The 135,141-nt window shown below is 38.7% G+C and overlaps 1 protein-coding gene across 1 annotated transcript; it reads left to right on the forward strand.

Annotated features, from left to right (window-relative positions):
• Positions 1 to 30,860: 30,860 nt before the first annotated feature.
• nck2a (NCK adaptor protein 2a) lies at positions 30,861 to 111,609 on the forward strand. The gene is made up of 4 exons (XM_057853092.1): positions 30,861 to 31,106; positions 85,240 to 85,481; positions 106,575 to 107,344; positions 110,343 to 111,609. The coding sequence occupies exons 2-4, from the start codon at positions 85,256 to 85,258 to the stop codon at positions 110,535 to 110,537; spliced, it is 1,191 nt and encodes a 396-aa protein (XP_057709075.1). The 5' UTR covers positions 30,861 to 31,106; positions 85,240 to 85,255; the 3' UTR covers positions 110,538 to 111,609.
• Positions 111,610 to 135,141: the final 23,532 nt, after the last annotated feature.

Here is a 135,141-nt window from a genome sequence, read left to right on the forward strand (position 1 = left end):
TAAACCTCAACCATGAGAGACAGAATGTGAAAAAAAAAACCCAACAGTTTTTCAATTTTCAATTTTTAAAGAATTTATTTCCAAATTACAGTGGAAAATAAGTATTTGGTCACCTACAAACAAGCAAGGTTTCTGGCTGTCAAAGAGGTCTAACTTCTTCTAACGAGGCTCCACTCGTTACCTGTATTAATGGCACCTGTTTTAACTCATTATCGGTATAAAGTACACCTGTCCACATCTCAGTCAGTCACACTCCAAACTCCACTATGGCCAAAACCAAAGAGCTGTCGAAGGACACCAGAGACAAAATTGTAGACCTGCACCAGGCTGGGAAGACTGAATCTGTTAGGGCCTCCGTCCCTCCTTCCTGAGCCCTGCCTCAGGTGAGGGGAGTTTTGCCTGATTTCAGGTCGAACGTCAGACGGGTGGAGCGGCCAGCTGTAAGCAATCGTCATCAGCCAGCTTAAAAGCCCAGCGGACGCACCACCACATCGCCCGAACAACTTGTCTGTTTTCCACGTCAGTTGATTCTCGCATCCCTAGTGTATCTATTGGCTTTGACCTCCGGCTCACGATATCTTTTGTTTCCAGGACCTGATCAGCGCGCCCCTCGTCGGATACTTCTGTCAACCCCAGCCTGTCAAACTCCCAGCTGACAGCTACACACGTGGCAGCCACAGTGTTCTCCACGACCATTCCGCCTCCTGCCTCGCTTGAAGCTAGAGAGAATTATCCCTCTCATTGTGTTTGTCACGTTGCCTGCGTTGGGATCCCCCCACCGGTTCCGCGAACCCTAACAGAATCTGCAATAGGTAAAACGCTTGGTGTAAAGAAATCAACTGTGGGAGAATTTATTAGAAAATGGAAGACATACAAGACCACTGATAATCACCCTCGATCTGGGGCTCCATGCAAGATCTCACCCCGTGGCGTCAAAATGATAATAAGAACGGGGAGCAAAAATTCCAGAACCACACGGGGGGACCTAATGAATGACCTACAGAGAGCTGGGACCACAGTAAACAAAAGGTACTATTAGTAACACAATGCGCCGCCTGGGACTCAAATCCTGCACTGCCAGGCGTGTCCCCCTGCTGAAGCCAGTACACGTCCCTGCCCGTCTGTGGTTCGCTAGAGAGCATTTGGATGATCCAGAAGAGGACTGGGAGAATGTGTTATGGTCAGATGACACCAAAATAGAACTTTATGTTAGAAACACAGGTTCTCGTGTTTGGAGGAGAAAGAATACTGAATTGCATCCGAAGAACACCATACCCACTGTGAAGCATGGAGGTGGAAACATCATGCTTTGGGGCTGTTTTTCTGCAAAGAGACCAGGGCGACTGATCTGTGTAAAGGAAAGAATGAATGGATCCATTTATCGAGAGATTTTGAGTGAACATCTCCTTCCATCAGCAAGGGCATTGAAGATGAGACGTGGCTGGGTCTGTCAGCATGACAGTGATCTCAAACACACAGCCAGGGCAACAAAGGAGTGGCTTCGTAGGAAGCATTTCAAGGTCCTGGAGTGGCCAGTCAGTCTCCAGATCTAAACCCCATAGAAAATCTGTAGAGGGAGTTGAAAGTCCGTGTCGCCCAACGACACGATCTGCATGGAGGAATGGGCCAAAATACCAGCAACACTGTGTGAAAAGCTTGTGAAGAGTTACAGAAAACGTTTGGCCTCCGTTATTGTCAACAAAGGGTACATAACAAAGTATTGAGATGGACTTTTAGTATTGACCAAATACTTATTTTCCACCATGATTTGCAAATAAATTCTTTAAAAATCAAACAATGTGATTTTCAGTTTTTTTTTCCACATTCTGTCTCTCATGGTTGAGGTTTACCCATGTTGACAATTACCGGCCTCTAATATTTTCAAGTGGGAGAACTTGCACAATTAGAGGTTGACTAAATACTTATTTGCCCCACTGTATATCTGATGAAGAGGATGGAATCATTTTGAGCTTCCCTCTCACTGGATACGAGAACAGCTTCGTTAGGAGCAAGAATGGCGTTCATATTGAATCTGATTAAACACGTGAATATATCCCAAAATTTCCCTGATTTCACCTACTGGGTGAGAGAGAAAAACATGTGCCAAATCAGTAGTCTAACCATTTTCCCAGTCGAAAATCAATCAAACGTGACTAAGTGGGAGGACAGTGCATCATTCCCATTATTATTTAATCCAATTATGCTCATAATAATACAACCCAAAATCCCGTGTGAATGTCATAAGACTGGAAAAAGGGCCAGAAGACATCTTCTCTCAGGCCAACAAACAAACGCATGACAACTGACATAAAATCAGTGCTCAAAGAAGATGAAAAATATGTTATGGGCAGAAATGGAGCGGAAACCTTCAACTAAAATTCTTGGTAACACTTTACAATAAGGGTAATGTAAGATTTACCAACTTTGGGTTAACCATTGTGAAGAGATTCTCTGGCCAAAATGATCAATGTTTCACGAATTAGCTCACTTTGCTATTTAATCTATATCTACAGTATATCTATGGAACGTTCCCTATGGACTCCGAAGCGGCTGGGCGAATGATGATGAAATTTTACACAGTTTTACTTTATGTTTCTGGGAATGTTCTTAGATGGGTTTGATCTCTGTTGCTCTCCATTAAGTGTGGAAAATGAATTCAGAGAAAATTCCCGATTGTGGTTTCATGTCCATCCATCCATCCATCCATCCATCCATCCATCCATCCATCCATCCATCCATCCATCCATCCATCCATCCATCTTCTACCGCTTAGTCCGGGTTCAGGTCACGGAGGCAGCAGTTTTAGCAGGGAAGCCCAGACTGCCCTCTCCCCAGCCACTTCAATTCATTTCGGTTGGATATTCATACCGTAGCGGCTGTTATTTATTACGTGTTCCGTCCGCAATGGTTCATGGGTAGTTGTGGAACCCATGACTGAGTAGGGGTGTGAAAAATCATCGAAATGGTTGTATATTGTGGTATTTTGCATCCCAAAAGTTTATCGATACGCTCATGCCAAGAATCGAGATATCGATTCAAAAAGTCAATGTTTGAAAAAAAAAAAAAAAAAGGAAGGTTGCTACCAAAATCTACCACTATAAGTGTCATAGTTAATTCTATGGCTGCCATTGACGACACTTCACGTCCAATCCATGAAGACTGGGAAGGGCGAATGAACGTTCGTTCATTTAAAACCAAATCAATTACGATCCCTCTTTCCGATTTTTGGGGGATTTATAGGTCAGTTTGAGTTTGGGAGATTCCTGGGTCACTTCCTGTTCTGTAACCCAAAATCAACAGATAGGGACCAATAAAATGTCCCAAAATCAACAGGTAATGACCTTAAATGGCTCAAAATTACATCGTTGCCTGGCTGCCACTGGTAGCCATGGAAGTGGGAGGGGCTTGTTTGAAGTGTGAGGGGTTAATTCGCTGGCAACCTCCCAGTTCAAATGGATTGGACGTCGACTAGAGATAAACTCACAGCAGAAAGATAAAGATAGCTTGTTTTTTTTTTGTTTGTTAGTTGATTTGTAGAATGATTTCTAGACCAATGTATCGATAATCGTTGTATAGCCATATCGTGAAATCTTTGTCCTCATGAGCTTTGCATCGTGTATCGTATCGTGAGGTATCAAGAGGTTCCCACCCCTACGACTGGTGGTTGCCGTTGTTATGTTCTGCTGTTTTCTGTTCAATAAAGGCGCTTTCTCTTGGGTAGTGCGGTATATGGAGCGAAAGAGCAGCAAGTCTGAAACGTAAAAAAACTGTCATTCTTTTCTACGTCGTTTACAACAATACTGTACACAATCATGAAAAAGCAATTGCACATGTTGAAATTCGCCCCCCCGGCCAAGGCGCACGGGAACAGCGACGGCCGAACAAAGTGCCGCTCTGCCGATGCAGCCCCCGCGCGCGCCAACCGGGAAGGCAGAACTTCGCGCGTCCACCTCTGATATTAACCCTTTGTACTGACTCCATGTTCCAAAAGTTTGAAAAAGACTCGCCGAAAGCAGGTTGACAATTTATTCGTCGACAATGGTAAAAAACATGGCAAAAACAGACGACGGAGGGACAATTCTGGATCCAAAACAAGGCTACATGTTTCCGAGCAGCAAAATCTATGTTATCTCAGTGTCCAGTCTTTTTAAAAAGTCTTTGCTGAAGCGGGCCGTGTCAAAGGCGTTTCCAAAGGTGTGTCTGGGCGTTGCTTTTGGGTCTTCCCCTCGGTGGCCGGTTTTGGGCGGCTTAGGTTCGTGCGCGGATGGGACGCCCGCTATCAACTTTGTTGTCTGGGCTGGCTTGTACTTGTTTTAGGACAAAGCGCTTTGTCCTTGGAGTTTGCTGGGAGAGCTGATTGCAAGAGTTGGTGCGTCAATCTTGTTCGTGACGCACGTGTTGGGCTTCTGTGATAAGACAGCATTGTGTATCTCTTCTATTTCTTCTCATTAAACTATGGTGTGCTAATTATTTTATATTAGTAGTGCAGTTCTACCGTAAATATGAAAATGATACTATTTCCTGATTAATTATATTACGTGTGTTAAGAGTAATGCAAACAGTTAGACGGTGCCTACGAGAAACTACCATTTTTCTCATCTCCCCCGCATTAGCCCGGAAAAGGCGATTCACTTTACTGTGTCAAAGGGCGTGTAGTGGAGTCTGCTTAAACAATAGTTAGATGAATGTGTTAGACTAATGCAAACAATTATATGGCGTGTGCGATGACGGTAGCTTTTCCCTTCACACATTAACCCCTTCTTGGTGTCCTTTCACTAATACTACATTCCAGCTGCATCTCTAAAGAAAGTACGGTATGTTTTATCTGCCATTCGGTTGTATTGCGTTCACGTTACACAAACCCAAGCAACGCCGGGCCATACTGCTAGTTTTATATACTGTATTTGATATTCGACAAGCATTTACAGCAATCTTAACAGCATCATTTGGGACCCTGAGCATTTTTCTCGGTTTAGCCTAGCGATCTGTCACCTCACGTTGAGGCCAATATTGACCATTACGATCCTGCGTGCCGAGTTTTCGCAGTCTGCGCTCACTGCCATTGCGGTGATGAGGGTCTATAAATGACTTGGAAAATCCACACATATTTAAACTGGTGTTGTATTTCCAGGCAGCTAAATCCCTGAAAAGATTAGTGGGATGTTTTGTCCCGGGTTGCCCCTTTATTTAGAAAATCTCTTGTCTTTGTTCTATTTGTTCTCACAAGTAACTCAGACATGTCAACCTGACACTCCCCGTGGAGAAACACAGATAGAATGGCGAATGCATTTTTGTTTTTTGCTTGTCACAGAAAATTGACAGCCTGCATGACTGATTTTATACGTTAATACAAGGAGCATAGAGATTATTGCAGTGTCTTGCACTTATGGAGCATTCCTTTAATTCTACTTTTAATGAGCACAAAGTAGTTGGAAAGTACCAACAGTAGAAAGAGGTTTTTTAATCAGCATTTTCATGATCAAAAGTTCTAAAGAACCCATCTTCTATTGGTGTAGTACAGTACTTCTCAAATAGTGGGGCGATGCCAGGGGTGGCGCGTGTGACCTCGGGCAACGTGCTTTTTTTTTTTTTTTTTTTAACTAGAATAAAGTGTACTTGCACATCCACTCAGTGGGTGGCAGTGGCGCTCTCATTTTCAAAGTGCGCGCAGTATTTTTGAAGTAAGCAAGAGCACACGAATTCACGGAAGAGACTCGTGAAGAGCTGTGCGGCGTTTTCGAAAGCCGTTTTCCGACCGGACTCACGCAGCGACCCACCGTCTTCTCCGGCTCTCACGTGTCTGCCCGAAAAGTGCCATTTTCGGCTTGGGATCGTCACGATGACCGCCCTCACCTACGGTTATCCCTCGGCCGCCGAAAATGCGCTTTTTTCGGGCCGTTTGCCTTTTGGCTTTGTAATTTAATACAGTGGTAGACGAGGAAAGACCACTGTTTACTGTGTCTAAAAATGATTATAGCGGACAGCCGGAAGCCAAATCAATTAAGACGCCACTTAAAGACATTAGACCCCAATCTCATTGATGAGCCGCTTGGTTGTTTTTCAGCAAAAACGTGCCGAATATTGCCAACAATCGTCCCGCTTTGTCAGTGTTATATCAGTAAACCAGTGAGCACTGTTAGCATGCTCAGTGCAATATAACCCCACGTCATTGCAAACTGGAGGTGATACTGGGAGCAGCGAAAATAAAAACTGTCCTTCTGTTCCAAGACACTTTTTTTTTTCTTCTTCTATTCAGTTTTGTTTTTTCGGTCAAATTTTTTTGCATATTGTCTTCATGAGTTAATGTTTCTAATCAATTTGAATTTGTTAGTATTCACTGATTTTATTTTTCAGTATCAAATGGTCAAAAATGTACCTTGAGTGTATTTTTACTGTTTGGATGTGATTTTTTTTTTAAATTGAGGAAAATTGATGTTAAGTCTTTTCTGTTACAAACAAATCAATGTTAATAAAGTTATACTTTATAAGTTGATCTCTTATTTTCTCTAATAGAAAAAAAAGGATACAGTGTGAGGCAGAGGCGTACTTATAATAGACAAATAATACTATTTACAGTGGCGGCAGAGTTTGGGTGGGGCGCGAAACATTTAGGTCTTCCTTTTGTGGGGGGCGTAACAGAAAATAATTGAGGAGCACTGGTGTAGTACCACACCTAAAGACACAGGGTTCTGATTTTACTACAATGAAATTTACTTGAAACTGCAGTTTTTGTTTTTCACTTTCACTCAAAAATGACAAGTAGAAAAATAATCAAAATGCACCATGTCGCATTTGACCTCCCTTCTGTTTATGCTAATAACATTGTTGAGGTGCAATACCTAAAGGGTCTAGCCATGCTGCATTTAATTAATTGGTTGTAGTATCCGAACAAAGTTATTAGGCAATTTTTATGTCCTCAAATAGATGAGCTATTTGTAAACATGCACTTTTACGTAGAGAGACACTGCAGGGGGCAGCCAGCCAGCGGCATCGTGAGGCTGCACAGCAGGGGTACACCCCCGTTTTTTGGTGTGTGGAGTGCACCCTCCATTCTATTGGCTAGGTTGCAGGAACAAAGAAACCTGAAAGTTCTTCTTGGGGTATAAAAGGCGGCGTTCAGACTGCAGGCATATCTGATTCCCATGGGATTCCTCCTCAAATCTGATTTTTAGAGCTAACGGTTCACACTATTTTTAGCAAGAGTCCAAATCCAATCTAGGCCTGTTCAGACTGGGCCACATTATTGACACACCGCAGATAGCAAAAATAATAATAGTGAGGAAAATAAGTACACTGTAAAAACTGTGATCAGGGTTTGGTAATATTTGGGAAATAAATAAGAGTAGACTATACATAATGAAAAAGACTGTGTGCAGTTTAGAATCACACTGAGCTGAATTCACCAAATTTTAATTATTTATTATCTGCATTTTAATTAGTTTTTTTTGTATATAAAATGAAAACCAGTGAGTACAATTTACTTATGTTTATCAGGAAATTCACCAAATTGTATTAATTTATTATCTGCATTTTAATTAGTTTTTTTTTATATATAAAATCATCTGAAAACCAGTGAGTACAATTTACTTATGTTTATCAGGAAAGTCAAAACTGTAGAAAATTGATAAATTTTACTCATTTTACCGAACATCTGTTTATGTGTCTCAAGCACAACGGCTGGTCTTTTGCGACATATATTTACTACTGTAACTCTATTCAGCCCTTGATCGTGTGATTGAATTGTTTTGATTTGTAGTGAACTCTTTAGATCAGGGGTCCCCAAACACATTTGGTCTGGCCCCCTGAACAAAAAAAACAAAACAAAAAAAATTTATTATTTTTTTCCCAATAGTGTTATTTATTTCCTGGCTTTTTTAATGTGAAGAACCCAGAAAGGGTTATTTGGTCATTATCTAATTAATTAATAGTGTTATTATTATTTATTATTATATAACATTATATTATATTATTATTTTTATTTTATTTACTTTTGTTCCGTGAAGAATTCAGAAAGAGTTATTTGATTGTGGCTTTCTGAAAAACCATACATTTTTACTAGGGCTGTCAAAATTATCGCGTTAACGGGCGGTAATTAATTTTTTAAATTAATCACTGTAAAATACTTGACGCAATTAACGCACATGCCCAGCTCAAACAGATTAAAATGACAGTACAGTGCAATGTCAACTTGCTACTTGTGTTGTGTTGCTGGCGCTTGGGTGCGACTGATTTTATGGCTTAAGCACCCATGAGCATTGTGTAATTATTGACATCAACAATGGCGGGCTACTAGTTTATTTTTTGATTGAAAATTTTACAAATTTTATTAAAACAAAAACCTTAAGAGGGGTTTTGATATAAAAGTTCTATAACTTGTATGAACATTTATCTTTTAAGAAGTACAAGTCTTTCTATCCATGGATCGCTTTAACAGAATGTTAATAATGTGAATGCCATCTTGTTGATTTATTGTTATAATAAACAAATATAGTACTTATGTACCGTATGTCGAATGTATATATTCATCTTGTGTTTTATCTTTCCATTCCAACAATAATTTACAGAAAAATATGCCATATTTTAGAGATGGTTTGAATTGCGATAAATTACGATTAATTAATTTTTAAGCTGTAATTAACTTGATTAAAAATTTTAATCGTTTGACATCCCTAATTTTTACATTTAGTCACTCCTGCAATCGTCACACCTTTTCTGTTACAAACTGACCCCGGCCCCCCATTAGAGAAGGCAAAAGTTATGTGGCCCTCACAGGAAAAAGTTTGGGGACCTCTGCTTTAGATCATTTACAAATTACCTGGTGTGAAAATATTGTAGCGATTCTTATATGTTCCGCCGAGTGCATTATGGGAGTTGGGGCAACCACGACTGTAAGTGGTGGTTGCCAATGTTATTACATCTGTGTTGTGTTCTATAAAGAGCGCTGTCTCTTGGTGTTGTCATATGAGGTAATGTGGCCTGTTACATGGCTTTACATCTTGACACATCTTGCACAAGTAACTGTTTATCTGCTGCTGTTTTATGCACTGAAATCTGTTGATGATTCTTGATGCCACAGTTTACTTAATTTCTGTCAGGATATTGGGTGAAGTAGTCCCAGAAAAATTATGGCAGCAAAGTAACACTCGATATTATTAAGTAGGGCTGTCAAACGATTAAAAATTTTAATCGAGTTAATTACAGCTTAAAAATTAATAAATCGTAATTAATCGCAATTCAAACCATCTATAAAATATGCCATATTTTTCTGTGAATTATTGTTGGAATGGAAAGATAAGACACCAGACGGATATATACATTCAACATACGGTACATAAGTACTGTATTTGTTTATTATAACAATAAATCAACAAGATGGCATTAACATTATTAACATTCTCTTAAAGCAAGCCATGGATGCAAAGACTTGTAGTTCTTTTAAGATAAATGTTAGTACAAGTTATAGAATTTTTATATTAAAACCCCTCTTAATGTTTTCGTTTTATTAAAATTTGTAAAATTTTCGATACATAAAATAAACTAGTAGCTCACCATTGTTAATGTCAATAATTACACCATGCTCACTCATGGTGTAACACCAAAAAATCAGTTGGACCCAAGCGCCAGCAGAGGGCGCAAAACACGAAAAAACAACAAGCTGACGTTACACTGTGCTGTTATTTTAATCTGTTTGAGCGGGGCGTGTGCGTTAATTGCGTCAAATATTTTAACGTGATTAATTTAAAAAATTAATTACCGCCCGTTAACGCGATAATTTTGACAGCCCTAGTACAAATACGTATTTGCAGCTGTATAATACAAATAAATTGTATTTTTCTTTTTTCAAAATTGTCTCTCACAGTGGACAAGCACCTACCGTGAAAATTTCAAACCCACTCATCATTTTTAAGTGGGAGAACTTGCAAAATTGCAGGGTCTTTGAATACTTATTTTCCTCACTGTAACTGTTAATCATTTTAAAGATACAAAATAACCAATCTGGTCAGCTACAAACCACATTGCTGTGGCCCCAAGAGTAGAGTAAGGCACCCTGCAGTCCGTTTCTGTTGATGCTTGACTGTTAATCTTTTCTAAATTCAGTGACTGAGTGAAAGACACTTGTCTTGGCAGCAACTGGAGCCCTCTGTTCCTGGGTATGTTTATCTGGCTAACTCTGCCAGTTGCATGGCAATAGCAGCTGCCATGATCACTGCCTGTTACCAGGCCTCGGGTGTCCAAAAGGAGCGGGAACTGAAAACTTTTAAGCTGTTTGGAAGGTTTGCTCAAAATAATGCTACAGTACATGTACACTAGAGGTTAGTTGATTGCTAATAATAATAATGTTAAAAAATATTATTATAATGGGCTGTTTTCTGTGATGCTAGAGACAGAAGTACAGATGGGGTAAGATAAGATACTTGGCAAGCAAACATCACCTTCGCTGCTTCAATTTCAAAGTCTAAATATACAGTATATGGTGTTACACGTACTTGGCTGCTGCCTCTGTTTTAGTTTCCGGAGATGCCATCGTAAAGAATTGGATGACTTTCTTTCCTTGTGTTTGCTATATTTCAAAACAAACATGTAGTTATTAATTTTGTTTGATGTTATTAGAACCTCTCATCTAAGTTTTTTATGTTGTAAATATATGTCAAATGTCATCATTAAGCAGCAATACATCCATTCACCTATTTAGCTCATCAGCAGCAGATTTTCAATATTCTGCAGCTTTCAGGTTTTCAGGTTTTAAGTTTGTATGATTTGTATTTGCATGGTGGATTTAAAACAGAGCTCTGGTTTGGATGTGTATAAATTACCCATTGGTGTGAATGCTTCATTTCGACATGTACCCTGTGATTTCAGAGGCAGGGCTAGCGGAGAAGGCAAGCCAGGCAATTGCTTGAGTCCCTGGTCAATAAAGGGGACCCGAGGGCTGCCAAAATGTACTCCGCAGAAACGACAAGAATTATCCATTTGAAATGACACAGCAGTAGCAAACCCCTTTTGTGGGTGTGGGGCTCGACCTCCTTTGCCGTAGCAACCTGCACTTGATGCTATGATTGTATTCAATGGAAAGTGAAACGTAAGTGTGTAATTTTTAATAAGTTAATTTTATTTGGCATTATTATTATTTTTTTTTTTACTATTAAATGTTTCTCTATTACAATGTCGGCTATACTCTCACCGGCCACTTTATTAGGTACACCATGCTAGTAACGGGTTGGACCCCCTTTTGCCTTCAGAACTGCCTCAATTCTTCTTGTCATAGATTCAACAAGGTTGAATCCTCAGAGAGTTTGGTCTATATTGACATGAGGGCATCACACAGTTGGTGCAGATTTGTCGGCTGCACATCCATGATGCGAATCTCCTGTTCCACCACATCCCAAAGATGCTCTATTGGATTGAGATCTGGTGACCGTGGAGGCCATTTGAGTACAGTGAACTCATTGTCATGTTCAAGAAACCAGTCTGAGATGATTCCAGCTTTATGACATGGCGCATTATCCAGCTGAAAGTAGCCATCAGAAGTTGGGTACATTGTGGTCATAAAGGGATGGACATGGTCAGCAACAATACTCAGGTAGGCTGTGGCATTCCAACGATGCTCAATTGGTACCAAGGGGCCCAAAGAGTGCCAAGAAAATATTACCGACACCATTACACCACCACCAGCCTGAACCGTTGATACAAGGCAGGATGGATCCATGCTTTCATGTTGTTGACGCCAAATTCTGACCCTACCATCCGAATGTCGCAGCAGAAATCGAGACTCATCAGACCAGGCAACGTTTTTCCAAACTTCTATTGTCTAATTTCGATGAGCTTGTGCAAATTGTAGCTTCAGTTTCCTGTTCTTAGCTGAAAGGAGTGGCACCCAGCGTGGTCTTCTGCTGCTGTAGCCCATCTGCCTCAAAGTTCGACGTACTGTGCGTTCAGAGATGCTCTTCTGCCTACCTTGGTTGTAACGGGTGGTTATTTGAGTCACTGTTGCCTTTCTATCAGCTCGAACCAGTCTGGCCATTCTCCTCTGACCTCTGGCATCAACAAGGCATTTCCGCCCACAGAACTGCCGCTCACTGGATATTTTTTCTTTTTCGGACCATTCTCTGTAAACCCTAGAGATGGTTGTGTATTAAAATCCCAGGAGATCAGCAGTTTCTGAAATACTCAGAGCAGCCCTTCTGGCACCAACAACCATGCCACGTTCAAAGTCACTCAAATCACCTTTCTTCCCCATACTGATGCTCAGTTTGAACTGCAGGAGATTGTGTTAAACCATGTCTACATGCCTAAATGCACTGAGTTACCACCATGTGATTGGCTGATTAGATATTAAGTGTTAGCGAGCAGTTGGACAGGTGTACGTAATAAATTGGCCGGTGAGTGTATATTGTCTTTATTTTTCTATTGTTGTGACCTTATACATCAGGGGTCCTCAAATACAAATCTTGAAGGTTGAACTGTTTTTTTTTTTTTTTTCAAACAAGCATGGGTCCGTTTATTAATGTCGGTCAAGTACAAGACAGGTCGAAGGTGATAAAGGTGGTTTTCTTTTGACCAAACAAAAATTCCATGCACATTCTGATTACCCTATTTTTGGGACTAGAAGTCCTAGTTTTTTTTCATAGTATGGATGGGGGTGCAACTTATACTCTGGAGCGACTTATGTGTGAAATTATTAAAACATCATTTCATTTCACATGTTATTTTGGTGTTTTGGAGTGACACCGATGGTTTGGTAAACTTGTTAGAATGTTCTTTATGCTATAGTTATCTATGTTACGTTAATATACCGGCCACGTTTGCATTTTGTTGTTCATGCGTCATGTAACATTATCATACTATACACTTATTCAGCATGTTGTTCTCTATTGTACTTTTATTTTAAATTGCCTTTCAAGATGACATACTATATCTGTTCAATGTGTTGGATTTTATCAAATGACAATTTTCCTTGTCCACTTTTCTTCTCTTGGTGAACTTTGAGGATGACATTTTGTTAGATTCAGTCTTCTGCTGGTGACATGTAAACAAACATTGCAAAGTGCCGGGTGCGATTCGTGTTTCACACTGCTGCGGTCCGTCCACTCTAGCAGCATGCAGGTTCTCTCAGCCAATCAGCGCATCAATGCACGCTCTCTTATCCAATCAGTGCTTCGTGGTCATAGAGATGACAAAAGAAGTAGGAACATGGAAGATATTTTACTAAAAATGAAACAGAATTTAGCCATAGGATAGTAGCGCACAGCGTTAGATCGACGACTCAGACAAATAATATATGTTTTAAAAAAGGATTTTTTTTTTTTGTTTTGTTTTGAAAATTGCCATTTGCTCTAGGTCCGCAGAGAGATGTGCCGTGGTCGGGTTGTGGACCGTGGTTCGCTAATTGAGGACCCCGGTTATACATTGTTAACTTATTTACTGTGCATTGCTTTTGTGCAAAAAAAGTTTTTTTTTTTGCAGAGTGCACAGGTTGGGTGGGGGGCCGAGGGATTTCTTGCTTGGAGGCCAAAGAGACCCTAGCAACACCACTGATTTCAAATACAAAATTACATTACACAGAAAAAAAACTATCGACATCTACAGTTGATATGAAATATTTTTACACACCTATTTTAATGTCGGACTTTAAAGTAAAATAAGCTTCTTTTTAAAATTTTTTTTTTTTATAAACAATAGTCATGTTGCTAAATATGCACACACTCTAATACTTTGTTTTTGCACTTTCAGCTTATATTACAGAACTCTTTTACAGTGGGAGTCTAGTGTGGCACATCTTCAATTTTTTCGGATTGCTACTAAATCTTACAGTATCAAAAAAGTCGAAGTTGAGCTGGAGCCTATCCTAGCTGACTTTGAGTGATAGGCAATGCTTAAGCTGGACCGGTCATTCTCATTCAAATTCACAATTCTGAGGGCAGTTTAGTTTTTAATGAACTGATCCTGAATGGTTTGTGGAATTTTGGTGAAAGTCAAAATACTGAGAAGTATCACAGAGACCTGAATGTCAGATCTGTGGTATAAATTAGCCAAAATATTCCATCATACAGCCTCAATTTTTCAATAATTTTTTCAAATTTAATAGACTTTTTGAAAACCGAAATGACGTCTGAGAAGGCAAAATGATCACTGACTTTCAGTTGTAGAGTTTTATAACTGGATCCACCGAGGTTGTATTATGCTATTTTGTCAGCCAATTTATTCAAAAGGTCTTGTAAACAAAAAAAAGGAAAAAAGCTGTGGATTGCAGAAAAAAACAACAGCAAATAGATTCAAGCTACAAAGGGTGGTGATGTTGTTCTTCGATCAATCAGCATACCGTTTCAACATACAGTGCTGGCCAAAAGTATTGGCACCCCTGCAAATCTGTCAGATCATGCTTAATTTTTCCCAGAAAATGTTTGCAATTACAAATGCTTTGGTAGCAATATGTTCATTTATTTTGCTTGCAATGGAAAAAACATAAAAGAGAATGGGGAAAAAAATCATTATCAAAACTCCAAAAATGGGCCAGACAAAAGTATTGGCACCCTTTGAAAAATCATGTGATACTTCTCTAATTTGTGTAATTAACAGCACCTGTTACTTACCTGTGGCACACAACAGGTGGTGGCAATAATTAAATCACAATTGCAGCCAGTTAAAATGGATTAAAGTTGACTCAACCTCTGTCCTGTGTCCTTGTGTCTACCACATTGAGCATGGAGAAAAGAAAGAAGACCAAAGAACTGTCTGAGGATTTGAGAAGCAAAATTGTGGCAATCTCAAGGCTACAAGTTAATCTCTAAAGACCTGAATGTTCCTGTGTCTACCGTGCGCACTGTCATCAATAAGTGTAAAGCCCAAGGCACTGTGGCTAACCTCCTTAGATGTGGACAGAAAAGAAAAATTGACGAGAGATTTCAACGAAAGATTGTGCGGAAGGTGGGTCAAGAACCTCGATTAACATCCAAACTAGTTCAAGCTGTCCTGCAGTCCGAGGGTACAACAGTGTCAACCCGTGCTATCCGTTGGCGTCTAAATGAAAAGGGACTCATATGGTGGGATACCCAGGAAGACCTCACTTCTGACCCAGTGACATAAAAAAGCCAGGCTGTAGTTTGCCAAAACTGACCTGAGAAAGCCAAAAACATTTTGGAAGAATGTTCTCTGGTCAGATGAGACAAAAGTAGAGCTTTTTGGGAAAAGGCATCAACATAGAGTTTACAGGGGAAAAACGAGGCCTTCAAAGAAAAGAACACGGTCCCCACAGTCAAACATAGCGGAGATTCCCTGATTTTTTGGGGTTGCTTTGCTGCCTCTGGCACTGGGCTGCTTGACTGTGCATTGCATTATGAAGTCTGAAGACTACCAGCAAATTTTGCAGCATAATATAAGGCCCAGTGTGAGAATGCTGGGTCTCTCTCAGAGGTCATGGGTCTTCCAGCAGGACAATGACCCAAAATACACTTCAAAAAGTGTACAAAATAGTTTGAGAGTAAGCACTGGAGACTTCGAAAGTCGCCAGCGATGAGTCCAGACTTGAATCTCATAGAACACCTGTGAAGCGATCTGAAAATGGCAGTTTGGAGAAGGCACCCTTCAAATCTCAGCGACCTGGAGCAGTTAGCCAAAGAAGAATGGTTAAAAATTCCAGCACAGCATTGTAAGAAACTCATAGATGGATACCGGAAGCGTTTTTTCGCAGTTTTTTTGTCTAAAGTTTGTGCTACCAAGTATTAGGCTGAAGGTGCCAATACTTTTGTCCGAGTTTTGTGTTAAATGATAATGGATTTTTTTTCCATTCTGTTTTGTGTTCTTTCATTGCAAGCAAAATAAATGAAGATATTACCGTATTGGCCCGAATATAAGATGGCCCTGATTATAAGACGACCCGCCCTTTTTCAAGACTCAAGTTTGAAAAAAGACTTTTTGAACACCAAATTACTTTTTATACAGAAAATAATTACAGTACCTCTGAAACAAATGATTATAACAATATATTTGAGAGAAAAAGCATGTTATTTTGCCTCATTCAAATCTTAATAACTGAACATTTGAATATGTAAACTAAAGTGCCACCACATTCGTAAATGAATGGCTTCTGGTTTTTGAAATGTAAATAAACCAATCTATTGTGATAAAACAACAAAATTGAAATAACTGCATTAACCATCAAAGTGAAGTCTTACTGTAACTGTAGTCTTGAAACAAATCTGAATAAGGACAAACATTGCAAGAAAATAATGCAAATTGGTTAAACTTGAGAGTAGCTGAGATCTGTCATGACAGAACATCGCTTCAATGATATCTGGCGCCATCTAGCGTCGCGAATGAGTATAATGTCTAAAACGCGAATATAAGACGACCCCCACTTTTTCAGTCTTATTTCAATGCAAAAAACACCGTCTTATATTCGGGCCAATACGGTACTACCAAAGCATTTGTAATTGCAAACATTTTCTAGGAGTTATTGAGCATTATCTGACAGAATTGCATGGGTGCCAATACTTTTGGCCAGCACTGTACTCCTCTCATTAATGTGCATTCCGCTTGAGTCACATTTCGCTGGTTACAGTACAGTCCACATTGTCCAGCAGTCACACTGTGTCTGTTCTACATCATCACTTCCAGTCAGGTGGGCTTGAAGGCGGCCACCCCTTGGTCAAAATAGACCTGTGGCTACTGGGCCTTGTAACTGTAGCTGCAGCCCACTCAGCAGTCACTCATTGCCGTTATTTAACTCCAGCTGGTGAAAATAGAGGAGTGGATGCAGGATGGGGGCGGGGGGTCCTGGCTGATGGGAGCAGTAGCCAGCAGAGTGCTGACTTGTGTAACACTGACTTGATAGATATGTCCTCCTCGAATGAAAGTGAAGATGTGCACAGAGATTAATTTGCCAACCACTCCCAATCAACTGCACGCCAGGAGTAATTTCATGCTAATGTTCCTCACAAACAGCATTCAAAACTTATAATCAAACCACCATAACAACAATAACATAACATAACATAACATTACTGACTCTAATAGCAACAAGTAACATTCCTAATTGTAATCCAGGTGTAAAACTAATTATTATTATTAGAGTTGGCCGATTAAAGCATTTTAAAATGATTTCGGAAAATATCGGATGATATTGACATCGGTTTTTCATTATCGGTTTTGGGCCAATATGCATGTGGATATGTGACATGGCACTGCCGTATTGGCACTTTGCAATTTTCATACACAAATTTGATGTTTGCACAATTTTGATTTCAACTATAAATATAATGGTGCAAAATAGGCACCTTTTCCCATAACTTCAGTTGACGTTGTTCTTTTGTTTTTCACAGAATTAATAGAATCTATTCGGAAAACCTTTAAGTTGTTACATTTATCATTATTAAAGCATCCATTGGAGCTAGAGATGCACGATAATTATTGGTCCGAAAATTATCGGTCCTATAACAGGAATTATGACGTCATCCGAATAAATCCGATAACATAATATATTATCGGCCCTATTAATAATATTTTTGGCACGGTGTCGCATTGGGATGTGTGCGTTTGTTTCCACTCCTGTTTTTCCAGTATGCAAAGCTTTGTTACGGTCTTTGTTTTGTTCATTATAATAATGTTCATGTCATCATGAAAATTCTGGTTCGGTCAAAAGCAAATCTATGCTGAATCAACCACTAGTATGTTTGACCTACAGGTGTTCAAAAACTCAGGTGAATATACATTGAAAAATTATATATATATTATCAGTTATCGTATCGGTATCGGCCTTGAGGAGCAGGAAGTTATCGATATTGGTATTGGTTTAAAAAAAATGGATATCGTGCACCCCTAATTGGAGCATCACAATACAATTACCCCATAATATGTGAAATCCACGATTGCATATATTGGTATCAGATTTTTAGAGTTGGACAATATCGGGAAATCGGTTATCGGTTAAAAAGTACCGTATTGGCTCGAATATAAGACGGTGTTTTTTGCATTGAAATAAGACTGAAAACTGGGAGTCGTCTGACATTTGCGGTCTAGACGTTATACCATTTACGACGCTAGATGGAGCCAGATATCATTGAAGGGATGTTCTGTCATGACAAATCTCAGCTACTCTCAAGTTTAACCAGTTTGCATTCTTTTCTTGCAATGTTTTTCCTTATTCAGATTTGTTTCAAGACTACAGTTAGTTAGACTTCACTTTGATGGTTAATGCAGTTATTTCAATTTTGTTGTTTTATCACAATAGATTGGTTTATTTACATTTCAAAAACCAGAATCCATGCATTTACGAATGTGACTGCACTTTAGTTTACATATTTAAATGTTCAGATATTAAGATTTGAATGAGGCAAAATAACATGCCTTTTCCCTCAAATATATTGTTATAATCATTTGTTTCAGATGTACTGTAATTATTTTCTTTATTAAAAATTGGTGTTCAAAAAGTCTTTTTTCAAACTTGAGTCTTGAAAAAGAGGGGGTCCTCTTATAATCAGGGCCGTCTTATATATATGGGCCAATACGGCAATTATTGGACAAGTCTAATTATAACCATTATTATTGTTAGTGTGAAAACAGAAGAAAACACATTGCTGAAGCTGGTACTACTCCTTTGGTATAAATGTCAGTCATTCTACTGATACTGACTGAACCAGAAAAAAATAACTGTAGTATACAACATGATATTGCTGTAGTCATGCGCATCTGAACCATCCTGTCCAACTATTTAATGGGCAGTGTCAGTAAGTGGGTAAACATGGCAAGGCTTCTTAGAATTGAAACACTAGACTGGATATGTGACACGGATATCTGTAATTCAGTTTTCCCTTGTTAGGGCACGGTTAATTAGTGGTTAGCACTTCTGTGTCACAGTTCTGAGATCAAGGGTTCAACCTAAGATCTTCCCGTGTGGAGTTTTCATGTTCTCCACACAACTACGTGTGTTGTCTCTAGGTACCATGGTTTCTTCCCACATCCAAATAAATATGCATGGTAGGCTGATTAAACACTTTAAATTCTCCATAGGTCCAATTGTGAAAGGTTGTTTGTCTACATGTGCCCTGCAACAGCGTACCCTACGTAACACGTCACCTTTGTTCATTAATATTCATGACGTTAGCAACTGTTGCTAGGGGGGTCAAACTCACGTTTGTCCCTTGTGCTAGATGCATGTAAATAGTGTACGAACGAGATCTTTGCCTCATTCACTCCCAGCCATTTTCACCGGCGCGAGCCCCTTCGCTCCTGGCCGTTTTACAGGGTTTTGACTGATTTTGCAAGGCCCACAGAAAATTTTGTTCTATTGATATATAAACATGGAAGCTACCAAAAGAAAGACTAGACTCTCTTCTTTCAGCAGGAAAAAAAAGTTAGTTCAGATCTTTTTCCATTCTTTAGAAATCAGCATTAGAAAATAGCTTAGTTTGAGCAATTTTCCAACTTCTGATAAAAAAAACTGAGAAATTGAGCTTTTTGTAAAAGCATACATTTCAAACATAAGTTTGATTTTAGCACAGCTGTTTTTTGCTTATGTGACATCCCAAACATCTGAATAATGTTTTCCTTCAACAAAATAACATAAACAACAAGAAAAATAGAGCTTTTGATAGCAAAGTAACAATTTATTTACACATAACTAAACTATTGATCTGAGAGATGACGCTGTTGTGGCCGCAGCTGTATCGGCAGACAGGGTAAATTTTTCCCTCATCACCGCCTGTCTCATCAAGATAGATTTTTAAAAATCTTTCGTTTAGGGCTGTCAAAATTATCGTGATAACAGGCGGTAATTAATTTTTTAAATTAATCACGTTAAAATATTTGACACATTTAATGCACATGCCCCGCTCAAACAGATTAAAATGACAGCACAGTGTCATGTCCACTTGTTACTTGTGTTTTTTGGTGTTTTGTCGCGCTCTGCTGGCACTTGGGTGCGACTGATTTTATGGGTTTCAGCAAAATGAGCTTTGTGTAATTATTGACATCAACAATGGCAACTTATTAGTTTATTTTTTGATTGAAATTTTTACGAATTTTATTAAAACGAAAACATTAAGAGGGGTTTTAATATAAAATTTCTATAACTTTTACTAACATTTATGTTTTAAGAACTACAAGTCTTTCTATCCATGGATCGCTTTAACAGAATGTTAATGTTAATGCCATCATGTTGATTTATTGTTATAATAAACAAATACAGTACTTTTGTACAGTATGTTGAATGTATATATCCGCCTTGTGTCTTATCTTCCCATTCCAACAATAATTTACAGAAAATATGGCATATTTTATAGATGGTTTGAATTGCGATTAATTACGATTAATTAATTTTTTAGCTGTAATTAACTCGATTAAAATTTTTAATCGTTTGACAGCCCTACTTTCTTTTGTAGTGACCACTATCTCATAACAGAATTCACCTAAGGAACTTGTGTGGGGCATGTGCCTTGTGTTTTACATCGTTCTCCACATTTTTCTCACATTTCTTACTTCTTACAACTTCCGTTTCCTATTTCTCTTCATTCATTTCCTTTCATGATCCGATATGAGTTCTTAACAAATGTGCTGCTGCCCTCCAGTGGCCAGTTTTATTGCTTTAAAATGGATTTTGAGCGTTGTGCTTTGGAGCGAAGTTGCATCAGAACCTAGAGATGTCTCTTGTGAAAAACAAAACAAAACGTAAAAGACGTATGAATACGTTTTTTGGACACTGAAACAATTAAAAATAGAACGTATTAATACGTTTTTGGATGGAATGCAAACAGGACAAAGGTTTTAGTGCATATAAGCAGGCTAGAGTGTCTCAAGAGTGATTTGGTCGGGGATTCACTCAAATCATAATGTGAAATAGCAGCATGCATGCACTTTGAAACATGAAAAAAATGAAATAGATGGACAAAATTAGCTTTAAATATATTTGTAAAATGAATGATAACAGCTCACTTTTTTACTTTTAACCAAGAATCTCAACTGTTTTACGTTCATATCTATAGAAACTTCGGGATTTACGCATTTATTTATTTATTTTTGAAAGAATTTTCAACTGAAAAAACTTTAAAAAGCTTTTTCTTTTGTGATGGCCACATGTCGGATTTTGTATCCATACACAATAGCATAACTTTACATTCAAATAATCAGGTCATTTTTGGCCAATTTTTTGGCAAAATACTAGTAATTTAGACATTTCTGCGTCCATACAAATAAAATGGCTTTTACGGGGTTTATTTTATGTAACATTTCAATCTAAAAACGATGAGTGCCAGATAGCCAGCAAGACGTGCTGAGGCAAGAGTGACATAGGAATTCAACCTAAATAAGTTGTAACAGTATACAGAAACATGCAAAATTTGCTTTTGTTAAGTAAAATTAAGACGATTCTGCATGCATTACTCAAATATTAAGTTTCTGATGTGAAAATCGAGTTATTTATTAGCTGTTGAAAACATTTTAAAATTACACAAAAAAAAAAAAAAATTATGTCGCTATTACGGGCAAAAACCAATATGATATGTTAAATATTGCTACTGACCCTGAGAATATTGGCGATTATCACTGCATTTGGTGATTTTTGTGCATCTACCGTAAAATCTGAGAATTTTATAGCCATTTTAAGTTTAGTTACACTTATATAAAAAGTAATTAATCGGAATTTCATTAGGGAACGACTTTGAATTTTTTTATGTCGCTGCTCATCGAGACTCATATATGCCTAAGGGAGTTGCCTATTTTAGCTTTAGGTCGCTAGCGGCTTTGGTTTTGAAAATATTTGTATTTTGAGTTTTTGAAAATAGGCCCCCTACAGAGCAGCGCCGCGCCCCGTTTCCTGTCAACTAATAGTAAAGTCTATGATTCAAGATATCTATGTACATGTAATTATTAGATATAAAGTCATAGCTAGGAACAATAACATAGTCTTTGACTGGAACTATGACAAGTGAAAGCATACAGTGGGGCAAATAAGTATTTAGTCAACCACTAATTGTGCATGTTCTCCCACTTGAAAATTTTAGAGAGGCCTGTAATTATCAACATGGGTAAACCTCAACCACGAGAGACAGAATGAGGAAAAAAAAAATTACACTGTTTGATTTTTAAAGAATTTATTTGCAAATAATGTTGGAAAATAAGTATTTGGTCAATACCTAAAGTTCATCTCAATACTTTGTTATGTACGCTTTGTTGGCAATAACGGAGGCCAAAAGTTTTCTGTAACTCTTCACAAGCTTTTCAAACACTGTTGCTGGTATTTTGGCCGATTCCTCACTGCAGATCTCCACTAGAGCAGTGATGTTTAGGGGCCATCGTTGGGCAACACAGACTTTCAACTCCCTCCACAGATTTTCTATGGGGTTGAGATCTGGAGACTGGCTAGGCCACTCCAGGACCTTGAAATGCTTCTTACAAAGCCACTCCTTTGTTGCCCTGGCTGTGTTTTGGGGATCATTGTCATGCTGAAAGACCCAGCCACGTCTCATCTTCAATGCCCTTGCTGATGGAAGGAGATTTTCACTCAAAATCTCTCGATACATGGCCCCATTAATTCTTTCCTTTACACAGATCAGTCGTCCTGGTCCCTTTGCAGAAAAACAGCCCCAACGCATGATGTTTCCACCCCCATGCTTCACAGTGGGTATAGTGTTCTTCGGATGCAATTCAGTATTCTTTCTCCTCCAAACACGAGAACCTGTGTTTCTACCAAAAAGTTCAACATATTCTCCCAATCCTCTTCTGGATCATCCAAATGCTCTCAGCGAACCGCAGACGGGCATGGAGGTGTACTTTCCCCAGCAGGGGGACACGACTGGCAGTGCAGGATTTGAGTCCCTGGCGGCGCATTGTGTTACTGATAGTAGCCTTTGTTACTGTGGTCCCAGCTCTCTGTAGGTCATTCACTAGGTCTCCCCGTGTGTTTCTGGGATTTTTGCTCACCGTTCTTGTCATCATTTTGATGCCACGGGGTGAGATCTTGCATGGAGCCCCAGATCGAGGGAGATTATCAGTGGTCTTGTATGTCTTCCATTTTCTAATAATTGCTCCCACAGTTGATTTCTTTACACCAAGCGTTTTACCTATTGCAGGTTCAGTCTTCCCAGCCTGGTGCAGGTCTACAATTTTGTCTCTGGTGTCCTTCGACAGCTCTTTGGTCTTGGCCATAGTGGAGTTTGGAGTGTGACTGACTGAAGTTTATACCGATAATGAGTTAAAACAGGTGCCATTAATATAGGTAACGAGTGGAGCCTCGTGAGAAGAAGTTAGACCTCTTTGACAGCCAGAAATCTTGCTTGTTTGTAGGTGACCAAATACTTATGTTCCACTCTAATTTGGAAATAAATTCTTTAAAAATCAAACAATGTGTAGTATTTCTGTTTTTTTTTTTTTTTTTTCCACACATTCTGTCTCTCATGGTTGAGGTTTACCCATGTTGACAATTACAGGCCTCTCTAATCTTTTCAAGTAGGAGAACTTGCACAATTGGTGGTTGACTAAATACTTATTTGCCCCATACTTATTTGCCCCACTGTATTTGTCTTATTGACCTTGCAGATATTTTATCTGTATTTCAGTCTGGTCTGTGGAGGCCAGTGTTCGATTCCAGCTTGTGGGTTGTGTCAAGAGGGGCATCTGTCGTAAAAACGTGTGTTAAACCTATCATACGAAGCCACACAGAGATGGATAGATTTTAGTCCGAGCCAAAATTTCCTCAAATGAATTATAGATATTGCTATCTGTCATTTCCAGTAGTTGCAATTCGTTCCAGATATTGCGGCAGAAAATTGCAACAGTTCTAAATGTAATTATGACTAATCACAATGTTGCCATATACAGTACATTGTTGATTCCATATAATAAAAGCTAGTTTTTAAATATGGAATACTCGTGCAGATAGTGCTGCTTTAGCAATACTATACCATAAGAGATAACTATACACCCCCCCCCCCCCCCTTTTTTTTTTTTTTTTTTAAATAAAATTGTACTAAAATACTACGCCGCTGGCAGCCTGTATGACCCTGCACTGCAATGTGCACGTGCTTTTACTTATTATTTCTCTCTCATAGCTTTCCAATTAGTTGATTTTAAAAGGAAAGCTTGTCATGACTGTCCAATGAGCATTAATGTGAAAAGGTCTATGACCCATTGGCCACTCAAGACCCCTCTGAGGATCACACTGTCAGTCATGAGACATGCAGTACTGATGAAAGACAATGCGGACTGTGGAGCTTTTTGCTTTACAGAGATACTCTGCCCTCTTGTGACTGGAAGTGTTGCAAGATACTCACTCGGGACCAGACCTCCACCAAAGTAGGCTGATTGGATGATCCAAATTTGGAATGGCCTCCCGTGACTCTCTTGGATTGTCCATTTTTGTCAATTTTGTAAGGCCCATAATAGCATATGAATAAATAAATAAATAAATAAATAATATCAGAGAATGGTAACTTTGCAAAATGACACCAGTACAGTATTTGAACACCCTACTATTTTGCTAGTTTTCCCACTTAGAAATCATGAAGGGGTCTGAATTTTATCATAGGTGCATGTCCACTCTAAAAAGAAAAATCCAGAAATCACAATGGATGATTTTTTAAAAACAATTTATTTATGTTATACAGCTGAAAATAAGTATTTGAACACCTAAGAAAACGAATCTTTATATTATTTACAGTAGCCTTTGTTTGCAGTTACAGGGGTCAAACTGTAGTTTCCTGTAGTTTTTCAACAGGTTTGCACACACTGCAGGAGGGATCTTGGCCCACTCCTCTACAGAGATCTTTTCTAGATCAGTCAGGTTTCTAGGCTGTTGCTGAGAAACACAGAGTTTGAGGTCCCTCCAAAGGTTTTCTATTGGGTTTAGGTCTGGAAACTGGCTAGACCATGCTAGAACCCTGATATGCTTCTTATTGAGCCACTCCTTGGTTTTCCTGGCTATGTGTTTCGGGCCATTGTCATGTTTGAAGACCCAGCCATAACCAATCTTCAATGCTCTGACTGAGGGAAGGAGGTTTTTCCCCCAAAATCTCATAATACAGGGCACCAGACATCCTCTCTTTATTACAGTGCACTGGTCCTTTCCCATGCGCAGAAAAACACCCCCAAAACACGATGCTGCCACCCCCATGCTTCACAGGAGGGATGGTGTTCTTGGGATAGTACTCATCATTCTTTTTCCTCCAAGCACGGTTAGTGGTATTATGACCAAAAACTTGTATTTCACTCTCATCTGACCACAAAACTTGCTCTCATGACTCCTCTGCATCATCTAAATGGTCATAGGCAAACTTAAGCACAGCCTTGACATGTGCTGGTTTAAGCAGGGGAAACTTCCGTGCCTGGCATGATTTCAAACCATGACGTCTTAGTGTATTACCAACAGTAACCTTGGAAACAGTGGTCCCACCTCTTTTTAGGTCATTGACCAACTCCTGTCGTGTAGTTCTGGGCTGATTCCTCACCAATCTTAGAATAATTGAGACCCCACGAGGTGATACCTTACATGGGGCTCCACTACAATTGAGGTTGACCGTCATGTTTAGCTTCTTCCATTTTCAGATGATTGCTCCAACAGTGGACTTTTTGCCACCAAGCTGTTTAGCAATTGTGGAGTGGAGGTGGACTTTTAATAGGCAGACTGTAAGGGTCAGAATTCTAGATCAGGGTTCACTAAATCCGGACCTCGGTGCCACTTTTCCTGTCGTGTTTTCCACGTCTCTCTCCCCTAACACACCTGAATCAAATGATTGTCATCAGCAACCTCTCCAGAAGCCTGATAATGATCCTGATTATTTTGATTCAGGTGTGGTGGAGGAGGGAGAAATGGAAAACACGACAGGAAAAGTGGCACCGAGGTCCGGATTTACTGAACCCTGTTCTAGATGATAGACAGGTGTCCAAATACTTATTTGCAGCTATATCACACAAATAAATTGTTAAAAATAGTATTTTGGGTCAAAAGAACTGTTGTGTTTGATAGGAAAATATGTCTATATCCTGCCATAGCAGTTTCATGGCGCATTAAGCTCCTGAACTATTTTTAATTTGTCCGTTTTACCCTGGAGACCCCTGTTTACAGACATCACGCATTTCAACCCAGCCATAAATAGAAGGTAGTTATATTTATCATTCAAAATGTCTGTCATTTTTAGCTTAGAATCATTAATTGATGTCTAATACTTAGTTAAAAAAAAAAAAAATTCACTCGCATATTTTAAACTTTTAAACAAATTACGTCACAATGAAAAAAACAGTGCCTGTAAATAGGTCACGGATATCTACCTCATCACTATCGCTCAATTGTACTTTTTTTGTTACTGCCGCATTTCCCCCAATGTTTTAGATGATAAATAATCAATCCAAACAAAGAAAAATTGGAAAAAAAAAAAAAAAAACTTTAAAAGGGTAAATACAGTGCCCTCCATAATTATTGGCACCCCTGGTTAAGATGTGTTTTTTAGCTTCTAATATATATTTTTTTAATTCAAATAATATGGGACCTTAATGGAAAAAAACAGAAAAATCCAACCTTCAATACAAGTGCATTTATTCAGTGGGGAAAAAATCCCAAATAAAGAAATTATTATTTGACATCAAATAATGTGTGTCACAATTATTAACACCCCTGGTGTTAATACTTTGTACAACCCCCTTTTGCCAACAAAAAAAGGTCTGGGGACTGAGATGGCAATGGGAGGAGCTTGATTATGTGTCTGGTGAACCATTTCTGTGTAGATCTGGCCATATGTTTAGGGTCATTGTCTTGCTGAAAGACTCAGTGACGACCCATCTTCAGCTTTCGGGCAGAGGGCAACTGATTTTGATTTAAAATGTCCTGGTATTTCAAAGCATTCATGATGCCATGCACCCTAACAAGGTTCCCAGCGCCTTTGGAAGCGAAACAGCCCCACGGCGTCACTGACCCACCCCCATACTTCACAGTGGGTATGAGGTGCTTTTCAGCATGCGCATCTTTCGCGGCACGCCAGACCCACTTAGAGTGTTTGGTTCCGAAAAGCTCAATCTTGGGCTCTTCTGACCAAAGCACACGGTCCCAGGCCTCAACTGGGACCGTATATGAAAAAGAAAATCTCGACCACTCCTTGATGTCTGCAATTTCTGCAACGCGACCCTTGTTATATTTATATTACCATGTTTCACCCATAAAATCCCACAAAAGTCCGGCTGTGGCCATTCACAGCTGTGTATTGACACTCGGTGATGCATGTTACATGGAGTTTTTGGATCAAAACAAGGTAAGTACACGATAATATCTCGTTAAAATCATGGTGTCTTTAATTATGCTGTCTCATGCTCTCACCTCGAGTTATGGTTTAAGGGTTTAATTATTCATTTTTAAATGCCCTCCTGTTCAAATTTTTTCTTCCCCCAGAAAATTGAGATTTTAAACTAAAAGATTTAATTGTTCTGCTGGTGACTATTTTTTTATTGGCATGGATAGATGACCAAAGATAAATTACAGACATTTTGGTCTAACGGCAATTAAGTTGTGAAATTTAGTAATTTCCCCTGCACATTGATGATCTCTTTTGAAATTACAAAAATAAAAGAATAATAATACACTTTCGCGGAAATTCGCAAAATTTGCCAGATTTACTTTTCGCATGTATCAAAGTACATAAGCGGAGTTTGGGGGGGGGGGGGGGGCAGGCCCCCCCTGGTGGCTGAAAAAGTGTCATTGTATGACATTGACTTTCCTACATATACAGTATATATACAAGTTGGAAAGCAAGAAAACAAACAACAAAAATGAATGAAATGAACAAAAATATATTTTTATAATGGGTCTAAATTATATTTCAAACAGATCATGTTACTAGCACCTTAGACGGTCGTTTGCTTTGCATTTCATTTTCAAAAAAAGAAAATGGGGAGGGCAATTTTATTTTTTAAAAATGATTTTTTTCTTTGATTGAAAATATTTTTTTTATGATTTTGAAGCAACTTTTTGGGGGATTTAATGATTTAGACACAAATGCCCTACCCATAATATGGCCCAAACACAAAAAGGATTACTAAAATCAAAGAAAACTTTTTTTAATGAAAAATTGTTGAAATGCAAATTTTTCAGTCTCAAATATTTTTTCGCATTCAAAAACTTTTTTTCCATGATTAAAATGTTTCTTTTGTTTATTGGAGTGATTTTGATTTTGAAAATATATATTTTTTTGTATCAAGCAACCTTTTTTTTTTGATTGATTAATAATGACAAAAATGTCCAAGCCAAAATGTGGCCCAAACGCAAAACAACATTACTTCAATCAAAAAAAATTACTTAAAAAAATAAATAAATAAAAATAGCTTTCAAATGCATTTTTTTTTTTCATTTCAAATTTATTTTTGCATTCAAACACATTTTTGATTGAAACAACTTTTTTTTTTTTGATCGAATCGTAAAGACACAAGTCTACCTCAATGTGGCTCCGCCCAGGGGATACACTTTATGACTGAGGTAACTACATTGGCATCAGGGCCGGCCCAGCCTATACGCAGACTATGCAGCTGCCTAGGGCCCCTGACCACTAGGGGGCCCCCAATCTGGTTATTGTTTAATTTATATTCTATTTTGTTTACTACAGTTTGCTTTATTTGACTTGTGTGAGTTTTGATATTTGATTACAAGCTTAAAAAAATAAAAGTTCTTCCTTAACTTCTTTCTTTCCTCTTTTAGAAAAAGGTTTGGCACTATCTACTGTAAGTACTGACAATCATTTGGGGTGAGAAGTTTGAAGTGCAACAAAATCTGATTAATATACAAAATATGGACGTATGGGTTGGACTGCATGTATTGGTTTCACAGTACACTGTGACGAAATGGTGGGCCAAAAATATGGGCCCCTTTGCATTATTTTGCTTAGGGCCCCCAAATGGCCTGGGCCGGCCCTGATTGGCATGACACCTGCGGGAGTACCATATTCAATGGATGATGATCTTGGTGAAAAGTATAGCTGTCCTGCCAGCAGCCTGATTTAGAATTCCTCTCAAGAATGATGGGAAGCAAAAAAATGCTCATTTTCAACTTTCATTCATTCATTCATTTTCCATGCCGCTTATTCCTCACAAGGGTCGCGGAGGTGCTGGAGCCTATCCCAGCTAACTTCGGGCAGTAGGCAGGGGACACCCTGAATTGGTTGCCAGCCAATCGCAGGGCACAAGGAGACACACAACCATTCACGCACACACTCACACCTATGGACAATTTAGAGTGTTCAATCAGCCTACCATGCATGTTTTTGGGATGTGGGAGGAAACCGGAGTTCCCGGAGGAAACCCACCCAGGCACGGGGAGAACATGCAAACTCCACACAGGAAGGCCGAAGCCCGGGATTGAACCCTTGATCTCAGAACTGTGAGGCAGACGTGCTAACCACTCAGCCACCGTGCCGCATTCATTTTCAACTTATTTTTATAAATATTCTTGTAAGTTAATTTTATTGCTGACACTGCGTTTCGGGGTCATCAACATTGTCAAATTGTGACTTGCATGTAATTGACTTTCCTAGACAGTATATATAAAAGGGGGCCGAAAATTGTGACTTGCATGTAATTGACTTTCCTATATATATAAAAGTTGTAAAGCAATAAAACCAACAAAAATGAATGAAATGAACAAAATAATATATTTTTATAATGGGTCAAAATTATTTTAAGAGCACCTTAGATGGTCATTTGCATTGGATATAATTCTTAAATATATATATATATATATATATATATATATATATATATATATATATATATATATACATATTAGAAAAAAAAATATTAAAAAATGATTTTTTTATAGCAAGTTTTTTTAGGATTGAATGATTTAGACACAAATGTCCTAATCCTAATACGGCCCAAACACGAAAAGGATTGAGTCAATCAAAGAAAACTTTTTCAATGAAAAATTGATCAAATGCAGATTTTTCAACCTCAAATATTTTTTTTTGCATTCAAAAAAAATTTTTTTTATTCAAATTTTTCTTTTTTTGATTGAAGTGATTTTTATATAGATTATATTATAATATAGATTTTTTAAAAATCTACATCTTTTCTTGAAGCAACTTATTTTTTTATTGAATAATAAAGACAAACATGTCCTAGCCACAATGTGGCCCAAACACAAATAAACATTATTTCAATCAAAAAAAAAAAAAAAAAAAAAAGCTTTCACATGCATTTTTTTGAGTTTCAAATTTAATTTTGCATTCAAACACTTAAAAAAAAAAAAAAAATATATATATATTGAAGTGAAATTTTTATGGTTAAAAAAATATATTTTGATATATTTTGATTGAAGCAAAAAAATTGTTTTGATTGAATTACCTTTTAAAAAAAAAAAAAAAAAAAAAAAAAAAAATCAAAGACACAAATCTACCTCATCTGGCTCCGCCCAGCGGATACAATTTTTGACTGGGGTAACTACATTGGCACAACACCGGCGGGCGTACCATATTCAATGGATGACGATCTTGGCGAAAAGTATTGCCTAAGCAGCTTGATTTAAAATTCCCCTCAAGAATGATGAGCTCATTGTCAAGTTATTAGTATAAGTATTCTTGTTAGTTAATTTTATTGCTGACACTGCGTTTCGGGGTCATCAACATGTTGTGCCCCCCCTGCCCCATAAGTCAAACTCCGCCTATGAATTTAGGGGATCCCTACACATTTTGGCAAGAGCGACATCATCTTCCACAAAGTGTCGCTCTTTCTCAACCCTGGATTGGTGACGTCATATCAGCAAAGCCATCATCATAGTCATTTTTAACCGAAAGCAAAAGCTGCCTTCAATTTAAAAGTTCCACACCATGTTTGACAAAGACCAAGAGTAATTTTACTCTGAAAATCAAAACCGGAAGTCAAGACGCCAGCCCTTCATACTAGCTTATTCGTGTGAATGCGGTGTGGAAGGCTGCTGGTGGTGGGGGCGTCTGCGACAGAAAAATAGGAATATTGTATTACTTAAACAGTACAGTTTGTGATTCATTCAAAACTAAAAAATTGTAAAAGACACCATCTGGTGTATTTAAACGTCCATTGTTCAGCTGAATTACTTTTGCCTGGCGTTATTTTTTCCACGGGTGGTGCAGTCTGGAGTGTCGCCGTTTCTCCCTGGAGCCAACACTAAGGTAAGAACCAGATCGTTGAACCAACTTAACAACTTTTTAGCCTCAAAAGCTACCTGCTGCTATTTTTTTCTTTGCTGAGAGTCATAATGACAAACGGCAGTAAAAGTTGTGACGAAACGGCTGCGTCCTCTCTTCACTTTTGATACTCTGACGCAAGGTCTTTGTCCGATCAGACGCGACGCTGCCTCGGTCACTTACGCCGCCTTTTGACGTGGTTCGCTCCAAAATAGCCAATATTATCTATACATATATATTTATAAAAGGAAACGGTATAGATAAATATCTTCATTTGTATTGTATAAGTCCAGTAAACGTTTTCATGAAGCATGTTAATGCACAGCTGTTCTTCTGCATCCATTTTCTTGCTGTATTCTAATAGTAAAACAATGTTGTCAGCCTTATTGTTAAGTTTTGCTATGAGTGTTGAAATCTTATCAATGAAAATAATTGCTTGTCATTGGTTCTAGAGGCTGTTCATGGCTACTACAACCTGTCTTGCTTTAATGTTCAATGGACTACTTGCACAGATTTGGAATTCCTCACTTACACAGCCAAATTTGTTTATTATTTATTTCTTTGGTTTTGTTATATTGAGATTTTAAAAGTAGGTTTTTGTACAGGTACTCTTTGCAAGCCCACCTTTACTGCAGGCACACCCTTCCGGTAGTTGGTGTAGTGGTACAATGTTCGCTTGAAATGTCAGGTATGTGGAAGGTGAGCGGACTGAGAGCGAAAGGAATGTTTTGAAGATACTTGCCGCCTACCTCATTGAAACTCTTACTGTTCGTAATGTAGTTTATTTTACACTTGACACTTGGCTTGACAGCTGGCCCTGTAGTAGTTGTAAACTAATACCTCATGAGATGGAATAGGGGTGTGACAAAATATCGAAATGGTGATATATCGTGATTTCGCATCCCAAAAGGCTATCGATACGCTCATGGCAAGAATCGAGATATATTAGGGGTGCACGATATCCATTTTTTGAAACTGATATCGATAACTCCCTGCTCCTCAAAGCCGATACCCATATCGATAACCGATAACAAATATATAATATTTTAAATGTATAACCTGAGTTTTTGAACACCTGGAGGTTTAAAAAAAAAAAAAAAAAAATGGTGGATTCAACATAGATTTGCCTTTGATCTCACCAGATTTTTCATAATGACATGAACAAAACAGTGCGTTTCACTTCTGCACTGCCCGACAGCCAGCTAAGAATGAATACACTTCCATAAAAACCACAAGGCTTGGTCTTTTATTGCTTTTATGGGCAGACACGCGTCTTAATATTGTGAAAGTACAACAGAAAATACACATATTCAGTACTCAATATACAACAAACTGCACAATACACTTATATACACAACATTAGCACATTAGCTTGGGCTACTAAAGCATTGGCTGGCTTCTATAACACAACAACTTAAGAAGCTCTGTACATATGACCCTTCACCATAGAAGTAAACATATATTGCACATCCATATGTTATAGTAAACATAAAATACTTACAGACGTATATTTCCGATGCAGAAACGTAGCAGAAAGTATTCACGATTGTCAATGCTGCCGCTAGTCACCGCAATGTGTAAGGAATCGACCAAACTACTGTAACAAAAAATAGATGCAGCGAATTATTCTGACCAGCAGGTGGCAGTAATGCCCCGCAAATGGTCAACTGATTTCCCATACTCGTGTGTAAACTGTAAAGCCAGCACAGTACATATTATCGGTCCTATTAATAATGTTATTGGATTTATCGGGATGACGTCATAATTCCTATTATCGGACCGATAATTATCGGACCAATAATTATTGTGCACCAGTAAGATATGTTTAAAATTGTGTCAATGTTTAAGAAAACAAATAAGTTGCTACCTAAGGGGCCGTTTACATGGTGACTCTCCGAGAAAACGAAAAATTTCAAATTTGCATTTATATGGTTCCATCTCCGTTCAAACAATGTCGCAATTCCGCGTGAAAACGATGTAGTATTCATGCCATGCCCTAGGGGGCGGTGCAAATTTACAAGGCGACTGCCAATGATGCATTTTGAACCCAACAACCTCCTCTGCCCGGAAGACAACATACCCGCCTACTCCAAGCGATGGCATTTTTCTTGTGCTCCAAAAGGCACAAAAATGGAAACATTCAACATATTTAAATTAAAATGTTATAAAAAGCAGTAAATTAAAGCTGGCTTTCCGCCACATTTGCTGTTTTTGATGTTTAGTAGCACCGCTGCGCACGCCCAATGTGACGTGTTTGGGTGCTGACGTCATCGGCACGGGAGCTTTCCATTGGTATGGATGTGGCGCAAGCCCCCGCAATCGAATCCTTCCACTATGGAGCCCGTATTCAATGGTTTGCGTCTTCGTCTTCCGTTTTCGCTGACTCCATATAAAGGCGAGGCCATTCTGCAATTCTTGGGGGCAGTTTACATGGCGACTCTGCGACACAAAGACGCAATGACTGAGTAGCGGACTCTCCTCGCGTGCATATGGTGTCGGCGAAGACGAAAAATTATGAATCCTGCTTTCAAAGTGGAAGAATTCGATTGCGGGGAATTGAGGGGCAGCTTGCTCAGTATGAATATCAAAAGCCCCTGCGGCACCGCGCCGATAACGTCAGTGTTCGTACAAGTCACATTGGGCGCGCGCAGCGGTGCTACTAAACATTAAAAACAACAAATATGGTGGAATGTCGGCTTTAATTTACTGTTTTAATATTATTTTTAAATTAAATATGTTGAATGTTTCCATTTCACAATGTTGTGAATCAACCGTTAAAGTTGTTGAAATTGCTCCCGTTATTCCATAATTTCCCTTCTGTCTACTTTCGACATGTCAAAGTTTTAAAACTGTTTTATCATTTAAAGATAGATTCAAGTCAAGATTTAGCCGATTTAGGAGTATTTTATATAAAAAGTTAATTAGGTTCGCTACAACAGAGCCTACTAGAGAAGTCTACTGCTTTAGGATGGCGGCTTTTTACTAACGCCGGCAAATCTGTCATTTCACATCCAGTTCTCTGTACATGTTCTAATGCCGCCGTCGTCTGTCATTTCGCATCTAGTCTGCAGTTAGGTATTATTGTTTTTTGTTAATCTAGCGGCATGAGTTGAACATGATATTTACTCTCGGTCCGTTCCTCCATGCGTCCCGAAGACCTCGCTTACTGTGTTTTAGTTCCGCTTTACCTGGTAAATTAATTCTCGGAATTTGGATGTTTATGATTCGTACCCGATCTTCCACTTCCGAATCTCAAATAATGTCACAATTGGAAATTTCGCACGCCTCTAGTTCCTAACCCTAATATAGAATAGCCACCATTACTGTGCCACTGTGTGTAAAGTCACAGTATCATTGTATGACAGACAAATTATCATTCAAGCCTGATTTCCCAGTAATGAGAATCACTGACATAAGTGTGCTTGGGATGGCATCTAGGGCGGCATCTGGTATGACAGAATTACTTCAATACTCAAGGGCTGGAGAAGTGAGTCTAGCTAGGTGTGCCCCATACACAGCAAGATGTGGCCGAACCTGACTGATCTGTGGAGTGGTGTGCATGTTTTGGGAGCTATTTTTTATTTATTTATTTATTTTTTTAAAAAGTTTTTTTAGTGTAGTCTAGTTTTTGTACAGCTACCAAGGATTTTCAAGGTTTTGTTTTTTTAATTTAAAAAATTGTGCCATTGATTGTGATTCAATTAGAAAAAAATGCAGTTTTATTTTATGCATCAAAACATTTATTGCAACGATTAGAAAAAAAGCTTTGAATCAAATTTTGCTGGTTTGAGTACTGTAATTTTCGGACTATAAGCAGCTACTTTTTTCCTTCATTTTGAATCCTGCGGCTTATAGTCCAGTGCGGCCTATTTGTTGATTTACTTGGGTTAATAGGTAACACTTTATTTAACAGCGGTTTCATAACACTGTCATAAGACCGTAATAATAATGACATGACTCTATCATGGGTGTTACTGAATGCTTATGTTATTAAGTGTCATCCAACAAATTATGTCGCTAACACCATTTATGTCTAGCTTTGATCTTTACATTCATGCAAAAGTGAGATAATTTGCTGGTTAACACTAAATGACATCTGTTACAAGCCTTCATAAATGCTCATGACAGTGTTATGTCATAATTATGATTGTCTAATGACAGTCTGATGGCGCCACTGTCAAATAAAGTGTTACTAAATAGCAGAACTAGCAAATAATGAAACAACTGGAACAGTAACTGAAGAAATAATTAGCACAGATCATGAACTGTGATTGTTATGTACATCTGTAGCGCTGCAGTGCATGCTAAGAGGAATGTTGGAAAACAACAGTGCTAACAGCAGGTGGCAGCAGAGGTGGACTGTCTCCCCCAAGGGAGCAGTGATGACCAAATGAAGCTTCTTGAAGCAAGGAACAATTGGCTGTAAAGCTTTATGGTGGTGGTTCATTTGGTCTTATGACAGTCGCATGATGCCGCTGTCAAAAGAAGTGTTGTATCCCATAATACAATGAGGACAAATGTGGTTTACAGTCCAGTGCGGCTTATCTATGAACAAATGCCATTTTCGTGCCAAATTTTATGGGTAGCGGCTTATAATCAGGCGCGGCTTATAGTGCGAAAATTACGGTATTTGTTTAAGAGTTGCCTTGTAATGGTTTGTTTTGATAGTGTTTGCATTTATTTTTACTGATTTGGGTGGATACACTGCCTTCTAGTGGCAACAGTGAATATGACATAACTCACTTAACATGGCTAAATCCAGCTGCTCCCGGTTAAGACCAACATAAGCTAAGTTTTTGTTTGAGCTAATATGTTTTTTGATACATTCACAATTTAGTTTATAGGTATATTTGGCTGTTTTTTGTGGGGATATGTGTTTGAATGATTTGTTAAGGTCAATGTAAAAAATTGTTAGCATTTCATGTCATTTAAGTTAGCGGTCTTTTGCTATGCTTTTGCTAAGTTAGCCAGTTGTTTTATTGTACTTAGATCCTCATTTATTTATTTTTTATTTATAGTTTGAGGCTAAGGTCAGGTATTTTAATTTATTTTTAAATGAAAGTGCAATCCTGCATACTTTAAAGAAACATCTGGGCATTTTGTTTTGTATTCGCATTTAAAGTGCCTGTGACACGAAAAACCATGTTTATTTCATAATATACGCGGTATTTTATGCCCCTGAATGATATGGGCTGCTTGGATGTGTGTGGAAGCGATCGCTATTTTTATTTAGTTTTTTGAATCCCGCGCCATGAAAATGAGTGACTTCCGGCTTCGGTCTTGCATTGAGGAGGAGGGCGCTGTGACGTGTACGGTAGAAGACGTCCTCTTCACGCTACAGTGTACTGTTGTGTATGAGGACGAAGGATTCAGCTGATTTTGTGGATTAATACGTTTATTTTTCGCATCACGCCAGCCAAACGGCTGCAGAAAAATCATTCTGTATGAGGGAGAGGCGTATGCGCCTTTTTGGAGTTTCAAAAGGTTCCCATTCACCGTGGATATTTACTGTGGGACCATTGGACTGACGAGGAAGTGAGTAAACATCTTGTTTTGTATTATGTCAAATACAAATACAGCGATTACAAAGTAAACACTACAAACTTCCTTTAAATGAAGGACTACTTATGTTTGATCATTGATACGCATGTAAAAAGCTCTCCTAATGGTCATTAGCAGCAGCAGGTTAGCTGCACAACAAATCCAGCCACCCTCCTCCGGGGAACGAACTGTAAATTGCTCTCCGCCGGGCGGTTTGCCGATCCACTAATACAATCGACAACCGGGTCGTCATGTCAAATAATCCAGGATAGTTATGTGTGATTTTCCACTTCGAAGACTTTGAAACATCACTCGGTTCGGGTTAGCATGTCGGCTAGCTGTCACGGCTTCTGGTTTGTTTACATTCTCCGAAGCCGGGGAAGGGAAATGACATATGTCCGATTTAGGTGTCATAAAATATCGTTCGGGAGGTGCGACAGTAAAGGTGAAGTCGACATTTTTGACCATTATGGAGTAATTTTGCCATGTCGTCCTGAATAAATGCATTTTTATTATTTCATATTCCATTCAGCACAAGACTGTTATTTGTCATGAACATGCCATTTATTTAGCAATTGGGGAAAATACTTGGATAAAAAGAATATCCTGTAAAAATATTGAAGAGACAGAAACAATGACATTTTGCGGCTCTCTTCGTCGCATTTTCCTCGTTGTGAATAGTTCCCCCTCGACGGGCTGACTGGTCCTTCTCAAGCCATTGATATAGCTATTGGGGAAAATACTTGGATAAAAAGAATATCCTGTAAAAATATTGAAGTAAAGAGACAGAAACAATGACATTTTGCCGCTCTCTTCGTCGCATTTTCCTCGTTGTGAATAGTTCCCCCTCGACGGGCTGACTGGTCCTTCTCAAGCCATTGATATAGCTATTGGGGAAAATACTTGGATAAAAAGAATATCCTGTAAAAATATTGAAGTAAAGAGACAGAAACAATGACATTTTGCCGCTCTCTTCGTCGCGTTTTCCTCGTTGTGAATAGTTGCCCCTCGGCGGGCTGACTGGTCCTTCTCAAGCCATTTATATAGCTATTGGGGAAAAATACTTGGATAAAAAGAATATCCTGTAAAAATATTGGAGTAGAGAGACTGAAACAATGACATTTTGCGGCTCTCTTCGTCGCATTTTCCTCGTTCTGAATAACTCCCCCTCAATGGGCTGAATAGTAAAACCGATGAGCCCAGTCTACCGCTGACGTCATCCACCTGTTGGGGACGCTAAAGCCCTATAATGGTAGGCGTGGCTAACCGGCAGATTAAAAGACTAATTTCTTGTCATCTGTGCTTTTCTAAATTGTTGTATATAGTCGAATCGTCTCAAAATATGATTCTAATTCACATAATAATGCCATTTAAGACTTTTTTTTCTCGTGTCATATGCTCTTTAATACTCTAAGTGCAATCTTAGCAAGCCTTTGTTTAACATCTGCTGAAATGTATTCTGTTAAATGTTCCTAATCCGATTGCTCAATTATTCGAACTAACTAGTTGATAGATTAATCGACCACTAAAATAATCAATAGCTGCAGCCCGAATCAAAACGTTTCTTGCCCATAAAAACAAACAGCCAAATTGTTTTCATTGCAACTTGATGCTTATGTGTGCACCTCGCTTGTGATTTTCTTCATAATTTTCCAGTTCCTTGCTTTTAGGCCACATCTCATGACAATTGCTGTGTTTTTCAAGTTGTTTAAATGGGTCTCTTGATTATCTGGACAATTCTAAAGCTTGACTGATCGGCAACGTTTTTATGCAGCCAGTAGGCTGCGGATTATATTGTGAATCTTTGTTTCCGTGTTGAAGTAAGATTTACGGTCCTTACTGGAGCAAAGAGTTTAATGAAGAGCTAGCACAGATGGGCACACTGGCAACGAACATGACTGTGTGGCGAGATAAAGGTCATCCCATTGTTATTGTAATCAGATGTAATCTGGGCAGTGGGCAGCCATTAAACTGGTTGTATGTGCCGCTAAAACAATGGAGCTCACTGCTTGCTCGCCATTCACCGGGAAAGAGAAAGAGGATTTGTGCTGCCACGAGCATCTGCTTTATTTATTTTTTTTGTTTTGAATCGGCAGCTCTTTGTCCTTAGTATTCCTCTTTGTCCATTAAGTGTGTTTGTTCTAGCCCAGCTACGCTGTTGGTGTCTGTCAGTGGCTTCCTCGGCAGTCACCGGGTTGAGTTCCTAATTTGTGGTTCAACAACTGAACAGTCTTTTAACTCGTACGCTGCAACCAGGCCTAATCCTGCTTTGGGTTTTTGAGGCTGAGAGCCAACAAACCAACAAGAGAGAAAAGTCAGTTCCAACATCTGTCATATCATAACTCCTTGTTGTAATGGAAGTCAAGTGGAGTAAGAAATGCTGATATCCAGGTTGTGTTGGGTGATTTACTTAATAAATGTAATTGAGAAAATGACTAAAAGTTCTAAAAGATTAGCCTTGAAATTGGAGTGATGCTGCAAATTGCATTTAGATTGATTCCAATATTATGCTCACTGTTGAGTGGTCATTCATTCAAAGAGCTACTGTATTGGCCTGAATATAAGACGGCCCTGATTATAAAACGAACCCCTCTTTTTCAAGACTCAAGTTTGAAAAAAGACTTTTTGAACACCAAATTAATTTTTATACAGAAAATAATTACAGTACATCTAAAACAAATGATTATAACAATACATTTGAGAGAAAAAACATGTTATTTTGCCTCATTCAAATCCTAATATCTGAGCATTTGAATATGTAAACTAAAGTGCAATCACATTCGTAAATGAATGGCTTCTGGTTCTTGAAATGTAAATAAACCAATCTATTGTGACAGAACGACAAAATTGCAATAACTGTATTAACCATCAAAGTGAGGTCTAACTGTAACTGTAGTCTTGAAACAAATCTGAATAAGGAAAAACATTGCAATAAAATAATGCAAACTACTTGCGAGTAGCTGAGATCTGTCATGACAGAACATTACTCCTCAAGTTCAGCATTCGATTCTATGATATCTGGCGCCATCTAGCGTCGTAAATGGGTATAATGTCTAGACCCCCCCAATATAACGATTCCCACTTTTTCAGTCTTATTTCAATGCAAAAAACACCATCTTATATTCGGGCCAATACGGTATTTGAAAGTCAAGAGAAATCTGTCAACGTTGCTTTAGGGTATTGAGTTATACCCTAAATCAATGGATGTTAACCTGGGTTCGATCAAACCCCAGGAGTTTGGTGAGTAAGTCTAAGGGGTTCGGCGAATGCTTCAGGCATCTCTACAGTGGTATGAAAAACCTTTCGGAAATTGTCACATTTATGTCGAAAATCACTATCAAATGTGATCTGATCTGTGTCAAAATCACACAGATGAAAAAACAGTGTCTGCTTTTAACTAAAACCACTAAAACCATTTATAGTTGTTCATATTTCAATGAGGATAGCATGCAAACAATGACTAAAGGGGAAAAATAAGTAAGTGAACTATCACACTTAATATTTTTGCTCACCCTCTGGCAGCAGTAATGTCAAACAGATGCTTCATGTAACTGTAGATCAGTCTGGCACATCGATCAGGACTGATCTTGGCCCATTCTTCTCAACAAAACTGCTGTAGTTCAGTCACATACCTGGGATGTCTGGCATGAATCACTGTCTTTACGTCATGCCACAGCATCTCAATGTGGTTCAAGTCTGGGCTTTGGCTTGGCCACTCCAGAATGTGTATTTTGTTTTTCTGAAACCATTGTGAAGTTGATTTACCTCTGTGTTTTTGATCATTGTCTTGTTGCAGCATCCATCCTCTTTTTAGCCTGAACTGTCTGACAAACAGCCTCATGTTTTCCTGCAAAACACCCCGATAAACTTTTGAATTCATTCTTCCATTAATTATTGCAAGTTGTCCAGGCCCTGAGGTAGCAAAACGGTTCCAATTCAAGATGCTCCCTCCACCATGCTACATGGTGGGGGTGAGGTGTTGATGTTTGTGAGCTGTTCCATGAAGTTGTGTTTTACTCCCAAAAAATTCAACTTTGGTTTCATAAGTCCACAAAATATTTTGCCAAAACTTTTGTGGAGTGTCCAAGTGGCTTTTTGGAAACATTAAACGAGCAACAATGTTTTTTTAGACAGTAGTGGCTTCCTCTGTGGAGTCCTCCCATGTATACCATTGTTAGCCATAGTTTTACATATACTTGATGTGTACACATAGATATTGGACTGTGCCAGTGATTTCTGTAAGTCTTTTGCAGACACGCTAGGGTTCTTATTTCGCTGAGTATTCTGCGCTGAATTCTTGGCGTCATATTTGGTGGACGGCCACTCCTTGGGAGAGAAGCAACAGTGCCAAACTCTCTCCATTTGTAGACGACTTTTAACTGTCGATTGATGAACATCCAGACTTTTAGAGATGGTTTTATGTCCTTTCCCAGCAACACACCAGACTTAAATTGTTTGGTAAAAATTGGTTTCAATTGCTCATTAAGCCTCCTTAGGCAGAGGGTTCACTTACTTAATTTTCCCCCTTCTGTCATTGTTTGCATGCTTTCCTCACTAAAATATGAAAACCTATATAAATTGTTGGGTGGTTTTAGTTAAAGCAGACATTTTTTTTCATCTGTGTGATTTTGACAAAGATCACATTTGATGGTGACTTTATGTAGAAATGTGAGAAATTCCAAAAGGTTCAGAAACTTTTATATACCACAGTATGTCTGTAAAGATAAAAACATTAAATATAAATTCGACCTGTTTCATAAAAGGCTGCAAAAATGAGAAGAATTTTGAACAGGAATTCACTTACAGTAGATATTAGCTGGTTAGCTTAGCTACATTGTTTTTGAATTTGAAAAAATATTCTTCATTATCTTATTCCAAAGGGTTTGGTGAATGCACATGTGAAACGGGTGGGGTTCGGTACTTTTGGCAGGGTTAAGAACCACAGCAATAAATGTTACTTGATATCAATCTGATACATTATTGGTACATTCTTAATTGTATGTTCTTTTGTGTGTGTGTGTGTGTTTTCTACAATATTTGGTGACTCTAGAGTAGTGAAAATATTTTGTGTTTATTCCATGGTTTTGTTTGCTTTGGACGCTCTAGCCCCTCATGCTCTAATTCCTTTGATTAACTGACTGCTCTCCCTTTTGGCAGTTCTAGCACTCAATCCGACAACCTAACATTCATTCGTCTAGAACTCTAGACCACAAAATTATCAGCATCTCACCGAATGTTCTGCACAAGCAGGTTCCCCGTAGAGTTTCACGGCCCGTGTTAACATGCCTCCCATTGAGGTTCGCCCTTATTAACAGTCTACTAGCACACTTGCAGCAGCAGTGAAAGGCATCAGCGCTTCACTAACCACTCCAAATCACATCTGTTCAAGGGTTGTCCCTTTAGGTGGATGTTGAGGGAGGGAACCAATGGCTAAAATCAATTGATCTTTGCCAACCCATCACCCACACCGTTCGATATCATGAATATGTAGAGTGAATGGGCTTCCTGTTCATACATGTGTTCTCTGTGTATTAAATCAATATCAGTGGCTTCGTTTAAACAAAATGTCTTCATTCCGATCAGTGTTCAAATTAAATTTATGATCGGATGCACTTTTCATGGACACTCAGACACACACTTTTGGTTGGAACAAATTATTTTGACACACACAGATTAATCAAATATACCGGAAATACTAGCAGTAAAAGAAGCGACTTCCGTGTCAAAAATACATTGGCCTTTCTAGAGATGTCCCGATCGATCAGGTCCGATCACGTCATTTTCAAAGTATCGGAATCGGCAAAAAAATATCGGCCATGCCTTTTTTTTAATGTATATATATATTTTAATTAAATTGTCTTCTATTTGTATTTAACGTTAGACATAATATGTTACACTCACCCAGAGTCTTTAGTTGAGGTTAAACGTAGGTTATCTAAAACATCCCGATGACTGCGGTTATTAGATGATTGATAAATGTGTCACGTTAAAATATTTAAAGCTATTAATATTTGCGCTGCGCAACCCTTTCACGCGCTATCACGCTCAAACTGTTGTGATGGCGATTTAACTACACAGAGAGACAAAAGGCATTATTAAATGAATAGAGGGATTTTTGACAGCCTTTGAAACTTTTCCTCAGTTTACTATAATCTTGCAAACCCTCTCCTTACGATTAGAATTGTCATATGAAGCTATGTGGGAAAGGAAGTTGGCAATACGTGTTTGTCATTACTCCATAACTTATTTTCCAAAGCAGAGATGGTATATCCATTGTTAGCACGACTCATAGTAATGGTTTTACTTCCCATCATGGTTCCACTTTTAGGCTGTATTGGCTGAGCGAAAATTGTGTTGGTTCGTTCCACTAAAGTGGATCTACATAACCTCTGCATTGTAATTTACATACGTTGCTAATTAGTACCCAAAAAAAAGTGCTACTCACGGTTTCCAGTCATTTTTTAGTAATTAGCGTTTTTGTGTCGGTCTTTTTTTCCCCCGTGGCGCAGTGATATTGATACGGCAGAGTCGTATCGTCAGTGTGTGAAGCCATTTTAGGTCACGTGCACCAATAGGAGACGAGGATTGTTGCTATGGGTTTGGAAAACAAACAACATGGCGGCGACCGTGTCAAACTACGACACGAGTGAAGATGAACAAAAGATAAGAAAACCGCATTCGAAATTTAGTCAAAAGGCATCGAAACGATGCTATATGCATCTCTCAACTGTCCAAGGGCGAAAAAGGGCAGGAATTTGGAAAAAAACGTGCAGAGCCGCGTGGTTGCGTCAGACAATGGCTTTCTCCCCAGGCTCCGTCGAAGGATATTGCTGAAAATGCGTCGACTGGGATTTTTAACGACATTCACTACAGGTAAGCCACACGCACGCTACAAGCTACAAGGTTAATTGTTATTAACCTATGCTCACAAAAATCTTATTTAAACTAGTGTTGTAACGATACAATTTTTTAGCCCAGATATCAATACCACTTTGTTATAAAATGTATGTACAGTGTATAGAAAGTGAATCCAGTAGAACTTTTTATTGCATACCTGTTATGGGTGACAATGGTTAAAAAAAACCTTTTGGCTCAAGAACATCAAGCTGTAGTCAATAAAAGCCCTGATACTGACGTGGCAGTCATTGCTGTAAGTCTGCAGATAGATTTACAGTGTAAACTGCATTTTTTCACAGGAGGAGGCAACAGAACGAGGACTGACGTCTCTGAGGTCTCTGTAGCTCCTGGCACTAGTGTGTGTTTAGCACTCATTGGCATCCATACATTCACAGGTTGTGACTCTGCTTGTGCCTTTCATGGCAAAGGGGGAAAAAAATTCTTTTGCACGTCATAAAAAAAAGAGTACCTGACTGGGTTTGCAAAGCTGGGCAGCAGTTTTAAACTTGACCTACAAACATTTAACACGTTGTGGAAATACGTGTGCCACCTGTTTGGCCAGTTATATGCCAAAAATGATGCCAAATGCAGATCTTTCTGTATGGCCTCGTCAATCTTGCCAGAACATTCTATTCCCCCAAAAACTGATGCTCTGTACCAACATTGCAGGACAGCAAACTATCAAGCAGCAATTATGAAACATTGTCTGACAGGTAAAATGTGTGCCCCTTCACCCATTGGGAAGTGGTGGGACAGTGAGGATGGGCAGTTGGCAGTGACATGGATGACTAAAAATCCTGCCCCTGATACTGTTTTGCAAGTAGTCAACTGTAGTTGAAAGGCAGCCAATTGTGACACGGGAAGATGTTCCTATATGTCTGCAAAACTTTCTTGTACTGATTTATATCGGTGCCAAGCATGCGAGAATGTTTCCAAAGAAACAGAAGACACTTGGATGGGCTGATGACTTTGATGAAAGCTATTTTGAGGAGTAATGTTGTCATGTACAGTTTTACTATTTTTTATTTCTATATATATATTTTTTTTAATTCGTTTTTCAATATTTGTATGTGTATTTTTATAGTATGAGACATTTCCATGTTTAAATAAATGTTGTATACCAACAGTACCATACTTGAATGATTCCAACCTTTTGTGTATATACAGTGTGATTAAAAAAGGCTGTGGCAAAATCATAATGCCATGTCAAAAACCAAAAACATAAAAAAAAAAAAAAAAAAAAAAAACTCTACCTTGGACAGATGTAGGAAGTAACTATGTTCAATTTCATGTTTTCATAGTATTCAAATAAGGCCATCACCAGCAGCATGGACAACATCCAAGTTGACATGAGAATTCCTCCCTCCCGCGTTGATATAGTCTGTTATTCGATCTTTCATGTCATCAATATTAGCTGGAAGTGGTGGAACATACACTTAGTGTATAACATATGTTATGTGCCATAAAGATGAATAATGAACTTTGTCTTTAACATACCAACACGTCCAGCAAGTACTGATGATGTGAAATATCGAACAACAGTTGCAATCAAGACAATAACTGCGACATGCACAAGTTTGAGAGGAATTCTCATCGTGGCTTGATTTTGTCCGTGCTGCTGGGTGTGCTCACATTTGAGCACTTGTGAAACATGAAATAAAACTTGGAAGTTATCTTCAACACGTGTCCATCACTTCTTTTGTGATGTCTTTTATTTTTTAAGTATCACATTATGAATTTGGCACATTAGTTTTTGATCACCCTATCATTTTTTGTCTTATTCCATTTTTGTCATGATTCACATTTAGGAGGGTGTGGTAGCAATTCGGTTGATTTTCAGCCATTTATGATCATGGTGTGCATTTTTTATTTTATATATTTCATTGCATAGTAGGTTGTGATATTTTTAATATGTGATACATAAGCCTTTAGCTTAATTCAATATATATTTCATTGTGCTGGGTGCGAATCATTAATGTTGAAGTGTTTCCTTCAAGAAATTAGCTACATTTGCATTTGATTTCATTTCATTTCATTTCATTTACATGAATTCACCTATGTGTATACTAAGGCACCAATACTTGTTTCAAATGTTTGGTAGATGTGTTTATGACATTTGATAAAGATTTTGTGTTGCCAGAATTAATATAACACTTAAAACAAGCAAAAACAGCAACACTAGATCTGTATTTTTGTGTATTCACATCAAGATACATTTCTGGCTGGTGACTAAGTTAGAAGGGTATTGGCTTTGAAAAAATGCATTGAACGCATAGTTCCAGCGTAGTGGAATGAAATCCATTTTCTAAGCACTTTTTCCATGGTCCCAATAAAGCCATATTTCCACAAGCTTGTCCATTCGCAGCAGATCCTGGTCAACTCTAATCTGGACGACGGTCCCACAGAAGTTGTAGCTGTCAGTGAAGGGTGTTTCAGTTCTGAAAAACACGCACACACACATAAACCATGTGTGAACTGTTTCATCCATATCATATTTACATAATCTTCCAATCCAAATGATCTAGGCTTGTCTATTCTGCCATTTTTTCCTGAATAATATTATCAAATAGGTTTTTGGAACTACAGTTAAACAAACTAAATACTATGAAAAACCTATGTTATTTGTCAATCTAAACTTTTTGCTCAAAGTTAACAATCTAACATCATAATAATGACCGCTACAGCCCAGAACTCACATTGCAAGTCTTAACTTCATATGTGATCTGACCAGAAGCCCCCCAACTCCCATAGTTATTCATAACAAAAGGCGTGTGTGTGGCTTACCTGGAGTCAATGTCGTTAAAAATCCCAGTCGACGCATTTTCAGCAAGATCCTTCGACGGAGCCTGGAGAGAAAGCCATTGTCTGACGTAGCCACGAAGGCTTAGCAAGTTGCATGCCGTTTCGGCCAAATTCCTGCCGCTTTTCGCCCTTGGACAGATGAGAGATGCATATAGCACCGTTTCCATGCCTTTTGACTACATTTCGAATGCGGTTTTCTTATCTTTTGTTCATCTTCGCTCGTGTCGTAGCTTGACACGGTCGCCGCCATGTTGTTTGTTTTCCAAACCCATAGCAACAGTCCTCGTCTCCTATTGGTGCACGTGACCTAAAATGGCTTCACACACTAACGATACGACTCCGCCGTATCAATATCACTGCGCCACGGGGAAAAAAAAGACCGACAAAAAAAAGGCTAATTACTAAAAAATGACTGGAAACCGTGAGTAGAACATTTTTTTTGGTACTAGTTAGCAACGTATGTATATTATAATGCAGCGGTGATGTAGATCCATTTCAGTGGAACAAAATCTATTTTCTAAGCACTTTTTCCATGGTGCCAATACAGCCTATTTCCCATCATGCCTTGGGGCATGCTGCAGTATAATTTACTGAAAGCTCAACAAATACATTAGATGACAGTATTTAGTCACAATACACAAAGTCACAAGTCTTTCTAACTGTGGATCCCTCCCTGTCACAGAAAGAATGTTAATAATGTAAATGCCATTTTGAGGATTTATTGACATAATAAACAAATACAGTACTTATGTACTGTATGTTGAATGTATATATTCGTCCGAGTTTTATTCATTTTTCTCTTAATGCATTGCCAAAATGTATATGATCGGGAAAAATTATCAGGAATGATTGGAATTGAATCGGGAGCCAAAAAAAGCAATCGGATCGGGAAATATCGGGATCGGCAGATACTCAAACTAAAACGATCAGGATCGGATCGGGAGCAAAAAAACATGATCGGAACAACCCTAGCCCTTTCCATTTCTATATGAAATGCTAGTGTTATTTTGCGCATTTTTTTCCCCATTTTTCTACTGTCAGGCCATTCAACAATTCTTCTAATATCTCAAGAAGCGTGTTTGTTTAGGATACAGACCAGTTTAGTCTTGCGTCATGAACCAACCCTCACGTTTGGAATAAAACCTTACTCAAAATGGGCTGGATAGGTTCTGAATACAGATCGTTCCCGGGTTACGATGTACCTGACTTACGTGATTTCAACTTCGGTGTCTCGTTTTTTGAGCCTTGCCATTGAAATGAAGATAAAAATGATCGTAAAATATGAGCGTGGTGTGCCGCCCGTGAACTGGCTCGATAATACAACCATAGAATGTCCACGATCTCGATGGTCCTCCGCCGACCTCCGTTCGCCAGTCTTTATAAGTTAAGGTGACAATTATTGTTGCCACATTGCCAAAAAAACGTCAGCTCCGTCAGGTTTTTAATCATTTATTTCAGAACTAGTGCAACACAACATGCCTACTGTCCTCCGCAGCTGAACAAAGTGAAAGTAAAATGTCCTCTCTCACTGTCAAGTCAGTCACACAGTACGTTCAAGTACACCACGCAAAACACATCTGCTTCATTAGAACCCGATTCGTTACAGTATTGCAGGTATTATTATTATTATTACTATTATTATATTATTCTGATTTTTATTTATGATTTATTTGTTTTGCTCTGTGTAACTGCTATTTAGTGTAGGTTATCGGGCTGTGGAACGAATTAATGGAATTATAATGTGTTCTTATGGGAAAATCCTGCTCGACATAAGACCATTTCGATTTACAAAGAAGGTCCTGGGACGTATTAACTTCGTATGTAGAGGTACCATTGTATTTATTTTAGGGCTGCCAAATTTATCGTGTTAACGGGCGGTAATTAATTTTTTAAATCAATCACGTTAAACTATTTGACGCAATTAACGCATGGACGGAGTGACCCGTTCCTGCGTTGCCTCAAACAGTTTACAACGATGTCGTTTTAGCACAATGAGACCAAAAAAGGCAAAGAAATGCGATTGGACACAGGCGTTCAATGGACTGTGCCCTTTATTGGCTTAAGCAGCCACTACTAACAGTCATGGTTGCCCAACTTCCCATCATGCAATTGGGCGGAGCAGGAGACGCTCTTTTCTTAACACACCTAATTGAATAGAACACAGAACATACTGTATACTATATGCAGCCACCACTGACAGTCATGGTTGCCAAACTTCCCATCATGCAATTGGGCGGAGCAGGAGACGCTCTTTTCTTAACACACGTAATTGAACACAACGCAGAACATACTGTATACTGTATGCAGCCACCACTGACAGTCATGGTTGCCCAACTTCCCATCATGCATTTGGGCTGAACAGTTAAGTCGCTGCAGTATCATTTAGTGAAAGCACAAAAAAAATAATATTCCTATCTCTCAAAAAAAAATAATGTTCACAAAAAGAAAAGCGCTCAATGCAAAGAGAACTGGCATTCCCAATCAAATAGCTATGCAAAATACACATAAATGTTAATAATGTTAATGCCATCTTGTGGATTTATTGTTATAATAAACAAATACAGTACTTTTATACAGTATGTTGAATGTTTATGTCCGTCATGTGTCTTATCTTTCCATTCCGACAATAATTTACAGAAAAATATGGCATATTTTAGAGATGGTTTGAATTGCAGTTATTTACAATTAATTCATTTTTAAGCTGTGATTCACTTAATTAAAAATTTTAATTGTTTGACAGCCCTATTTTATTTTATATTTTTTTACTTATGCCTTAAAAAGAAGAAAAATGGTGACAGACATGTAAATTGACCTTGCATCTGTACAATGGTTTAACTCTGCTACCAATAAATACCAAAGTGACATCAATTTATTTTATTCATTTAAATCAAATTTCTTTTAAAAACATAAAAAACTCAATGTGCCGAAGTAACACTGCTATTATTTCTCCCATTTGATGGAACGACAACATTCCTAATGGATTGTTACGGTCGTTTTCGCTTGGAAAAGATCTTTTATTGTGTCAAAATGGTCAAAGTAATTTAGTCAACAGCCATTTCATGTTGAGCGTGTGCTGTTGTCCTCAAGGACATTAGTCCTGGGATGCGCTCTGATGCTGAAGAGTTGATTGAAAGAATATTATAGGCTTCCTAATCCATTTGTCTCTCCTTTTGCCTTGATGCACGCACACAACCATGCACATGCAGACATGACTGCAGTTGAAGGAAGCCCTGCTTTATTTATGAGATGGATCACTCTGAATGCCATAGGGCTCTCTGGAGAATGCAGGACGGCACACAAACAGTATTTGGTCTCTCATGCTCGCACAGGCACACACACACTTGCTGCAGGCCTCTGTTGCACAGTTGGTCTTTCTCAGCAGTGTGCTGAGAGTTTAACAGCAAGTGATGAGCACAGTTCCACACTTCTCCCACTTGGTGTGTTGCATCACCCACTCAGCAGCTGAGCTTAACTTTAAACTTGATTGAAATGAAGCCGACAGTCACATTCAGTTTATACAAGTACAATACTGTAAACATTAGGGGTGTGACAATGTATCGAACAGGTGATATATCACGATACTTTGTAGCCCAAAAGGTTATCGATATGCTCCCACCAAGAATTGATATATCGTTATAATAAAGTTTCGCTATTTAAAATACAAAAAGAACCAACACGTTTGTATCCAAAATCTTCCATTAGAATCATGTTTACGTTTGCTCACTGGCTGCCATTGAAGGCGCTACACATCCAATTCATTTTGACTGGATTCGACATCTAGTTTCGTCAATGGCACTGAAGCCAGAGCATTCACAGCCTGTCTTTTGTTGGATTTACAGGTCACTTCTTCTTCATTTTAAGACATTTACAGGTTAGTTCCTGTTGATTTTGAGTCACTTCCTATTCATTTGGGGATATTCTTGAGTCACTTCCTTTTCAGTCACCCAAAATCAACAGGAAGTGACCTGTAAATGCCCCGAAATCAACATGAAGTGAGAAAAAAATCCACAGTAAATGAAATGCCCCAAAATTTACTTATTGGCTGCCATTGATCGCCATAGAAGTCCAATCTTTTTGAAGTAGGAGGGAACGAATGATTGTTCCCTGCCACTAGACATGTGCCGATTACCAGTTTCAATGTATACCGTGGTATGAAAATGTTAAGGTTTCCCTAAGGCAGACATGTCCAAAGTCCTGCCCGGGGGCCAAATGCGGCCCTTGGTCAAATTTCATCCGGCCCCCAGCCTCTGTCATAAAATCAATTACGTCTGGCCCGCACACAGGCTTAATAAATTGGTCAGCAGTACTGCTACCAGCATATGAAGTAGCTTACACATTAAATGCTGCTCCTTATTTACCAACCAAAAGGCAGCAGCACTCTAAGCAACATTACCCCAGGTGACCCTTTATTCCCAATTTTCTAAAATGGCGATAATCAACAAAAAAAAAGAAAGTTGACTGTGACGGCTGATGCTTCAAGGATAGGTGGAAATTGGAATATTTCTTCATTAAGATACGCAACAACTGTGTCTGCCTCATTTGCAAAGAGACAGTCACTGTTTTTAAAGAGTTCAATGTGAGGCGATATTACCAAACAAGACACGCTGACATGTACGACAAGATTACAGAGAAGATACGTAGCGAGAAATTCAAGCATCTTGAAGCTAGTTTAATTTTACAGCTACAGTATTTCACAAGAGCCCGAGAGTCGAAAGAGAACACCACAAAGGCTAGTTGCGAGATTGTTGAAATTATTAATTAAAAAAAAAAAAATAAAGCAAATGTGACACACGGAATGGCTTGCTAAAATTTGCTTAAATATATTGTTCCGCGTAAAGGACGTCAGCCAAGGTCGGCCATCCACATTTTTACCACACCAAATCTGGCCCATTTGCAAAAAGTTTGGACACCCCTGCCCTAAGGTATTAGCTATTTTTTACGTCTCAAAAATACATGGAGAAATCCCCGGCTTGCAACTGCAAGGCTCAACCCTCCTCCCCCAGTTGTTGCTCAGTGTCATTTAGCCAGCTGTGCTACACAATAGCTGGAGGAGGTGAAACTCCTGAACTTTTCCCCCATCGAAGAAAACGAAATTGCTGGTATTGGAATATTTCAGCTACAGAAAAGTTACAGACGGCCGCGGCTTAGAGGAGGAGGGCCAACCGACATGTAAAACATGTTTGCAGAGGGTGGCTGCCGGGGAGGCAAAACCTCCAATATGATTTCCTATTTATACAAAATTAAAGGTTAATAAACACTGTTGTGAACGTTACCTCTCTTTGGCAACTGTCTGTGTTGAAAAAGGGAGTGTGTGTATAATGTAAAAATGATACGAGTCATACACACGTTTTCTATGGAAAATAATTCAATTATTTTCTTCTGATGGTAATAATGTTGAGCTGTGGCTGTGGGTTTAGGCATTAGGCAACATTATACTTATGTTCCAGTTTGCTAATATATTTTGAAAAATAAAAATCCTGTTAATTGTTTTTATTTTTTTTAAGCCCAGATATCTCAAAGTAACATATTTTAGAGCTCTAATTGCAATACCGTGATACTGTAAAAGCGTGATATTTTGGCTTAAGGTTATCATACCATCAGAATAACATAGCGGGACATGCCTACCTGCCATCCTCCCACTTCAAATGAACTGGACATCTAATAGTAATAAACTCGTTCCAATTCACAGCAGAAGGATGAAAATACCTAGTTTTTTTTTTCTGTTCATTCGTTGTTTTGTAGAATATCCTATCATGATTTTCTGACCCATGTATCGATAATCGGCATCGTGAGGTTGTTATCATGAGCCTTGTATCGAAAACCGTATCGTATCGTAAGGTACCCAAAAGTTCCCAACACTAGTAAACCTACTGTAGGTGTCAGCACACATACACTCACCGGCCACTTTATTAGGTATACCTCTGCAGTTCAAACCAAGCATCAGTATGGGGAAGAAAGGTGATTTGAGTGACTTTGAACGTGGCATGGTTGTTGGTGCCAGAAGGGCTGGTCTGAGTATTTCAGATACTGCTGATCAACTGTGATTTTCACGCACCACCATCTCTAGGGTTTACAGAGAATGTTCCGAAAAAGAAAAAATATCCAGTGAGCAGCAGTTCTGTGGGCGGAAATGCCATGTTGATGCCAGAGGTCAGAGGAGAATTGCCAGACTGGTTCGAGCTGATAGAAAGGCAACAGTGACTCAAATAACCACCCGTTACAACCAAGGTAGGCAGAAGATCATCTCTGAACGCACAGTACGTCGAACTTTGAGGCAAATGGGCTACAGCAGCAGAAGACCACGCTGGGTGCCATTCCTTTCAGCTAAGAACAGGAAACTGAGGCTACAATTTGCACAAGCTCATCGAAATTGGACAATAGAAGATTGGAAAAACGTTGCCTGGTCTGATGAGTCTCGATTTCTGCTGCGACATTCGGATGGTAGGGTCAGAATTTGGCGTCAACAACATGAAAGCATGGATCCATCCTGCCTTGTATCAACGGTTAAGGTTGGTTGTGGTGGTGGAATGGTGTGGGGAATATTTTCTTGGCACTCTTTGGGCCCCTTGGTACCAGTTGAGCATCGTTGGAATGCCACAGCCTACCTGAGTATTGTTTCTGAACATGTCCATCCCTTTATGACCACAATGTACCCAACTTCTGATGGCTACTTTCAGCAGGATATTGCACCATGTCATAAAGCTGGAATCATCTCAGACTGGTTTCTTGAACATGACAATGAGTTCACTGTACTCAAATGGCCTCCACAGTCACCAGATCTCAATCCAATAGAGCATCTTTGGGATGTGGTGGAACGGGAGATTCGCATCATGGATGTGCAGCCGACAAATCTGCACCAACTGTGTGATGCCATCATGTCAATATGGACCAAACTCTCTGAGAAATGCTTACAGCACCTTGTTGAATCTATGACTAGAAGAATTGAAGCAGTTCTGAAGGCAAAAGGGGGTCCAACCCGTTACTAGCATGGTATACCTAATAAAGTGGCCGGTGAGTGTATATGCCCTAATATTAACTATGAACCTTTGCTAATTTTCCAGTTATCGTCCAACCTTGGTGTTGCCTGCTGTGCATTTGCATGAGATAATCAAAGTCTGTAAATTTGATTTTTTTTCACTGACATTATGTAATAATCCACAGTAGGTGGTGGTCTCCTAACTCTTTTGGAAGTCAGATCAGTGGATCTCGTAATTGTCAAGAGTGGGTCTGTGAAGCCTTTTGAGACATTTGTTCATGTGACTTGACTATGAGGGTGATACGTCACCCGCAAATCAACACAATAACAAACGAGAGGAAGACATTACAGCTGGATCTTTGTTTTTTTTTTTTTGTTGTTTTTTGTTTTTTTTTTACAGTTGATGGCTTGTCCACTTGTTCTGATACCGACAAGATTGCTGCCACTCCTGAGTTTAAAGCACAAAAGCGCTAACTCAAAAATTCTCATTAGAGGCGGGACGCTTGCCCTTTTTTTTTTGCCATTCCATACATTTTGAGATGAGACTGGATTAAAGTTCGCTCCTGAAAAACTGCTGATTGCCAATTAAAATTTCACAGCAACCTTCCTTACCCACGACAGATACAGGGAGGCGTGCTAACAAAGAGAAAAGAACATGACAAGAAAATAAATAGAGGGAATCTGCTTAATTACAATAACAAACACTGACAATGCAAATTTGCATGGGACTAGTATTATAAGTGGACATCTGTTTGGCAAATCAGTGTCGGTAATTCAAAGGCAGAATATTTACATTAAATTACAGACATGTCACATTGGCAAGGCATTAACATCTTAAGACATTCTCCACTGTTATTAAAAAATCAACAGTGGTCCACGGATAATACTAATCAAATGCAAATTGCAAAAATAATCAGTGATAAGTAGGCCTGTAACGATAACAAATTTTAGTAGGTGATGTATTGTCTCATAAATTATTGCCGATTTGCGAGATTGTCATTTTTTTTTACCAATTCAACCACTAATGTAGTGACAATACAATGTAATAAATCACCCATTCAAATGCAATAAATTATTATTCTTAAATAAAACACAAACTATATTAGAAATAATAAATATTAAAAAAAAAACAAAAAACAATGCATTACAAGTCATTTGAAAGCTAGCTAAGTACATAATATGAAATAAGTGAGAAACCCAGCGCCATTTTTGTTCTCTGCCAATTAAAGCAAAAGTGTTTATTTGATCCAAAAAGACTGTCATCTTGTCGTGCAAAGTGCGCATGTTGGCAAATTTGAAGCCAAATTATTCATTACCAATCAGATTTTTCATAATGTGTGCCATTTTAAAGCTATTCTCCGTATAGAATCTGAAGAATTTGAGATTAACACCAGAAATCTTTATTTACATATTGAACATCGCATGCTTTTATTTTGAAATGTTTACTGAAAGTACGTTTGCTAAGCCGCTAACCGTAAGATTAAGCGCTTCTCTTTTTGTCACACATGTGGTGTTAGTAATAGATTTTTCTTTTTTCGCATTGTTTGCAAATGCTATGAACCAGCGAGTTTTCATGTTTGAAGTGTCACCTTTTAACCGCAATTTTGCATTTTGGAGAAGACTGCTTTTATACTGTTTTATAGCAGGCTAAAGTGGTTAGTACATTGTCTTTTTTTCCATTGGCCTCAGTGTAGAAATGCTAACCTTTTACAATGTTTAATATAGATGTGTTTCCCTATTTTGTATTTCTGAACCTTAATTTTACGACGTGTTGATGACCAATAAACATCTGTGAAAAGAAATGAAGTCTCATATGCAATCAACACGCACAAATTTACCACCCTCATTTTTATTCACCGTGCGATAAACTGACTTATTGCGTATCGCGACAGGCTTAGTGATAAGTTCGACTATTTTTTTTTTTTGGATCAATCGATAAGAAAATATCGATAGCATTAGAAATCCTTCAAGCCGAGATTAAAGAGTTAAAAGAAAGCCTCGTGTTTACTCAGCAGGAGGTAGTATATCTCAAGTCGCAAAACGATAAGTTCAACTATTAATATAACCGTTTGTATAACCGTACTAATTAGGGTTGTTCCGATCATGTTTTTTTGCTCCCGATCCGATCCGGATCGTTTTAGTTTGAATATCTGCCGATCCCGATATTTCCCGATCCGATTGCTTTTTTTTTTTTTTTTTGCTCCCGATTCAATTCCAATCATTCTCGATAATTTTTCCCGATCATATACATTTTGGCAATGCATTAGGAAAAAAATGAATAAAACTCGGACGAATATATACATTCAACATACAGTACATAAGTACTGTATTTGTTTATTATGACAATAAATCCTCAAGATGGCATTTACATTATTAACATTCTTTCTGTGAGAGGGATCCACGAATAGAAAGACTTGTAATTCTTAAAGGATAAATGTGACTTTGTATTTTGTGACTAAACATTGCCATCTAGTGTATTTGTTGAGCTTTCAGTAAATGATACTGCTGCCATTTAACTTTTGCCCAAATGCATGATGGGAAGTGCAACCATGACTGTGCATAGTGGTACCAATTGATATATCTTCTCTGCGTTGGGAAATAACATAGTGTGTTAAGAAAAAGATCAACTACTACCTTTCTTCCCCACATTGCTTTCCACGATATTTCTAATTGTTGAGAGAGGGATTGTAAGGCTTTAGCCAATTAAAAAAAGGCTTCAAAGGCTGCCAAAATCCTCTCTACTCATTTTACGTTGCCTTTTAACTCTATGTATACGTAAAACGGTGCCATTATAGATTGAACGCGACAATGCGTGAGTGGGTAGTGCAGCGCATGCGTTAATTGCGTTAAATATTTAAATGTTATTACCGCCGTTAACTCGATAAATTTGATAGCCCTACTTTAAGCCAAAACTAAAGACTCTGGATGAGTGGAAGACATTTTGTCTGTAACGTTACATACAATTAGAAAATGATTTAATTAAAAAATTTTTTTTTTTAAATTTTAAAAAGGCATGTCCGATATTTTTTTGCGGATTCCGATACTTTGAAAATGACGTGATGGCGATCGATCAGGACATCTTTAGTACTAATTAATATATAAATTAATACTGAAATAGCACCACACCTAGCAACATGGCATATATAAGCAATATGTCAAACAAGAAACTGCTATAACTGCTGCTTATTACGTGATCGCTGGTTGCTGTGATACTATGTGGAAGTTCAATCAGTTTCAGCAATATCCCCTCATGCATAAAAGGACAGAGAGATAAACACATTCTCTCAGACCGCTGCATTTTCTCACATAACCTCTCCCGAAGCTGGCTCTCTGGGGATACGCAGAGCAGCTAGCAGCTATTTAGCGCAAATCATACTGAGCGTGTCTGTAGCTAAATGAGTGTTTTCTCATTCAACAGCATTGTGCATATTTAAGAGGTATGTTCATCACTACTGTTACTTTAGTTTATCTCCTATATGCAAACATGATACTAGTTAGTAGGAGTGTGTATTGCCTCATAACTGGCGATACGATTCGTATCACGATTTCAGACTTCAATAGCAGCAAAAATATTAAATATATTTTTAATTTAAAAAAAATAGAAGAGTGGGTGCTCCACACTGCCTAGTACACACTAATACAGACTGACAGTTTTTATACAGTGGGGCAAATAAGTATTTAGTCAACCACCAATTGTGCAAGTTCTCCTCCTGTACTTGAAAAGATTAGAGAGGCCTGTAATTGTCAGCATGGGTAAACCTCAACCATGAGAGACAGAATGTGGGAAAAAAATAGAAAATCACATTGTTTGATTTTTAAAGAATTTATTTCCAAATTGGAGTGGAAAATAAGTATTTGGTCACCTACAAACAAGCAAGATTTCTGGTTATCAAAGAGGTCTAACTTCTTCTAACGAGGTCTAACGAGGCTCCACTTGTTACCTGTATTAATGGTACCTGTTTGAACTCATTATCGGTATAAAAGACACCTGTCCACAAGCTCATTCAGTCACACCCCAAACTCCACTATGGCCAAGACCAAAAAGCTGTCGAAGGACACCAGAGACAAAACTGTAGACCTGCACCAGGCTGGGAAGACTGAATCTGCACTAGGTAAAACGCTTGGTGTTTAGAAATCTACTGTGGGAGCAATTATTAGAAAAAAGAAGACATACAAAACCACTGATAATCTCCCTCGATCTGGGGCTCCATGGGAGATCTCACCCCGTTGCGTCAAAATGATAACAAGAACGGTGAGCAAAAATCCCAGAACCACGCGGGGAGACCTACTGAATGACCTAAAGAGAGCTGGGACCACAGTAACAATGGCTACCATCAGTAACACAATGTGCCGCTAGGGACTCAAATCCTGCACTGCCAGACATGTCCCCTTGCTGAAGAAAGTACACGTCCAGTCCCGTCTGCGGTTCGCTAGAGAGCATTTGGATGATCCAGAAGAGGACTGGGAGAATGTGTTATGGTCAGATGAAACCAAAATAGAACTTTTTGGTAGAAACACAGGTTCTCGTGTATGGAGGAGAAAGAATACTGAATTGATCCGAAGAACACCATACCTACTGTGAAGATTGGGGGTGGAAACATCATGCTTTGGGGCTGTTTTTCTGCAAAGGGACCAGGACAACTGATCTGTGTAAAGGAAAGAATGAATGGGGCCATGTATCGAGAGGTTTTGAGTGAAAATCTCCTTCCATCAGCAAGGGCATTTAAGATGAGATCTGGCTGGGTCTTTCAGCATGACAATAATCTCAAATACACACCCAGGGCAACAAAGGAGTGGCTTCGTAAGAAGCATTTCAAGGTCCTGGAGTGGCCTAGCCAGTCTCCAGATCTCAACCCCATAGAAAATCCGTGGAGGGAGTTGAAAGTCAGTGTTGCTTAACGACAGCCCCGAAACATCACTGCTCTAGAAGGGATCTGCATGGAGGAATGGGCCAAAATGCCAGTAACAGTGTGTGAAAAGCTTGTGAAGATTTACATAAAGCGTTTGGCTTTCGTTATTGCCAACAAAGGGTACATAACAAAGTAGTGAGATGAACTTTTGGTATTGGCCAAATACTTATTTTCCACCATGATTTGCAAATAAGTTCTTTAAAAATCAAACAATGTGATTTTCTGGGTTTTTTTCCTCATTAGGTCTCTCATGGTTGAGGTTTACCCATGTTGACAATTACAGGCCTCTCTAATATTTTCAAGTGGGAGAACTTTCACAATTAGTGGTTGACTAAATACTTATTTGCCCCACTGTATACCTTAATTCAGTGCTTCTCAAATATTTTCTGTTGTTTTTTTTTTTTCTATGATGCTCACAATGCTCGCTAGTTTATTGAGGTTGGGGTGTAATGTCTTTAAGTGGCGTCTTCATTGATTTTGCTTCATGCTGCCAGCTGCCAACATTTTTAGACACAGATACTGGTCTTTCCTTGTCTCCCACTGTATTAAAAGTGAAGCCAAATGATACGTACGCTTGGTTATATTTCCTTGTTTTAGCTTTTGGGAGTCTTCATATATTTTGCTCTTTGCTGTGTGCTTGTGTTTAATGCAAAAATAATGCGCTCTGAAAATAAGCGCGCCACTGCCACGGTGTGCCACCCACTGAGTGGATATGCAATTACACGTTTTTTTAGTATGGCAAAAAAGTATGTTCTGCAAGGTCACATGTACCCCCCGAGGCATTGCTTTGTCCCCCACTATTTGAGAAGTACTGCCTTAATTGCACAGATGCGTGTTAAAAAACAAACCAAAAACAAACCGCAACGAAAACAATCGCACATCATGTGATTGGACTATTGCTCATGCGCAAATCGTGATTGCGATGTTCCAATGATATATATGTGATATGTATTTTGTGCAGGCCTAGGTACTACTGTACTAAGGCTGCAACAAGTAATCAATTAAATGGATTAAAATCGATTAATAAATTAGTATTTAATAATCGATTTTTGCCGGCAGCTAAGAGCAGCCCTGTTTGGGCCTATGTGTGTAATGGGAGGCTGCTCGCGCACACCAGTGATTAGAGCAAGAAAGAGAGAGAGTTCACTGCTGGTCTGCTACACTCAGGTTGGGTTGCTGAATCAATAACTTTATGACGTTTCGTTTCGAGAGCTGGATTGTATTTTGTGTTGTTAGATCTGGTGTGCCTCCATCAGAGATGAGTAAATGAAGTCAATTGTATTGTTTGTATTCTTTGTCGATGAGACGTCACTACTTACCACGGAGCACTAAGCTAGTTAGCGATTTTGCTAATCAGTGTCTTAAGTGTCCCTTTGTATTGTGTTTTGGAGAAGAATGTTAAAGCTTGAGTTATTATTAGACAGTAAAGTTGTCCCATTTCTTTTTAGAAAGAAACAGCACAGATAAACCCATTCATATAGCAGCTCAAAGTCACAAAATCCCATTCAAACTGTAAATTGTGCTTTGAAACTGGCATTGGATTCTAGGCTATTTATAAACAACTGTTTGATTAAAAAAACCTGATTCAATTTTGTTTAAAGAAAAAATAAATGAGTCATTGACACAATTTATGTCAGCGCTTTGCCCACAAGAAAAAAAAAAGTCAATCAGGAGCACTTTTTTAAAAATTTGAATAAACATGACTTTTGTCTGATTTTTGTACTGAGAAATTCTTACATTTTGTCATCAGAACCTTATTTAAAACTTCAAGTTTTATGTACTTAAAACTAGGGTTGTTCCGATCATGTTTTTTTTTGCTCCCGATCCGATCCCGATCTTTTTAGTTTGAGTATCTGCTGATCCCGATATTTCCCGATCAGATTGCTTTTTTTTTTTTGCTCCCGATTCAATTCGAATCATTCCCGATCATTTTTCCCGGTCATATACATTTTGGCAATGCATTAAGAAAAAAATGCTCGGACGAATATATACATTCAACATACAGTACATCAGTACTGTATTTGTTTATTATGATAATAAATCCTCAAGATGGCATTTACATTTTTAACATTCTTTCTGTGAGAGGGATCCACGGATTGAAAGACTTGTAATTCTGAAAGGATAAATGTGACTTTGTATATTGTGACTAAATATTGCCATCTAGTGTATTTGCTTTCAGTAAATGATACTGTAGCCATTTAACTGTTCTGCCCAAATGCATGATGGGAAGTGCAACCATGACTGTGCGTAGTGGTACCAATTGATATATCTTCTCTGCGTTGGGAAATAACATAGGGTGTTAAGAAAAAGATCAATTACTCCCTTTCTTCCCCACATTGCTTCACACGATATTTCTAATTGTAGGGAGAGGGATTGTAAGACTTTAGCCAATTAAAAAAAGGCTCCAAAGGCTGCCAAAATTCACTCTACTCATTTTTCGCTGCCTTTTAGCTCTATATACAGTGCGGAGAACAAGTATTTGATACACTGCCAATGGAAAAACCTATTGGCAGTGTATCAAATACTTGTTCTCCCCACTGTGTAGGTAAAACGGCGCCATTACAGATTGAAAGTGACACTGCGTGTGTGGGTCATGCCGCGCATGCGTTAATTGCGTTAAATATTTTAACGTGATAAAATTTTTCTTAAATTACTGCCATTAACGGGATTAATTTGATAACCCTACCTTAAGCCTAAACTAAAGACTCTGGATGAGTGTAACATATTATGTCTGTAACGTTAAATACAATTAGAAAACGATTTAATTAAAAAAAAAAAAAAAAGTATATATATATATATATATGTATATATATATATATATATATATATATATATATTAAAAGAAAGGCATGTCCGATATTTTTTTGCCGATTCCGATACTTTGAAAATGACGTGATCGGACCCGACATCTCTACTTAAAACAGTACAGTTGTAAACCACAGTTAAGTCAGGAAGCTGTCATAAAATATAATTTTTGAAGGACATAGTCATCCATTTTGTCTTCATTGTTACTTGCAACATGCCTAAAACGACTTCAAGTTAAATTGGGAAGGTAATTGGAAAAAAAAGTGACATTTATCTGATTAATCGATTAATCGTTTAATTAATTGTCCAATTAATTGATAATAAAAAAATAGTCATTAGTTGCAGCAAGTCACCTTAAAATTGACTGTGCAGTAGTATAGTGATGAAGTTGTATGTATCATATTTCCGGACTTTTGTGGCCACACTGAAAAGAAAAATAAAATGCCCATAAACTCATCTTTTAAGGATTTTTTTTAATTTGGAGATTTCACTTCTGGTAATGAGATGAGAACTGAGAAAAATGCTCCCACTCAGTCTTGATTATGTCATTGAAAAATATCTATTTTATAGTTTCTTCGTTCTTTTGCGGAACAATGTAGCCTCTCCTTGAGTTTTGGGGAAAGCAATCCCACATCAAAGTTTCCTTCCTTTTCCAGCCTTCTTTCATTTTCTCCTCAGTTTCCACCTTCATTGTTCGATAGTCTTCCCTCACATCAAATACCACACCGTACAAAAAATAAAAATAGGTACATTTCTTCCAGCTCTACCCGACGTTAATGATCGTAGCTTGCAGCAAGTTGTAGCAAAGATGATACCTCATGGGAAACAACCCTTGAAAAACAATGTATTTTTCGAGAGCCGAGATGTGTGTACAGAGAACAAGAACTTGACTGGGAAGTTAAAAATGAAATTGCTGTTTGGAAGGCAACTGTGCAATTGTGTGGCTTTTGTGTAGAATTAAGCAAAACTACTGTGAATCTTACAGGATGATGGAGAGTCAGATTCTTGCTCCCCGTCAGTGAAAACGGGACCACCCAGCGGGGGTTGCCATGGAGAATCACTCAACAATGTTGAGCTATCCTGATGAGAAAAAGCCCTGAAAAAGTGACGGATAATGAATTAGGCGAACAATTGCTCAGAGATGTGTGTTTTGTGTATGGGACTCAAGTGAGAATAAAAGGTGATTACCGTATTTTTCGGACAAGTCGCACCTGAGTACAAGTCACACTAGCCATAATATGCCCAACGAAGAGAAAAAAAACATATACAAGTCACACCGGAGCAGGGGTCGCGTTAACCGAATATTTTCCGTCGTTGACCGGTTTTTTAAAACGGTGACGGAAAAAACTGAAGTCCATCTGTCATTTTGACAGGTTGCAATTCACACCCCAGACCACAGGGTGGCGAGTGAGCATATTAATTAGCTATTGTCTCTCTTGATGCATGACGTTGTTGGTCTTACTCGGAAAAATGTTAAGGCAACTGAGTGTTTTCCTGGCACGGCCAGACTGTTCTCCCTGTATTTTTCAAACACAGAGAGAAAAGTCTGGGACACAGCCTCTCGAGTAGGTACAAAATCAATGGACAAATCAGATTTGTTTATTTGCGAGACGTGTTCTTCACGAGCAACGTCACTCTTCCGCGCCGAAAGTCGTCTCTACAACAACACGGATGGCGGGAGAGCCGAGAATATGTTCCAATCCGCGGTAAATTCAGTTTTAAATGAGCTAAAACACATCGACACGAGACATTGACAACAGTCTGTCTCGCGCTAGCCATGTTGAATAAACTCCGTTCTCCTCGTATGTTTACTTCCGTGCGCAAGTCCCTCGTCCTGCCCTCGTCGCTTTGCTAACGGCACGTCTGCCCGTGGCTGATTGGTGCACTCCGCTGTCTGTTTGCTTGTTCGGACAGAATATTAATTAAAAATGAATGAAAACTAAATACTATTGAATATGTCATTATTATCATTTTAAAAATGTAAGTGACGGGTAAAAATAGATTATGACCGGATTTTTATGACACTGTCAGTCAAAATGACAGACAACGAAAAAGTCTTGCACAACCTCTGCACCGGAGTATAAGTCGCATTTTTGGGGATAAAATCCAACACATAGAACAGATATGTCATCTTGAAAGGCAATTTAATATAAAAATACAATAGAGAACAACATGTTGAATAAATGTACAGTGTACAGTGCATGAACGACGAAATGCGAATATACTGTCCTCACCAGGACACTACGGCTCGGTCCTGGCTATACAGCGAACTCCCAAATGACAATGCTGGATGACCGTATAACTTGCTGAATCAATTTGGTCCTCGATACCAAACAGGTTCGCATCAACGTAAATAAATGATAATTAGGTTGTTTTACAGCAATGACATAAACAGCTAGCATGCTTTTGCTAGCTTTAGCACATTGTTCAAACACCCACAGAACTGGCTCTAAGTGTCCAGTCGCGGGTGGACAACACAACAACAACAACAGAAAAGATGATACACACAGGCGTTGCCTCTGTAGAGATATTTAAAAAGCATAAACAATGAACGTAGGTTCGCAGACGTGTTTCTCCCTCGCTAACTCACCCACTCACTCAGAGCCCAGAGAATAGCCTAATGATTCAACAGGACGGATGGAAACATGCCCATATAAGAAAAAGCTGCCCTTAAGCTGCTTTTTTTTTTTTATTATTAAGAAATGCAAAAACTTATTTCTCTCAACAATGCAATAAAAGTTACACAGTTGGAATGAATTCCACATTTTCTGGAAACAAAGCGTCGTTAGAAATAAGACTTCTTTTAACCAATATACATTGTTTTCACAGATTTCTGTACTATTTCGCATGTTTGTAGTGTTACCGCTGTACTTAATCATGGTGTTACACGTTCTGCATATGAAATACACGTTAGCAAATTAGCTGATTAGCTTAGCGCTCGTCGCTAACTGTTAACATCTCAAAAACAACAACAATAAAGGCTAAACAGTACAAGAGGGTTCGTGTACTCACCTCTGATAGACGCACACGGGTCTTAACAACACACTCAGGACATTTTTCAGTTGACGTAACTTGAAACTACTGCTGGACATCTGAAAGACAAGGCGCAACAAACTATCTCCCCCTCTCGCTCTAAAAAATTAACTTGCGCACAGGAGCGCCACCGTCGGGTCCCTGCCTGTCTCATACACAAATTTACTTTCCTTCTTTTAAAAAGGAGTAGATCTCTCGCTCAGTAACCGGCAGCATCCATCATAACATTGTGCCTGCGTCGTTAGAGGTGTCCAGGTGGCAGAAATGTCATGAATTTCGTTCTGCTACGAGAGGCTTTCGTAAGGTTATTAGGTAAAATCATCGTTTTTGAACCTTTATGAATCGTAATCGAATCGTCACGTGTCGAATCGTGATGCATCTAATAATCGATTTTTTGGAACTCCCTTATTCCTCAAACATATTTGTGGTTCAAATAACCCAACCTGAAGTTTATTGCACTCGAATATTGAATTAATTTGATGGAATATTGCTTTACTTGTGGCAAAATATGTTTGGCCCGATGATTGAAATTGACTTTTAATGATATAACTTGGGAATTGCAGTAAATAATCTGCATCGTAAAACATTAAGCATGTCCTTAGGTTTGCTGACTCTGCTTTATCTACAAAGCTGGCCCATTTGGCGTTGCAGTGGTCCAATTTTTTTTTCTTTTAAACCTCTCTGCCGTGGGGGTTGTAACAATGGACTAATCCTATTTTAAAACTAGTCCTGTTATGCGAAGAAGGCTAGCAGACTCCATAAACTGACAAAGTGAATCAACAACACCCCCGTTGGCCGTAAGGGCGATAAGGATAATATATAATGCTGGGCATAGAGATCGCACAAAAACATTACTCTTAAAAATCTAGAACATTAAAACCCACAGATAAAGCTCCACTCATACACAAAGCAATAAATAAATCACTTCCTGGCAATATTCAGAAACTATTTTATTTTTATTTATTTATTTTTTAACACAGGAAGGGTTTTATAGTTTGAGGAGGGAGTTCCATTTACTACAGCATCAGAGGGTACAGAGCACATTGGGAAGTTTTTGTGTCTCTCTTTGTGGAGTGAGGTTACGGAACAAGTTAGATGTAGGGCAATGTCCAAGCATGACTCGGTTAAAGAAGCGGTATAAGTTAAGGATGTCCCAGATCAAAATCATGTGATGGGAAATCGTGCTGATTGCACCATTTTTCAGAGGATCGGAATTGGGTGAAAAAGATTGGGTTTTAAGTAAAAGAAAAATACAGGGTTATTTAAAAAGAATGTGCCAAAACCATTGTGGTATATTTAAAAAAAAAAAAAAAAAAAAAAAAAAATAGAATTAATAACTAGCTGGATACAAGTATTGCATATAACTTCAAGTGCTCAATGTGACCACCACCAGCGACAAAAACTGAAAGCACGTTCTACTGTGACAATGGCATTTGTTTTCGCAAAACACAAAACGCCTTCTCCTGAGAAGTCGCCATTTTGAGCATAAATAAACGAGTGATTTTCCGTAGAAGACAAATTGAAAATCGACACCCAGTTAAACAAGGACAATTCCTGTATTAAATGACCACTAATTCAGTCTATTTCAATGATTTTAAAATGAATAGATGCTTTAAACCACTCAATCAGTGATTGGGCACACACCTGACTTTAATTGTTTGGTAAAACTTGGTTTCAATTGCTCTTTAAGTCTCCTTAGGCAGAGGATTTGCTTACTTATTTTTGCCCCTTCTGTCATTGTTTGCATGCTATCCTCATAAAAATATGAAAACCTATAAATATTTGAGTGGTTTCAGTTAAAGCAGACGCTGTTTTTACATCTGTGTGATTTTGAAAAAGATCAGCTCACTTATTATAGTGATTCTTTGCAGAAATATGAGAAATTCCATTAGGTTCAAATTAGTGCTGCAATGATTAATCGATTAACTCGAGTTTTTGATTAAAAAAAAAAAAAAAAAAGGAAACGCGGCATGGAAAATGAATGAATGAATGAATGAATTCGAATTACATTTTGCTGCGTCGAGTATTCGCTTAATTAAAGTGGCATTGTAATGGTTGATTTTGAAAGTGTTTGCATTTAGTTTTATTGATTTGGGTGGATACACTGCCTTCTAGTCTGCCTCATTTCACATGCCTGAATCCAGGTGCTCCCTGTGAAGACCAACATAAGCTATGTTTTTGTTTGAGCTAATGTTTTTTCATTGCATTTGTAATTTAGTTTATAGGTATATTTAGCCTATTTTTGTGGGAATATGTGTCTGAACCATTTGTTAAGATCATTGTTAAAAAGTTAGCATTTTATAGCATTTGAACTAGCGGACTTTTGCTATCTAAGTTAGCCAATTGTTTTTTTGTTGTACATAGATCCTCCTTTATTTTTTATACTGTTTGAGGCTCAAGTCAGGTAATTTAATTTTTCATGTTCCTTATCCGATTACGCGATTATTCAAACTAATGGTTCATCGATTAATCGACTACTAAAATAATGGATAGCTGCAGCCCTAGTTCAAATACTTTTTCATGTCACTGTACAACTACTGTATATTTAATGGACGGTATCAGCATGTGGGTAAACATGGCAAGACTTCTTAGAATTGAAATACTAGACGAGATACTGTATGTGACACAGATATCTGTAATTCAGTTTTTACATCTTGGGGCACAGTTAATCAGTGGTTAGCACTTCCACGTCACAGTTCTGTGATCAATGGTTCAACCTAAGACCTTTCTGTGTGAAGTTTCCATGTTCTCCACACGACTACGTGGGTTATCTCTGGATACCCCGGTTTCCTCCCACATACAAATAAATATGCACGATAGACTTAATGAGCACTTTAAATTCTCCATAAGTGTGAATGTGAAAGGTTGCTTGTCTCCATGTGCCCTGCAATGGCGTACCCGCATGCATGCTATTTTTAGACCCTGACGTCGCATCGTAAAGCGGATGTAAAGCAGAAGTGGGACATTATAGACCTGCCTTCGCATAGAAACAATTTTAATTCTGCTACTTTTCTCCGGTAATCTTTCAAAAACGAACATGCCGATCACTAGAGCTGGGAATCTTTGGGCACCTAACGATTCGATTACGATTACGATTCAGATGGTCCGATTCGATTCTAAAACGATTATTGATGCACCCCCCCCCCCCCCCCCCCTTTTTTTTTTTTTTTTTTTTTTTTTTTTTTAATATTTTGTACATTTGTTCCAAAATTGTTCAAAAATACTCTCAGGCTAAACCAAACTACTATTTCAGTATCAAGTTAACATATAGCGGTAAACAAATATACAAAAATAACAGTAAATAAAAAACTCCAGTCCCCATTCTGTATCAGCAGCTTTAAACTACATTCAATTAATTTAATGTTGTGAATCAACCGTTAAAGTTGTTAAAATTGCTCCCGTTAATCCATAATTTCCCTTTTGTCAACTTTCCACATGTGAAAGTTTTAAAACTATTTTAAAGATAGATTCAAGTCAATATTTTACCGATTTAGGAGTATTTTAGATAAAAAGTTAAAAAGTTAATTAGGTTTGCTTGGAAGGTTCGCTACAACAGCCTTGCAGAGAAGTGTACTGCTTTAAGATGGCGGCCGTTTACTACGTCTGCATCTAGCTTTTTGTAGATGTGTTGCAAACGCTACCGCTACCGTAGTGCATCTAGTCTTATATAAATGATATCTACCGTAACATTATGTGGATGACGTACTTTTGTAGCAGCTTCAGGTATGTTGTTGTGTTTATTTATCTCGTGGCATGAGTTGAGCTAGAGCCGTGAGTTGAGCATTGGCATTACCCGAGGGGCCGGGTAATGAGAAGCATGATGTTTAGCTACTCTCGCTTCGTTGCTCATTGACCGCGCGGCGCGCTGAGTGTGTTGTACTTCCGCTTTACTTGGCATATTTCAATAACCGGAATTTGGATGTTTGTGAATCGTTCTCGAATCTTCCACGGCCGAATCGTGAATAATCTAAGAATCGGAAATTTTGCACACCTCTACCGATCACACATTTCTTTTTTTGGAACTTGTAGGACCGACTCTAGACATTTCGACATATCAAGGGAGTAAAAAATGTGAAGAAGGAATCAACTTGCGCCGACTTTTAACACCAGCTCAGTGAATTCATTCAGATTTCATATGCAGTAAACATTTTGTTGCGTTGGTATGGTCTTTCAGAGGACAAAAAGGTAAACCATTTTGATATTTTTAACTTATTTTTTAGCGTGACGTTGTGCCTGACAATGAATGACCTGAAAAGAATTAAAATGGTAGGCTATCTGACTGCCACTGTTGCCATTTCTGTTGTAAAAAAAAAAAAAAAAAAGCTTTACTAAGGGGAAGTGTAAATAAATTATAGAATTAAGATTTGCTATCAATGAAAAAATTAAGTGTTCGTTGGCTGTCACTGAGTAGCATTTGCGATCGCTACACAAAATATAAAATACCCCCAAGAACGGTCAGAGACGTAGGACAACCAGAGGACATAATATATAAGAAAGACAGGGCTGGTGGTGAAGTCTCCTTGTTGAAACAGGAGAATGTAATTGTCAGTCGCGTAAGAAAAAGGTGTCGATTAAAAAAGCTAAGGTAGGCTCGTTTTTTTTTTTGTGGTCTTTTTCAGCCCTCGAGACTCAAGCCATCTCTTTATCTGAACATTTTTATGTACTTCCACATCTTTGCAAGTGAATTTGGCACCAGGGACATAAATTTTGGAGAGAATTGGTAGGTTCAGCTTTGTAAAACATCTCCTTCGTACACTATTTCCATTCATTTCCTATAGACCCTACTCACCAACGTCACAGAATGACGTGTCGCTGTATCCGGCCGCCATATTGTCCGTCATTGTTTATCCGTATTCTCAATGGTTTCAATTTATAGTGCAATTCATGGAAGCCCCGGTGCTTTCAGACGCTGTAAACTCATTGGATGCGTTGCATAAAAGGCGTTATGTGGAAAAGCTTCAGTCTATCCATTCGCCAGATCCATATTTGATGCCTAAATCGATATTTTTCGACCCGCTGTCTTCGCCCTCTCTGCCTGACATCTGCTACCCTGATATCTACAACTATCTTGTCCACACAAAATCAGTCTATTCTCACGAAAGTTTGAAAAACTTTAAGAGCAGCACTCTAAGCAACATTACCCCGTGTGACCCGTTTACTTTAATTTTCTAAAATGGCGACAATCAATAAAAAAAAAAAAGTTGACTGCGATGGCCAACGCTTCAAGGATAGGTGGATATTGGACTATTTCTTCAATAAAACACGCAACAGCTGTGTCTGCCTCATTTGCAAAGAGACAGTCGCTGTTTTCAAAGAGTTCGATGTGACGCGATAATGATATTACCGAATCTGGCCCCCTTTGCAAAAGGTTTGGACACACCTGTTTAACTGATGATCTGTAGACGAGGCCAGCTTCTTTCACTTGGTACCAGCTAAATATTATTCAAAATGTAATGATGGTGGAAGAAATAAGCATCTTGAATTTGAAACTGTATGTTGTCGGCGATTAGCCTCGCAATGATCTTAATTGTGGTTGTCAGCCCAAAAGCCTCTAAATATATATTGAATGCATCTTACCAGATATAAAATGACTACTACATAATCTGTGGTAATCGTTTGGAGCCCCGTTTTCTCGTCGAATTGCAGCAGTCCATCTCGCTCTCCTCTCCGGGTCTCTCGTAATACGGCAGAACTTCAAGTCTCTGTCTATCTTCTCTGTTATTGCAACCAACCGCCACACACGCCTTCACCATTTTGATTATTAATGTTAACGAGCAGAAAAACACGCCATAATAGGAGGAATTTACGTAGCAGTAATGCGTCAACACGACGAGTTGACGGACAATATGGCGCGGAGGCGTGGTTGTGACGTCATGTGAGCAGGGTCTATAGGGGACAAACGGTGGCGTATCCTCCCTTAGCAACAGTAGCTAACGTCATGAATATTAATGAGCGGAAGTGACGTGTTGCTTGCAGTACGCCATTGACTGGCAACCAGGTCACAGTATTCCCCCCACCTGCCCATAGCTATCTGGGTTCGGCTCCAGCACCCTTGTAAAGCTACCCTACCCCTACCCTTACCCCTACCCCTACCCTGTTGTTGTTATCCTAAGTTTCTCATTGGTTTTGTATTTTTCTTATTTTCTACTGGCATATGTCCGAAATAAAGCATTCAAATCAAAAGTCAATCATCTTAGTACTGGGCTCCATTTTGCCCCCACAATTGACAGGTTTCTCAATTCTCAGTCTATCAATTATGCCAATCGCTTATCCTCCAAACCACACTGTTTTTATCTATTTCAGTTAAAATCTCCGAAACAGCCTGAGTCACCCTCACATTAGGGCCCTTCCGTATGTGCGTGTTTTATGGCGACGAATTGAAAGCTTGTTAAGTTGATAAACTGTCCTAAGAGCCGGCAGTCAACAACATCTCTTAATGGTGATGTGTAGCAGCAGCAGCTGTACTTACAAACGCTACGGAGCTGCTCAGTGGGCCGAGTGTGTTTGAACTGGACCACTGGACTGATTAACATTGTAGAGCCTCCAAGCGAGCTGCTGGCTCTGCTTCGTCATGAGCGCACTCCAAATGCTCCCTTATTTCCAGTGAAGCGGCTTCCCTCTTGAAACCTTGTGGGATGAATTGAAGGAGGGGGGTCCTATTGGCTGAATGCTTCTTGTGTTCGATCTGAATGGCCTACATAGAAAGCTTTGCCAGACCTTTTTCTCTTTAAACATCTCCTCTTTTCTTTCTTTCTTTTTTTTTTATAATCCTCTTTTAAGTCCCTTTTCTCTTGCCGCATTGTAAGGGCCCCTGCATTTTCCCGCCTCAATATAAGGCGCTGTGAAGGGTGGGCAAAGGCCATTTTAACAGCCTGTCCCTCATATATTTCCCCTTCCCTTTCAATTCTCATAGGGATGATCATCGTGATGGGGGGGTTTCACTCACATTTGATTGAGGCACAACAAGAAATAATCCAGGAAAACCACACCGAAGAGATACGTTTTCATGTCCAATGAAATTAGGTTCAATTTGTGTTGTGCACTGTCGTATAGTTGGTCTATATTGGTTGCTGCAAAAGCAGTCAATTGATGGCGGAATTGCAGACGTGATGCATGCTGTAGCAGTCTTTCTGATGCACATAATTGGCCTGAGAGGAAGCCAGACTCTGTTTGAAGTGGCGTTCCAGCTCTCTGGCAAATGACCAGAGACTTTCAGGGGACAAAGAATTTGATATCATGAAGCAGACGGAAGACACTCGCATGTGGTGGTCTGCTTGAAAAGAAATGTCTTGATAGAAGATTGAAAGATGTTGTTATTGAGTAGATTGTTTTTCATTATATCTGAAGGTCAGCTGATACGATATGATTCAATTTCTGTGTTTTGAGTAGATGGTAGAGCTGGGCGGTAAACCGAAAATTTACCGTCACCGAAATTCTTCACAATGACCGACGTAATTTTGACCATGTCGGTAAATTCGGTAAATTAATAAAACAAGAAAATAGTCTTTTCATCCCGCTTTGACTCTGTTGTTCGTCTATGCTCATTCCCCTTTAAGAAAGCAGGGAATGTACTTACGTAGGGAGTCACGTGATCATCAGGAAGCCAATCAAACAGAAGCCCGGTAAGCTAACGCTAGCAGCTAATGCTACAAGCAAAACGTGATGGAGTGTGGCTTAAGGGAGGTTCGCCAAACTTTCACCCGACATTTAATAGACTCTTGGTGGCATCCAGACGGGCTTTCACCAGCTGTCCTCCCTTGTTCTCACAATTTCCGGAGATGGTGCTTTCAGTGCTTTCTACCGGTAGCCAGGCCACAGGCTAATGCTAGCCGCTAACGCTAGCGGCCGCTAGCGGCTAATGCTACAAATGAACGTGATGGAGTCGGATAGCGGCTCTAACCTTGTCGAAACGGCTGAATTTAATGAGTGGATTGGGCATGGACTGCATCTAGCAATTACTATGTCGCGTTATTTTGTATCTGACTGTGTGTGATTTTTCTGATAGCTTTTGTGATGGTAAAGCATTCAGCATAAAGCACAAATGGCCCCAGCTATTTTTCTGTATGTGCTTAATTCTGTGTCATTATTGCTATCATAAAATCTTAAGTGTTTCATTTGCAGAAGATCAATATAGCTTTAATGTGTGTCTGTCTGTCTGTCTGTTTGGGGGTTCATGTATGTGTGCATTTATTAAAAAATGCACTGGGGGGGGGGGGGGGGACCCTGAAACCATAAAGTAAACACTTGTATTGAATAATTATGTCACAGCAGCCATTAACAATAAATTGTCTTTTTGAAGTGTACTGTTCGAGCTGCAAGTCATTTGTGTTACAATGACATGTTTGCACAGGCATATCGATTTTGACAATGTACATTGTTCAAGCCATACACTCTGTTATAAATGCTCATACTTGAATTCTTATTGTTTACAATTCATTTGTATAAACCTAATGTCTAGATTGCATGTACATTTGTTAAATATATCAAATTGAATGCTGGTAACTAAATCAACAAGAAACTGAATCAATGCATGAAATACAGATTAACAGATTTTCAAATTATATAACAGTCCGCTTGGACGACTTTATCGTCATTTATCGTTATCGAGATAAATCTGCCCCATTTATCGTGATACATGTTTAAGGCCATATCGCCCACCCCTAGTAGATGGGCCGATACGCATTGCTTTCATCATAATTGCTGTGAAATATGACATGCTAGCTCACTGTATGACTATTGTCTGTCTGTATTCGTGCATCCTCGTTGCAAGTGTTTTTTTTTTTTTTTAATTTATTATTATTATTATTTTCTTTGTCTTCGTTCTTTTGGATAAAAATACTTCTTAGTGTTAGTCATATTTTAAGTTTTTCAAAATGTGTTGGTCTTTGTCTAGTTTTAGTTGACGAAATTATCTGTTGTTGTGTTATTCTTGTGCTTACCTGCTGTAAGATAAGTGTTCCCTTCTTAGGGGACAATAAACTTGAACTGAACTGATCTGTAAAATTCCAAAGTTTTAGTCCAAAAATAAAGGTTTCCAACAATTTTGAATGAACATAAACAGACAAGCACATATGGTAGCATCTACAAGGACAACGCCAACATTGTGATGATAATACACACTCAGCAGGAAAAGCAGTAAATTATCTTCAATTAAACTCACAGAGAAACCACACACTGTATGTGAAATTTAAAAAAAATAAAATTAAAAGTTAAAGACGACTCTAAACACGCTAAATGTTAATGTTAACGCGGATGCTACGCTAATACTATGAGTTACATTTAACGTGTAAGAAGTAACATCGCATAATCTCTCTTGCCAAGATAAAATAAATCTTACGGCACGTCACATGACATAACTAATCACAAAATTTCACACATTGTTAGCATATGACTGAAACTATGGCTCATTTTCATCTTGTTCTCGTTTTACGAAAACTGGCATTCATATCATTACGTTTTAGTCTCCTAATACATGTTTTTAGTTCCATATTGCCAGGAACTATGTATAAAAAATTGTCTGAGCGTTTAACAGGATGCTCGCCATGCTAAAGCTAATGCTAACGCGAATGCTATGCTAAAGCGACAAGTTACATTTAGTGTGTGATGATCACGCAGCACAGACTGTTAAAAGGCTGAAACAACATTGCATATTCTCTCTTGCCAAGATAAGAAAACATATCATATGTTTCCAAACAAGCAAGAAGGAGCGCAGCCTAGCTTGAAACACATCCTAAACTCCGGTGAGGAGAGTGAGGGACAGAAGCAGTATCTCACATGAGTGGCACAACCCAAATAATGCTACAATGCAAGCTGACGTATGCTACATACAATATGAAAATGTCACACATTATGAACATATGACCGAAACTATGCCGCTTTTTCATCTCGGTGTCGTGTCTCGTCCGACGAAAAAATGGCATTTTTTTCGTTGTTATGGTCTCTCAAGCCATGTTTTTAGCTCATCGTCATGAAAAAAAACTGTTCGTTGGCTAAATATTTTCGTTATCCTCATTGTTGATGAAAACAACAATGCTATTGGCTGAACATTAGCACGAAAGGTGTAAGAGGATATCAAAATCAATCAATTGGGAGAACGTCTCTGTTTCCTGATATTTCTATATTTAATTTAGTGCTGCGATGATTAATCAATTAACTCGAGTATTCAATTAGAAAAAAAATATTCTAATTAAATTTTGTTGCTTCGCGTATTCGTTTAATTAAAGCGGCATTGTAATGGTTTATTTTAAAAGTGTTTGCATTTCATTTTATTAAATAGGGTGGGTACACTGCCCTCTGGTCTGCCTCATTTGACATGGCTGAATACAACTGCTCCCTGTTAAGACCAACGTAAGCCAAGTTTTTTTTTAGCTAATGTGTTTTAATTGAATTAGTATTTTAGTTTATAGGTATATTTAGCCGCTTTTTGTGGGAATATGTGTCTGAACAATTAGTTATGAGCATTGTAAAAAAAAAAAAAAAAAAAAAATTAACATTTCATAGCATTTAAGCTAACGGACTTTTGCTATGTAAGTTAGCCAATTGTTATTTTGTTGTACGTAGATCCTCATTTATTAATTTTTTATACCGTTTGAGGCTCAGCTCAGGTATTTACATTTTTCATGTTCCTTATCCGATTACTTGATCATTCGAAGTAACTAGTTCATCGATTAATCCACTACTAAAATAATCGATAGCTGCAGCCCTAATTTAGTTGTATAGCAGTAACAAATAGGGACTTGAGTGGGTCAACAGCACCAGCATTGAGACCGTCAATCTGTTTTACACTGTATTTACAATTATTGAATTTGCTGACAAAATGTACTTTGGCTGAAATACGTCTTGAGTAGTTTGTAACTTAATTGTAATAAAACGCTCAATGAATTATCCTCTGCGTCAGAGAACCATTAATTCAATTGGGAAGCTTACTTCAGGGAAGAAGGACACAAAAGTGGGCGAGTTAAATCGACCGAGCGGGAATAATACGCCATCTCTCCGTATCGGTTTCAATTACATAATTTGATGACCCATCGTGGCCAGCAAGCATAAGTATTCGTTGAATTCCGCATTGAACATGTCTAATCTGGTTGATATTGCGATCATCCAAGATGAAATCCCTGGGCAAGGATCACTGTGGCTCACCCACCCATCTATGCTTGATGAATCATTGGAGTTCAGAATGGAAATACAAGCTCTGTGTGATTCAGCAGCTGTAGCCCGAGGCGGACAGAGGCCGCAGCTTGTTCGCATACCTCCTTCCTGACTTATGGAAGAATCTATGTCACTATACAACTGGTGTACATACCTCCTTTTGCCTTGAATTTGCTATTCTGCATCTACTCACACTGACTGCACTGCAGCTGCCTTTGGAACTGAGGTGACCCTTCTCTCCTCCCCTTGTTGCCCAGTAGAGGTGCAATCTATTGAAAGCTATTGAAACTCTTCCAGCTGTGTGTTGCACAACTCCTCTCAAATCAAGTTTGACAGCTTTGATGACTGCAAGCACAGGCATTATTGCTCCGTTGTAGCACTTTCAGAGCATGTTCATGCAATGACATCACAACTACTTTTCCGTATGTGACTTTATGCTCCCTTACACAGAGATATTACAAAATTGCTGCATCAGGACCTGACAGAAACTTGGCCTTTGCCTTTTTTACACAAGACCTACCGAGGGACAGGGTTATTGCCGCTTGTGTGAGCTTTCACGACAATCAAATAACTAAATGCATAACAATGTTTTGTGATTATTGAGATGAGAAGTGAAACAAAATTTTCCAAGAAAGCTGTTGTTAATATTTTGAAAATTTCATTATGACTAACCGTAATTTCTCGAGCATTCTTGTCTGTATTCATCCCTCTCTAAATTGCCCTTGAAAAGCTTTATCTTTGTACTTATGTATAGACATGTGTCGATTACCGGTTTCAAGGTATACCGTGGTATGAAAACATCCCAAAAATGCAGGGAGAAATCCTTTGCTTGCAGCTGCAAGGCTCAGCCCTACCCCACTAGTTGTTGCTTAGTGTCATTGAGTCAGCTGTGCTACACGATGGCTGGAGGAGGTGAAATTCCTAAACTTTTTCCCCCCAAAGAAAACGAAATTGCTGGTATGGGAATACTTCGGCTACAGATAAGTTACTGACAGCTGCAACTGTGAGGAGGAAGGCCAACCGACATGTAAAATATGTTTGCGGTTGGCTGCCGAGAAAACAATACCTCCAATATGATTTCGCATTTATACAAAATTTAAGGTTAGTAAACACTGTCATGAACGTTTCTTCCCAGCTACGAAAGTTAGCACCAGTGTGTTTAGTGTGTTTCTTTCTGGCAACTCTCAGTTTTGAGCAAGAGGATGTGTATAATGTGAACATGATACGAGTCATACACACGTGCGTTTTATGTAAAATAATTAGGGCTGTCAAAATTATCGCGTTAACGGGCGGTAATTAATTTTTTAAATTAATCACGTTAAAATATTTGACGCAATTAACGCACATGTCCCGCTCAGACAGTATTCTGCCTTTTGGTAAGTTTTACAGCAAGGCTTTTTGTGCTGTCTAACAGCGAACTCTTGTGGTCGCTTTGCGACATGGTTTATTGTTTTCTTGCCAGTTTAATATGGCTGCACGACGTCTCGGGCTGACACCTACGTTGTAATGTTGTGCTTATATGATCCTTGGACAAGATTTGTCCGTAAGTATGGTTGTTGTAAAGAATGTACATAGTATGTTAGTAAGCGAAATGTTATATTTTTTGTATGAGACGCTTTTTGTTTATGTTTAGTGAACCTGTATAGCGTGCTAATTTAACGTTGTTGCTAATGCAATGTTTGGGTACTTTTTTTTGTAGTTTTACGACGGTCTAAAGAGGACAATGGTTTGAGGCCATTTTATTAATAAATCAGATGAAAAAGGAAGAAGTCTGATTATTAAGGCGTCGTTCACTAGCTGTCTAGCTTTGGAAAAAGTAGACACTTCGGAGTGAGGACAGCATAGACAGATTTAAATGACAGTAGCGTGAAATGCCCACTACAGTCCTTTGGTACCGTATGTAAATATCCATCTTGTGTCTTATCTTTCCATTCCAACAATTTATTTTACAGAATATATATATAATTTACAGAAAAATATGGCATATTTTATAGATGGTTTGAATTGCGATTAATTGCGATTAATTATGATTAATTAATTTTTAAGCTGTAATTAACTCGATTAAAAATTTTAATCGTTTGACAGCCCTAAAAATAATTCAGTTATTTTTGTTCAAATTGTAATAATGTTGAGCTGTGGCTCAGGGTTTAGGCCAGTGTTTTTCGACCGGTGTGCCGTGGCACACTAGTGTGCCGTGGGAGATCATCAGGTGTGCCGCGAGAAATTATCCAATGTCGTATTTTTTTTTCTTTTGACGTACAGTAGCCTGCATCAGAACAGTGATTAGTTGTCTCATTTATGTGACGTGCTGTAAAATTATTTAATTTATTTTATCTTGGCAAGAGATTGTGCAATGTTACTTTAGCCTTTAAAGATCTGTGCTGAGTGATCATCACACACTAAATGTAACTCGTAACATTAGCATAGTATTCGGGTTAGCATTAGGCTAGTGCTAACGGCAAGCATCCTCCTACTCTCGGGCTTATTTTTTTTTACACTCAGTACGTGGCATCCAGGTGGGTATAATCAATTGAAAATAATGTAGTGTTTTGCTGCTGAGTGTGTATTACATATATCTTTATTCAGGAATCTCACAGGGGGTCCATAGCACACACACCAACAAAAAAACGCTGTACACAAGAAGACATAGGAGAAAAGTGACTAGAAAAAAAACAAACCACTAAGTCTGTCATTTTGCATCTAGTACTAAATGAATGCGATATCCATGAGACGCATTGGACACTACCTGCTATCACACTAGCATCATGTGGGGGTAGTTTTTAGCAACGTCGGCGTAGTTTGTAGCGGCTGTCGGCTGCAGTACGTTTTTTTAAAAATTTTTATTAATTGCTTCTTCCTCTACGCACGTGACGCCGGCGCGTTGTCCCGCATTAAAAGTTGTCGGGGCAAAACGTGATGTTTAGAGCTGGCAAAATTAAACGATTCCTTGAGGTGAATAAAATTACTCTGATCAGTTTTTAAACTCGAGTTGCTTGAGTATTCCTTTCTGCTCTAGACTAAAATATGACGATGACTAGAGCTGGGAATCTTTGGGCACCTAACGATTCGATTACGATTATGATTCAGAGGCTCCGATTCGATTATAAAACGATTATTGATGCACCCCCTTCCTTTAAAATTTTTTTTTTTTTTTTTAAATTAATTAATTTTTTTATGTTTTGCACATTAGTTCCAAAATTGTTCAAAAATACTCTCAGGCTATACCAAACTACTATTTCAGTATCAAGTTAACATATAGCAGTAAACAAATATACAAAAATAACAGTAAATAAAAAACTCCAGTCCGCATTCTGTATCAGCAGCTTTAAAGAACATACGACATGAGAAAAAAAGTCTTAAATGGCATTATTATGTGAATTAGAATCATATTTTGAGACGATTCAACTATATACAACAATTTAGCAAAGCGCAGATGACGAGAAATTAGTCTTTTAATCTGTCGGTTAGCCACGCCTACCACTATAGGGCTCTAACGTCCCCAACAGGTGGATGACGTCAGCGGGAGAATGGGCTCATCGGTTTTACTATTCAGCCCATTGAGGGGGAATTATTCAGAATGAGGAAAACGTGACGAAGAGAGCCGCAAAATGTCATTGTTTCAGTCTCTCTACTCCATTTTTTTACAGGATATTCTTTTTATCCAAGTATTTTTCCCCAATAGCTATATAAATGGCTTGAGAAGGACCAGTCAGCCCGTCGAGGGGGAACTATTCACAACGAGGAAAACGCGACGAAGAGAGCTGCAAAATGTCATTGTTTCAGTCTCTCTACTCCAATATTTTTACAGGATATTCTTTTTATCCAAGTATTTTCCCCAATTGCTAAATAAATGGCATGGTTATGACAAATAACAGTCTTGTGCTAAATGGAATATGAAATCATAAAAATGCATTTATTCAGGACGACATGGCAAAATTACTCCATAATGGTCAAAACTGTCGACTTCACCTTTACTGTCGCACCTCCTGAACGATATTTTATGACACCTAAATCGGATGTCATTTCCCTTCCCCGGCTTCGGAGAATGTAAACAAACCAAAAGGCGTGACAGCTAGCCGACATGCTAACCCGAACCGAGTGATGTTTCAAAGTCTTCTAGGCGGAAAATCACACATAACTAGGCCGGATTATTTGACATGACGACTGGGTTGTCGATTGTCTTCGCGGATCGGCAAACGGCCCGGCGGAGAGCAATTTACAGTTGGTTCCCCAGAGGAGGGTGGCTGCAGTTGTTGTGCAGCTAACGTGCTGCTAATGTGCATGAGGAGAGCTTTTTACATGCCTAACAATGATCAAACGTAAGTAGTCCTTTATTTAAAAGAAAGTTTGTTGTCTTTACTTTGTAATAGCTGTATTAATATTTGACATAATACTAAACAAGATGTTTACTCACTTCCTCGTAAGTCCAATGGTCCCACAGTAGTCGTCGGGCTTGTTTTGGCCAATATCCACGGTGAATGGGAACCTTTTGAAACTCCAAAAAGGCGCATACGCCTCTCCCTCATACAGAATGATTTTTCTGCAGCCGTTTGGCTGGCGTGATGCGAAAAATAAACGTATTAATCCGCAAAATCCGCTGAATCCTTCGTCCTCATACACAACAGTACGCTGTATAGTGAAGAGGATGCCTTCTACCGTACACGTCAAAGCGCCCTCCTCCTCAATGCAAGACCGAAGCCGGAAGTCACTCATTTTCATGGCGCGGGATTAAAAAAAATTAAATAAAAATAGCGATCGCTTCCACACACATCCAAGCGGTCCATATCATTCAGGAGCATAAAATACCGCATGTATTATGAAATAAACATGCTTTTTTGTGTCACATGCACTTTAAACTACATTCAATTAATTTAATGTTGTGAATCAACCGTTAAAGTTGTTAAAATTGCTCCCGTTATTCCATAATTTCCCTTTTGTCTACTTTCGACATGTGAAAGTTTTAAAACTATTTTAAAGATAGATTTAGGAGTATTTTAGATAAAAAGTTAATTAGGTTTGCTTGGAAGGTTCGCTACAACAGCCTTGCAGGGAAATGTAGTGCTTTAAGATGGTGGCCGTTTACTACCGTCCGCATCTAGCTTCTTGTAGATGTGCTGTTAACACTACCGAATCTATATTGCATCTAGTCCTATATAAATGATATCTACCGTAACATTATGTGGATGTACTTTGTAGCAGCTTTTCGGAAGCAGTCAGGTATGTTGTTGTGTTTTTTTTTATCTCGTGGCATGAGTTGCGCTAGAGCCGTGAGTTAAGCATTGGCATTACCCGAGGGGCCGGGTAATGAGAAGCATGATGTTTAGCTACTCTCGCTCCGTTCCTCATTGCGTCCCGAAGACCGCGCGGCGTGCTGAGTATGTTGTACTTCCGCTTTACTTGGCATATTTCAATAATTGGAATTTGGATTTTTGTGAATCGTTCTTGAATCTTCCACGGCCGAATCGCGAATAATCTAAGAATCGGAAATTTTGCACACCTCTAACTATGACTTATAAGTATTTTCGCCCACAAGGCTAAGACAAAAATTAAATGGGCTGCCAAAAACAACACTCATGCTCACTATAATGAAAATATCACCGAACAATTCGTTTAAACTCAAAAGTCCGGGCTTCAAAACATCCTCCCAGGCTGACTTTTTTCATCACAATCTTTCAAATAAGCGGCAGAGAAATATGCAGAAAATGGAGGCAGTGTAACAAGGGCAATATCCAGCAATGTCAAGATGAAATGTAATACTTTCAGACTGCTACCCTCTCCCCGAGATCTCAGTCTTTCCACACATAATTGGATCTTTTATGTAACCTAATTTGTGCAGCTGCATTCCTCATTAGCCATCACTTTCTCTTGTGGTTGCTTGGCTTCTCCATTAGTATCCATTCATACAGTTACCATCCGGTCCGAATCATATCATGAAGAATCACTTAAGCAAAAGTCTTCTGAAGCACTCAATAACACTTGAATCGCCGTCAGTCAAGCAGTGGTGCTGCTTAAAAATAAGGCCCATGCAATGAAATATTTGCACTTCCTTTATTTACTTCAGTGATCGCATTTCCAGCTGCCGGCTTTTGATATATTCCTGATCTAAATATAACCTGACTTCTAGACTGACTTTTTCTGCCAAAATGGGGAAAAAAATGGAGCTTCCCATATCCCAGCATGCAATCTGACGAGCAAATTCTCACGACCCTGCTGTACATTCAGGCATGTTGGATCCCTCAGAGCTTGCGGTTGTCCACCATGTAGAGACGGTCAACTCGGCAAAATTCCACTGATGTTTACGTGACTGCCATGTCTAAACATAGTTTTAGACTATTTGCTTGGGCTGTAACGATACAAAACTGAACGATAGGATTCGTGTCATGATGCTTGACCTACGATTCGATACACAAAATGATATTTTGATAACAATTAACTTGAACTTTGTGACATAAGTCATGAATATTAATGAATGCTTTTGACATATGCTACTTAAGTGTCCTAGACTCCTAACCCTTACACAGTTCCTACACTTCAATCCAAACCCAAAGACATTTGAAAAAAAATGTTAATGTTGCATCAAAAGTTACATCATTTACTAAATGACACTCAATGACATCATGTCATAAGCAAGCGTATGACAATTCGCCCCCCCCCCCCAAAAAAAAAAATTATTAATCATAACTCTTTTGTGTCACAATTCTATTCTCACACCACGACACAGGATTGTGACTGAGTTTTGCAGTTTTGATATCGATACGTATATTATTATAGCATACTATTTGGAGTTCCGCAAATTACCCTTTTGCGCTACAGAGCAGATTCTAAAAAAGTTGTGAATAAAACTTGAATGCAATGATGTAAACGTTCTAAATTGCACTATTTTATGTATTTCAGCAAAAACTGAGCTAATGCATCATTTTACGGGAGAAATATGTTGATTTTAAATTTTATGGTGTCAACAAATCTCTAAAACGTTGGGACAAGTAGCAATAAGAGGCTGGAAAAGCCATATTCTGAAAGACCAATTACCACTTTATTAGTTGGGCTGGGTATTGCGGTTTAAAGCAGATTGTGATATGATCCAACATAGACTTCATAATGTATTGATGAGGCGCGGGGCCGATAAATAGGGGGCCTGCATTGTTGGCGAGGCCGTCAAAGCTGACAGAGTGGAATCACAGACAAATTGCTTTTTTCGTTGAAAATCAAAAATTCTGAATAAATGCTTAATTCCCTGAATAATTTATAAATAAGGAAGTAAAAGAGTCTCCATTCTCGGTTAAAAGCAAAAAAACGTGCAGTTAGCATGTATTTTACGTAAATGTGTCGAAATACAATGCTAGTCTGTTAGTAAAAGTAGCTACCGGCCGCCTTTTTTACGGTGAAACGGTCTAGTCAATAAATGCGTAAATACCCAAATTATAGATATGTACGTGAAACAGTCTCGATTCTTGGTTAAAAGCAAAACTAAACCATGCAGTTAGCATTTATTTTACGTAAATATGTGGAAATACAATGCTAGTCTGTTAGTGAATGTAGCTAGCGCCTGCCTTATGTAAACAGAGCTTTTCCGGTGAAAATTCTTGTGAATAAGTGCTTAAATCCCCAAATTCTTTATAGATATGTACGTAAAACAGTCTCGATTCTCGGTTAAAAGCAAAAAAAAAAAGTGCAGTTAGCATTTATTCTATGTAAATATGTCAAAGTACAATGCTAGCCTGTTAGTGAATGTAGCTAGTGCCCGCCTTATGTAAACAGAGCTTTTCCGGTGAAAATTCTTGTGAATAAGTGCTTAAATCCCCAAATTCTTTATAGATATGTACGTAAAACAGTCTCGATTATTGGTTAAAAGCAAAAATAAACCATGCAGTTAGCATTTATTTTACATAAATATGTTGAAGTACAATGCTAGTCTGTTAGTGAATGTAGCTAGCGGCCGCCTTATGTAAAGAGAGTTTTTCTGGTCAAAATTCTTGTGTAAAAATGTGTAAATCCCTGACTTCTTTACAGATATGGATGTAAAACAGTCTCGATTGTTGGTTAAAAGCAAAAAAACAAAACAAAAAACAAAAAAAAGGTGCAGTTACCATTTATTTCACGTAAATATGTCAGAGTACAATGCTAGTCTGTTAGTAAATGTAGCTAGCAGCCGCCTTATGTAAACAGAGCTTTTCCGGTGAAAATTCTTGGGAATAAATGCTTAAATCCCCGAATTCTTTATAGATATGAAAGTAAAACAGTCTCGATTCTTGGTCAAAAGAAAAAAAAACGTCCCGTTAGCATTTATTTTATGTAAATATATACTATGATGCCGATGCAGTAGCGGCTAATTTCTCCCATGAATTTTTTTCACGTTTCAAAATGCATGCATGGTATATAATAATTACCTTGAATCCTCGAACGAATCACTCCTGAGACAATCCTTCCTGTTTTTATGCGGTACAGCTTTCATACTTTTTCCAACAGAAATCTGCCGTTAGATCGCTGCGTGCTTGTGTTTGTGAATTCTTCCTCTTGATGTGGGCGGTCCCCTACTTGAAGATGAGGCGCAGTGAATGACCGATCTGACCTGTCAATATGAAGTCTACGGATTCCATATGGCAAACACAGATTTATGAAAAACTTAAAACAATGTTCATTTAATTAATTATCATTGATGGTTTTGCCAGCCCTTTTAATTGTCTTAGTCTACTGGACGAAAATACTATTAATTTCAAAATGTGTTGGTCTTCATCTAGTTTCCATTGACGAAAACTCAAATTTCGTCTAGTTTTAGTTGACAATTACTCAAAAGGTTTTCTCTGTTAAATTCAAAAGTTTTAGTCCAAAAATAAATAAAGATTTCTCACAATTTTAAAAGAAAACTTACAAACGAGCACATATTGTAGCGTCTACAAGGACAACACCAACTTGGTGATAATACACCCTCAGCAGGAAAAGCAGTACACTATTTTCAATTAAACCCACTTAGAAGCCACAAACAGTATGTGAAAAATGTAAAAGTTTGAGATGACGCTCACCACGCCAAATGTTAATGCTAACGAGAACGCTACGCTAATGCTATGAGTTGCATTTAGTGTGTGATGATCACTCAGTACAGACCTTTGAAGGCTGAAGTAATATCACACAATCTCTCTAGATATAACAAATCTTACAGCACGTCACATGAATGCAATAACTAATGCAGGCTAATTACACGTACAGTTAGAACATTTCACACTTTGTCACCATTTGACGCAAACTATGGCTCATTTTCATCTTGTTCTCATCTCGTCAGACAAAAACTGACACTCATGTCGTAATGTTTTAGTCTCCTAAGACACGTTTTTAGTTTGAAATTGTCTCGTCATCGTCATGAAAAAATTGTTGGTCGAAGAAACATTTTCGTTATCATTGGCTTTGACTAGAACAACAATGCTAATTATATTTCTTACATATTACTGCAAACAATTTTCCGGAATCATAGCTAGCTTCAAACTTTTGATCTGTTCTCTATGTTCTATTTCAATAAAATATTGAACTTTGATACGTGCGCATCGTTGCATTCGGTTTTTATTTATAATTTGTTTTGCGTCCCAACTTTTTTTTTTATTTAAACATCTGGTTTGTATTAAAAATACAATTGCTCTATTTTGTCCTCTTTATGAATCTGGCAACAATCAGCAGATTTGAGATTTCACTGTTCCAAGGAAGTGTTTGTATTGGTGTTGTAATTACAAGTTTTGCCAGGTCATGTGAATTCAGCCTTTTGATATACAGTTTACTGCAAATCTCCTTTTTGCAGCAAATCAGCTTTGTGCAACTCAGAATGTGCCTTTTAAGGGATTAAATTGCATTAATAATATTTATATATTATTTTTGGGTAATTTCTTAACCTCAAGGATAATTTTATCTCCTTTTCACGACCAATCGAAGCATTTAACTAACCTTTCTGCCGTCCAGTGATCAATGAGGTCCTGTTCGTATATGATCTAACCAACCCCTTCTCTCTCTCTCTTTTCTACAGGGGGACTCCATGAAAGATGACAGAGGAGGTGATTGTTGTAGCCAAGTGGGACTACACTGCCCAGCAGGACCAGGAACTTGACATTCGAAAAAACGAGCGTCTTTTCCTGCTGGACGACTCCAAAACGTGGTGGCGTGTCCGCAACGCTGCCAACCAGACAGGCTACGTGCCGTCCAACTATGTGGAGCGCAAGAACAGCCTGAAGAAAGGCTCACTGGTGAAGAATATCAAGGACACACTAGGTAAATAAATTTGGTGTTGCTGTTTCTATATCTGTCTTAGCTAGTCGCCTTTTGCATTCTGACATCGCTTCAATATTTTTTTTAATGAAAATAGAAAAGAGCTATTTGCTAATCAAACAAAATAAAATGAAAACATAAACCTTCATGAAAATTAGATTATTACAGCTTAGGTTAAAGACATCTTCCTGTTAGTGAACTGGTAATAGTCATTTATTGAATTCACAAAATTAAAAAGTGATACATTAAAATGGCATACTGTAGCAAAATGTAACAAAGCAGAATGTGCAGAACAATCTGGGTGGCGCGATGACCTGTCAAAGTCTTTTTAAAGCAGCGGTTCTTAACCTGGGTTCGATCTCACCACATGGGTAGAAGTTGAGACACGCACTCGATATGAGAGTGAAAATGCCAACTGGTTTTTAGCTATTTCCTTTAACTACTATCCTCTACCTGAAAGGAGAAACTGGTTTGCTCAGTGGATGGTTGACACACACTTACAGTGGTATGAAAAAGTATCTGAACCTTTTGTAATTTCTCACATTTCTGCATAAAATCACAATCAAATGTGATCTGATCTTTCTCAAAATAACACAGATGAAAAAAAGTGTCTGCTTGAACTAAAACCACCCAAACATTTATAAGTTTTTATACTTTAATGAGGATAGTATGCAAACAATGACAGAAGGAGGAAAATAAGTAAGTGAACCATCACATTTAATATTTTGGGCCCCCCTTTGGCAGCAATAACTTCAACCAGACGTTTCCTGTAGCCGCAGATCAGTCTGGCACATCGATCAGGACTAATTTTGGCCCATTCTTCTCACAAAACTGCTGTGGTTCAGTTAGCCATGTGCCGGTTACTGGTTTCACGGTTTACCGTGGTGTGAAAACGTCGCGGTTTCAAAACCACTAAAATTTTCCGTCAGACCGTAGTACGGTATTCGCTATTTCTCTTGTGTCCAAAATGCAGCCAGAAGCGGCTTGGCGCAGCAGCGCTCACCCCCTCCCGTTTGTTGCTGTGTGTGAAAGTGACGCTATCGGCTAGACAACGAGCTAACCCAAAAACAAATACTCCAAACATAAGGCATAAGTGCTGTTCTTCAATTTATTGAGCTCTCAAATCGTGGTAAGCGTAATATACAAAATAAATATATTTAAAATGTTGTACAATTAGATTTTTCCATGTGAGTAGCTTCAACAGATTAGCACCATGGAAAAAGTTCGCCAAAAACAAAACACACATTTTCCTTTCAAATTCAATATACAAACTAAATCAAAGCTTACAAAGATGAATGTTAGCCTAGGCTTAGCTGGGAGAGCAACTTCGTTGAGTGTTACAGCCGCGGAGTGAGAAAACAAGCTTGATTCGCTTGAATGAAGGGGGAAAAGTGATAGCGTCAAAGATCGCTAATTGCGAAAGATGATCTTGCCCTAAGCACAAATCCACGTTCGCTGGATCAAGGAGAGGTCTCACTCCCAATGTTTTTTTGGTTTTTTTTAGATGAAACCTTTCCACAACAATATTGACATTTTAACTAACTTATACATTTTTAACTAACTTCTGAATTCTTTGTTCTTTTTAACAAAAAGGCATGACATCATGTAGAATAGAGTTGACACAGTGGCTGAAAATGGCGAAACTTCACTTAAGCTTTTCCACCCTAACAAAAAAAGTCATGCAGTATAAATTTTAAAAAAAATTATTCAGAAGTGTTTTTACTTTTTTATAGAAATTATTTTGTTCTTGCTCTAATCTTGAGCAACTTAAGCTGTGGCTGTGAGTATAGTCTATAAGTTATATTTATTTTAATTTTATTTAAAATATTTTTTTATTGATAATTTATTTATTTTAACAATATATTCATGTTCCAATTTGCAACTATGGTCTGAAAAAAAAAAAAATCCTGTTCAATGGAAAAAAGAAATAAATGAAAAAAAATTTTTTTAACCCATACATCTCAAACTTTTTGGGAGCTATAATTGCCATACCGTGAAACCGCGGTACTTTTGCTCACGGTTATTGTACCGTCAAAATGTCATACCGGCACATGCCTAGGTTCAGTCAGATTCCCGGGATGTCTGGCATGAATCGCTGTCTTTAGGTAGGTCATGCCACAGCATCTCAATGGGGTTCAAGTCTGGACTTTGACTTGGCCACTTCAGAACGTGTATTTTGTTCTTCTGAAACCATTCATAAATTGATTTGCTTCTGTGTTTTGGATCATTGTCTTGTTGCAGCATCCATCCTGTTTTTATTTTGTTATGGCAAAATATTTTGTGGACTGATGAAACCAAAGTTGAATTGTTTGGGAGTACCACACATTGTCATGTGTGGAGGAAAAATGGAACAGCGCACCAACATCAACACCTCATCCCCACCGTGAAGCATGGTGGAGGGAGCATCGTGATTTGGGGCTGTTTGGCTGCCTCAGGGCCAGGACAACATAAATGTATGGGTGGTTCTAGTTAAAGCAAAGACTGTTTTTTCATCTGTGTGGTTTTGACAAAGATGATCCGATCACATTTGATGGTGATTTTATGCAGAAATGTGAGAAATTACAAAAGGTTCAGATACTTTTTCATACTACTTAGGACACACAGAAAAAAACTACTTGCCTATACACGAAAATGGGCTTCATATAGTGCGATGCAAGGGTGTGACCATAGAACAAGAATTGTGAACTTTGCGGTGAAAATGATGTGAGACTAGCATTTGCAAATGAAATGACAAATGTTGAAATCATTTGCGGTAAACTTTAATGTTTGCCACTGCTGTATTGTTTGTTGTGAAACCTAAATTTTTTGGGTTGTTTGTTATTATGTGCAGTAATTAAATATACAGGTAATCCCCAGGTTACGAACGAGTTCCGTTCCTACTCTGCTGATGTAACCTGAAATTTCTGTGTAAATCTGAATTAACCCTAAATAGTACATCTCAAAATAACTATCCAAAAAGTCCAAAAGTAATGTATTTTGTTTAATAATGGATGATACACTGCCCTCTGGTGGCAGCGTTGGGTCTGGATGGCCTGTTGCTTTGTGTGATTGGGAAGCCGCCTCAGACGTCTGACATGGATAAAAGATAGCTGCGCTCTGGTTTGGCCCACATAAGGCTGTAAGTTGTTTCAGGTAAATTATGTTTGTTTATGCATTAATTAGGGCTACAGCTATCGATTATTTTAGTGGTCGAGTATTAATCTATCAACTAGTTAGTTCGAATAATCGAGTAATCGGATTAGGAACATTTAATACGTTGCAGAATAGAATTCCCGAGTGTTTCTTCAAACTATGCATGAATGTACTTTCATTTAAAAATAAATCAAAATACCTGAGCTTAGCCTCAAATGGTACAAAAAAATCAATAAATGAGGCTCCAAGTTCAACGAAAGAACATTTGGCTAACTTGCATAGCAAAAGTACGCTAGCTTAAATGCTATAAAATGCTAACGTTTTTTAACGATGCTCTCGACAAATGGTTCAAACGCATATTCCTACAGAAAACTGCTAAATATACCTACAAACTAAATTAAGAATGTATTAAAACTAGGGCTGTCAAAATTATCGCGTTTAAATTAATCACGTTAAAATATTTGACGCAATTAACGCACTTGTCCCGCTCAGACAGTATTCTGCCTTTTGGTAAGTTTTACAGCAAGGCTTTTTGTGCTGCAGCACAACAGCAAACTATTGTGGTCGCTTTGCGACATGGTTTAGTTTTTTCTTGCCAGTTCATATGGCTGCACGACGTCTCGGGCTGACGCCTACGTTGCAATGTTGTGCTTATATGATCTTTGGACAAGATTTGTCCGTAAGTATGGTTGTTGTAAAGAATGTACATATTATGTTAGTAAGCGAAATGTTCTATTTTTTGTATGAGACGCTTTTTGTTTATGTTTAGTGAACCTGTATAGCGTGCTAAGCTAACGTTGTTGCTAATGCAATGCTTGTGTACTTTTTTTTTGTAGTTTTATGACGGTCTAAAGAGGACAATGGTTTGAGGCTATTTTATTAATAAATCAGATGAAAAAGGAAGAAGTCTGATTATTAAGGCGTCATTCACTAGCTGTCTAGCTTTGGAAAAAGTAGACGCTTCGGAGTGAGGACAGCATAGACAGATTTAAATGACAGTAGAGTGAAATGCCCACTACAGTCCTTATGTACCGTATGTTGGATGTACAGTGGGGAGAACAAGTATTTGATACACTGCCAATGGGAAAATCCATTGGCTGTGTATCAAATACTTGTTCTCCCCACTGTATGTATCCATCTTGTGTCTTATCTTTCCATTCCAACAATTTATTTTACAGAATATATATAATTTACAGAAAAATATGGCATATTTTATGGTGGTTTGAACTGCGATTAATTGCGATTAATTACGATTAATTAATTTTTAAGCTGTAATTAACTCGATTAAAAATTTTAATCGTTTGACAGCCCTAATTAAAACATATGAGCTCAAACAAAAGACCAACATAAGGTTAACATAAGTTTAACAGGGAGCATCTGGATTCAACCATGTTAAATGAATTATGTCATATTCACTGTTGCCACTAGTGGGCAGTGTATCCACCCAAATCAGTAAAACTAAATGCAAACACTTTGAAAACTAACCATTACAACGCTACTCTAATTAAACGAATACTCGAAGCAGCAAAATTTGATTCAAAGCATTTTTCTAATCTAATTACTCGAATTAATCGATTAATCGTGGCAGCAGTATTTGTAAATAAATGACCAGCTACAGCTTATGGAGTTACGTTAGCATTTGTAGCATTTTAGATAGCAGACTTTTTTTTTTTTTTTTTTTTTTTTAGCAAAATTAGGCTAATTAAATCTACTAAATTTACATATTTATCATTCTAGATTGAAGTTTCAACACATATTGTTTTGTGTCAAGTATTTTATTGTTAAAATGCCTGTCATTTTGAACGTAAGTGTACATATGTGTCGTGCTGCAACGATTAATCGATTAACTCGAGTATTCGTTTAGAAAAAAAGATACAAATTAAATTTTGCTGCTTCGAGTATTCGTTTAATTTAAGTGGCGTTGCAATGGTTTATTTTGAAAGTGTTTGCATTTAGTTTTATTGATTTCGGTGGATACACTGCCTTCTAGTCTGCCTAATTTCACATGTCTGAATCCAGGTGCTCCCTGTTAAGACCAACATAAGTCAAGTTTTTTTTTTTTTTAATGCATCGTAATTTAGTTTATAGGTATATTTAGCCTATTTTTGTGGGAATATGTGTCTGAACAATTTTTTAAGAGCACTGTAAAAAAAAAAGTTTATAGCATTTAAACTAGCGGACTTTTGCTATGTAAGTTAGCCAATTGTTCTTTTGTTGTACATAGATGCTCATTTATTTATTTATTATGCCGTTTGAGGCTCAGCTCAGGTAATTTAATTTTTCATGTTCCTAATCCGATTACTTGATTATTCGAACTAATGGTTTATCGATTAATCGACTACTAAAATAATCGATAGCTGCAGCCTTACATATGTGTGTTACAGCTTTACAAGTTGTCAAAAGTTAAGGAAAACGCTACAAAATGCGCAATTGCTTTGTTTGCTGTCCGTAAAGCTGAACAACTTCACGTTTAGTGAGGACAGAACATGTCATATCAATAAAATAAAGTAAAAAATTTGTGAGGAATTTGTGCGGTACAATAAGGTAGTTTACGTGACTAAAAAAAAAAAATTTAAATGGCAGACGAGACTCGTCTGTCGTAAAGTCGAAATCTCTTAAGTGGAGTACGTCACAACCCGGGGACTACCCGATATACCTGTTTTGAATTTTTTTTTAAATTCTTTGATTATCTAATTATGGAAGGATTCGTGAATGCACAAGTGAAACTTCGGTGTTTAAGCAGGTTAAGAACCACTGACTTAAAGTGCGTACAACAGGAGAAAAAAAGTCCAAAATAGCCTTATTATGTGAATTAGAATCATATTTTGAGACGATTCAGCTATATACAACATTTTAGCAAAGCGCAGATGACAAGAAATTAGTCTTTTAATCTGCCGGTTAGCCACGCCTACCATTATAGGGCTCTAGCGTCCCCAACAGTTGGATGATGTCAGCGGGAGAATGGGCTCATCGGTTTTACTATTCAGCCCATTGAGGGGGAATTATTCAGAACGAGGAAAACGCGACTAAGAGAGCCGCAAAATTTCATTGTTTCAGTCTCTCTACTCCAATATTTTTACAGGATATTCTTTTTATCCAAGTGTTTTTCCCCAATAGCTAAATAAATGGCATGGTCATGACAAATACACAGTCTTGTGCTAAATTGAATATGAAATAATAAAAATGCATTTATTCAGTACGACACGGCAAAATTACTCCATAATGGTCAAAACTGTCGACTTCACCTTTACTGTCACACCTCCCGAACGATATTTTATGCCACCTAAATCGGGCTTATGTCATTTTCCTTCCCCGGCTTCGGAGAATGTAAACAAACCAAGAGGCATGACAGCTAGCCGACACGTTTCAAAGTCTTTGAAGCGGAAAATCACACATAACTAGCCCAGATCATTTCACATGACGACTTGGTTGTCGATTGTCTTCGCCGTTCGGCAACCCACCCGGCGGCGAACAAGTTAGAGCTCTTCGTTCCCCTGCTGAGGGCAGAGGGCTTGTTTGAGGGGAAGCAGCTGGACAATGACCGCCTGAATCCTTAGTCCTTCTCATACAACAGTACGGCTGTATAGTGAAGAGGACTCCTCCTCCCGTACGCGTCACAGCGCCCTCTTCCTCAATGCAAGACCAAATCTGGATGTCTGTCATTTTCGTAGTGCGGGATTCAAAAAAATTAAACAAATATATCGATCGCTTCTTCACACATCCAAGTGGTCCATTTCATTCAGGAACATAAAATACTGCGTGTATTATGACATAAACATGCTTTTTCATGTCACAGGCACTTTAAACATTAATTCCAGCCAGCTATATCGCTGCTCGCCCTCCAGTCAAATTGGATTGCACGTCTATCGCCGTCAATGGCAGCCAATAGTTAATGCTTAAAAAAGAAATCAATAAATACATTTTAAAAACCAGATCTTTTTCACCCGATTCTGATCTTCTAAAAATGACGTGATAGGACCGGATTTCCGATCACGTGATAGACTAGCCCTAGACATCCCTAGTCAAACTGAAAGTCGACTGTTTTGACAAGCAGCATGGCAGGGCCTGTCACCATCACCCCACCTCTTTTCCCCCTCGCTTCTCTTTTACATCCCATCAGCTACACTGTCCCCTCATCAGCCATTGCTCTTCACACTCTATCACCGTAGTTGACTTTTTTTGACGGTCACTAGATTGATTGCGGAAGAAAAGCATCCGTCTAATGGATGTGCTGGAATGATAAATGACTCCACTGTCCCACATCGTAACATTATCGACTGCCACATTATGGCCTCGTTTCATTCCATGACTACTCAGAAGCATCCGGTGTTAAAAGCTTCAGCTTTCGCTGCGGCGGAGACAATATTGTTGATGAGGTGATGCGCAAGGTGAGGTCGTAGGCTAATGGAACATAGTCACACGCTCCAGCAGACAATTTAAATTGGGTAACGGTGTGTGCGTCATTCCTAGAATATTCTCTGATGCTCTTAATTGTATGACCTCTTTGTATGTACCTTTTTTTCCCTACCTATATATTCCAGGTACAGGCAGCAATTGGATATTTAAAATGCTTGCATGTGACTTTTTACCCTTCTTTTACCTCAGCAGAGGAATAAAAATATTTCAAAATGGCAAAATTCACTATTCACAATAAAGAATGCGCCAATATGAGATTCTGACGGTATGATAACCTCAAGCCAAAATATCATGGTTTCACGGTATCACAGTATTGTAATTACAGCTCTACAATATGTTATTTTGAGATATCTGGGTTTAAAAAAAAAAATCAATTGAAGAGGATTTTCATTTTTCAAAACATATTAACAAATTAGAACATAACTCTCATGTTAGGTTAAAATAAAAAAATAAAAATAAATAAAAATATTGTGAATAAAATTTTGTGCGCATTCTGCAAAGATGGCAGAGCAACAAAAGAGACAAAAAGTTTTGTCCGAGGCGACCGAAAAAATGAAAAAGGGAGGGTACCAGGATAAAAGGGCATTAAAGAATAAACATTGGCCCAGCTTTCACTCGCTGACGTAACCCCCCTCCTGGGAGACAGACGGCTGGTGGGGAATATGGTACAAAATCAAACGTTTCTTATTTTCAACGTCATCATAAGGTATTGTTTAGACCAAGGGTTGGCAACCCAAAATGTTGAAAGAGACATATTGGACCAAAAAATAAAAATAAAAAACTAGGCCTGCAATCAGGACTGAACGGGCCCTCGCAATCTAGCGCAACTCGGACAGTGTGCAGGTCAGGGTGGTGGCAGATCCTCCTCTCTAATCATCTCATTAGAACCTGACATGCTAGAAAGTCGCCTCTTTACATTCACACACCTAAGAGATAAAAACCCGTATTGGAGAGAGTACTACAAAAAAGGAGCCACTACTGAGCTGTGCAGCCAAGCCCTTATTCAAAACCAAAATGAATCTTCTAACTGGGCCAATTCGACCAAGTGTGCCAAATTCTATGGCGCTCTAAGCTGCCTGAGTCTCTGAAAAAAAATTCCTTTCAATGGCGAACAATTTGACAACTTCTCGCCACAGAGTAAACATTCAGGCAATCCTTCCGCATTGGCAATCAATGCGAGTGATTCAGTCCAAGAGACTTTGAATTAGGGCTGTCAAACGATTAAAATTTTTAATCGAGTTAATCACAGCTTAAAAATTAGTTGATCGTAATTAATCGCAATTCAAACCATCTATAAAATATGCCATATTTTTCTGTAAATTATTGTTTGAATGGAAAGATAAGACACAAGACGGATATATACATTCAACATAAGGTACATAAGTACTGTATTTGTTGATTATAACAATAAATCAACAAGATGGCCTTAACATTTTTAACATTGTGTGAAAGCGATCCATGGATAGAAAGACTTGTAGTTCTTAAAAGATAAATATTAGAACAAGTTATAGAAATGTTATATTAAAACCCCTCTTAATGTTTTTGTTTTAATAAAATTTGTAAAATTTTCAATCAAAAAATAAACTAGTAGCTCGCCATTGTTGATTTCAATAATTACACAATGCTCATGGTACTGAAACCCATAAAATCAGCCTTACCCAAGCGCCAGCAGAGGGCGACAAAACACCATAAAACACAACAAGAGGACATGACACTGTGCTGTCATTTTAATCTGTTTGAGCGCGGCATGTGCGTTAAATGTGTCAAATATTTTAACGTGATTAATTTAAAAAATTAATTACCGCCTGTTAACGCGATAATTTTGAAAGCTCTACTTTGAATCCTCAGTTATTTTTCTCTTTTTTCCTTTTGGACCCATAGCCCATCACACAGCACTGGTTTGTTCAGAGGCACCTGCCTGGCATCCCGCCCTGCTGATAGAAACGTGTGTTGCAGGTTATGACCCAAATCTTTAAAATCTAATATGTATTCTACACATTTTTACAGCACTGTAAAATGTTAAGAATGTTTGGGTCATTTTTGTCCTCCTACAGAAACTATATCAAAACAAAAAATGCTTCCCTCCCCATCTTTTTCCATTTTCAAACATTTTTGAAAAGGCTCCAGGGAGCAACTAGGGCAGTGCTAAAAAGCCGCTGGCAGCTCTCAAACCACGGGTTGCCGGCCCCCAGTTTAGCCACAACTAGATTCATTAGCTCATCACTATTCGTCCTTCACACAGCCACTGGAAACAGAACTGTCGTTCAATCAAATTGCAGGCGACCGGGCGATCAGGATTTTACGATATTGTGTGCGCTGGTCCTCATGGGAAATGCAGTCTTTCTTAAGGCAAAACACTATTGCTTTTGTCCATCTGCGCTGCTAAAATCGACCAAAACTGAAAGTTCCTTAGTGTTGCTTTAAGCCCTTCAAATACCACCATGTCAATATTATCCCCCACAATGTTTAGTCTTGGCAATGTTCAGAAAACGTAATTTTGACTGTGAAGCATCAAGCTCAGTTGTACTGCGGGACCGCTAGAGAAGTAACCTTTTGTGTTTCACGCACAAGCAGCAGATGTAGAAACGTCTCTCTCAACTTTGCATACACATCAGACTATTAAACATGGAGAATGTTCACCGCGTTATCCATAAACATGATCTACTTGTGATTCCCGTTCCATCCCTCTTCATTGTCAGCTGTGGTCTTCTGCTTGTGAGTACCAGCTGCCATGGGACCCCTGATCTACCCCTTCTCCCCGCCAACTAGTTTCATGCTACTCTGCGTGAACCGCAGCATGCTTCCAACAATGCAAATAGGCCCGGTCGGCAATCGGCGGTGACATTTTGTGGCATTTCAGTCGGGCTCTGTGGACAAACTGCAAGATTAGCTGTCAAGGAGTGCACAATCAAAAAGATTTCCTGACAAATTCCTCAAGCTTCAGATGAACCATTTAGCTACCAAATACTTCGTGTCATCATAACACAAATGGACCACAAATTTTATTGCCTGTTTATGAGTTTAAATGATAGCAGAGAAATCACATAATACTCAATTTCTATTCCACTTTTAAGTCCTACAGGTGTTGTTAGACTTTAAATGGAACCACGGATAGAAAGACATGTAGTTCTTAAAAGATACAGTGTAGAGATGTCCCGATCGATCGGGATTACGTCATTTTCAAAGTATCGGAATCGGCAAAAAAATATCGGACATGCCTTTTTTTAATATATATATATTTTTCAGTTAAATCGTTTTCTAATTGTATTTAACGTTAGACATAATATGTTACACTCATCCAGAGTCTATAGTTTAGGCTTAAGGTAGGGTTATCAAATTTATCCCGATAACGGCGGTAATTAATTTTTTTAAAAATGTATCACGTTAAAATATTTAACACAATTAATGCATGCGCTGCACGACCCACTCACGCATTGTCGTGCTCAATCTGTCATGGCGCTGTTTTACCTATATAGAGAGCTAAAAGGCAGCGTAAAATGAGTAGAGTGAATTTTGGCAGCCTTTGGAGACTTTTTTTAATTGGCTAAAGCCTTATAATCCCTCTCCCTACGATTAGAAATTTCGTGGGAAGCAATGTGGGGAAGCAAGGTAGCAATTGATCTTTTTCTTAACACCCTATGTTATTTCCCAACGCAGAGAAGATATATCAATTGGTAGCACTATGCACAGTCATGGTTTCACTTCCCATCATGCATTTGGGCATGGCTACAGTATCATTTACTGAAAGCTCGACAAATACACTAGATGGCAGTATTAAGTCACAATATACAAAGTCACAAGTCTTTCTATCCGTGGATCACTCTCACAGAAAGAATGTTAATAATGTAAATGCCATCTTGAGGATTTATTGTCATAATAAACAAATACAGTACTTATGTACTGTATTTGAATGTATATATTCGTCCGAGTTTTATTCAGTTTTTTCTGAATGCATTGCCAAAATGTATATGATCGGGAAAAATTATCGGGAATGATTGGAATTGAATCAGGAGCAAAAAAAAAGCAATCGGATCGGGAAATATCGGGATCGGCAGATACTCAAACTAAAACGATCAGATTGGGAGCAAAAAAACATGGTCGGAACAACCCTAATACAGTGTATCACAAAAGCGAGTACACCCCTCGCATTTCTGCAGATTTTTAGGTATATCTCTTCATGGGACAACACTGACAAAATGATACTTTGACACAATGAAAAGTAATCTATGTGCAGCATATGTAATAGAGTTAAAAATTTTTCCCCTCAAAATATAGCCATTAATATCTAAACACCTGGCAACAAAAGTGAGTACACCCCTTAGACACTACGTACATCCCTAAATGTCCAAATTGAGTACTGCTTGTCATCCACTATATGATACTTATGTTCAGTTGTATGTTGTGAAGGATGAGTTGTCGAAGCTTATGCCAATAAACTGCACGGTCCAAGCTACGAATATGAACGCCTGTGTCCACTTGCCTTTCTCTCTGCCTTACACTCCACTGTTGAATATTAGGAAAACTATGGCGACAGTCAAGGGATTAACGGCGTCAGTCAATTTGGCTTGATCTCTAATTAATTTAAAACTCGCCATTGACACCTTGTGGCGTATTTAAATCACTACCTTACATGGTTAAAGAGTGACACTGTGGAAGTATGGCAGCGTAGCCATGTGACGTCACCATCCTGCGACGTCACCAACAATGGTGGCCTACTAGTTAATTTTTTGGTTTAAAGTTTTGCAAATGTTATTAAAACGAAAACATGAAGAGGTATTTTAATATCAAATTATTGTAACTTGTACTTACATTTATCTTTTAAGAACTACGTCTTTCTGTGATTCCCTTTAAGGAGGCTGCAACAAGTAATCGGTTAAAATCGATTAATAAATTAGTTGCCAACCAATTTGATCATCGATTTTTTTCCGGCACTTATGAACAGTCCTGTTTGGGTCGTTCTTTGTATGTAATGTGAGACTGTGCGTGCCAGTGATTAGAGCAAGAGAGAGTTCACTGCTGAATCAATAATATTACGAAATGTTGAGTGTTCGATTGTCTTTTGTGTTGTTAGATCCAGTGTGCCTCTGTCAGAGGTGAGTAAATGAAGCCAATTGCATTGTTTGTATTCTTTGTTGAGGAGAAGTTACTACTTATCACAGAGGGCTAAGCTAGTTAACAATTATGCTAATAAGTGTCCTAAACATCCGTTTGTATGTTTTGGAGAAGCATATTCGCGCTTCAGTTATTGTTAGATACTAAAGTTGATAGTAAATTTCTTTTTTATAAAGAAATCGCACTTATAAACCTATTCATATTAGGAGTGGGGACCTCAGGGTACCTCACGGTATGATACGATTCGCGATACAAGGCTCACGATAACGATTATCTCACGATATCACGATACAGCGATTATCGATATATTGGTCAGAAATTGGATACATGATATTCTACGATACAACTGTTGAAACGAAAAAAAAAAAGAATTCAAAATAGACAAAATACTGTTTAAGCCATTTATTAAACAGTGACAGCTTTTCTGTGCAACATTGCTGTAAAATATAAGTTACTGCAAATTGTGCACCTGCACATATAGAGGAAACAAACCACAACCACTGATATCTCTTGGAGAGCTCATGATGAATGGCACCCTTAATTTCTTTAAAGTTTTAAATCTTTAAGAAAAAAAAAAAAAACAACAACAAAAAAAAAAAACAGTGCTGTAGGTGTTAGCAGTTGAGCTTGGAGTGGGGCAACGATAAAATTGGTGGGTCTTTTCTTCGTATATGACCTTTGTTGCCAAAAGTGTTGGTTTGAGCACTTCCACTATCTGCTTCAGCATTTGAGATGTCAGACTTGCTCAGTCACAGTCTTCCTCACCTTAAAAACAACAAAATAAAATAAAAAATATTAGCTACTTCATAGTTTTTGAGTTGAAATCCTGATTTTTTTTTTTTTTTTTGTGTTGGAAGTATTGAATTAAAAAAATATGAATTGAATGTATAGAAATTAAAAATGCAATAATTACCTATTTTTAATATGTAGGCTACATTAATTATCATGCACATCACTTTAATCTTGGAACCTATTCAGACCATTTTTATAGCTTATTGTATCAAAATGGCAGTAATAACAGTTTGTGTAGTAAACTAGATGGAAAGTGGTTTTCAAATAATATCAAATAAATCGGTAAATTCCTGTGGGCTTGTTCGATATTCATTTTCATCCAGTTTAGGGTCCTGGTTTATTTAATATCATTCAACACCAAATGTCATCAAAATAATACATGTTAATTAAAAATTAATTACATTGCAAAACTTTCTTACCTCAAGTGATGAATGCAAAGGAGTGAAGAAATCCGGTGTGCACTTCGTCACCAGCTCCCAGTGAACCTTATTTTTGTTAATTCTTGCATACAGCAAAGTCTTTGTTCACCTTACTTCCTTTCTTGTTGGTGTAAAATCTAAAGTGTGTCCCCATGTGTGATTTGTAGCAATATTTTTCTCATTTTTTCCTCCTCCGTTCTCACGGAGCTTTTTTTATTTTTTCAACCCACTTGGAGCTTCCTCTCTTCTTCTCTAGACGACTTGTGCGAACTTTACCTTCACCGCCACTCCCGAGCGCCCCTAGTGGACCGCTAAGGAATTGCTCAACAAACATTGAGCAGTTTAAAGCATCCATACTCCATTGTATGGCCAATATGTTAAAGTGTCAATACTTGGCGGGAGCATATCGATAACTGATCGGTTGCAAAATATCACGATATATCGCTGTATTGAGATATTGTCACACTCTTAATTCATATAACAGCTTAGTCTCAACACAAGCTCCCATTCAAACTGTAAATTGTCATACAAGAGAGTGTGCTTTGAAATTGTTTTTTGTCTTCATTGTTACTTGCCTCAAGTTAAACTGGGAAGGTAATTAAATAAGTGCCATTTATTTGATTAACTGGCCGATTAGTCCATTATAAAAATAATCATTACTTGCAGGCCTATTATACTTATTATGAAATTGTAATGTGATGCCCCACTGGATGCTTAACTCATTCACTTCCAGCCATTTTCACCGGTGCAACCACATTCGCTCCCGGCCGTTTTACTGGATTTTGACTGATTTTGCAAGGCCCACAGAAAATTATGTTCTAGAGCTATATAAACAACACCACCAAAAGAAATATTAGTCTTTATTATTTCAGCAGGAGTTAGTTAGTTCATATCTTTTACCATTCTTTAGAAATCAGCATTAGAAAATATTTTAGTTTGAGCACTTTTCCAATTTCTGATGAAAAAATAGAGAAATTGAGCTTTTTGTGAAAGCATACATTTCAAACATAACTTTGAATATTACACAGCTATTTTTGCTTTAGTTACATCCCAAACATCTGAATAATGTTTACAAAATAACATAAACAACGAGACAAATAGAGCTTTTGATAGCAAAGTAACAATTTATTTACAAATAACTAGTAACTGAGAGATGACGCTGTTGTGGCCGCGACAGCCGGGAAAACTTTTTCCTTATCGCCGCCTGTCTCTGCTCGGCGAGCAGCACGGACTCAACGGCATCGTCCGCTGCACTGGTGGTCCCGGTCGTTCTGCGCGGTCATCCAGCGCCTGGCGTCCCGGGCGTCCTCCCGGTTGTTCTGCTCGGTCGTCCGCCGCCCGGCATCCTGGACGTTCATTCGGTCGTCTTCTGCCGGCACCCCGGTCGTGCGGCCCGGCCGTTTGTTCCGTTGAATCGGGTTGCGGGTCTTACCAAATGCGCTACTGCCCTCCAGTGGCCAGTTTTATTGCTTTAAAATGGATTTTCTGCGTTGTGCTCTGGAGCTAAGTTGAATCAGAACCCAGAGATGTCTCATGTGAAAAAAACGTATAAATATGTCTTTGGAACACCGAAACAATTAAATATAGAACGTATTTATACGTTTTTGGGAGCAAATGAGTTAATAATGATAGTACTCACATGACAAATCCTAAGCATCTTAGTTTGGCGACAAATAATGGTCAATAAGCAAAACTGATATGCTAAGCTATGAACAGCCCTTGTACAAAGACAGATAGCTCCTACATTCACTTTTAAGGCAACATCCGCGTTAGCCCAAAACCGAAAATGAAAAACCGATGTCGATACTCCCCGACAATATCGGACAACTCAGCAACGTAGTCGCACAATTTTACTAGTGTCTTCAATCCCACGTCTACACGCCAATATAGATGATTGAAAAGATTGTTCACAGTTCTCGGCATTTATTCACATAAGGGTTATTTGATTCTGTCTCCATTATGTTTTAACAAGGATCTTTTTGGCAAAGTTGCTGATCGTAGTGACACTCATCAAAAGTGCAGAGAAAAAAATCGTCCCATTTAAAAGATTGTTGTTCCATAAACGCACCATTAAACTACAATCCCAGTCTTCTTCAAGAGGTGTTTGAACTTCGTCAAGCAGGGAATGGCTTTGATCCTTGGTGTAGCTGTCTATCCTGGGCCCATGGTGCGTGCTCCACTTTCCCCTCCTTGACTAAGATGTCTATTTTCAGCCTTTTGATTAGCATTGGATGCACATGCTCATGTCACGACTCCAACTGGGAGGAATGTGATGGTATGTGGGAGAGAGTGCACCAAGTGGGGAGGTTTGGAGAATCGATATGTCCTCCTCTGCTCGGGTTTTCTCAGGACATCAAGTGTTCGTTTCTTGGCACTTGTGAAACGTCAATCTTCTGTTCTTTTAGGGGTTAGGAACCTCTGAGTACCTTACGATACGATTTGAGATTCAAGGCTTACAATAACGATTAAAGGTGGGAATCTTTGGGCACCTAACGATTCGATTACGATTCAGAGGCTCCGATTCGATTATAAATCGATTATTGATGCACCCCCCCACCCCCGCTTTTAATGTTTTGTACATTAGTTCCAAAATTGTTCAAAAATCCTCTCAGGCTAAACCAAACTACTATTTTAGTATCAAGTTAACAGTTAAAAACAGTAAATAAGATACTAAAGTCCCCATTCTGTATCAGCAGCTTTAAACTACATTCAACTAATTTAATGTTGTGAATCAACCGTTAAAGTTGTTAAAATTGCTCTCGTTATTCCATAACTTCCCTTCTGTCTACTTTCGACATGTGAAAGTTTTAAATACTTGTGCACGATAATTATTGGTCCGATAATTATCGTTCCGATAATAGGGATTATGACGTCATCCCGATAAATCCAATAACATTTATAATAGGACCGATAATATGTACTGTTCTGGCTTTACAGTTTACACACTAGTATGGGAAATCAGTTGACCATTTGCGGGGCATTGCTCCTACCTGCTGGTCAGAATAATTCACTGCATCTATTTTTTGTTACAGTAGTTTGGTTCAATCACTTACACATTGCGGTGTCTAGCGGTAGCATTGACAGTCGTGAATGCTTTCTTTTACGTTTCCACCTCGGAAATATATGTAAGTATTTTATGTTTACTATAACATATGGATGTGCAATATATGTTTACGTCTGTGGTGAAGGGTTATATGTACAGAACTTCATAAGTTGTGTTATAGAAGCCAGCCAATGCTATAGTAGCTCAAGCTAGTGTGCTATGCTATACATATAATAGTTGTGTATATAAGTGTATTGTGCAATTTGTTGTATATTGAGTATTGAATATGTGTATTTTTCTGTTGTACTTTCACAATATTAAGACGAGTGTCTTCCCATAAAAGCAAGAAAAGACCATGTCTTGTGGTTTATGGAAGTGCATTCATTCTTAGCTGGCTGTCGGGCAGTGCAGAAGTGAAACGAACTGTTTTGTTCATGTCATTATGAAAAATCTGGTGAGATCAAATCTATGTTGAATCCACCACTATTTATTTATTTATTTATTTATTTTAAATAAACCTCTAGGTGTTCAAAAACTCAGGTTATACATTTTAAAAAAATTATATATTTATTATTGGTTACTGATATCGGTATCGGCTTTGAGGAGCTGAAAGTTATCGGTATCGGTTTTTTAAAAAATGGATATCGTGCCCCCTAGTTTTAAAACTGTTTCATCTTTTAAAGATAGATTCAAATCTAGATTTTGCCGATTTAGGGGTATTTTAGATAAAAAGTAATTAGGTTTGCTACAACAGAGCCTTCTAGAAAAGTCTACTGCTTTAAGATGGCACCTGTTTACTAGCGCGGGAAAGGCTATGATTTCGCATCTGGTTCTTGGTACATGTTCTAACACGGCTGTCGTCTGTCATTTCACATCTAGTTCTAGATATGTGTAGTGCTGCAACGATTAATCGATTAACTTGAGTATTTGATTAGAAAAAAATTATTCGACCTAAATTTTGTTGCTTCGAGTATTCGTTTAGTCAAAGTGGCGTTGTAATGGTTTATTTTGAAAGTGTTAACTGGGGGTTACCCTCTGGTCTGCCTCATTTCACATGAATGGCTGAATCCAACTGCTCCCTGTTAAGACCAACGTAAACTAAGATTTTGTCTGAGTTAATGTTTTTTTAATGCATTTGTAATTTAGTTTATAGGTATATTTAGCCATTTTTTTGTGGGAATAGAGTCTGAGCCATTTGTCAAGAGCCTTATAAAATAAAATAAAAAAGTTAGCATTTTATAGCATTTAAGCTAGCGGACGTTTGCTATGCAAGTTAGCCAATTGTTCTTTTGTTGTACATAAATCCTCATTTATTTTTTATACCGTTTGAGGCTCAGGTATTGCAATTTTTCATGTTCCTTATCCGATTACTCGATTATTCGAACTAACTAGTTCATCGATTAATCGACTACTAAAATAATCGATAGCTGCAGCCTTAGATATATGTGATATCTACCATAGCAGTATGTTGCCGTATGTTTGTAGAAACTAGCGACTTGGTGCTGTTTGTAGCAGCTGACGGCCGCAGTCAGGTATTTTTTTTTTTTTTTAATCCAGCGGCATGAGTTGAACATGATATTTACTCTCGGTCCATTCCTCATTGCGTCTCAAAGACTGTGCTGGCTATTTTTCATTTCCGTTTTATTTGGTATTATGCAATAATCGGAATTTGGATGTTTGTGAATCGTTCTCGAATCTACAGTGGGTATGAGGTGCTTTTCAGCATGCGCAAAGCACATGGTCCCAGTTGAAGCCTGGAACCGTGTGCTTTGGTCAGATGAGACCAAGATTGAGCTTTTTGGCAACAAACACTCTAAGTGGGTCATGCGTGCCATGAAAGATGTGCATCCTGAAAAGCACCTCATACCCACTGTGAAGTATGGGGGTGGGTCAGTGATGCTGTGGGGCTGTTTCGCTTCCAAAGGCCCTGGGAACCTTGTGAGGGTGCATGGCATCATGAATGCTTTGAAATACCAGGACATTTTAAATGAAAATCTGTTGCCCTCTGCCCAAAAGCTGAAGATGGGTCGTCACTGGGTCTTTCAGCAAGACAATGACCCTAAACATATGGCCAAATCTACACAGAAATGGTTCACAGGACACACAATCAAGCTCCTCCCATGGCCATCTCAGTCCCCAGACCTTGTTTTGTTGGCAAAAGGGGGTTGTACAAAGTATTAACAACAGGGGTGCTAATAATTGTGACACACATTATTTGATGTCAAATAATTATTTCTTTATGTGGGATATTTTCCCCACTGAATAAATGCACTTGTATTGAAGGTTGGATTTTTCTCTTTTTTCCATTCAGGTCCCATATTATTTGAATTTAAAAAAAAAATATTAGAAGCTAAAAAACACATCTTAACCAGGGGTGCCAATAATTATGGAGGGCACTATAAATAACAATCAAAATTCATGTTCTGTGCTAATTATTTCTTCAGTTACTGTTCCAGTTGTTTCATTAATTGTTAGTTATGGTATTTGGTAACACTTTATTTGACAGTAGCGCCATTAGACTCATAAGACATTCATAATTATGACATGACACTGCCATGATTATTAATGAATGCTTATGACGGATGTCCTTTTGTGTCATCTGGCAAATTATCTCACTTTCGAATGGATGTGAAGATCCGAGCTGGGCGTAAATAGAGTTAATGACTAGAGCTGAAACGAATACTCGAGCAACTCGAGTAAATCGAGTTTAAAAACTGATCCGAGTAATTTTATTCACCTCGAGTAATCGTTTATTTTGACAGCTCTAAGCATCACGTTTTGCTCGGACTACTTTTAATGCGGGACAACGCGCTGATGTCACGTGCGTAGAGGAAGAAGCAACAAAAAAAAAAAAAACTTACTGCAGCCGACAGCCGCTACAAACGACGCCGACGTTGCTAAATACTAGCCCGCACGATGCCTCGTTGGTAGCAGGTAGCGTCTGATGAGTCTCATAGAGATCACATGTATGTTGAACTAGATGCGCATTGACAGACTCGGCCGCGTCTGGGCAGCGTTAGTAAACAGCCGCCATCTTAAAGCAGTACAGCGCTAAGCACTAATAAAGAGCGCTAAAGCGCTAATAACGAGCTCTAAAGCGCTAATAAATAAGATTAACGTTACTGTGACTAGCTCACGTAACGTTAGCCCTGCGGAGGGCTAGGTTTCTATTAATTATGACCACTTTCGATGCGTGGCTAACGTGTCTTACATACAGGCTTTAACATAACATAGCGTTGTGGAGTCATGAGGATGTAAAATAAAAACTCAATAATGCTAACTATCAATTTTAGCTCAGTAGTCATTGCTGGATAAAACACCAAGTAGCACTGGTCCCTAATGTGCTCCAATACAGCCTGTATCATACATTTATTTTGAACACTGCAAAAACTCAAAATCCTATCAGGACTTACAGTTTAGACTAACTTAAAACTTAACTAGAACTTAAAAATGGCCTGACACAAATAGAAATTCCATTGAAACACGTGGCAAAACATCCTAACTTTTAAGTGATGTGTGTTATCAAGCGTAAAGGCATTTTTAGGTGTATATATATATGTATATATATATGTTTTTAATAAGGTCTAAAGGTTTTTTGAGTGAAAGCAGTGAATTAGTCTTTTTGTTTTGTTTTTTAATTCTAGTTACATCTGAGATGCAATTGTTGGCTGTTTTCAACAATATACATCAAAAATAAAGACATTGATTGACTGAAAATGGTTCAAGATTAGATGAAATGTCTTGTTTTCTCATGTATATTTATAATTGCTCTTCACCTAAAAATGTATTTGTTTTATCCGATTACTCGATTAATCGATAGAATTTTCAGTCGATTACTCGATTACTAAAATATTCGATAGCTGCAGCCCTATTAACGACATCATTCATAATGTCATTAGTGCCCATGATAGTGTTATGTCATAATTATGACGGTCTTATGGCAGTGTTATGACGCCGCTGTCAAAGAAAGTGTTACCTATTAACCCAAATAAATCAACAAATAAGCCGCACTGGACTATAAGGTGCAGGATTCAAAATGAGGGGAAAAAAGTAGTGGGTTCTAGTCCGAAAATTACGGTAGTCTTTTTAAAAGATGCATTTTAGTAAGTCTACATGGTAGCATGGTCCTCACAATTCAATTCTGTTTGTGTCCTTATGTCCGTGATGTTGCTCTTGCTGCAGGTTTGGGAAAAACAAAAAGGAAAACAAGTGCCCGTGATGCTTCGCCTACGCCGAGTTCTGACACGGAATACCCCACCAACGGTGGCGGCGGGATGGGAGGAGGAGGCGGAGGAGGAGCGGCCGAGAGAATCAACGACCTCAACATCCCTGCCGTGGTCAAATTCGCCTACACAGCGGAGAGGGACGATGAGCTGACCTTAATGAAGGGCTCCCGGGTGGTGGTGATGGAGAAGTGCAGCGACGGGTGGTGGCGAGGCAGCCAGGCAGGACGTGTGGGCTGGTTCCCTTCCAATTACGTGCAGGAAGAGATGGTAGGGGCAGACGACGGAGGGGAGGTTGACACCTCACGGATATACCATACTCAAGGGACCATGCTAGCTAACGGGAGCATCAGCGTAGGCGTGCTGGACCTGGTGCAGACCCTCTACCCCTTCAGCTCCGTCACAGAAGAGGAGCTCAACTTTGAGAAGGGCGAGGTCATGGAGGTGGTGGAGAAGCCAGAGAACGACCCCGAGTGGTGGCGGTGTCGGAACTCGCGCGGCATGGTGGGGTTGGTACCTAAAAACTATGTGACGGTACTGGACGAGCGACCCGGCCCTTCGCCGTCGGCGACCCTCTCTCCGCTTAAACGCCACGTGACCACAGCACGCTCAGGGAAGTTCGCAGGGAGGGACTGGTACTACGGCAACGTCACCCGACACCAGGCCGAGCGTATTCTGAATGAAAGAGGAGACGACGGCGACTTCCTCATACGGGACAGCGAGTCGTCGGTGAGTCCCAAACCATAAATTGACACATTTAGGGTTGCAAAGGGGTAAAAAATTTCAATAAATTTCTATGCAAAGTTAAAGGCATCCACGAAACGAAAGACTTGTAGTTCTTAAAAGATAAATGTTATTATGGGTTAAAATAATTTGATATTAAAATCCCATAGACAGAGTTTGACTTTGGGGGGGGTAGGGGGGCATGTTGATGACCCCGAAACACAGTGTCAGCAATAGAATTAAATTACAAGAATATCTATAATAATATTTTGAAAATGAGCGTTATTTTGTTTCCCGTCGTTTTTGCTTTAAAAAAAAAAGTTGCTTCAATCAAAATATATATTTTCAATGGAAAAAAAAAGTCACGTCAATCAAAAAAAAATGTGTTTGAATGCAAAAATAAATTTGAAACAAAAAAAATGCGTTTGAAAGCTATTTTTATTTGAATTTTCGGGGGTATTTCGCATACAAAACCTTTTTTTTTTTTATGATTAAAATTGTTCTTTTGATTATTGAAAATCTACATTTTTTATGAAGCTGCTTATTTTTTGATTGAATAATAAAGAGAAAAATGTCCAAGCCAAAATGTTACCCAAACACAAATCAACATCACTTCACTCAAAAAGTTGCTTCAATAAAAAAAAAAAAAAAAACTTGACTTAAAAAAAATAATAATAATCAAAGAAAAATAGCTTTCTCATGCATTTTTTGTTTGTTTGTTTTTTTGTTTCAAATTTATTTTTGCATTCAAACATATATATTTTTTATTAAAGCAATTTTTTGGGGGTTGAAAATATATATTTTGATTGAAGCAACTTTTTCTTTTTTTTTATTAAAGCAACTTTTTTTGATTGAATAATAAAGACACAAATCTACCTCCATATGGCTCTGCCCAGGGGATATAATTTTTACTGGAGTAACTACATTGGCACGACACCGGCGGGCGTACCAAATTCAATGGATGATGATCTTGGCGAAAAGTATTGCCTAAGCAGCCTGATTTAGAATTCCCCTCAAGAATGATTGGAAACAAAAAACGCTCATTGTCAACTTATTAGGGTTGTTGCTATCATGTTTTTTTGCTCCCGATCCGATCCCGATCGTTTTAGTTTGAGTATCTGCCGATCCCGATATTTCCCGATCCTATTGCTTTTTTTTTTGCTCCCGATTCTATTCCAATCAGTCCCGATCATATACATTTTGGCAATGCATTAAGAAAAACTGAATAAAACTCGGATGAATATATACATTCAACATACAGTACATAAGTACTGTATTTGTTTATTATCACAATAAATCCTCTAGATGGCATTTACATTATTAACATTCTTTCTGTGAGAGGGATCCACGGATAGAAAGACTTGTGACTTTGTATATTGTGACTAAATGACTATTGTGACTCAGTAAATGATACTGAAGGCCATGCCCAATGCATGATGGGAAGTGGAACCATGACAAGTGAAACCACGAAACAGTTATGGGTGGCGCCTCGTGACTAATAAAAGATTGCCGCCGCAAATTTGTTTCGCGGTCATGGCAGAAAGGGATATAACCTTAATATGCCTGTCGGTTTCACAGCTCGCAATAAGTGATAAACTAGACCATGGTGTCAAACTCAAGGCTTTAAGGTCAGGTTGTTTTATGCAAAAGCAGATAAATCCAAATCAAATTTATTTATATAGCCCTTTACAAAAAGTCTGAGAGGTCCTCAAAGTACTTTACAACTAGGGTTGTTCGATCATGTTTTTTTGCTCCCGATCCGATCCCGATTGTTTTAGTTTGAGTATCTGCCGATCCCGATATTTCCCGATCCGATTGCTTTTTTTTGCTCCCGATTCGATTCCAATCATTTCTGATAATTTTTCCCGATCATATATACATTTTGGCAATGCATTAAGGAAAAAAATGAATAAAACTTGGACGAATATATACATTCAACATACAGTACACAAGTACTGTATTTGTTTATTATGACAATACATCCTCAAGATGGCATTTACATTATTAACATTCTTTCTGTGAGAGGGATCCACGGATAGAAAGACTTGTGACTTTGTATATTGCGACTAAATATTGCCATCTAGTGTATTTGTTGAGCTTTCAGTAAATGATACTGTAGCCATGCCCAAATGCATGATGGGAAGTGGAACCATGACTATGCGTAGTGCTACCAATTCATATATCTTCTCTGTGATGGGATAAAATTCAAGGCGTTAAGAAAAAGTTCAATTGCTACCTTGCTTCCCCACAGTGCTTCCAATGATATTTCTAATCGTAGGGAGAGGAATTATAAGGTTTTAGCCAATTAAAATAAGGCTCCATAGGCTGCCAACATTCACTCTACTCAATTTACGCTGCCATTTAGCTCTCTGTATTGGCAAAACGGCGCCATTACAGATGGAGCGCGTCAATACGTGAGTGAGTCGTGCAGCGCATGCATTAATTGCGTTAAATATTTTAACGTGATACATTTAAAAAAAAAAAATTAATTACTGCCGTTATTGGGATAAATTTGATAACCCTACCTTAAGCCTAAACTAAAGACTCTGGATAAGTGTAACATATTATGTCTGTAACGTTAAATACAATTAGAAAACGATTTAATTTAAAATATATATATATATTAAAAAAAGGCATGGCCGATATTTTTTTGCTGATTCCGATACTTTGAAAATGACGTGATCGGACCCGACATCTCTACAACTTATTATTATAAATATTCTTGCAAGTTAATTTTATTGCTGACACTGCGCTTTGGGGTCATCAACATGTTGTGTCCCCCCTGCCCCAAAAGTCAGGGTTTTTTTTTTTTTTTTTTTTTAAATGACCAAAAATAGTCACTTGAATTAGAAATGGTCAAAGGTTGTAAGTGGGAAAAAAGAACTATTGAAACAGCAAAAGTTTCTTTATTCAACACATTTTCAATCATCATCAGTATTTTATTTTATTCCTAATGAGGTGTGTTTCAATGAAATGTTACCGTGCTTCCTGCGTTGCGTTTCAGCCCAGTGACTTCTCGGTGTCCCTGAAGGCGGCGGGCAAGAACAAGCACTTTAAAGTGCAGCTGTGCGATGGCGTCTACTGCATTGGCCAACGCAGGTTCACGTCCATGGAGGAGCTGGTGGAGCACTACAAGAAAGCCCCCATCTTCACCAGTGAGCACGGAGACAGGCTGTATCTTGTCAAAGCACTGCTGTGAAACACATCTACATACACACTGGATCTCCCTCTAACAAACACATGCAGACGTGTACAACCGTACTTCTTGACTGTTTTATGAACGCAAGCCTTATCTGGACCTCCTCTGGTAGCAGCCATGTTTACCCACATCCTTTGTCGCCCTCCAGTGGCCGTCAGCTGAGTCGCCCTCTTATTTTTGTCCAGCAGGTGCGCACTGAGGCCTTGTCTCCCTCTCCCAGGGGTCTTAAAACTATCTGTGATGTCATGCGTGCCACGTTTAAATACGACCTAACACCATCGCTCTTAACTCAAACCCATCTAAATTGGTTTATTTTATTTTTGTGGGGCGGGTTGAGGAGAGTTTTCATTAACTTCATTTAAATTCCTCTTCAGAGGTGTCCATTGTTGTGACGACTTCAGTAAGTGACCAGAATCACTATCTTGCCTTTTTTCGCACTATTTGAACAGTTTTCACTTCACTTAATAGTTACACTAATGCCACAAATTGTTTAGTTAGTGAGTGTAAGCAAATATAACGGCAACTTTCAGGACATCGCCGTGTGGACCGCATCTGTTTGTCAGTGCATCAATATAAACTTCAGACTTTAGTTCTAATTTACTTGCACTAATGAATGCAGTAATGAGATGGAACCGAGCAACAAAAAAATGGACTTTCCATGGCCGGTCTGTGTGCCAAATGTTTGTTGTGTCAAAAAACAAACGCTCAAAGGAAGACAAAACATGATAAATAAGGGCAACCTGGCTAACCCTACCAAACACTTTAACTGTTGTTTTCAGTTTGTTTACTGATTTTTTTTTTTAATACATACTCTATCTGAATGTTCTCAAGCTTTATTTAATTTTTGTCTCCACTGTATGTATATATTCTCAATAAGGCATCAACTATGGTACTGTATCACTGACAACGTGATGATGACAACTGAAATGTTCCTGTTCAATAAAGGTTTTTGAAGAACATTAAAACCACTTTGAGGTGTCAATTCTTGCTTTTTAGTTTAACACCGGATGTGTCGGTGGTAGACGTGCAGATTACCGGTTTCAAGGTAATAGGGGTGTGACAAAATATCGAAATGGTGATACGATGGGGCAAATAAGTATTTAGTCAACCACCAATTGTGCAAGTTCCCCTACTTGAAAAGATTAGAGAGGCCTGTAATTGTCAACATGGGTAAACCTCAACCATGAGAGACAATGTGGAAAATAAACAGGAAGTGACCTATAAAATACCCCAAAATCAACAGGAAGTAACTGAAAATCAACAGGTAAATGGTAGTCAATAGGTAAAAAAAAAAAATCCCATTGTTTGATTTTTGAAGAATTTATTTGCAAATCATGATGGAAAATAAGTCGTGGTGGATAGTTGTGGACAGGTGTCTTTTATACCGATAATGAGTTAAAACAGGTGCCATTAATACAGGTAACGAGTGGAGCCTCGTTAGACCTCGTTAGAAGTTAGACCTCTTTGACAGCCAGAAATCTTGCCTGTTTGTAAGTGACCAAATACTTATTTTCCACTCTAATTTGGAAATAAATTATTTAAAAATCAAATAATGTGATTTTCTATTTTTTTTCCCCCTACATTCTCAGGGGTCGCGTTAACCGAATATTTTCCGTCGTTGACCGTTTTTTTAAAACGGTGACGGAAAAAACTGAAGTCCATCTGTCATTTTGACAGGTTGCAATTCACACCCCAGACCACAGGGTGGCGAGTGAGCATATTTATTAGCTATTGTCTCTCTTGATGCATGACGTCGTTGGTCTTACTCGGAAAAATGTTAAGGCAACTGAGTGTTTTCCTGGCACGGCCAGACTGTTCTCCCTGTATTTTTCAAACACTGAGAGAAAAGTCTGGGACACAGCCTCTCGAGTAGGTACAAAATCAATCGACAAATCAGATTTGTTTATTTGCGTGACGTGTTCTTCACAAGCAACGTCACTCTTGCGCGCCGAAAGTCGTCTCTACAACAACACGGATGGCGAACGGGAGAGCCGAGAATATGTTCCAATCCGCGGTAAATTCAGTTTTAAATGAGCTAAAACACATCGACACGAGTCATTGACAACAGTCTGTCTCGCGCTAGCCATGTTGAATAAACTCCGTTCTCATATGTTTACTTCCGCGCGCAAGTCCCTCGTCCTGCCCTCGTCGCTTTGCTAACGGCACGTCTGCCCGTCGCTGACTGGTGCACTCCGCTGTCTGTTTGCCTCTTGTTAAGCTTGTTCGGACAGAATATTAATTAAAAATGAAGGAAAACTAAATACTATTGAATATGTCATTATTATCATTTTAAAAATGTACGTGACGGGTAAAAATAGATTATGACCGGATTTTTATGACACTGTCAGTCAAAATGACAGACAACGAAAAAGTCTAGCGCAACCTCTGCATTCTGTCTCTCATGGTTGAGGTTTACCCATGTTGACAATTACAGGCCTCTCTAATCTTTTCAAGTTGGAGGACTTGCACAATTGGTTGTTGACTAAATACTTATTTGCCGCACTGTATCTCAAAGTAACACATTTTAGAGCTTTAATAGCATACCATACGAATGCTATTTTTAGACCGCTAGTCTGCGTGAGGTCACCATTGTAAACAGGTAGGGGGTCAGCATAGAAGCGCCATCGCATACACCCCATGTTAGTACTGCTTGTTTTCTGCCGGTAACCTTTCAAAAAAGAACATGCCGAGTAAACACTGTTGCTATGGAACTTGTAGAAAGGACTCTAGAAATTATGACATATGAAGGATCTTTTTCTTCATACGTTTCTCGAAGCCAAAAACTCCTGAAGAATGGATCAACTTGCGCGGACGTCCAAATGATCAGTTTAACGCCAGCAAGGTGAAGCCATTCACATTTCATATGTAGTAAACATTTTCTTGGGGCCGTGGTCCTACAGAGGAAAAAGAGTTAAGCCATTTTGATATTTTTACTTATTTTATTAGCGTGGCGTTTTGCCGTGCTGTTTCTGTCTGACAATGAATGACCTGGAAAAAAAAATTAAAATAGTATCTGACTGCCACTGTTATTACCTTTTCTGTTGTTAAAAAAAACAACTTTAGTAAGGGGAAGTGTAAATAAATTATAGAATTAAGATTTCTTATTAATGAAAAAATTAAAAGTGTTGGCTGTCACTGAGAAGCATTTGCGATCGCTACACAAAAATAGCAATGTAAATTACCCTCAAGAACAGAGACGTAAGACAACCAGAGGATATAATATATAAGAAAGCCAGGGCATATAGTGGTAAAGGATAGATTGTTGAAATAGGAGAATGTCATTGTCAGTGGCGTAAGGCAATGCACACAAGAAAAAGGTGTCGATAAAAAAGCTACCTCTGGATCAGGTCAGCTCTTTTCCCTGTCTTTTTCAGCCCTCGACACTCAAGCCATCTCTTTAACTGAACATTTGTACGTTCTTCCACATCTTCACCAGTTAATTTGGCACCAGGGATATCATTTTCGGGCAGAATTGGGAGGTTTAGCTCAGTAAGCATCTCGTTCGTACACTATTTCCATGCATTTAGCTTGAGGGACAAACGCAAGTTTGACCCCCCCTAGCAACAGTTGCTAACGTCATGACTATTGATGAGTATAGGTGATGTGTTATGTGCGGTATACTATTGCGACACCACGAAACCGTGATATTTTAGCTTAAGGTTATCATACAGTAAGAATCTCGTACCGGCACATGCCTAGTCGGCGGCGACACAATTACACATATCATCTTTGAAGCCTTGTCACACTGAAGTTTCGTCACCTAAGTGCCACTGGTTGGTCTCATTTGTAAGTGCGGAAGTTGAGGTCCACGCCCATTTTTATTTGAAGTCAGTCGACCAAGTAAAACGGGAGATAATGTCATTTGTGTTTTAGTTTTATTGCCCTCAGAAATATTCAAACGCTGCATGGACCATGTGTTTACCGTGATTTTCGGACTATAATACACTACTTTTTTCGCTCACTTTTAATCCGGCGGCTTTTAGTCCAGTACGGATTATTTGTTGATTTATTTGAGTGAATACGCAACACTTTATTTGACAGCGGCGTCATAACACTGCCATAAGACCATCATGGGCATTAATGAATGCTTATGACGGATGTCATTAAGTGTCATCCTGAAAATTACGTCACCAACTCCATTTATGTCCAACTCAGATCTTTAACATTCATTCAAAAGTGAGATAATTTGCCGGATGACACAAAATGACATCTCGTTTAAGCATTCATTAATGCTCATGGCAGTGTCATGTCATAATTATGATGGTTTTATGACAGTCTTGTGGCACCACTGTCAAAGTGTTACCATATAACATAACTAGCAATTAATGAAACAATTGGAAGAGTAGCTGAGGAAATAATTTGCACAGAACATGAATTTTGATTAGCGCTGCAATGCATGCTAGGAGGCATGTCTCCCCCAAGGAAGCAGTGATGTCCAAGTGAAGCTTCTTGAAACATGAAGCTTTGCAGCCAAATGGTTCAAAGCTTCATTGTGGTTCATTTGACCTTATGATTGTCTTATGACACCACCGTCAAATGAAGTGTTATCGGTTAATATCTTTTGGTGTAAATATCCCATTATACAGTGAGGACAGCTGCAGCTTATAGTCCAGTGCGGTTTATCTATGAACAAATACTGTTTTTGTATCAAATTTGGTGGGTGGCGAAAATTATCGTATTTCCATATTTCCCTAATTTCTTGTCCTTTGGCAAGACCAAAAGCACCATGAAAAACTTCATATCCCAGGAGCCATTGTGAAGTCATGAAGGACAGACGTAATGTGAACATTTATAAGAAATTTTCGAACGAGGCGCCACCTAAGGACAGGAAGGCGAGATAGCAAGTGACGGCCGGTTGGATTGAGCGAGCGACTTTGAAACATGCGGAATGCATCGAAAACTAAACTTAGAGCGAGCTAATGCATTATTTCATCAACTCGAGGATGGGATGGGCCAGATTTGTCATTGTTTTCTTCGGATGAGTCGGCGAGTGAGAAGTGACATGAATGACTTTTTGTGTTGGATGGTATACATTAGGGGTGTAACGGTACACAAAAATCTCGTTCGGTACGTACCTCGGTTTTGAGGTCACGGTTCGGTTCATTTTCGGTACAGTAAGAAAACAAAATGCAAAATAAAAATGTGCTAGTTGTTTATTACACACTTTTGTGCTTTCAACAATAGGAACATTAGCCTACACAAAGCTAGAATTCTGCTCAAAAATAGAAAACACAATATTCTGAAATGTAGATATTTTGAAAAAGAAAATAAAAATAACTTTGGCTAAGACTTTTTCTTTAAAATAAATATCTGATGTGCAAAATTGAACAGTTGCAACACTGAAGTGAAGAGTTGTTCCATCTATATTCTTTTTAAATTTGAATTCCCCACCCAGAGGGCCAACCATCTTCCATGTTAACATTTAACCGTTACCCACGCTGCTCACTGCACTTCCGAGTTGTGCGACGGCCCTGGCCGTTTAATTGTTATCTTTTTTGAGACTGTCAGTCATCTGATCGGCTGCCTCCCCTCCCAACGTGGCGTACTCTGATTGACGCCGGACGGGCTGACGACGTCACCGCCGCTGACGGGCCACCCGATTTAGCTGCTGTCTGACATGTATCCATTATGCAGCACTTTGTTTACATTTACGGCAATAACGACACTTGTTTTACGGCAGCTAATCCGATACACGGTAATACAGCTCTGGGTAACACTATTACGCTGTTGTTTGAGCTTGCATACCCGTGTGTGTGTTGTATTGAGCCTGAGTCTTGTTAACCAAATAAAGGCAGCGTTAACAAAAGTCAACTGACCGCTCGTCATTTTACAGTCAACACTCAGAGTTCTCAACTTCGCGTTTGACAGCATTCGTGCCGCATACCTCCTCGCCAGCTGTTTGCTCGCTATTCATTCACGTGTGCATTTGATCGCTATTTTGTTACACTCCCTCTCTTTCGGTGAGATATTTTGTGTTCATTCGTTATTGGATCGTTTTTGTTCACCACTGTAAATAAGAGCATCGCAGCAGTAGAGGTAAACTGCCGTTTTCGTTCAACCCGTTTTGTTTAGTGTAGAGGCCAGGTTAGTGGCTGTATTGTTTTTTACGGTCAGGGTTTACTTAGCGGGTGGGGTTCAAGTGTAGTTTCATTTTGTTTGTTGTTTTGGCCTGGGCTTACGCTGAAGCCAGCTTCTTCCGCATTTTGTATATTTTGTTCATTGCGAGTTCGACTTGTGTGAATAAATTTGTGTCTACTTGCAACTTGTGTGCGTGTCTCGTTTTATGTTACGCCCTTAGCAGCCGTCCGTGGGACGTAACAGTGGGATTATGGGAAGCGTGAGCGGGCATTCCGCGCTTGCGTTAAATGCGTCAAATATTTTAACGTGATTAATTCAAAAAAATTAATTACCGCCCGTTAACGCGCTAAATTTGACAGCACTTTACATTTCGTCAGAAACTCGTTCGGTACGCCCCCGTACTGAACCGAGGACCCCGAACCGAAACGGTTCAATACAAATACATGTACCGTTACACCCTTAGTATACATGTGTATATATACATAAATAAATATATAAATATATATATATATATATATATTTCTTTTTACTATTTTACACAGTTGGTCTACTATTAACCAGTTTTGGACAGCATATGTAAAAAGAACAAAAACGGCGATGACCATACCTGCTGTTTCTACTGAATTATCAAATATTAAACTATTCATTCTCTTTTTTTTTTTTGTTGAATGTTCATCTTAACAAGTTGAATAAACATTATCAAGCTTCAAAATGTCTCGTTAAGTATGTTTGGTTGTCAATTGGACATCAATATTACAAATTTTGACAAAAAAACTTTCCAAAACAATGTCTTTTTGGCATAGGCGGAGTTTGACTTTTGGGGCAGGGGGGGGCACAACATGTTGATGACCCTGAAACGCAGTGTCAGCAATAAAATTAACTTACAAGAATATTTATAATAATAAGTAAAAAATGAGCGTTTTTTTGTTTCCCATCATTCTTGAGGGGAATTCTAAATCAGGCTGCTGGCAGGACAGTTATACTTCTCATCAAGATCATCATCCATTGAATATGGTACGTCCGCTGGTGTCGTGCCAATGTAGTTACCGCCGTCAAAAATTGTATCCCCTGGGTGGAGCCATATGGAGGTAGATTTGTGTCTTTATGATTCGATCAAAAAAAAAAAAAAAGTTGCTTCAATCAAAAATATATATTTATATTATATATAATATATATATTTTTTTCCTCAATTAAAATAAATGTGTTTGAATGCAAAAATAAATTTGAAATTCAAAAAAAGCGTTTGAAAGCTATTTTTATTTGATTTTTATTTTCTTTTTTGATTGAAGTCAATTTTTTTGATTAAAGCAACTTTTTTGATTGAAGTAATGTTGTTTTGCGTTTGGGCCACATCTTGGCTAAGCCATTTGTGTCATTATTAATCAATCAAAAAATAAGTTGCTCCATACAAAAAAATATATATTTTCAAAAGAAAAATCACTTCAATTAAAAAAAAAAAAAAATTCACCATAGAAAAAAAGTTTTTGATTGCGAAAAAAATATTTGAGACTCAAAAATTTTTTTCAACACTTAATTTTTCATTTAAAAAAGTTTTCTTTGATTTTGGCAATTCTTTTTGTTTTTGGGCCATATTATGCGTAGAGCATTTGTGTCTAAATTATTCAATCCCCAAAAATTTCAATCCAGAAAAAAATCATTTATAAAAAATAAAATTGCCCTCCCCATTTGTTTTCTTTTTTTGAAAATGAAATGCAAAGCAAATGACCGTCTAAGGTGCTAGTCACATGATCTGTTCGAAATATAATTTAGATCTGTTATAAAAATATCTTTTCATTTTTGTTGTGTGTTTTCTTGCTTTACAACTTTATGTATATATATATATATATATATAAATATTAGGGCAGTCAAAATTAATGCGTTAACGCGCGGTAATTAACTTTTTTAATTAATTACGTCAAAATATTTGACACAATTAACGCACATGTCCCATTCAGACAGTATTCTGCCTTTTGGTAAGGTTTACAGCAAGGCTTTTTATGCTGTCTAACAGCGAACTCTTGTGGTCGCTTTGCGACATGGTTTACTTTTTTCTTGCCAGTTCTATATGGCTGCACGACGTCTCTGTTGTGCTTATATGATCCTTGGACAAGATTTGTCCGTAAGTATGGTTGTTGTAAAGAATGTACATATTATGTTAATAAGCGAAATGTTATATTTTTTGTATGAGACGCTTTTTGTTTATGTTTAGTTAACCTGTATAGCATGCTAAGCTAACGTTGTTGCTAATGCAATGCTTGTGTACTTTTTTTTTGTAGCTTTACGACGGTCTAAAGAGGACAATGGTTTGAGGCAATTTTATTAATAAATCAGATGAAAAAGGAAGAAGTCTGATTATTAAGGCGTCGTTCACTAGCTGTCTAGCTTTGGAAAAAGTAGACACTTCGGCGTGAGGACAGCATAGACAGATTTAAATGACAGTAGAGTGAAATGCCCACTACAGTCCTTATGTACCGTATGTTGAATGTATATATCAATCTTGTGTCTTATCTTTCCATTCCAACAATTTATTTCACAGAATATATATATAATTCACAGAAAAATATGGCATATTTTATAGATGGTTTGAATTGCGATTAATTGCGATTAATTACGATTAATTAATTTTTAAGCTGTAATTAACTCGATTAAAATTTTTAATCGTTTGACAGCCCTAATAAATATATATTAGGGCTGTCAAAATTATCGCGTTAATGCGCGGTAATTAATTTTTTAAATTAATCACGTCAAAATATTTGACGCAATTAACGCACATGTCCCGCTCAGACAGTATTCTGCCTTTTGGTAAGTTTTACAGCAAGGCTTTTTGTGCTGTCTAACAGCGAACTCTTGTGGTCGCTTTGCGACATGGTTTATTGTTTTCTTGCCAGTTCAATATGCTTGCATGAAGTCTCGGGCTGACGCCTACGTTGTAATGTTGTGCTTATATGATCCTTGGACAAGATTTGTCCGTAAGTGTAGTTGTTGTAAAGAATGTACATATAATGTTAGTAAGCGAAATGTTATATTTTTTGTATGAGACGCTTTTTCTTTATGTTTAGTGAACCTGTATAATGTGCTAAGCTAACGTTGTTGCTAATGCAATGCTTGTGTACTTTTTTTTTGTAGTTTTACGACGGTCTAAAGAGGACAATGGTTTGAGGCCATTTTATTAATAAATCAGATGAAAAGGAAGAAGTCCGATTATTAAGGCGTCGTTCACTAGCTGTCTAGCTTTGGAAAAAGTAGACGCTTCGGAGTGAGGACAGCATAGACAGATTTAAATGACAGTAGAGTGAAATGCCCACTACAGTCCTTATGTACCGTATGTTGAATGTATATATCCATCTTGTGTCTTATCTTTCCATTCCAACAATTTATTTTACAGAATATATATATAATTCACCGAAAAATATGGCATATTTTATAGATGGTTTGAATTGCGATTAATTGTGATTAATTACGATTAATTTTTAAGCTGTAATTAACTCAATTAAAAATTTTAATCGTTTGACAGCCCTAACTTATATATATATATATATATATATATATATATATATACAGTATATATGTGTGTATATATATATATGTGTGTATATATATAGGAAAGTCAATTACATGCACTGACACTTTTTGGCCACCAGGCCCCCCCTTAAACTCCGCGTATGCTTTTTGGGTCCAAAATGTTGATTATAATTGGTCATTGAAGAAAACAACACTTTGGGCATGAATGTTACAGAGTCAGAAAAAAGAGACCCAACCAGGCCATTGTGAAAATGTTTTTCGTTTGAAATAAAAAGGCATGCATTTGCATTTCGGACAAATTAGATTATGGATTTTATTTACAGTACGTGAGTAACCATGTTTTCTCCAATGCCCACCAGATGGCAGTAATGTGCTTTTCTTGACTGTAGCATCAAGTTGCTGCCATTCACAAGAGCCTTCCACTCAAAGTTCACTCCAAATCAATAATGATTTGTGTATTTTGGCAAATAGCAAAATAATTCTACGAGGAGAAAGCAGTGATTAAAAAGTTGCTGTGAATAAAATTAGGAGTGGTGTCCAATATATTGATTGTAAGCAAGTCCGTTCCTGGCCAAATTGGTACCCTAGGCAACATATTTGCTGGGGACCCACCCCCTGAAAAGAAATAGCTTATTTTCAACCTGAAATATATAAACACTAACACTGTACTTCTTTTTCCACTAGCAGTTTGTGTGTGGGAAGGTAGTGGACTTTGCGCGCTTGGACTTCGTGCTGATGTGAATAAGGTGGCTGTAAAAAAAATGCCCCGGGATGTACAGAGGCGGAAGGAAAATATGTCAGAAGAGCATCTACAAAGAGAAAAAATGGGATGTCAGAATAAATTTGTCAAATAGCTGTTGATTGTGAAACCAGCATGACATACAGTAACCATCATAGCGCCTAACTTTAGAAGCCTACTGTACCTGGTTCTATCAGGTTTTCGGACCCGGCCACTAACGGGCCTTTACGGTTTCAGTGATGAAACTGGTAGAGCTACTGTTGGCATTATTGGCAAAAAAAATGAAATGATAAAATCTACAGGAAGTCATAGACTTCACTAACAGTTGCTCGGGGCCGATCCGTAGGGGGCCTATTTTCAAAAACTTAAAATTCAAATATTTTCAAAATTAAAGCCGTTAGCGACCTAAGACCAAAACAGGCACTTCCCTTAGGCATATATTGCAATAAACTCCATGAGCAGCGACAACTAAAAATACAAAGTCGTTCCCAAATAAAATCCCGATTATCTTTTTATACAAGTATAACAAAATTTAAGATGGCTATAAAATTCTCAATTTTTACACTCGATGCACAAAAATCACCAAATACAGAGATAATCACCTATATTTTCAGGAACAATAGTAATATTTAGCAAATTATATTAGAGATGTCCCGATCGATCGGGTCCGATGACGTCATTTTCAAAGTATCGGAATCAGCAAAAAAATATCGGCCATGCCTTTTTTAATATATATATATATATTTTTAAATTAAATCGTTTTCTAATTGTATTTAACGTTACAGACATGATATGTTACACTCATCCAGAGTCTTTAGTTTAGGCTTAAGGTAGGGTTATCAAAATTATTCCTATTATGGCGGTAATTAATTTTTTAAAAAATGTATCACGTTTAAATATTTAATGCAATTAATGCATGCGCTGTACGAGCCACTCAAGCATTGTCGCGCTCAATCTGTAATGGCGCCGTTCTACCTATACAGAGAGATAAAAGGCAGCATAAAATGAGTAGAGTGAATTTTGTTAGCCTTTGGAGCCTTTTATTAATTGGCTAAAGCCTTACATCCCTCTCCCTATGATTAGAAATTTCATAGGAAGCAATGTGGGGAAGTAAGGTAGCAATTGATCTTTTTCTTAACACCTTAAGTTATTTCCCAACGCGGAGAAGATATATCAATTGGTGGCACTACGCACAGTCATGGTTCCACTTCCCATCATGCATTTGGGGATGGCTACAGTATCATTTACTGAAAGCTCAACAAATACACTAGATGGCAATATTTAGTCACAATTTACAAAGTCACAAGTCTTTCTATCCGTGGATCCCTCTCCCAGAAAGAATGTTAATAATGTAAATGCCATCTTGAGGATTTATTGTCATAATAAACAAATACAGTACATATGTACTGTATGTTGAATGTGTATATACGTCCGAGTTTTATTCATTTTTTTTCTTAATGCATTGCCAAAATGTATATGATTGGGAAAAATTATCGGGAATGACTGGAATTGAATCGGGAGCAAAAAAAAAAAAAGCAATCGGATCGGGAAATATCGGGATCGGCAGATACTCAAACTAAAATGATCGGGATCGGATCGGAGCAAAAAAAAACATGATCGGAACAATCCTAAATTATATACCTTTTTGCCCAAAATAGCAACTTTTTTTTTTTTTTTAGTGCAAGTTTTCAATAGCTAATAAATCACTCAATTTTCACATTAGAAACTTAATACTTGAGGAAATAATTCAGAATCATCTTACTTTTACTCAACAAAAGCAAAATGTGCATTTTTCTATATACAATCACAACTTAAGTTGAATTCCGCTATTGTGTGGCGATACAAAATCAAACATGGCGACCGTCACAAAACAAACAGTCTAGATTCTTGGATAAAAAAACGGGTAGTTACCGTTCATTTTACGTAAATATTTCAAGCAAAATTCACGGTATTGTGTAATCCAACATGGCGGCCGTCTCCAAACAAAGAGCTTTTTAAGTTGAAAATTCTTGTCAATAAATCCTTAAATTGCGGAATTTCTATAGATATGAACGTAAAACAGTCTAGATTCTTGATTAAAAGCAAAAAAACGGCAGTTATCGTTAATTTTACGTAAATATTTTAAGCCAAAGTTATGGTATTGTGTAAACCAACAGGGCGGCCGTCACGAAACAAAGAGCTTTTTAAGTTGAAAATTCTTGTCAATAAATGCTTAAATCACGTAATCCCTATAGATATGAACGTAAAACAGTCTAGATTCTTGGTTAAAAGCAAAAAAACGGGCAGTTATCGTTCATTTTACGTAAAAAATTTTAAGCCAAAGTTACACTAACTTTATCCATTGATATTTTAATGTATTTTTATGCAAAATACACATAAAACTTACTGTGACTTTGCCTTGGCTAGATCTCTAATTAATTTAAAACTCGCCATTGACACCTTGTGGTGTATTTTCAATCACTACTTTACTTATCTTTCCGTTCCAACAATAATTTACAGAAAAATATGGCATATTTTAAAGATGGTTTGAATTGCGATTAATTACAATTGATTCATTTTTAAGCTGTGGTTAACTCCATTAAAAATTTTAATCGTTTGACAGCCCTAGTTTTTAGTGATCAACTGATTGCCCACCATTAATTTTAGTTAATGAAATCAGCCTTGATTGATTGGTGTGCTTTGAATATATTGTTTCTATTCAGTAGAAATCCAAAAAATGAATTAAAATGCGAGAAGGTTTCCCTTCCAAACTCAGTGAGAGGTTGCACGAGCGGAAATGAACGGGCAACATCAAGTCAGAAGTCGAATGACGGTTCAGTCCGTGACTTTCATTCCTCCTTTTCATTTTCCCACCCCCCTTGCGGCCAGCTCCGTGCCTGCGATTGGCCAGGCCTCCTCCGGAGCACTTTGATGAGCCTGTTTTCACAGGCCAAACTGGGGTGACTTTCCTCAATGTGCATCTGTTTTCCCTTCAGGGTGTGTATTGGGTTGTTTTCCATGCATGTGCAGGAGGATGGAAAGAGAGCTCATTCTCATTTTCAGCACAGTCTGCTTCATCCTCAGTGCCAGAAAAATCAAAGTGCACACTGTGTTAACAACAGCAAATAATAGTATTGTTGCAATGATAACACCTTTTGCTCCCGGATTCCATTGTGTAGTATCAGCCAATGTTGTACCGACACATTTTTTTTTTTCCCCAAATATACAAAATGTTTTTCTTTTGATACTAAATTACTGCAAATAAATATTGAGCCTCAAAAAAGCAGTGAAATCTTTGTGACTAATAACCTTTTTCATGTGCACGAATAAGATTTGATGACGTTCATTGAGACAAATCTAACTTTGTCTCATCCGTTTGGGAAGTTTGCTACAAACGTCTGCCAACATCTGGCTGCTTCCTGCATTCCTCTCTTACCTGCACACACAGAGAGGCTATTCAGTACACACCCACACACTGTTGAACAAACCATTAGTTGTGTATAACCTGTGAAACAGTGGAGGATAGTGGTGTCAACAATAATCGATGCAGCGATTAAAGATGTCCCGATCGATCGACATCCCGATCGATCGAGTCCGATCACGTCATTTTCAAAGTATCGGAATCGGCAAAAAAATATCGGACATGCCTTTTTTAAATATATATATACAGTATATATCTTTAAATAAATCATATTCTAATTGTATTTAACGTTACAGACAAAATGTCTTACACTCATCCAGAGTCTTTAGTTTTCGCTGAAAGTAGGGCTATCAAATTTATCGGGTTAACGGTGGTAATTAATGTTTTTTTAATTAATCACGTTAAAATATTTAACGCAATTAACGCATGCGCTGCACGATCCACTCACGCATTGTTGCGTTCAATCTATGATGGCGCCGATTTACCTATATTTAGGGCTAAAAGGCAGCGTAAAATGAGTGAAGTGAATTTTGGCAGTCTTTGGAACATTTTTTTAATTGGCTAAAGCCTTAAAATCCCTCTCTCAACAATTAGAAATATCGTGGGAAAGCAATGTGGGGAAGAACGGTAGTAGTTGATTTTTCTTTACACTCTATTTTATTTCCCAACGCAGAGAAGATATATCAACTGGTGCCACTACGCACAGTCATGGTTGCACTTCCCATCATGCATTTGGCCAGAAAGTTAAACGGCTACAGTATCATTTACTGAAAGCTCAACAAATACGCTAGATGGCAATATTTAGTCACAATATACAAAGTCACATTTATCCTTTAAGAATGACAAGTCTTTCTATCCGTGGATCCCTCTCACAGAAAGAATGTTAATAATGTAAATTCCATTTTGAGGATTTATTGTCATAATAAACAACTACAGTACTTATGTACTGTATATCGAATGTACATATTCGTCCGAGTTTTATTCATTTTTTTCTTAATGCATTGCCAAAATGTATATGATCGGGAAAAATTATCGGGAATGATTGGAATTGAATCGGGAGCAAAAAAAAAGCAATCGGATCGGGAAATATCGGGATCGGCAGATACTCAAACTAAAACGATCGGGATCGGATTGGGAGTAAAAAAACATGATCGGAACAACCCTAGCAGCGATGCAGCGCATTTTAAAATATATAAGTACGTTCAAAAATCTTCCCTGCGCAATTCCGGTGATGCAACAGATTTGGTTTCCCCATTTGTATGATTATTCTCATGTTTCATTTTTTACACACCGCATAACTCTGGTCAAGTTTCCCACCAACCTCGTAGAAGCCAAAATGTCCCCAGATGTCAGCTTTCAATGTCTTAGGTGCATCAATAATCCCCTGCTCCCTCTTTCTCCGCTTTAGCCATTGTTATGTTATGTCCTATCTCTTAGAGGTTAGATCTTGTGCCCGAACCAGATTAACATTTTTGGCCCGACTCGACCATTCGGGTTGGGTCGGGTCGGGCCCAAAATGTTAAGCATTCACGTTCGGGTCAGGACTAATAAATTATTATTTAGGAGAGCAGTATGCTGTGACGTCGTTACTCTCGCGAGACTCCGTAGACGCATGACGCAATCAACTGGCTAGGCTAGCAAGTAACTTTGCTCAAGAAGACTTCAACTAATTTTTCCCAAAAATTATACACGATCGTGATTTACCTTTTTTCTCCGATTCCGCCACACATCAAGGAAACGCCATGGCAACATCCAGTCAACGCAGTGATCTCCCGGCGAAGCGTAAAAAGGCAGATTCTATTGATTCGGCTACATCGACCGAAGATCTGTTGTTAGCAAGCCCACCCGAATACACAAAGTCACTTAGCGAGGGAATTGGATCAATCGATAAGAAAATATCGATAGCATTGGAAATCCTTCAAGCCGAGATTAAAGAGTTAAAAGAAAGCCTCGTGTTTACTCAGCAGGAGGTAGTATATCTCAAGTCGCAAAACGATATCCTTAAAGGCGCCTTCGAGTCGACGACAGGTCTATTAGAATCCCTGAAAAAAGAGAATAAGATAATGAAAGAATCTATTTTGGACCTTCAATCAAGGAGCATGAGGGACAATTTAATTTTCTCTGGCATCGAAGAAAAAACGGTAGAGAAACCAGAAGCCCTCGTTAAGTCATTTATGGCAACATCTCTCAAGCTGCCCAAGGAAATGGTGGATTCGATCAAGTTTGCGAGGGTACACCGTCTTGGGAAGCCAAGAGGAAGCGGTCCGCGTCCAATAATCGCCAAGTTCGAGTTCTACCAGCAGAAAGTACTGGTGAAATCCAAAGGAAGAGAATTACAAGGAACAAGATTCGGCATGAATGATCATTTCCCGCGCGAGATCAACGAAAGACGGAAAATCCTCTATCCAATTCTGAAGCGGTCCAGAGCAGAGGGCAAACGTGCAATTATCACGTTTGACAAACTTTTCATTGATGGTCAACTATACCGAGACAAAGTGCTCACCCCATGGCTATTCTGACCGATAAGTAATGCCTAAATATTTCTATTATGCATACAATGCTGAATGTAGCTGTCTTGATTTAAGCAAGACATATGTATAGATTAGGGAGCCTTAATACTTAGTCTGCTATTCCTAAACACTTCCAGTATGCATATAATGCTGAATTAAATTGTTTTGGGTTGATTAAGGCACATATGTAGAATAGGGCTGCATGATAACTATTTTGTCTGTACCTTCGAAACACTTCCAGTTCGTATATAATGCCGAATTAAGTTGTTTTTTGTTTGAGCAAGGCACATGTGTAGATTAGGATTGCATGATAATCACTTTGTCTGTACTTCCTAAACACTTCCAATATGTACACAATGCCGTATTAAGTAGATTTGATTTCAACAATGCACACGTACAGATCAGGGTTGCATGATAATCACTTAGTCTAGAAGAGTCACGCATGTCTCACACTACACATTTCTATACTGGCGCTCATATCTTCTCTTCTTTTTCTGGGTTATTTGTCTCACCTTTTCCACACCGCTGTTTTCAAACACACACTAAGTACACGCTTTAAAATTGTAATGTTTTGTGTTGATGCTACTCACGTATTTAATCCTTCTAACAACGTCTTAATGTTGTGTGAATTATGCCAAGAGGTTTACAAAAAATTGCACTCAGTTTTATTAGAATTTGATTTATTACATACTCGTATGGCTTCTAATGAATGTGAATGGTTGTTGACATTCAGGACCGAATATTATAACACACATCCTGAGATCATTACTTTCCTTAAGATACTTATAAATATCCGCATATGACGTATATAAATTTTGTTTCATTTAATGTGAATGGCTTCCGATCGCAGGCAAAGAGAACTAAAATTATGGAATACATCACCAAATTAAAGGCAGACCTCTTCTTTATGCAAGAGTCACATCTAGCCAAATCCGAAGAGAAATATTTTAAACACTCAAATTTTAACTTGATGTATTCAGCCAGCTATAACAGCAGACAAAGAGGAGTATCAATATTAATAAATAAAAGAATCTCGTTCACATTAAATAGTGCAATTGCAGACCCGGAAGGTAGATTCATAATAGTACAAGCCACCATAAGTAATAAACTGTTCACATTAGTGAACATATATGCCCCAAACAACGAGGACACACAGTTCTTCCACAATATCTTTGGTAAACTGAGTGACATGTCAGAGAACTCAACAATTATTATAGGAGGGGACTTTAACACAACTCTTGATCCAAGTATAGATAGCTCCAATTTTAAACTCACTAAACAGTCACAAACTGCAAGAACCATTAGGAAATATATGGACGATTTCGGCTTAAGTGACGTCTGGAGAGCAAAACATTTAACAAAAAGGGAATATACCTTTCAATCCCTAGCCCATGGTTCATGTTCAAGAATAGATTTTTTTCTAGCGAATAATTCCGCTATTAATAATATTTCGCCAAGAATACATCCAATAATCATCAGTGATCATGCACCAATTTCTTTAGCCCTTAAAATTGACTCCCGCACGACACCCCACGCAACCTGGCGCTGTAATGATTCCTTATTAGATGACCCAGCATTTGATACATTCGTTAAGAAAGAATGGAAAGACTTTATGGAACTTAACGATTCCCCAAACATCTCACCATCATTGCTTTGGGAAACAGGAAAATGCGTAATTCGAGGCAAGATTATCTCATATTCATCATACAAAAAAAAACAAGAACAGAAGTTGGAAAACGAATTAGAAATAAAAATCAAACAACTGACGGAGGAATTCGCCAATAATCCCACAGACAATACCACAAAAGAACTTTTCAGCGCCAAAGAACGGCTCAATAGTATTCTGTCTAAAAAAACTAAGTTTCTGTTACAACAACTACGATATACCAACTTTGAGCATAATAACAAATCCGGGAAATATTTAGCAAACCAACTCGAACGTAACAAAGAAAAAACATTAATTACAACAATACAAGATTCAGCCGGCGTAATAACACAATCACCAGAAAAAATTAACGAAACTTTCTATAGCTACTACAAAAACTTATACTCGGTGACAATTGATCATAATGAAGACATTGACCTATTCGTTAACAATCTTGACATCCCCCAAATAACTTTGGAAAGCCAACAATTGCTAGATACCCCACTTACCCTCGCTGAATTATGGAATGCCGTAAAGGACATGCCAACTGGTCGCGCACCGGGGCCCGACGGGTTCTCGACATCATATTTTAAACACTTTTGGAATATGCTGGCACCACTTTTCTATAGAATGGTCCAAGAAATCAGTGCAAAGGGTCAAATTAGAGACAATATGAACACTGCAGTAATCAAACTACTGCCAAAAGAAGGGAAAGACCTAACCCAACCAGCAAACTATAGACCAATATCCTTAATGAATACAGATATTAAAATTATTGCAAAGGCTTTAGCTACTAGATTAGAACAAACTCTTCCCACTATAATTCATAAAGACCAGACCGGCTTTATTAAAGGACGTAACTCTACAAACAATATAAGACGCGTGTTAAATCTTATTAATATTGCACAGAATTATAAACAGAAAGCAATTATCCTCTCTTTGGACGCAGAAAAAGCATTTGACAAAGTCAACTGGATTTTTCTCTTCAAAGTTTTGGAAAAATTTGGCTTCGGTGAGCCATTTATCCGCTGGATAAAAATATTCTACAATGCCCCAAAAGCCACTGTAAATACAAACGGGGTCATCTCACAAAGTTTCTGTCTTCAAAGGGGAACTCGACAAGGCTGTCCACTCTCACCCCTATTATTTGCTCTATTTATTGAACCATTAGCAATTGCAATAAGACAAAACGCTAATATCAAAGGGATCTGCTCGCACACATCGGAACACAAAATTAACTTATACGCAGACGATATACTTCTATATGTAGAAAAACCAGAATCCTCCCTACATGAGACTTTTGAACTAATAAAGACATTTTCACAAATATCAGATTATGCTATAAATTGGTCAAAATCAATTATAATGCCCTTATCAACAAACTCATGGAATCCTGCAAATCAAAATCACAATATTCCAATAGGGAATATAAAGTATCTTGGAATCAACATTTCACCAAAACTTACAGAATTAATTAAACTAAACCATACACCCCTCCTAGCAAAAATATGTGAAGATTTGACACACTGGAATAATCTACCCATCTCACTTTTGGGCCGGATAGCAACAGTCAAAATGAAAGTATTACCACAAATAAACTATTTGTTCTCAATGATCCCCTTTAAACCCACTCAAAAATGGTTTCAAGACCTAGACTCAGCCGTCACAAAATTCTACTTTAAAAACAAGAAAAACCGAATTAGCCTTGCCAAATTGCAAAGAAATAAACCAGAGGGGGGTCTAGAGGCCCCTAATTTCCAACACTATTATATAGCAAATCAAATACAATATCTTATTAGGTGGTTATATCTTAACACTGAACAACAGTCATGGCTAGAATTAGAGCAAACAGACTGCAACCAAATACAATTGGCAAACCTCCCCTTTATTAGCTCTAGTATTAAGCACCATAGCTGCTTCAAAAACCCAATGATAGCATGTACCTTGAAAGCCTGGTGGAGAGGTATGGAAATTACGCAATCACAACAAGCCCCGTGTAAATTCTCACCAATCTGGCACAACCCAGACTTTGTAGTTAATAAAATTCCTATTTATTTCAGCACATGGGATGATACGGGAATAAACCAGTTACAGCATTTGTTTAAAGATAATACATTCATGTCATATGAAAAAATAGTACAAGATTTCCAGATCAAAGGGGTCAATTTCCTTCAATACAATAAAATCAGGGCAGCCATCAGAAGCAAATTCCCATCACTAACGGGTACGTTAGACCCACCACCTTTCGTAAATAAAATAATAAATATACATCCTCAACAAAAAAAAATACTTTCAAAAGTATATAAAGCCCTCTCATGTAACAACTCTACTTGCCTACCAATCGAAAAATGGAATAACGAACTTTCGGTAACATTAGATAATAACTATTGGTCCAACATCTGTAAAAATGCATTTATAATGACAAAGAATAAGAACCTTCAGCTTATACAGTTCAAAATACTGCACAGATGGCATATTACTCAATCTAAAATGCACAAAATGGGGTTCTCCCAATCCGATAAATGTATAAGCTGCAACGAAGATATTTCAGATACATACTTTCATGCTCTTTGGCAATGTAAACCAATACAAGATTTCTGGGCACAGGTAACGAAGAAACTCTCTTTCCTATTGAACTGCAGGATTCCATTGTCTCCAACTCTTTGTCTGCTTGGCGATCTGAATACAGTGAATATCTCTATCCATCAAACCCGTCCACTACTAGCAAGTCTAACGATAGCCAAAAAAACAATATTGTTGAATTGGAAAAACAAACAAAACATTAGCATTAACCAATGGCTAAATCTAATCATTGAATATATAACATTAGAGAAAATATCTGCCAAACAGACAAATAAAATGGACAAATACGAACAACAGTGGGAAACAGTCGCAAGAATGATGAACATAGACTAAGGATTCTCTCTCACCTGCGAAGGAATGCCACAAAAATAATAAAATTGTATACATAAATGGATGTATGCGGGGTGTCCAGGGAAGTTGTATGCATCCTTCTGCAGCTGGAAACTGGACATGTTTAAATCCGAACTGTTTTATACACTCCCAACAGCATGTAACAAATAATTTTTCTTCCTTCACAGTTTAGTCGGTCAATGGGCTTATTTTACAAGGATACTCATGGACAATTTGGTTTCCAGCTGCTGGGGATCATATGCAACTTTTTTTGGAACACCCTATATATTACTTATCAGACTTGGAACAATTAAGGAACTATGCGTAAATAATACACTTCACTGGTCCTTGGCATACATCTAATGGTGTTTGATAAACCTCTTCTTCTATCAGCTTTACAGGTGGAGTTTGTTGGCGTCCTGCCCTGGGCCGTCCCGCCGCCGGTCTTGGCCCCCGGGATTTTCGGCCGGGGCTTGTCCGGTTGCGTCTGGCTGTGCGGGGGGTCCCGTCGGGCGCGCGCTGGTGTCGTGGGCGGGTGGGGGGGCCGTGCGGGTGCCGGTCCGGGGCCGCGGCCCTTCCCCGGCCGGCCGGGGTGGGGTTGGGGTTGGGGTGGGGGCCGGGGGGTGTATGCGGCAGCCATGGTTCCCTCCCAGGTCCGCCCGGCCGGAGCCGCGTCTCCCTGTACCGGGTGCCGGGGAGGTGCCCTCTGGTGCCATACCGCGCGCCCCTCTTGGCCCGGGGGTGGGTTGTGGGGGGTGCGCTTCTCTCCCCTTGGTCTGTTTCCGGCCCTGTCCGCCTCCCTGGGCCGCGGCGGCCGCGGCTGCCCCCCGGCCGGCGGGGTCGTTAGCGGGGCCTCTTGGGGCCCGCGGGGCCTAGGGTGAGGCTTGTTGTCCCTTGCCGGTGGGGTGGACGCCACCTGGTCGCCGGCGCTTGGTGTGGCGCCTGCTCGGGGTGCGGGGTGGGTGCTCGGTGGGTGGGAGGGGGGTGGGCGGTCGCGGAGGCGCCGTGGGTGTTCTGGGGCGGGGATTGATCGGGGCCCTGACGCTTCTTCCGCCCTGGGGCCGATGGTTCTGGTGGACGGGGCCACGCCCGCGGGAGCCTGCCTCTTAACTCACGCACTTCTCACTTCGGCACTGTAAATATTTTTCACCCTGGCACTTACATGCTCATACATTTCTCCGGGGAGAGTTGGGACGGGGCTTTACAGTCCCAGCCCGACTCCCCCCTGTTTTTAATGCACCACACACCAAGGTTGTGGGATGGTTGGGACCTGCTGGGGGGGGGGGGGGCCTCACGGCTGCCTCCTCACCACAGGCCCCGCCATCCCTGCACCTTTTTTAAATGCACCACACACATCATACTCCACAGGAGAGCTCTGGCAAAGGGCGGTGGGACGGGCGGCTGGACAGAAACTCCATGCTGCGGTCCCACTGCCCCAAGCCAAGCTCTCCTATTTTAATGCATACATTGCACTACCCTCCCCTCACACCCCCATCACGGTGCTGGGTGATGGCTGCCAGTCGGGAACCTGGCAGCCACAGTAATAGGGTGGTAGGTGGGTCCCACACTTTTTCTATATGGCGTGGCTCCCGGGGTGTGGCCTCCCCTCTGCCTCGGCTGCCGGCCGCGGGAGTAGGTTGGGGGGTCGGGTCTCCGATCTTGCGTCGCCCCATGGCAGTCCCTGGGCGTTCTCCTGCCTCCGCCTTCCCCTCTCCTCTCTGGCTGGGCGTCCGCCCTGCGCTCCGTCGCGGGTCGCTGGCTGGGCGCCGGTGTATCAGCGGGGTGTCGCCTGCACCGGCGGGGGACCCTGCCTTGCCTGGGGCTTGGTGGGCCGCTGGGGGTCCCGTGGCGTGCCGGTTGGGGGGCTGTGGCTCGTGGTCCGGGTGGGCGGGCGGGGGTGGGTGAAGGCGTGGGGTTGGTGATGCGTCCCCTCCTGCCATCCCTGAAGGCCGGTTGATGGGCGCGCGGGTGGCCCGGGGAACCACCCTGGGTCCCGGGGGGGGGTGACGGTGGCTCCTTTGCTGGGCGGTTGGAGGAGGGATGGGCTGCGCATGGATCCCCCCCACCCCCCGCCCGCCCTCCCTCCCCGGGCTGGCTGGGTGTGGGCCGTGGCCCTGGGTTGGTGCCCGCGCGGTCTCTCCGCCCGTCTGCGTGGCTGTGGCGCGCCCGGTGGGGCTTGCGTGCTGCTGGATGTGGTAGGGCATGCTCGGGTTGGGGGTTCCGGTGCCGGGATTGGCGATGCGGCGGCGTAGGGTTGGTCGCCAACGGGCTTTCACTCATAAGAGATTCACACGATTACTGGGTTCTAGATGACAGAACTGATTTGTGTACACTCTACCCCTTTCAATCACTTAGTTTATAGTCTTATAGACACCCCCACCCCCATTCTCCTCTTTTCACTGGCCAATAGGCCCCCACATGGTGTAAACCGGAAATACATCTCGCTGACGATAGCACCAGCATATTAGTAACTAGTTTAGATGTTCAATGTATTTCTTGTTGTTGTTTGTGTATGTGTTTCTTTTCTTTCTTCTCTTGTATTTCTTTTCTTCTGTCCCCCCATAATCCCTTCCTGTTCGCTGCTTTGTCATAATAAAAAGGTATTTTGAATGATCACAATGGGAGTATGTCAGACTCTCAATGTGAAACATTAAAACTGTTCAGAATCCGGGCACTTAGACTTCCATTCTCTGTGTCAAACAGCTGAACAGGACAGGTTTAAAAAAAAATAAAAATAAAAAAAATAAATAAATAAATAAATTATTTAAAAAAAAAAAAAATGGGATAAAACCGAGAGCAGGCTCTCTGTATTGTGCATTTGCTTGTGCACGCACATAAATGCCGTGGCCCGCATGTTTTTTTTTTTTTTTTTTATATTAAACTTTCCCAGCGTTATTTCGTTGTGTAAATGCTTTTATAATGATCATAAAAATATGTTGACTATTTAAACATTAGGAAAACTTGCGTTTTCTTTTTTTTGCTAACCCACTTAGAGTGTAGAGAGCTCAATCTCACACAAAAATACACACGGTCCCAGGCTTTAACTGGGTCCGTGTGCTTTGGTCAGATGAGACCAAGATTGAGCTTTTTGGCAACAAACACTCTAAGTGTGTCTGGCGTGCCACGAAAGATGTGCATGCTGAAAAGCACCTCATACCCACTGTGAAGTATGGGGGCATCAGTGATGCTGTGGGGCTGTTTCGCTTCCAAAGGCCCTGGAAACCTTGTTAGGGTGCATGACATCATGAATGCTTTGAAATACCAGGACATTTTAAATCAAAATCTGTTGCCCTCTGCCCGAAAGCTGAAGATGGGTCGTCACTGGGTCTTTCAGCAAGACAATGACCCTAAACATATGGCCAAATCTACACAGAAATGATTCACCAGACACAAAATCAAGCTCCTCCCATGGCCATCTCAGTCCCCAGACCTTGTTTAGTTGGCAAAAGGGGGTTGTACAAAGTATTAACACCAGGGGTGCTAATAATTGTGACACACATTATTTGATGTCAAATAATTATTTCTTTATGTGGGATTTTTTCCCCACTGAATGAATGCACTTGTATTGAAGGTTGGATTTTTCTCTTTTTTTTTTTCCATTAAGGTCCCATATTATTTGAATTTTAAAAAAAAATCTTTTTCAGGGGCGCCAATAATTATGAAGGGCACTGTATGTCGTTAGAGTCATACTGTGGAAGCATGGTAGCGTAACCATGTGACATCACGGCCCTACGACGTCAACAACAGTGGCGACCCACTAGTTAAACTAATTTTACAAATTGTATAAAAACAAAACC

Source organism: Corythoichthys intestinalis, chromosome 12 (assembly GCF_030265065.1).
Source record: "Corythoichthys intestinalis isolate RoL2023-P3 chromosome 12, ASM3026506v1, whole genome shotgun sequence".
Classification (NCBI taxonomy): Eukaryota; Metazoa; Chordata; class Actinopteri; order Syngnathiformes; family Syngnathidae; genus Corythoichthys; species Corythoichthys intestinalis.

Bases quoted from the DNA above. Each gene is read 5' to 3' on its own strand.
- nck2a (XM_057853092.1), top strand. From the start codon at position 85,256: ATGACAGAGGAGGTGATTGTTGTAGCCAAGTGGGACTACACTGCCCAG. The intron at 85,482-106,574 runs GTAAATAAATTT...CTCTTGCTGCAG, and splicing joins GAATATCAAGGACACACTAG to GTTTGGGAAAAACAAAAAGG. The intron at 107,345-110,342 runs GTGAGTCCCAAA...GTTGCGTTTCAG, and splicing joins TACGGGACAGCGAGTCGTCG to CCCAGTGACTTCTCGGTGTC.